This window comes from Dermacentor variabilis, chromosome 3, assembly GCF_050947875.1.
Source record: "Dermacentor variabilis isolate Ectoservices chromosome 3, ASM5094787v1, whole genome shotgun sequence".
NCBI classification, from domain to species: Eukaryota; Metazoa; Arthropoda; class Arachnida; order Ixodida; family Ixodidae; genus Dermacentor; species Dermacentor variabilis.
The window spans coordinates 167,219,297-167,352,304 of record NC_134570.1 but is presented as its reverse complement, the minus strand read 5'-3'; the positions used below and the strand labels follow the sequence as shown (position 1 = coordinate 167,352,304).

General features: G+C 46.0%; 1 protein-coding gene and 2 pseudogenes across 1 annotated transcript; 1 reads left to right on the top strand and 2 right to left on the bottom strand.

The window, feature by feature from the left end:
• Positions 1-5,304: 5,304 nt before the first annotated feature.
• Positions 5,305-5,881, top strand: LOC142574890 (uncharacterized; annotated as a pseudogene).
• Positions 5,882-25,398: 19,517 nt separating this feature from the next.
• On the bottom strand, positions 25,399-57,045 carry LOC142574307 (chymotrypsin-like elastase family member 2A). The gene is made up of 6 exons (XM_075683427.1): positions 56,946-57,045; positions 43,149-43,338; positions 39,515-39,635; positions 33,689-33,827; positions 31,349-31,491; positions 25,399-25,691 (listed from the first exon to the last, which is right to left on the bottom strand). The coding sequence occupies exons 1-6, from the start codon at positions 57,004-57,006 to the stop codon at positions 25,488-25,490; spliced, it is 858 nt and encodes a 285-aa protein (XP_075539542.1). The 5' UTR covers positions 57,007-57,045; the 3' UTR covers positions 25,399-25,487.
• Positions 57,046-63,275: 6,230 nt separating this feature from the next.
• LOC142576503 (chymotrypsinogen A-like) lies at positions 63,276-110,070 on the bottom strand (annotated as a pseudogene).
• Between the last annotated feature and the right edge of the window lie 22,938 nt (positions 110,071-133,008).

Here is a 133,008-nt window from a genome sequence, read left to right as displayed (position 1 = left end):
GCAACAGTATGTTCCCTTTTATGACAAGTTCATATATGATGCATTAAGGTACTTATCCCAAATGATCTCTATATTTATTGCTGAAACGTTATCTAGCTGGACTATCTGTACATTATTTGGCTGGTAGTTAAACATGGCCGTGCAGAGGGATATGTTCCGAAGACCTGACTGGAGTATTTACAGTATCATGCCAAAGAATGTAATTTATTTTGCTTAATACACATTTAAATGTATCTCATACTCTTAAATGAATGGGTCATTGACCATAACTTCAACAGAAGGCAGATGGATTGATTGTATCGATATCGTCACTTAGTTTCTTACAGGTAATGAGGTCTCTTCGGCATGCTAACAAGTTTCCAAGTTTGGTATACCACATGAGCCCGCGAAATACCATGCGAGCACTTTGTGTCCTGGCACGACAGATATGCACCTCCTAGGAAAGAGAACTGATACTATGATTCGAATGAAGTCTATCACAGTAAATTATTGAAGGTGCTTTCAAAGATGAAAATTTTTTCTAGGGTTTCGAGGTTAAGGACATTTAGTTAACGCAAAAAAAGAAAGAAATGTGTGAGAAATGTCATGTCAGTATGCTTGACTTTCATTTTTTTTCATAAATGGGACCAATTGCCCTCAACTTTTTATGAGGTGAAAAGCTTAAAAATATATTTAACAGAGAGATTCTCTAGAAACTTTCTATGACATAACAAGACAGCATACCTATGTGGTCATTTTAAAGATTCCCGATCTTTTTCCAAGCCTTCCCTGGCTGTTTTCATGAAAATTTTCAGGCAATCTATGACGCCCGTAGCTTAAGTGCAATAAAAAAATATCGTGATTTAATGCTTGCCAAGTACTGCCAGCCCATAATATTTAGATAAAACGAATAACATGTCAGTCACTTGACATGCAGTGTTAGATTCAGCTGACTTCAATCCCTTGTTTAATAAAGCTGACAAGTGCTTGGGCAAGTTCGTAATTGATGGCCAAACAAGTACAGCACGGAAGACAAGGACACAGGGACACACACGTAACGCAAATGCAACAATGTGAGGGAAAACTATTCAATGAGGTATTTTTACGGTTCAATAGTAGTTTTCTATATGATTTGCTCTCATCACTTTTGCCTCTAGTTAACTTAGTTTACCTAAAGACTACGTGGCAATATGAATCAGTAGCATTATAACGTTTCGTTATATTACAGTGTGATAAGCAGTTAGACAACCGTAATGGTCGCCGGTGCGAGCAACGGCACGTTTCGTTTCAAGACAGGTTCATGTGACACACAGTGTACTTATAAAAATAAAAGAAATGCGAGAATCCCAGACGATTTCTATAATAATATTTCTTGAAACGAAGATACCCGGCTGGACTGTCCACATTTTGCAGATGTTAAAGCAATATGCCCGTGCCGAACGAACATGCTCAGCATAGTGACTGCAGTTATGAACAAACACGCTAAGAATTGCAATTTATTTCCGCTTAGAACTGTCTGCAATGTCTCTTTTCTCATACTTCGAGACTAACACATTTGCCACACTTGCAGTAGAATGCACATGAATGGGGGCGTATTGATAACGTTACTTACCAACTAAAACATGTTACGATCTTTAAGGTGTGTTGATAAGGGTAGAACAAGTGCAATGTCCACTAAATTATTTGAATAATATGTGCGTTATCTACTAAGAAAACACCACCAAATGGATAATCTGGCGATTTTTCTCTTTTGTACAGCGCATATATTATACAGTCTGTCCAAGACGATGGCAATAAACGCAACAGTAATGAAAACCGGAACACTTATTACGCACGACAAGGGCTTCATACCATGCACGACTTGCACAATGCCAATCTGCGCCAGCAGCTGCCTAGTGATTAACAGCACGTAAACTCAATAACGCCGAAGCATCGAAAGGCGTTTAACGCTTTTCATATAGCCCGAAAGATAACTTTTGCTGCTAAATTGTTCATAATAGAGACAAAAAGAAAAAACCTTCCAACTACCGTCAAACGCAATGCCTTCAGTTTGAAACGTGTAAAGGTGCTTCCCGGAGCGACTAATTTAGTTTTCTCTAACTTTTCCGGATAAGTTGCGAAGCTGCGAGATACTGAGCTTATTGTAGGTTTCATACTCCAAAACCGTTTGTGGTTGCATATATTTAGATAGGGTGAATCTATATATTTCTGCTAGTTATTTCTTCAAGTCTCCTGTTTTGCTTGCGGCAACTAACCAAAATTTAGATTACTTGCCAGGAAGCTTAAAAATACTGCTACTTTTCAACTATACGAAAACGGCAGCGCACATACTGCTGATGCATGCCCCGCAAACACGGTCTTTCGTCCGAGTACGCTAGCAGTTAACTAGGTAGCACTGAGCTTAGTGTCACACACTATTCCCTCCCCTTCTTGTGGCTTCTGGATTGGATTGGCGCGGCTCGCTACGTGCTTGCGCGCGCTATTCCGAGCGCAGATTGGTGTGGGCCTGGTTTCTGCACTAGTCTGTTATGCGATCGCTTTTTCGAGCGCAGATTGGTGTGAGCCTGGTTTCTACTAGGCTTTTGTACGATCGCTTGTCGCTGCTTTCCTTTGCTCTGGATTGATTCGGCGCGGCTTGGTGTATGCGCACAGACTTGGTGTGCGCCTGCTTTTTGCACTGGGCTTTCAAAAGACGAAGTGAGCATCGCTTACCGCGGAAGTGCTGCACCGCGGGCGTACCGTGTATGGAAGCGCGCAGCAATGCCGGGAAACATTCATACAAAAGCAAAGGGTCAGAAAACCGCTTTATTTTCCATTACTTTGTCACACTGGGTAGCGCCGTGGGATCGCTTCTAATAAACGTAGAAACGAGTCTTTGCAGCGTGTGTGGCCGTTAATCGACTCCAACCACACCCATGTGAGGTGCGACTCCAGCTGCGGTGCAGTTACCCTGTAGCCGGCGGAGACGAGGTGGCGCTTCACTTTATGCCAATAACTTTCGATTTTTTGCGTGTGAGCGCCCGTGATCGGGTCCACAAAATTCACGCTGTGGTTTACTGTCTCCCATTGCAAATTGAGGCTCGCTCCGTTAGCCCCCGCTAAGTTCGGGATGCAGTTGTATGCGGCCCATTCATCACTGTCGATGGTGGTCGCCGGCTCAACGTTGGCTGCAATAATGGGGCCTAGCGTCGCCGCGTCTCGTCGGTCGACCTTGAATAGTCGGAGCTCCCCGGTGGTCACGCAGATCATGCCGAATACCCATGGTCCACGATCTGCAATGCCGCCGTAATTTTGGCGGCTCGGCGGAACGTTGTCGCCCGTCATCAGGCGGCCTCGATTGCATTTTCGCTTGCCGCGAAGGAGGCATTCATCAATTTGCACAATCCTCCCGGGGCCACCGAGTGGGGGTCGCGCCAGCAGCTCTCCCCGCACGACCTCACGAGCGTAGTTCCTCCAGTCGGCGATGACATGGTCCGACAAATTAAGCAAGTCGCCGGTCATCTCCTTCAAGAGCCACGTGCCTATGTTTTTGCTCACGCAGTACGTGAGCCAAATCACTTGCCGCCTGGAGACGTGGACGTTCGGGCGGCCGAGGCGGTCCGTGTTGGCAATGTAACTTCCCTCACCTCTCTGCCCGTGCAGTGCAGCGGTACCGTGTAACTGCGACAGCTGCTTTCGGCACCTGTTGCACCGGAAGGCAGCCTGGCGTCCATTCTGAGTCTTCTTATAGAATGTGACGACTTCGCCTTCGCAGGTTGGTTGGTCCGGGTTGGACCCCAGGTCATTGCAGGTGCCCCAGTACTCCGACGACGCCACTCGACCTGGTCTGGCGTTGGGGCGCGGTGGGCGGACAGCGCTTGAAGCTGGAGCGCAGCCGCATCGCTGATAAATTGGCAGATGGTGACAATATTGGGGTCAATTCCCGTGGCGGCCATGACAACGAGTGCAGCGAGAGACGCGGCTCGTCTTTTGTAGCCCCGGGATCCGTTACAGCAGCACCTTCTGTTAACGACGGCTCACCCAGGAACGTTGAGGTAGCGAGGACCTGGCGGTCTGGAGCTTCACGAACATGCAGGGGCCCAGGCACAGATGCGAGACGACATATTTTCAAGCTCCCTCGATCACGCAGAGCGACACGCAGTCTAGCTTGCTCAAACGCTGAAGCTCGTTGGCGGGGGCGTGTTTTATGTAGCCTAGAACGCCCTCGCTCAAGAGAAGGAGAGAGGGAAAACGTTTTCCGGGCTTGCGGCCTCCGCTCGGGACGCAGGAACAAGCTCAACGGATTTTTTAACCGCGCTTGAGCCAGCACAGGCAAAGGCACTGACATGCACACACGCGCACACACAGACACGCGCGCACCGGCGTGTACCCTGCCGAGGATGAGGAGAAGGAACGAAAGCACACACGAAGCCTAACGTTCGCGCTGGCTGAGAGGAAGGAGCATTGGCGAGCCTATGTAGATATCGGGACGTCTACATAGCTCGCCAGTGCTCTTTTCAAGGGCATAACAGGTTGGATATTGTTTACCCTCACCCTGCTGACAAATCTAGGCCCCTATTTTATGTAGCGGATCCTGTACATTTATTAAAATGCGTGAGGAACAATTGGCTTAATCAGAAAAATCCTGGAACATGCATTTTCTATCCGGAGTTTTCAAGTGCATCATCATTAGTTCGCAATAATGGAGCTTCTTTTAAGGCACTCCGTGACATACATGAATTTGAAAGAAAAAGTCTATCAAAGTTTGGCTATGGGCTTACATACAAAGCTCTCCACCCATCCAACATAGAAAGACAGAACGTAAAACTAGCACTGAAAGTTTTCAATCCATTCGTTATTGAAGCCCTGAAGTCACTTGGAGCAGAACTTGGCCTGTCCTATGCTGAAGGAACGGCAGACTTTATCAGTGTGATACTAAAGTGGTGGCACATTGTCAACGTAAAAACGCCTAAGAAAGGCCGTCGGCTAAGATGTCCCAATCAAGAACCAGTGACGAGCTTGTATGGTGTGCAAGTGCAGTTCCTGAGTTCTTTTGTCAGCTAGTTAGATGTATGGAAAGAGGTGAAAATGGACACCGGTGCTCTGACAACTGATACGCATGCTGCACTCAGGCTCACAACTTATTCCCTAACTGAGGTCTGCCGCTATTGCATTGACGAGCTTCACTTGGAGTATGTCTTGCTTGGCAAATTCCAAACTGACAGCCTCGAAGAAAGGTTTCGAAGATACCGTCGCCTTTGTAGGACAAACTATCATGTCTCCATACAGCAAATATATGAGGCGGAAGCAAAGCTAAGGCTGCAAGACTCGCTTATCTTCCCTGAAATGAGAGACATGTGGAAATCTAGCAGCAAAACATTAGATGCCAGCCGCCTCATAGAAGACTACAAAAATAACAGAAGAAGACATTAAAAGCAAGGAGCCGAGCTTGCCAGCTATTACATACATAGCAAGATTTTGTGCACATGCAGCTCTAAAAAAGATTCCTTGCACAGCTTGTGCAGAAACCCTTACTGCACAGGAAAGAGAAATGGAGCTGGATCGCAACATAATAATTGAGAACCTCTCCCGGGGTGGTTTTAAGTTCCCGAGGCCTGTAGTCATAGATGCCGTGCTGCGAATGCAACTAGTTCTTGAGAAATTGACTACACAAGAAAATGTTGTGCAGTTTCATGCTTCCAGACATCAAAGGGAATTGCTGATTAGTTTGACACAAGAAGTAATAGACGATGAAGGATTCGATATCTGTTCTAGAGGTCATCATCCTGATGATGTCTATCAAAATATACTGTGGGCAGCAGCGAATACATTGCTTAAAAATTATGTCCAAATGAAGACAGACCTCTTAAACACTGAATTGTCAAAAAAGAAACAGCAAAGAAAGCTCAAAACGCTTTCGTAATGCAGACCAGCTGAAGACAGGTTGTTTGGTTCAAGGATTTCTTTGTAGTGTTTGTAGTCAGTGTATTTTAGTGTGTCTATAGAATGTTTGTGAGGACTCCCTTTTCGTTCTTCAGTGTGCATTTGAAGTAAATCTGTCAGGCTATTGTTCAGCTTTTCCTTAATTTCTTCCTTAATGCTACTGTCGCCCACTCTCTTGCTTGCATGACAGCACGACACCGTTAAATAATGGTTTTAACCGCGTACCTTTAAATGTAACTTCATGTTGGTATGAGAAATAAATTGACACTAAATACTGGTCGTGCATTGAAATTCTTGGACGCTCCCATTTCACTTCGGTTCAAAGGCGAACGGGCGGTAGCAAGCAGGCGCACTCCGGCGGGGTCGGGCAAGGTACGTGACGTCACGGACGGAGCGCACAGGCTTTGAAGAAATTCTATGTGGCTTTGTCCAGGCTACATAAAACACGCCCCCGCCAACGAGCTTCAGCGTTTGAGCAAGCTACACTGCGTGTCGCTCTGCGTGATCGAGGAAGCTTGAAAATATGTCGTCTCGAATCTGTGCCTGGGCCCCTGCATGTTCGCGAAGCTCTAGACCGCCAAGTCCACGCTACCTCAACGTTCCTGGGTGAGCCGTCCTTAAAGGGATACTAAAGGTTACCAGAAACTCAAGTTAAAGTGGTAGAGCAATGTTCTAGAACGTCTAAGGCGTCAATATAATCGCGAACAGAGCTTTAGTAACCGAGAAATTGAGGTAAATGCATGACACGATTTGAGACCCCCCAGCGACATTCCGGTACTAGCCCGATGACGAAAGGACTCCTCATAATTTGTGTTACTAATACTCAACTACTCGTATTAAAAATATAATTTCATTCGATTGTAAGGCGGAAAAAAATGCTACTTGTCTACGTCTATTCGATTCTAAGAAAAAATAACATTTTGACGTTACCCTTCAGTAATATGGGTGTTCGAAAGGTTTCGTTTTCGCTCGACTCTGCGCGCTCGACTCTGCGCCGCGCACGCTTTGGAGTTTCAGTAGTTTCGTTATCGCGTCGTGCTGTGAGGGTTCTGCTGGCTCGCGAAACTTTCATTTGGAACAAGCAGCGAGAATGCCACGTCCATGTGATGTCGTGGGAAGCCCTCGTTGCTTTCCCGCTCCGGAGAGCCGGTGTCGAGGCCGCCGTCGTAGTACGCAACGACGCCGGCAGTGCGAGCCCTCAGCAGCAGGTCGCGCTCGTCGGTGCTCAAATCGCTGAAGTTGAGCCCACCATCGCGAGCCAATCTGTCGGTGTCAGGGTCTATTGCGACGAGCGTCGAAGTTAGCGTCATAGAATGAAGTACCAGCTTATGGGCGTCTTGCGCTGGGGTTTGAGGTATAGTGGCGGCGCCTGGTGGCGGTGCGGGAAACGACATCTGGGTCGTGCCAGCTTGGGTCGTATTGAGCCCTGGCTGTGGCGAAGCACGTTTCTAGGCCGAGTTTTGCGTCGATTCGCACATTTTTATGCCCTGTTGCGAGTGCGAAAAGGCTCGTCGCTTCTCATAGACCACGCCGACCACGCTGCGAGTGCGCCGTGGGACGTAATGCGGGACGTAATTCGTTTCTCCTTCCGCTAGCCACCATACTCCCGCTTTCGCTCTGCTGTCGGCTCTGTCTTGGCTCTGTTTCTGACCGCGCGTTCGCGTTTTGCGCAGAAAAGCCGTAGCGCTGTCTGCGGACGCCGTTCTACTCACTGATGGCGCAACGTCACTATGAGACCATGATGTCAGTACTCCTCGATCGGAGGGCGGGCGATTTGAACTGCGCTAGAGGTACGCGGACGCTTCAGAACGCATTTTCTCTTAAAATAAGTCTCTCCTTGGCACGAAACAAGCGTTTCGAGGTTTCTGTGATGGTATTTCAACAGTCCACGTTGACTTAATAGTAACCTTTAGTGTCCCTTTAACAGAGGGTTCTGTTGTAACGGATCCCGGGGCTACAAAAGACGAGCCGCGTCTCTCGCTGCACTCGTTGTCATGGCCGCTACGAGAATTGACCCCAATATTGTAACCATCTGCCAAATTATCAGCGATGCAGCGATCGCTTCAGCTCGCTCCAGCTTCAAGCGCTGTCCGCCCACCGCGCCCCAACGCCAGACCAGGTCGAGTGGCGTCGTCGGAGTACTGGGGCACCTGCAAGGACCTGGGGTCCAACCCGGACCAACCAACCTGCGAAGGCGAAGTCGTCACATTGTATAGGAAGACTCAGAATGGACGCCAGGCTGCCTTCCGGTGCAACAGGTGCCGAAAGCAGCTGTCGCAGTTACACGGTACCGCTGCACTGCACGGGCAGAGAGGTGAGGGAGTTACTTCGCCAACACGGACTGCCTCGGCCGCCCGAACGTCCACGTCTCCTGGCGGCAAGTGATTTGGCTCACGTACTGCGTGAGCAAAAACATAGGCACGTGGCTCTTGAAGGAGATGACCGGCGACTTGCTTAATTTGTCGGACCATGTCATCGCCGACTGGAGGAACTACGCTCGTGAGGTCGTGCGGGGAGAGCTGCTGGCGCGACCCCCACTCGGTGGCCCCGGGAGGATTGTGCAAATTGATGAATGCCTCCTTCGCGGCAAGCGAAAATGCAATCGAGGCCGCCTGATGACGGGCGACAACGTTCCGCCGAGCCGCCAAAATTACGGCGGCATTGCAGATCGTGGACCATGGGTATTCGGCATGATCTGCGTGACCACCGGGGAGCTCCGACTATTCAAGGTCGACCGACGAGACGCGGCGACGCTAGGCCCCATTATTGCAGCCAACGTTGAGCCGGCGACCACCATCGACAGTGATGAATGGGCCGCATACAACTGCATCCCGAACTTAGCGGGGGCTAACGGAGCGAGCCTCAATTTGCAATGGGAAACAGTAAACCACAGCGTGAATTTTGTGGACCCGATCACGGACGCTCACACGCAAAAAATCGAAAGTTATTGGCATAAAGTGAAGCGCCACCTCGTCTCCGCCGGCTACAGGGTAACTGCACCGCAGCTGGAGTCGCACCTCACATGGCTGTGGTTGGAGTCGATTAACGGCCACACACGCTGCAAAGACTCGTTTCTACGTTTATTAGAAGCGATCCCACGGCGCTACCCAGTGTGACAAAGTAATGGAAAATAAAGCGGTTTTCTGCCCCTTTGCTTTTGTATGAATGTTTCCCGGCATTGCTGCGCGCTTCCATACACGGTACGCCCGCGGCGCAGCACTTCCGCGGTAAGCGATGCTCACTTCGTCTTTTGAAAGCCCAGTGCAAAAAGCAGGCGCACACCAAGTCTGTGCGCCTGCACCAAGCCGCGCTGAATCAATCCAGTGGAAAGGAAAGCAGCGATAAGCGATCGTACAAAAGCCTAGTAGAAACCAGGCTCACACCAATCTCATAGAATAAAGAACCAACTTAGAGAAGGGAAACTGTACCTTCAGCAGTGGTTCGAAAATAAGCAGCGGCAGCGCATGGAACTTACTTAGGTGGCCGCCAGATGACGTTGCTCAATCCGGAAGCGGAAGTTCACATTTTTTTTCTTTTAGAGCAAAATCCAATATGGCCGTTTTTTTCCGGTCGTGTACGCTGGTACGCGCCGTCCTTGCACTGCAGGCTATGCGGCAGGCCTCAATACCTTCGCTGCCGCGTAGCTGGTGCGTTCTAATTTCCTAGAGCCTCTACTGACGCCCATACAAAGAAGCCACAAGTGAGTGAACAGAACGCGCGACTTTATTGGCAGAAGACAAGTAGTGTAAATTCTCGTGCAATAGCAGAAATAAAATTTGCATGTCGAGATACGCTGGAATCATTGACGCGAGCTCGCAAACGGCTCACCGTCGTCGTCGCACGTGGTGGTCAGGTTAACGAGCAACAACCAGCAGCGGAAACATATTGGACAGAGTGTGCCACCTGTTTGCAGCGACAGTCGCCGTGAAAAATGCCCTAATTGCATAGCGATGTAATCGGGTGACGCAGGCATCTGCTACCACAGCCTACACAGCGACATGGGCTACCCCGGATTTTAGCCGTTCACTCCTTTCCAACCTGCACGGTTCTGTTCTTTCGGGGGCCGCTAACGTATGGCTCACACTTTGTCTCACATTGTCTCAGTATGGACAAGTCGCTTTCGTGGGCATCGCCTTCATCAGCCACTTTTGCGGGCCTTTCCAACCATCTGGCTATCAACTTCATACGCATCGGTCTAAGTAAGCACGTATGCTGGTCTCCGTTCATGCCTAATCGCGGCCGAGAAAGGCCAGAGGCACAATTTGCCCATTGCTGCAGCAGGAAAGGGCGAATGGGGAGCACGAATCACGGTGCAGGAAAATTGGGGGTCTATGACGCTGTGCAGGCTGCAGGAGCGAATGCTTACTTCGAGAGACTACTTCCCGGTGCAACCGATCGGCCGCAATATTCTAAAAACACAACACTGCGACCGTACCCAAGTGACATAACAGCAAAATTAAACAGCAATCAATCACCACATAAGGTTCAGACAACACATTATACATTTGCTAAGAACCATATGGCAACAGTGAGCATTCACATACACGGGTCCCTTACGGCACATTCAGCCGCCTACCTACAGGCGTAATGCTTGCCTTCGTCGCACGTGGTGGTCTAGTAACGAGCGACAACCAGCAGCAGAAACAGATTGGACAGAGTGTCCTACCTGTTTGCAGCGACAGTCGCTGTTAAAGATGAGCAACTTGCAGTGCGAAACAATCGGGTAACGCAGGCATCTGCTGCCGCAGCCTACACAGCGACATGGACTACCCATCATTTTAGCATTGATTCCTTCCCAACCTGCACGTTTCTTTTCTTTTGGAGGCCGCTAATGGGTGGCTCACACTTGGTGTCCCACATTGTCTCAATATCGACAAGTCGCTTTCGTGGGCACCACCTTCATCAGCCACTTTTGCGGGCCTTTCCACCCAACTTCATACACGTCCGACCATGTAAGCACGTATGCTGGTCTCCGTTCATGCCTAATCACGGCCGACAAAGGCCAGAGGCACAATTTGCCCATTGCTGCAGCAGGAAAGGGCGAACAGGGAGCACGAATCACGGTATGTGTAAATTGGGAGTCTGTGTCGCTGTGCAGACTGCAGGAGCAAATGCTTACTTCGAGAGACTGCTTCCCAGTGGAACCGACCAGGCCGCAATATTTGAAAAAACATAACACTTCGACCGTAACCAAGTGACATAACAGCAAAATCAAACAGCAGTCAGTCACCGCATGAGGTTCAGACAATACATTATACATTGGCAACGAACCATCTTACAGGCATAATGCTTGCCTTTGTCGCATGTGGTGGTCTGGTAACAAGCGACAACCAGCGGTACAAACAGATTGGACAGAGCCTCGCATCTGTTTGAACCAACAGTTGCCGTTGAAGATGGGAAACTTCCATTGCGAAGCAATCAGGTGCCGCAGGCATCTGCTGCCGCAACCAACACAGCGACATGGACTACCCGACATTTTAGCGTTAACTCCTTTCCAACCTGCACATTTATTTTCTTTCGGGGGCCACTATGTGTGGCTCACACTTTGTGTCCCACTTTGTCGCAATGTGGACAAGTCGCTTTTGTGGGTATCACCTTCAACAGCCATTCTTGCGGGCCTTTCCACCCATACGGCTATCAACTTCATACACTTCGAACCATGCAAGCACATATGCTGGTCTACGTTTTGAGCAAATCATGGCCGAGGTAGGCCACAAGCACAATTTGCCCATGGCTGCAGCAGGCCAGAACGAACGGGGCGCACCAGTTACGGTGTGTGTATACTGGGAGTCTATGTCGCTTTGCGGACTGCAGGAGCAAATGCTTACCTCGAGGGACTGCTTACCAATGGAACTGACCAGGCCCCCACATCCGAGGAACGTAACACAATTACCACAACCGAGTGGGGCAGCGAAACCAGATTCTGCAATCAATCACTTCAGTGTAGCTTGCACAAAGACCCAGGCTATCAAGGAAGAGGAGCAATCATCAACGAGACTAGGAATATGGAAAATGAGAAAGCTTGCATTCAAGAGAGAAGCCACTCTGCTCTGCAAGCATTGAAGGCTAAAAACATCAAGAAAAGTAAAATGGTGCACTGCACACATGCATAGGTTAATGCAAGACACATGCCAATACTGCATCAGCTATTTCAGGAGAGGAATTGCGCATGACAACATACACTAGAAGATACTGCTACAGATATGCTAGGCTACAAGACAGTGACTGGTATTGAGTATCAGCGAAGAATCGGTTGACCTTTATGTTTGGATGAGGATGAAGATGAATGATCTCTAACAAAAATGGGCAATGAGAAAGCTTGCATTTATAGAAGAAAAATCTTCACACACTTGGCACAAACGGAATTGACATGGCTAGGAAGCTGACTAAGGGCAAACTGACGGAACTCGATTTTTGGCCAGCGTCGTCCGTGCTTGGTCAGATGTTGCAGGTGCATCTGAAGACGAAGAATTTCTAGAAAGTCCTTTTTGAGTTACCTGGATGACTCAGCCAAATGTCCGTGCTGGTGGAATGGTGGCTGAAGCTCTTTTCAGTCTTGACACAGTCCTCTGCAGACTTGATATCTCATCCATATTCTTCTGCATGCGCTTCTTTGTTCTTGGTGTAAAAGCCTTGCAAATTCGGCTCCAGCCCCTTCCTGTTGGCGCAGATAGGAGCTCCTGTGATGACCAAGATGTGCTTGGCGTAGACTCTGTTGGGGCAAAACGGTGACACATGAGATACAGCACAGATTAGCCAAACTTATGTGTGTTTTCTTTTATGTTCGAACCAATTATACTGAACCATAAACATGAACAAACATTGATATCTGCTGCAAACAGCAAGCCAATATACCATATATCAAACATATTTATTTCTGAACCATGTGTTGTTTACCCTGTAGTAGTAGCCAACGTCCACACAATGACCTTGTTGTAGCAGGCAGCAGCTTCTGTTTAGTGCGTGGAGTGTGTTGCTTTAAACTGGTGCTGTCCTCATTACTGCATGTCTGGAACAGAAATGTTTACTGAATCAGAAGTTGAAAAAGCTAAGTTTTGCAATATGAAATGCATGAAAGTGTGACATATATGTTATGATTTGCGACTACAGAGCACATACAAATGTGCACTGTCTGTTCTAGGGTGCTTAAGCAGCATGTTAAATAAATATTGCTATTGTTCATAAAATTAATGTCTGCCTAACTACAATGCATGTCAACAGCTTAAGTATTATTAAGATCACAAATGAGAACATTTGTGCGTTCATTTATACACTAGAAGAGATCACACTGCTGGTTCCACAAGCAAATGCATGAAAGTCATGAATCTATTAGAACTGATGCATTATTTTTCTGCACGAACGGGATGCACCACTTTACTACTGCAAAAATAAATGCCCTACGGTAAACCAAGCTGAACAGCAAGAACATTTGGAACCAACAAGTACGAAATATGGGTGAATTATCATGCTTGCAACTGTTTAATGCATTAACTTCTGTACTATCACTTCATTTTACCAAATGATTGTTCGGTTTTGTGGACGAAAGACGTTGCCGGCGGACTCGAAAAAAAAGTTTAATGTGTATATTGATAAGGCTACTCAGTCACCTACGACCACGGCTACAATAAGATGAAAAATGAGACGCGCGTTCCGATGTCGATGTTTCTTTCCTGGTTGTGTGTGTAAATGACAGCCTCGCAAGTAACGGTTTATTTAGGAAACAGCAACTGGAGATCCTGACTGCCCATATGTAATGCAGGATCTATTTCGTTAACTTGTGCCCGCCTAGAAGGTAATGAGACGGATATTATATAACGATTCAAGCAGCGGTGTTAAACTTACTCACCGTTATTGCCGTTGTCAGCCGCTGCAAAATCCAGCTCCCGTTTCCAGGCAGACTTGTTCCGAATGGCTCACGACCGAAACACAACTTCCGGGCTTACATGTCCGCTTGCAAACACGTAACTTCACCCCAAGTTAAATAACGCGAGACATCGAAGCGCAAGAAACTAGTTTTAGAAACAAAGAAGCAGCCAGTCTGAGTGTACGAACGAATGAATCCGTGCCGCCGTGCACTCTAAAATACCGGTAAAAATTTTAAATCCAGGCCAGAGGTCAAGTGAAAGATCGATGATGCTGAACGCTATTTGCGTTTATAATGACAAAGAAACAATAAACTTACTAAGAAAGAGTACAATATCTAATTAGCAATGATAATGTTGCCCTGTTTTTTATGTAACGAAAATGCTTCGGTAATTGTAAGAGAAAGTTTGTAAGATAAAATTGCGCTTACTTCGACGCCTCTACCGGGAAATGTTGGAACTAACGTTAGCATCCCGAAGTGATTCTACTACGCTGGTTTTGTTAGCAGCGGCTCGCCGTCGCTTTTTTCGCCCTCTGTGGCCATTTGTTGAACTTGAGAGTGTGCTACCCCAATCTGCGCTCGAAAAAGCGATCGCGTAACAGCCTAGTGCAGAAACCAGGCGCACACCAATCTGCGCTCGGGAAAGCGCGCGCAAGCACGTAGCGAGCCGCGCCAATCCAATCCAGAAGCCACAAGAAGGGGGGGTGGGGGAGTAATGTGCGACACTAAGCTCAGTGCTACCGTTATCTATACGTCTCTGTTTGAAAATTCATGTTAACACAATTTTGAGATATATACGTAAAGCGTGTCACGAGAATTTCACTACACACGCGGCGCAGCATTCATCGCGGCCGGATCGAGCGCCACGAGATGAGATCTACCACGCTGGCTGCTCAACACACACAATCCGTTTAGTGGCAGCTCAGTATCAAGTTAAACCAAGGTGTACTTCCTATTCTGCGCACATCAACTCTGACGATAAAACCACCAAGCGAGAGCGATACGCTTGTAGTAAAACATTCCGTAAAGTAGAAGTGAGAACAAGAGCGCGTTATGAAATCATGAAAATTAGAAAGCGATACTATGCCCGAGTCGCCTGCGCTACATGCAGCCGGTTCGCGCTACGAAATGCGCTTACCTAAACATGATCTATTGACGTAAAACATCTTTGCTAAAGCTTACCGTTCAGTGTAGTTGACGTATGATGCCACGAACAAAACACGCATACACAGACACCAGCGTTCAGGCAGACACCGCACACCGGCTCTAAGCGTTTACGTGCCTGGCGCACTCGGTGGGAATTGAAATTGACGCGGACAGATGGCGCTCATTGCGGAGGAGCTCCGCGAGCCAGAGCGCGCGCGCTCCGAGAAGTCTGTGCGCCTTTTACTTTTTCATTTTTTTTTGTCCCTTTCCCGCCCTCTCTGCGCGCCATGCGCGCCGGAACGGGTTCCTTTTCTTTTCCATTTCTCATCCTTTTTCCACGAACGAAGGAAATTCCCTGGCAGGTTGTATTACAAGCGCTGTGGGCCATCGTATGGGACTGGAACGCCGACATGGATGAATGGGCTGTTGGTAAAAGCCGTTACAGGGCCCTTCAGGCGCTTGCATTATCGCCAGCGACGATGAGTAATACAGCACATTTGGAGCATATCTTCCAGCTTACCGCCAAATGTGATTCCCGCACGTATGATAGCGCAAATTTTCCTTTCCGATGATGGGTCAAAGCAATCAGTACGGCAATGAGGTACTCATATGCGTGGCCACGCAGGCATACCGCCTGCGATATACTAGGTGGGCTCAGAGAATTTAGCACATATAATAATTGAATGAGAAACATTGATGAGTTTATAGTGCAGGATATCAGTCAACGAAAAACCGCGCGATGTTAGTGATGCAGCCGAGATATGAAGACAATGTGAAAAGTATTTGAGAATCGGACGACACAAAACGCGCACACCACATGCGCGCCATAGGTTCATCGAACACTCACGAAGCCCACGTTGTCGGCTACAAACATTACGAGTCTCTGTGCTCTTAGCTTGATGCCTGTTTGGAATCCGCTTGTAGCTAAATTTGGCGTTCATACCATCTATTATCACAATTGGATCGGCGTTTTGCTTTCTTTATTCTACTGCAGCAAAATGCATGCTATGACAACTGTGAGGTCTGTCTAGGGATTGCCGAGAGTGACTACGTAGATCATATCATGTGGTCAACAAATGCGCAGGTATACACTATGTGTATACTAAAGTCTACAAGTAGGCTCTACAGCAATCTCAGCAGTATACAACTCCAGTGGCTTATATCAAACGCAGCTCCGTATTGTCCACCGGTACCTGCGCTTGGTTACAGCGTACAGTGGTTGGGCCCAGGTTAACGATTTTTGCCTACTCTCAATTTATAGATGGCATGTAAACCTGAAGCAATAAGAATTTCACAGTATCGGTTGTTTTATACTTCATCTAACGCCTTACCACAATCGGTATACGGGCTGTTCGCACATGTTAAAATGACCTTTGGTGACGTCCCACCCTATGGCCTTCACCGGCGGTCATATAGGATACTGTGAAAAACCATTCGGATGGCAAAGAAGTATACGGGGTGTTTGACTTAATTTGAAGCATACTTTGATATATACAAATGCTACGTAGCTGGGGAGAACCAAGGTAATGTTGTTTGCCATCGCTTGGAGATACTCAGATTATTTTTTTGCATCCGCCTGATTATATAATTAGCGTTAATCTCTTAAATACATTCATTAGATTAATATTCTCAATAATAAAGTTGTAGAGCAACATTACAAACTCCCGATACAGCTTTCTGTTGCTCAACACGTGCTCCAAAGAAGTGTTTTTCCGAGCGTGAAGAAGCCCGCGATTACACGCAATGTGACTTGAGCGGCCGGTCGCGCTGCAATATATACATATATATATATATATATATATATATATATATATATATATATATATATATATATATATATATATATATATATATATATATATATATATATATATATATATATATGCGTGTGTGTGTGTGTGTGTGTGTACGTGAACGTGGGAATGTTTGCATGTGGGTGTTTGTGAAGAACTACGTAGAGTGGGAATAGACTAGAAGAAATATAAACCATATCGACGGTCGTCTATAGACAGTCTAAATACGAAGAATGAAGAACAATAAAGAGAAACTGTATCGATTTTTGTCAATAGGTAGTCTATAGAGAAGTAGATCAAAAAGGAAAAAACACCTTCTCGACTTTTTCTATGGACCGTCTATAGACTGCAAATAGGCAAAAGAAATAGAAATCTTATCGACCTTCGTCTGTAGAAATTCTATAGATAAACAATAGACAATGATAGAGACTGTATCGACTTTCGTCCATAGGTGTCTGTTGTGGGGAAGTGGGGAAAAAAGAAACAAGCACCATATCAACTTTTTATAGACCGTCAACAGACTGCGAATAGACAAAAAGAAATAGAAATCTTCTCGACTTTCGCCTATATGAAGTCTATAGACAAATAATAGACCAAAATAAATAGAGACTGTGTCGCCTTTCGTCTATAGGTGTCTGTTGTGGGGAAGTAGGCAAAAAGAAACAAACACCTTATCGACTTTTTTCTATAGACCGTATATAGACTGCAAATAGGCTAAAAGAAATATAGATCTTATCGACTTTCGTCTATAGAAAGTCTACAGACAAACAATAGACAAAAATAAATAGAGGCTGTGTCGACTTTCGTCTATAGGTGTCTGTTGTGGGGAAGTAGACAAAAAAGAAACAAACAACATATCGACTTTTTTCTATAGAGCGGCTATGAACTGTGAATAGACAAAAAGAGAGAGAGAAGAAACCTTAATAATGAATGGTCCGGCAGTTTCGTTGTGGTGGCCTCAGGTGGCGGCTCGAAGCCCTTGGACTCGGGCGGCATCTTTGGCTTGTCGGACTGCCCAGAGCTGGTCTGCCAACTCTGAACTTTTGACAGCCGCCTCCCAGCGACGGCGACGCCGATGGAGAAGGTCCCCGGCGGCCCCCGCAACCGGGGCGGCGTCGGGAAGAAGAGAGCTCGAGGCTTCCCGTACTGTGGTAACGGCCGCGATTACGGACGCGTCGCGAACGGATGTGGTCCCATTACCGTAGTTGCCGGCACATTTCCAGAGCATGTGTCGCAGCGTTGCTCGTTTTCCGCAAGCTTTACGGACATCTGTTGCATATAAACCCGGGTAGCAGTGATGTAGGCCTGCGGGGCTAGGGTAGGTGTGTGTTTGGAGCAAGCGTAAAGTTACGGCCTCATTCCTGTTTAACTTGTTGTGTGGTGGCGGGAATGTGCGTCTTGGGAGTCTGTAGTGTTGGGTGAGGTCTCTGAACGTGGTCAGGCGATCGCCCCACGCCCATTGTGATTCTTGTTGCCGCATTTCTGTTGTAGTGTCCCGATCAGGCAGATCCGATGCCCCGCTTTCGGGGGCGGGGGCGGCGGCCACATAATGTACGGTGGCTCGGCGTGTGAGACCTCGAGCCGTGGCGTGGGCCGCCTCGTTGCCCGCGAGCGGGACATCGGTGTGTGCCGGGGTCCAGAAGAGGAAGACTGTAGAATTTTGGGGTTGCGAAGGTGATGAAGAGTCGCCGTCGTCACAAATTTGGATTATGCGGACTGCTTCCCGCGAGACGCGACCGCGCGCGAAGCCGCGGATTGCCGCGTGCGAGTCGCTGACCACGATTGCAGCGCTAGGCACCGTGGCCAGTGCTAGGGCTATTGCAGCTTCTTCGGCCGCCTCCGTGTGTCCCGTGGTCACCGTGGCGCTCGCGAGGCACTTACCCGTGCGGTCTACAACCGCGATCGCGTGTGCGCTTCTCTCTCCTTCATATCGCGCAGCGTCTACGTACACCGCCTCGCTGCTGTTGCCAAACTTCTTATGAAGGTTTCTTGCTCGTTTGTTGCGTCTCGCGGCGTGGTGCGTCGGGTGGATGTTTTTGGGAAGCGGCGGGATGATCAGGCGGTCGCGGACCGAGGCCTGAACCGCCATCTTTTCTCCATGCTGAGTGTGGTACGTGATTCCGAGTGACTCGAGGATGCAACGTCCTGTGTTTGAATTAGATAATCGTTCGTATTGCGCAATGTCGTGCGCCTCGATTAACTCGTCAAGTTAGTTGTGAAGCCCGAGCTCCAGAAACCTGCCGGCCGCCGACAACCGCCGACGGCCCTCTTAAAAGCCTTTCGTATCATGCATTCGACCGTTTTTTTTTTTTCGCACCCTATCCACTTAAGGTAGGGGGCATCATACGCTATGCGGCTTATCGCGTACGCCTACACGAGACGGATCGCGCAGTCTTCACGCATACCAGTGGGTCTATTCGTGATGCGACGCAAGAGTCGGATCGTGTCATCTACCGAACGACGAAGTCTTCGCACCGTCTCTCCGTTATGGCCATTTGCCTGCAGGTGTAACCCCATGATTCTAATTTTGTCTACGCGCGGTACGGAAGTACAATCTGCCAATGGAATACGTATTTTGGAGTATTCCCGTTCTTCGTCGCGCAGGGTTTTACGACCTCTCCTAGTGGGTTTGTAGAGTAACAGTTCGGACTTGGTAGCGGAGCACTCGAGGCCCGTCCCATGCAAGTAATTCTGGACCGCATCTACTTCTGCCTTTAGCGTTCGCTCGACGTGACCGTCACATCCTCCCCCGGGAACCCAGAGGGTGATGTCATCCGCGTATAGACTGTGATGCAATCCTTCTACTTCTGTCAATTTCTCGGGTAGACTGAGTGGAACTGAATTGAAGAGTAATGGTGATATGACGGATCCTTGCGGCGTGCCGGACGGACCCGTCTCAAATTCCGGCGATTCCTCGTCGCCGACGACGACGCATGCGCGCCTGACCTCGAGGAAATCTCTAACGTAATAATAGATTCTTTGGCCTAGTCCTAATGTTCTAATTGTTTTTAAGATTGCTTCGTGTTAAATGTTGTCAAAGGCCTTTTTAATATCCAGGCCGAGGATTGCCTTAGTGGAGCTGGTAGTGTCGTCTACGATCTGGTGTTTAAGCTGAAGCAATACGTCCTGTGAGGAGAGGTTGCGGCGGAATCCTAGCATGGTGTGCGGGAACGCGTCACGGTCTTCGAGAAAGTCGGTCACGCGGGTGAGAACTCCGTGTTCCATGACTTTGCCGATGCAAGACGTAAGCGAAATCGGTGTTACATTATCGAGCGTAACTTCCTTGCCGGGTTTTGGAATCATGATAACGCGGGCCCGTTTCCACGCTTCGGGAAGGGAGCCCCCTCGCCAGCACTCGTTGACGTAGGTCGCGAGGCGTGAGATCGACTCGTCGTCTAGGTTACAGAGAGTCTTGTTGGTAACCCGGTCCGGGCCTGGCGCCGATCGGGTGTTTACTTCGAACAGGACTATCCGAATTTCTGCTACGCTAAATTCCGCGTCCAATTTCTCGTTTGCGACGCCGTCGTATTCGGCATGTTGGATGCTTTCGGCCCTCTTAAAGTAACGATGGCGTATTGCGTCGAAGAAGTTATCACCTTTCTAATCTCTTACTAGTCTACGAGTCTTGTGGCCTTGAGCGGCCCTAGTCTCCTCCGGATCTAATAGGTGTCGAAAGAGGCGCCAAGCGCTCGCCCCGGCCATCTGCCTCTCGAGGCCGTTGCACGTGTCTTCCCACTGTGCCCTGGATACCTGGAGTGCGTATTCTTCGATCTCTCTGTCTAATTGTGCTATGCGTTTGCGCAAAGCCTTAATATGTCTTTGACATTTCCATCTCTTTAGACGTGCTCGCTTTGCTTCCCACATGTGTAGCAGCCTGCTGTCGATTATTTCGAGGTTCGCCTCGGGCGGACCTTCGCTCGTTGCCGCGCGCCTACATCCCTTCTGAGCGTCTCGGTCCACTGGTCTATGTCCGTAATCGGCTCGTCGCCTCGCCTCGCTTCTCGTTTTTTGCGGAACGTGTCCGACTTCACAAGATTGAGTTTACGGCCTTCGCTTACAGGGTTAGTCCCACGACCGCTCCGGCCCGTGCCTATCGTCATCTCGATCAGCATGTGGCCACTTCCTAAATCTTCTTCCGTATTTTGCCAGTGCGCTGTGGTTCCATTCGAAACGAACGCGAGGTCTGGTAGCGTGTCGACACTCACGCTGTTCCCTCTGCATGTAGGATCGGCGGGATTCGCGATCACTTCAAGCCTTTGGTCTTGCGAGTCTCCCCAAAGGTGTTTGTTTGCCTTTGGGTGTTTCTCGGGCGTAGCCCCACGCTCCGTGGGGGGCATTAAAGTCACCCGCAACAAGAAGAGGCTCGCCGGCGGAAGCCGCGCGCGCGCCCCGGAGCAGGTCCCCGAAGCGGTGCTGCAGCGTGCGTTTACTGTCCACGTTAAGGACGAAGAGTCCGCGGCCATTCTTAGGAATTAATTCTACGAATACGTGAGGTATATTTACGCAGGGAAGTTCGCGCTGCGCTACAGTGACGTTACGCCGAACGAGCACGGCGGCGACCGGCAACGGGCGGGGCATGGGTGACGGCCGGCGCGCCACCACCGCCCCCGGCCCCGCGCCATCTGCCAAGCGGGGTGTAGACCGTTTCCTTCTTTGTCTGTTGTCCATCGCGGCCGCGTCTATGGCTTTGTAGCCAGCTAGTTTGACCGGATGGTTTGTCTCCTGTAAAAGGATCACGTCCGGTTTCGTCTCGCGGCTGCGTATGAATTGCCGGAGATTAGCGCGCTTCCTCCTGTAGCCCCGGCAGTTCCACTGCCAGATTGTGTATTGTTTTTGTTTCCCAGTGTTAGTGTGGTTCGTTGCGTGTGTAGCCATGGTGATGCCTGTGCTTAATTAAACCCGTCGCCATCGAGGCGACTTGGTTGCTGCTGCGGTTGCGTCTCTACGTCTGTGAGCGTGTTTTGCTGCGGCTGATTGTGTTGTTGCTGTCTATAGAGTACGGCTTGCTCATCGTTCTTATTCGTCTACTCGGAGCTGGCGGCAGTTTCGCTTCTATGTCGTCTATGCGCGCCAAGTGCGCGGCGAATATTTGTGTTATTTGCTCAGAGAGCTTAGCTACCGCGTTTATTAAACATTTCGTTCATATGTGCTGTCTTTTTCGCAAAACGTTCCTCGAGGCTCTTCTCGATGCCGTCTACTCGTTTCTCTAATTTCTCGTAACGGCCGCACCGCTGTTTAGTTTCGGGTCTTGCGGGATCTAGTGCGATCCTTTTCGCGGTAACTGGACGATTATCCCGTTCATCTGCCGTCTCCACCGAGCTGCCCTCGTCATCCGTGTCCAACCCGGCCGGCTCAGGCCGAGATGGAGTCGGTGATCGCGGCACTGAGGACGGCGGCATAGTCGTCGTGACGCGTCTGTGGTTGCTGCGTTTGTAGAGCCTCGCCTTTCAATTTGAAATTTTCCTCTCTAAGGCGTGCATTTTCACATTTAAGCTCGGCAATAATCGATTCTAATGGTTCTAGGCGTTGTCGTAGTACTCGTTCTATCGCTCGCTCGAGCTCGTTCCCACCGCCGCCGCCGACGGCGGGTCCGCCAAGGCGGCCCACCGGAGCGCCTCCGCCGCCGGGAGAAGCGGCGAAAGCCGCCCAGCTCGCCTGTTGCCCAGTGCTCCTGCGACCTTGGGCCCTATAACTTAACACTATTCTAATATGTTTCTATTCCAATCTCTTGACGTCAAATTTGCGTAACCACCAACGCAAGCACCGGGCGGTCACCCGCTGGATTGTTTGAACAGACCAAGCAAACGCTCTCCTCGTTCATAGGAGGTCACTTTTGTTTGCTTGAAAAACGAATTACATTGCCTACACTGAGCGGCTTCTCGTATCTAATTGGCTGACAAGAAGCGAGGAGAACGCTGAAGTGGAGAGGGATTCGATAGGGCCGAGCCACTGCACTGAAAGTCGATAACCGGATAAAGAGGGTGGTGCCGGCGTCTACGATTGGTCGGCTTTCCCTTTCTAAGCTTGCGGTGGCTGGTCGAAAATCGCGGCGGCATTCAACGGAAGCTCAAGAATGACGCTAAAACGGACCCTAACCAAAGAAGAATTGGCAGAACGAGGTCGTAAACGTGCCGAAAGTGCTCGAAAACGTTACACGGCCACGCAAGAAGCTTTATTATACGCAAATACACCCATGCTCTCCGGCAGGTGTGAGTAGCCAGCGTCTTAGCGATCGGCGGCAGCCATCTTTTATTCCTTTCGGAACGGGGCAGCCTGCGGCTATTCCGAAGAAAATTCAGTTTTGTTCGGCATAATAATGCATCTTTATCGCTTACACGTCACTTTGACGCGGTGAGTCCTTGCGGTTTTGTGACATCGCGCGACAGGCAGGTGAAGTGGGTGCAGCCCGAAAACTTTTTCCGATAGCCGAGGGCTAATGGCGAAAAGGGGTCGAATCAGAAATAACTGTTTTTCTTTTTCTCTGTCAAATCATGCATAATCAGTGTGTACACATCATATCAGATAGGGAGGTATCGCGGTTTTTGTGACGCCGCGTGACAGAGAGGTTAAGGGGGGGTGGTCGAAAAAAGTTTGACCAATCGTGGAGGGCTGATAGCAGAATTGGAATAGAAAAGTTTGGAATAGTTTTACGTTATAGTGCCCCTTGTTGCTGCTGCCACGGCTGCTGCTGCTGCTGACTTTGTTGATTGATGTGGCCGACAGCTGCGATGCCCGGACCGGCACCACCACGCGCCATCGACGTGCTTCTCGGCCGCTGTTGCCGGTTGCGAAAGCGGGATCGGGATCGGGATTTTCCCGCGCCACCCTTCCCGCCGCGGCTAGTCGAGCGTCCTCTTCGGTTGTCGGTGACTGAATGGCGGTCTATCTCTGGGTAATTGAGGTAGCAGCATCCGTTGCCATTACAGTCGGTGCTGCTGTTCTAACAGCTGCCCTACTCTGCGGCCGCTTCTTCCTCTTCTTGTCTTTTTCGCTCTAGTTGGCGGCACTTGAGTATGTACGGGGTCTTGTATCTCGCCATGCACCTGCGGTCTCCTGTGAAGTGTCCCTTGCCGCACAGTCGACAACGCGGCTCGCATCACTGGTCAGCCGACGGATTGCTGCGTCCGCATCCACGGCAAATCTTGTCGTTGGGATTGGGGCACACGTCGGCGCGGTATCCCATCCTGCCGCACTCGTAGCATACGTCAATCTGCTTCCTGTAGAGGGAGCATCTGACGAGCATAGGTTCGTAATATACGTATCTCGGTACGTGGAATCCGTCGAACAAAACCATTATGTTGTCTGTGTTGCCCATGCGCTTGGCGTGCAGCACACCGGGGTTGCGCGGCGTCACTAGATTAGCGATGACGTCTGCCGGGCTCTCGGTCTTTGTAATGTTCCTGATCAGGCCCTTCGAAGTGTTCTTCGGGGCGGCTCGATAGGCGTTCGCCTCGAACTCTCGGTCTCCGATGCAAAGCTTGCTAATGGCTCCGTAACGTTTAGCTCTGTCTTCAGACGGCGTGCTGAGCGCCACAACGTTCTGTTTAACGCTGAGGCAGATGCTATCTTCCCCGGCCGCTTCTCTGCCTACACCCGCCGCGTTACGTAGGCAGCAGTAAATGCTATCCGTCCCGTAATCGCGCCAGTTGAAACCGCCTCGGGGGCGTACGACGATCTTGTAATCGTCCGGCGGTAACTCTGGCATTCGGCTTGCCATGGCAATCTGATGCACTTGTCGGGCGTACTTCCTTTTGTACTGCGCTGTGGTTATTCCCGTATTCGACGTGGCTACCGTCCGTCGCTGCATGTGCTGGTTATGCGCAGACTCGGTCACACTGTCGGCCTGTTTCTTCCTCTTGACATCGCACCACCCCGCTCCTTCGCCGAAATCTTCCGACCTGATCTCTGTTCCTTCTACCTGGACAACTTCCATTTAACGCCGGTAAAGGCCTGGCACGTCGCCGTTGGCGACTGGGAGCCCTAATGAGCTCCGGCGACAAGTTAGGCTTGGCACGCCCCGCCGCCGTGGCGGCCGGGCAATGGTGGCGTACGTGGAGATGCTAGGCTTAGCTTGCCCCGCCTGATTGGCGGGACAAAACGCGCTGCCTATCGGCCAGAAAATAGTCACACCTGGCAGAACTTGATGTTGAGGGAGTCCTGAAGCTTCCGCCTATCGCTGGCAAGAAGAATTTCCACGAGAAGTTCGGTAATCCGCCAAAAACATAGGAAAGTAGCGGAGCCGATACGAAGCACGTCCGCACTCTGTGGTCTTCTTCTTCGCCAGACAAAACAAATAGGAAATTTATGGACTTTCGTCTATGGACAGCCTATAGACATTGTATTAACAAAAGTCCTAATCTATAGAAAGGCAAGGTCGTCTATAAAAAGTCTGTGGACTTTCTATAGACAGTATAAGGTCAATTTTGTAAGCGTTACAAACTTTCATCTGATTTTGTTTTACCCCTCGTATAATCCTCCCGAAACAAAAACAGAGACATATAAAAGAATACTGCCCAGCGCGGGTATACCAGATTGTATGAAGCATTGAAAATGACACTTGTGAAATTTTCGTTTTCTTTTTAGGGGGGGGGGGGGTTGGGGGGGGTTGGGGGGAGCTGGTACCTTTGTCGGAGCAAAACCAAACAAACGCACTTCCATCATGTAACAAAAATTATAATTTAAGTAGACGAGCAAATGAAATTTGGCACATAGGAGATGACCAGTTCTTCGTTTGTCCACACAGCAAGTGACACGAAGTGTAGGCGCACTTAGAGCGCGCTGTTTCACGTGAGCGTGCACACTTGCACTTTCCGATTGAAGGTTCTGGCACGCAGATACGGGTAAATGAAGCTGTCCACGTAGTTGGAGACCCGCGTGAAGACCATGGGCAGCGTTACGTCGCCGCATTTCACCGGGCCACCGGAAAGCACTCCCTGAACGTACCAGTGGCCATCGATGTTCTGCATCGCTGGAGCACCGCTGTCTCCCTGCACAATAAAAGACATGACATTCTTTTTATTGATTTGTTAGGGACACTCACGTCTCATTCAACAATCTGTAGTCCCACTGTCTTATTGCGTGAGCTCAGTAATCTACAGTGACTGCTGAAAGAAACTAAAGGCGCAGGACAGAAACCGCTGCACGTGCACCGGCGTGCCTGAAGCGGCGTTGGCACCAGCGCGACATGAGGCGTTTCGCGTCCGTGTAAACGGTCGCTGTGGGCTAGTAAGGCGAATCGCATTAATGTACCAGGAGAGGGTAGTTGGAGACCGAGTAAGCCGCCTGACGCGGTGCAAGCGGTAGCTAGCGTCCGCTCTCCTCCACTCATGGGCAAAACGCGCTCGCCGAAGCAGGCTCTAGCTTGTATCAGAGTTAAGTGGGATGAGTCCCATCTATGAGTTACCTTGATGCACTAAGACATGCGTTAAATTTCTGTCGCATTCGTGAAAACGCTGCTCCTTCGCAGAGAAAAATCCGGAGTCATTCCACTTTGTGAAGGTGGATGACCAACGAAGCTGCGCAGAACAGGACAGAGGTGACACAAATTTTAACAAAGGTACGAACCCATTTATTTCATTGATGGGTGTCATCGTAACGAAAGGTACGCGCACACACTTACTTCTATACATCCGCATTCGTTCGTGTTATACATTCGTTATATACAATGATGTTTTGTTTCTAGATATACTGACGCAAAGAATGCTATCGAAATCAACACACCGGCTTTCACTGGGCCAGTGCCGCCAGCACCTTGGCAGACGGAGGGAAAATATGGGAACGCTGGCACGATGAGCGGTGACGGAGCTAGCTGTGAAAGACGTCGAAGGCGAATGCGCGAGCAGTGGCACGAGCCATTGCTTATGATAGCTTTTGGTCAGACAGATTTGTTGACGGACACCAAAAATGCATGTAACGCTAGACGAAAACACCTTCACTGTAGGATGGTCGACCTGCTGTTATGTCCACACTGCTTCACAACCTTCACAGAGGGACAGCATTCTAGTCCCTGTACATGGTGGCCATGTTCATTGGTGGATATTTTATGATACTCCTTCTTGTATAATTTGGTAGTGGCACTTGCCGCAAGGCATGTTATTTTTTAACCTTTTTTGGTGCATCTTATGCTCATACGTCAAGCTGAAACGTTCACAAAAGTCAGAATTCACGTTCGCAATTCCCTACAGAGCATGTTCAACCTTTTGTTGGTTGCCCATTTTTCAAGCCATCTTTCTATACTCGTTGCTGTGAATTCATTTACGTTTTATTTATACTGTCCTTGAAGCCGAAGACTTCCCGCAGTTCTATCTACAATGTCTTGCAGCGAAAACTTTCAAGATATTTTTGACATTGACTAGGGCAGATAGCACAATTCTAGTCCATCAGCTGGTCGACTTCGACGAGGGGAATAATAATTTCACAAAAAGTAGGAATTCACAATCGACTAAATACGAGAAATCACTAATTAGTTTTTTGCCTAATAACCTTACTGCGCATATTGCAATTCACAAGTTGCAGCGGGTGAGATTTCAAGGCATATCCACTTGAAAAGAATTCTTTGCACGACACCAATACGACATATGCGCCGTGAAACCTGCGGTAAAAATACACTGTCGTTTCACTTATTTTCTTACCAAAACGTCGTTTTATGCATGGAATTACAAAAGTAACTGGAACACCAATGGATTTATCCGCAATGTTCAGAAAATAATATGTCGAAGCTGGTGTAATCTTGAGAATTCGTTCCAAATAGATCCACCTTGCGAAATTTTTGGATAGAATTTGTACATTGCAATATATGCCATCACTTAATTTGTTAAAAACATAATTATTGAATTATTGTGAATTAGCCGGTTATGCATTTCAATTTTGTGAGCACGTTATGTTCGCCTCTAGGAGTAGATTAGCTCATGGGCTAGAATTGGGCTATATGCCACAGGCAATCTAAAAAAAAATTGCATTGTGGAAGTGTTCGCTGAAACACACGGTATATGCGCATTTATTTTGATAAATACTCAGTTCTGTCTGCACCGTTCCCACTCGTTATGTACCAAGCGTCTTTATGTGAAATGTTTTCCTTTTTAAACAAATCAGTCTTTTTAACATTCTCATATGGCTTCGAAACGTGTGGCGCCCCTCTGAATTCTCATATATATTCCTTATTTTGGTTTATGCTCTGACGTTCGATAGAGTTTTACAGCTGGCTGCCTCTCAATAGCTGCTTTAACACTACTTTTGAAAAATGGTGCACACCATGTAGTTGTGGGGTGCTGCACCAGAAGACAAGCACCGCTTAAAGTAGCACCGGTAATATTGCGCTTGCCCAAACTCTAAAGCCACAAGAGGGAAGGGCTTCCCTGAAGTGACCACGAGTAAGCGACGATAAGTTGGATCGGATGCTCGGCGTATTCTCAGTTTCATAATTCAGTCAGGTTCATCGCAACCTTCGCACGGTGTAGTTTCTCTTAACTGAGGGGCTACATGACTGTCATTTCCCTAAAACAGTGTTGCTTCCCTACCCTAATTTGAGCGAGGAGCTCAAAATCCAACGGAAGATTTTCCCAGAAACTGTCCGTGCTCAAAAACATGGGTCCCGAGAGATGACGATAATAAGAGGCGTTCGCTTCGGCCGCAATGTCACATAAATGAACGAACGTGATTGGCCTGGCACGTCCATAGAAATTCTCCTTCTCTTGTACAACGATGCATTTGAAAGTGAATTATTAGACTAGAAATTACTATGGATAACTTGAGGCAATCACAAAGACTATGGGCAGAGCTATTATTGCTTACAAGTATAGACCCGCCTGCGCAAAGTCTATGCCACATGGCAACTGTCTGCTTAGGCGATGGCCGCATATGTGGTAACAGATGTAGTTCTGCTGTAAAAGATGTATCACTTTGCTCATTCCATTCCGACTGCATTTATTGCCGTGCTCTTTTGGGGGGACATCGATAACTCAATGAGGTGCATTTGCTTTGTTAAAGGTGATGGAATCCTGGCGGCTCATAAAGTAAGCTCTATGGCAGCTAGCTCCTCGGCACACTTTCTCGCGAATTCTTGCAAACGGAGTATTCAGACCGAGTGCATGGCAGGAGTCAGGACAAGTTAATCGCACTAAATCTCCGGAACTAACTTCCTTCCAGCTGTTTTGCTTGCGGGCAAAATCAATTAGAACTGTCTGATATATCATACACAAATGCCCCGTAAAAAAAAGAATAGGGAAAAGAAAACACAAGTTACCGAAAACTACAGCTCTCTTTTTGTATGCTTTCCTCGATAATTTTTTTTATCCTTTGTAATGCAATTCTCAAGTATTTCTGGTGGTTTTCGTGATCCTGACAGTCAAGGAAGTGCACTCTCGTGCACGGGGTGAATGACAGTTCCCAGGCCTTAAGTAGCAGCAGACATTCTTTCCAGTGATAGCTGTTAGGTGCTTTTCTCCTACAACAAAATGGCAATGCCAACGGTGCTAACTTTTGAAAATTGCTGTTCAAAAGGAATGCCGGACATTGCAGTCTCCGGGATTGAACGTGGGAAATGTCGAAACAGCTCAATGAACTAGCGCAACGCTATGTCCCCAGCGTACTAAGCAGTGTAATATTTGCGCCAGCTAGTCTCTATTTATTTATACGTTCAATACTCAAGTTTACTGTAGAAGATTTAAACATTTTCCCTTTAAAGGCTCTTGATTATTTCTAGCGTCAGTCACACAGGACAGGACACAGATTTGTGGGCAACGGATGCTGCACATGCATATGCGCATCCTTGTGTAGTGCGGAATAACAGAGTAAACCACACTAGAGTCCTGTAGATGGCATGGCCATACAGAGAAGTGCAAACTAGAAAACTGTCAAGCAGCTGTCGGTGAGTTTCAAGCATTCAGCTACCAATAAGCGGAAACTTATCTTCTTCACATCATGACACTATCGCGCAGGCACTTCATGGCCGCCAAGCTATAAACCTTAATAACCGATGATCCTTCTTCGCGAGGCTCGGACCGCTGCAGAAGTGCAGTAGAAAGTCAAAGGTGCCAATGCAGAGAGAAAACATGGTTCGCGCCATGCAGAAGAGCACAAAATGGTCGCCGACAGCAGGGCGCCATCATCGCAGGAAAAACAGTAGAATTAATGCACGTGAGCACCAGGCACAATGAACTCGTCGTCAAGACCACGCCGAGAATGTGTGTTTCCTCAATTATTGCGGCGACTGTGGAGTGACTTCTTCGCAACACTTCAGTTATGTTGTCTTAATGTGAATAGCGTCATTCGGAAACTTCACACATACTTGTGTATCTTTCTCCGTGTCTAACATTTCTCACGCCAACTTGGGGTACTAATATACCACTAGATATGTACACGAATATAGGCAGCATGGGAGACTGCGCATGTGCAACTCGTCATGTGACACACACTGTGTCACTATTCTTGGCCATTTCTCCAGAATGGGTATCTTCCACTGGATAGACACACAAGAAAAGGAAAACAACGGGCATAATGAAAGAAAGTCAGCAACAAAACAATGTAGGTACACTACAGAAAAGCCAAAAAGTCGCCATCAAACGCAGCCGAGTGTGGGGAAATAAGTGATGGGAACAGAGTAGGGCATGAGCATGCTCTAAGCTAGGCGATTTGAGCTGTAGAGGAGTCAAGAAGATGTCTACAGAAAGCAAGATGTTTACACAGAAATGAAGAATTTGGCAACACGCTGTCATCACATTACTTTAATGCTAGTCGCATTAACGGCGGCATTCATCGTGAGATGGATTCTACCAGAATTTTTTTCTTCCGTATTTCATGGAATATTACTGAATTTGTACTGTTGCCTATTTGTTTCGAATATATTGGACGTGTCGTCTACTGGATGCTGGGCTTACAAATTTAAAGTAAGGTTAGGAAGGCGAACGCGCCATAATGCAACCTTTCCGTTACCAATAAACAATATCAGCTAAGAGCTCTTGCAACAGGGCATGAAGTTTATGTCCCTGTGTACTATGACACCATGCTTGGAAGATAGTAATTATTAAGTGTCTGTAAAACGGCCATATAAGGTTGTAAAGTCCCTTCCTCCTCAGCGACGATTTCAATTCCGAAGTATTTGTCATTTATTGCGAAAGCATCTATTGTCATCTCACACAGAAATCCAGTTCATGGTCATTCTTTTTTGTACTTTCATCCGTGTTAGCATATTGCGCGACTTCCTTCAGGCGGGATTAACTGGCCTGCTACACAGCCATATTAGGGTACAAATATTGTTAATCTGTCTCATCATGCGTCGCAGGCACAGAAAACAAAGTCCTGCATTGCTACTATTTCTGAAATGGACTGCACTCAACGACCGCTTAGTGATGATGGGCGTCCGAATGTAGGCACAGCTACTGCTCTATTTAATTAGTTCTTCTTTCTTTCTGTCGACGCATAAATATCAAGAATTTTTTAGATATATTCAGCCTCCTTTGTGACTTCAGTTTCCCTCCCCCTCTCTCTCTCATATGCGATGTGGAAGTAAATCAACGCAATATGTTAAGGAATTTATCCAGTAGCAAATGATAACTGTTTAGCATCAAATACTAAAAAGATGCGAACGCCTGCCTGAGATATCAACGGCGAAAGCAGTACTAGGGATGATATGGTGAAATGGGCATACCTCACAAAGTGAGCCATATATGTGCGATGCGCAGAGTACGTTTTCGGGGAGGCTGATGTCAAAGTATTTGGAACAGTGGTGCTCGTTCATTAGGATAATCTTCAGCTCTTGCAGCATTCTTCTCGTTCGATGTTTTTCCTTCACTGGAACAGCAATTTAAGAAGACATCCATTAAAAATATTTCAGTAGAACAAAAAAAAAACAGGTTCCCTATCACTATATCTGCAGATTAGATCAGATTCTGGGGTATTACGTGCTGAAACTACGATCTTGTTATGGGGCACCCAGGTAGGGGGATCACCATCGTCAGCCTATTTTTATGTTCACCGCAGTACGAAAGGCTCTCCTTGCGATCTCCAATCAGCCCTGCCTTGCGTTAGATGGTTCCAACTTGCTTCTGCAAGTTGGAACAAACTAACCCAACTTAGTTTTCTGCCGTCCTCAACCGCGCTTCCCTTCCTTTGGCAGCTGTTCTGTAATTCTAATAGTCCACTGGTTACTTAACCAACACATAACATGGCATGCCCTGCTCCATTTTTTACAGCAAAGCTGCTAGCCTGAAGTCGGTCGGTTAGCCTGATGCCCCTGCGTCCGTCAGCAAAAATGTGGCTCAATCCCGGCGCCAGTGCAGGGCCAGGAACAGTGGCTCGTACCCACGTAAGGCAGAGGCTTCAAGCACAAATCAAATCGAAGCGAACAGCGCATACATTATTTCGAATCACGCATGCAACACACAGAGCAGCATACGTTTTAAGAATCAACAACCACAAAACAAGAACCCGAGCAACACAATTGACGATAAGGCGCTCTTGATAACAATGTTAAGCACATAGCGCTCCCCACATACGTTTTCTGGTAAATATTACGGTCCCGCAAGCTGCCGCGCCGACGGCAGTGCTGACCGTCCCTAGTCTTTGGTATATAAATGAACCAGCCTAGCAACATGATTTCAATTTTGTTGCAGCATCGCTATAAGCGGCCGCGTTCTGGGAAATTACCGTTACTCCCAATACTAAGATTACTCTAAATTACAATTACTACTATTAGTCTAAAGAAAGAAAGCATTGCATAGCCCGTCAGCTGTTGTAGTGGTGATTCTCCAAAGTTTAGCTGGATATTAACTTTTGCAGAGCCGCGATGGCGAGCCCGTTTTGATTCTCCTAATGTCAACTACAATATCGGCTATCCCTGTTTACTCTCTGATCCACGTCGCTCCCTTCCTGTCACTTATCGTTACGTCTAACATTCTTCATTTCATCGTTCTTCGTGCGCTCCTTTACTTTTCGAGTTTTTTTTTCATCAGATTCCAAGTTTCTGCCCCGTATGGTAGCGCAGGTACAATGCACTGATTATACAGACATTTAATGATAATGGAACGCTTCCGGTCAGGATCTGACAATTATGCACTCCAACCCATTCTTATTCTTCTGTAAATTTTCTTCTCATGATCAGTGTCCCCTGAGAGTAATTGACCTAGATAAAAGTACTCCTTCACAGACTCTAGCGGCTGACTTGCGGTCCTGAATTCCTGTTCCTTTAACAAGCTATTGAACATTATATTATTGTTTTGTATATCACTCTTCAACTCCTGTTTAACACTTTCTCGGTTAAGCTCCGCATTCATTTGTTGCAATTCATTCTCAGTGTTGCTCGTCCCCGTAGAGGGTATTCTAGACAAATTGTTACCACCTCGGGCTCCTTAACGTGCGCACAATGCACGGTGCGCAAGTGTTCTTGCGATCCGCCCCTATCGGATTGCAGTCACCGTGGCGAAGATAGACCACGTGATATTTTCCTTAGCAGCACAACGCCACAGCCACTTAGCTACATCGGAGGAACAAAAATATATCTTTAAATTTCAAGCAGTGTCATTCTATGAACGGCACATTTCTTGACTTGTGAAACGAGTCATATCGCTTCTTACATTAAACCGGACAAAAGTAGATATTTGTTTTACTCGGCACTCTTTTGAATGCCGTAAGATGGTTGTTTAAGTCCTGCCTCTCTTTCTATTCTTGACGGTTATTATTTTTTTATTTTCTGCGGGAGTAGTTGCAGAGTTATTCCTCCCCGTTTGCGATAAATGCTACAGCAATTTAGCATTTTATTACTTAGTGAAAAAGTGAGCACATTTCTTGCTGCATACACATAATAAAACGCATTTCATCGATCTTGAGGTGCACAGAAGCTTTTTCAACTGCGTTCTTACGGCGTTACCACTGCCTGTGTTCCCCTGAGGAAAAATTAACGTTCTTCGCAGATTAATATACCCACGTAATATCGCGCCGAGTCAAGTCGCGATCCTCTTGCTGAAGATAAGTAGGTCAAGGCGCCACTCACCCTTTCTGACCGTCCAGCCTGTGGCATACGCTTCCGTCTCAGTTGGAGAGTGTTCCTTCCTTTCAGGGAGGCACGCCGGTCTGATGGTACTTGTGAAGTTGACGGGCTTAGCGAGCTTTATGATCGCGATGTCATTGTCCTGTGATTGGAGCGACATAGCAAAAGTGTTAACATATACAATCTGGAAGGTACTGAACACAGCAAAAGCTGTGGTGCGGATGTGAAAGACTACCGCGTGAGCACTAAGGTAATTTGTCAACTTAGCTACACTAAAGGCGGTAAAAGAACGAAAAGAAGAATAAAAATGTTAAAGCGACAGCGGCTGCTCATTGCCTTTCTTGTTCTTTGGAGGAAACCGTTCCCTTCCTTTCCATAACTAAATATGGTGCGCGCAAACGAGAGTGTCATACTTTGGAAAGTTTCGGTGGCAGTATTCTGCGCTGCACATGTGAACAAGAAATTTCCTCCCACGGCACAGTGAGTTCTTAGCCGCATGTGCGCAAGCAGCAATGGCCTAATTGCTTGCAATAATTGGGCGAGCCGTCGCTGCGGGCCCTATCACCGCATGCAACAGAGGCACCAGGAACGTTCAGATATCGCACACGCAGAGAAGCGCTAAATCTGACGAACGAGCAAGAAATTAGAACGGCCGGCAAGAGTGATCTGCTACTGTACGGCAACCTACTGCCCTGCAGATTTTCTTGGCAGACGATCACAATTTTGCACGTCTACTTATGTTATCAGAAGCGTGTCATACCATGCCTGCCTTCCCTTATGTCAAGCTACCGTTTTCACTTACGGTTTCCTTAGTGCAACGAACAAATGTTTGAGAAAAAGCCAGCAATTCAGTCCTCTTTTCAAGCGAGCAAGTTAATTATGGGCCGTCCAGCAGGCCTGGGGTGCGCTCGAAAAGCACAAGCCTCGTGGCCCACTACAAACGGGCCCAACGGGGCTAGTGCAGAGTAGAGTATAACCCCGGGTCGACGCTTGGCCAGCGTCACGACTCGTTAAATCGTCGTTTGCCGGCACTTTATTAAAGTTATTCCTATCCTATCCCTAATGTTTATGACGGAGCGATTTGGCCTTGGCAAAAAGTGTAATGGACAGAATTGATCATGCATGCCTCCTTAAGCTCGCTAAATTGGCGATACTGAAATGACCGAGGAACGCTGGCGCCAAACTATACTCGTAGGTACCATAGTTACTTAGGAGGCAGGGGTACAACCACCGACAACAATATTTTAGTCATCTAAGGAACTCCCTTCAAAGGAAATATTCACATTATAGATGTTGTTAGAGCATTTACAAAGATACATCACTTTGTAAAAAACCGCTTGTTAGTGCATCGGCCATAGGAATCATGCCAGGGTCTATCGGGCAAGAACCTGCGTGGTGGAGCTACGTTTACAGTCACTAAATAACTAAATAATATTTAAGTTACAGATTAATCGATCGTGAGATAGCGATCTTCGCACCGACGACAACACTGTCGCAGGCGCGTTGGAAAAACAGCATGGGGGTGATGATCGAACTAGGCATGCCTGCCTAAGGCTATTTCGAAATGTTCATTTGGACCGAGCACCGGCACTTCGAAGCCTTTCTCGCCATTAACAAGCAGATGCTTATCAACAAATGTTAAACAGCGCATGCCTCCCATAACACAAGTCGGTTCAAATGCCTTAGAGGCGGCCATCTGAATAACTGCGTGCCAGAATAATAACACCGAGGGCTGGAGACAAAAATGTCGCGCGGCCAACAAACTCAAATGTAGCATTAATCTCACGCGACATAATAAGCTAAATTGGCAGCCCAAGGACGCAAATGGAGTATACGCAAAAAAAAAAATGATCCGAAAATAGAAGAAAAAGAAGCGACCAGACATCTCGCCGTTTCTCTGTACTTTTCCTGCCGTTAATTGCAAAGAGGGATTAAGGCATAAACATGGCGTTAACAGAGTCCCAGGTACTTTCTCGGGTGCTTTCAATCGCCTGGGTGAAGTTATTTTGCAAGATACATGACATATAGCCTTGCGTGCGAGCAAAGGAGACTTCATTGGCGTGTAAAGCTGCTTCCCCGCAGCTCGTCAAAATTTTATTCAAGTGGTGCAGTCTAGGCCAGTGCAAGCAGTATAGTTTGTCGCAAACACATGTGGCAGGCACAGAATATCACAGCCCTACGAGAAATCCGGTGAACTGCAGATAGCACAGGAGCGCCACTGCACTGAAAACTGAAGTGTGCCTGCCGAAAGAGAATTTCACCGGCTATCCGAAGGGCCACGCCTCAGCGATGACGGCCCTTATTCGTTGTTCTCTTTTTTTTTTGTTATCACTCTTCCCCCCCCCCCCGTTCTAGCTTGTGCTCTTATTATATTTTATAAGAAAAATTAATGCTACCTCACTGCTGGCACACTAATTCTATGATATTTCCCTTGTTACAAAGCAATCACTGTCTTTATGCGAGTGCAACATTTAGAACGAAGCTCTGTTTGCCTACAATCCTGGGTTTCACATGGCTACGGTCGTTGGTTTTCCTTTATTTTTTCCCAATAGCGCAGTAGTTGCGTGGCGTCGAGTTTGACTTGGTTGTTTTATGGGAGTGTTTCTGCGTTTGTGCCGGCGTCACGTCCTTTCCCAGTATAACTATAGCTATAGGGGCAAAATTTGACGCGTATGATAAGGAACAAGGAATCACAGGCGAGAAGGAACACGGCAAAAAAAAAGCCGCAGTTTCACCCGAAAGGCGATTAGTTCTACTAAGTAATGATAGCAGTTTCATCGGCCGTATAAACTTGTAAACATATGCATCCTAACTAGATTAACAAGCGTGGTGTCATGCGCGCGCACAAACAAATATGAACACATCTCAGTGGATGGCCGCGGAAGCTCGCTGTCGAAACGCTGGAGGGAGGAAGCGCAGCAGCAGCAGCGAGTGCATTAATCATCGTGCTGTGTCTCGCATAAGCGCGACCTAAGCCGCAAAAACACAGTGCACGGCGGACTGCGACGCCCTCGCAGACGGCTTTCAAAATACAGCGGTCCGAGCGAGCGCGCGCGGCTGCCCGGGCGGCCCGGAAGAGAACGCCATCCTTCTCTTTTTCCTCCCCCATAAGGCTAGTGTGTGACGGAAGACAGCGCGCTTCCTCCCAACTTTCCTCCGTTAGATGCGCGAGATGGATCCGCGATCGCCGGCTCACCCTCGCACGCTTTCACTCGCCTACGGGACACGGCACGTGGCGACGATTTTACCGGCCCTGGTCTTTATACGGAATCTAACGGCGACGGCGACGGCAGAATTGCGCCTTGAGTGTAGACATTATTGCTCTCGCAATTATAATCCTACGCGCACTGCGTAGAATAAGAAACAGGCGAGCTTACAAGATAACACTGCCACATAATGCAGTGTTCCCAGCGATTGCTACTGGGGCGGCGTCATATCGGTGTCAGCCAGCGATATAACTAGTGGTGGGCAGCGCAACCAGGACGAAAGACACGATACGAGCGCCTTTTCGTCCGGGTTGCGCTGCCCACCCATAGGGACATGGTCAGTCACCAACTCGTCCAGCTTGCCGTGTTAATTCAGCGATATACCGCTAAAAATAAACCATCACTTTCGGGACTCTTTTTGTCTTGGACACAGGGCCTTTTATGGGCCTCCTACTGCTCTACAAAGCCTCGGATTTTAAGTGAACGGCCTCTGTGGCCCCCATACAGCAAACAATGTCAAGTGCATGCGAAATGTCTCTCACCAATTGCACACCTTTCGTGACAATTGAAACGCAGAAAGGGCACAGAAGCAAAGTGAGAAAAAGGAAAGTGACATCGAAGAACTCACTAATAACAATAATTAAGAGTGATGCCTTGATTCATCTCGATTACACACAAGCCGTGGGTTAATGATTACTGCTATACACGAGTTCATTGAAGTTTCAGGAAGGTTACGCTGCTAGGGAACTGACCCTGAGACACTTTGCATAATTTTCATTTTTATCCTATATTTATGTATAGGCCCTCTAGAAATTTTTATTAGCATTTAGTTGCCTCATGCCTCGTTTTGAATGTTTGCCTCCACCTCCTTCTTGGTGTTTTGTTAGGTGGACTTTTCAATTAACCCAATGTGGCCAATCCAACACCTCCCCCCCCCCCCTGTGGGTACCAGTCACGTTTTCAGGCAAAAATAACAAGAGTGGTTACGTGCCAATATATCCCAAGGATCTACATCTACAGCTGTAGCTAGGGGGCTTCTCTCTAAACGTATGGGGAAGGAGAAATAATTTTGCTGGGCAACCACTGCACCAAATTTGATTTGGTCTGTTGGGTTTAAAAGACAACGCTAAAATGTATTGACTTTTTGATAGGAAATTCTTTATTGAGGCCGTCAACTCTTTATAACTATTGTTAAAACTCGAAAGTTTTTCAGAAAACGGAACTAAATAACTCGCAGTTGTGCAAGTCACCCATGACTAAGGACACCACCATTTTGCCAATTGCATTACATCTAAAGCGACAGAATCAATATAGTCTAGATGACTCTCAAATAAATGAGTATTAAGCGAGCAGAACTTTTGCGCACCCCATGTAAACCATGTAATAGATTACTGTAAGACATGCTGTTTTTGCTGCAGAACTATTGGCTATTGGCTAATTGGCTAACTTTGTTTTTCTACTTTCGATGCTACCAGTCTCTAAAGACTAGGTTAAAAATTTTCATGCATATAATCCTTATTGCGTTCCCATCAGCAACTAGAATTCAACTTTCCCTCTCGAATGTAACAATCTCTTTTTTTTTTAAATCGGCCCTGTGATTAACTCAGAAAAGCATTGCTGCGTTTTGCATTGAATAGGCGGTGTCAGTGTTGGGTCCGAGTTAAATCTATCACTTAATAGCTCTAGCTGAGTAAACTATGCACTGAAAGAAATGTCTTTAAAATGAAACTGCCTGTGACTAGGGTTCCGTGCATTTTTGTTGTCTGCCACCAAAACACAGTGCAGCCTCTCTTGGTCCTGCTTCAATAACGTACATGGCTAGAGTAGTAGGAGGACGGCACTTAAAGTGTGCGGGCGCCCGAATCGGTGCTTTTGTCGGTGTGCAGGGTCTAAAAGCACGAGTGTGCTCGTGATTGCTGCGCGGGTCCCGCTTGATCGGCTCGCTCGACGGGTGCCAACAAGCTGAGCGGAGCGGGATATTCTAATGCTATTCGATCTTATTCGAGATATTATTTTCCATTCTATATTCTATTTTAATGTAAAGACGGACCACATTTGCCTACGCAGTACAACTCACATTATTGCGAGCCACGACCGGTCAAGATGTGGATTCTTTGAAAACGCAGGGACGCCGCGACACGTAAATTATTAGAGGTTCTTCACATTAAAGAACAAAGTTTATGATGTATTAGCGATACATCAGTTTTGCTCTTGCGTGCAGAAATAGGGCTTCTTGATAGCCGGCTTTCATTAGGATGTAGCGCGATTGAAGCTGTTCGGTATGTTTCGCATTTGCTTGCGTACATATATTGGATATTGACGCAAAATAGCATGAACAGTCGAAAGTTGGCGCTCCGCTTCCGTCCTTCCTTGTTCCCGTTAAGCGAGTATACTCTCTTTATGGTTTACTGAGCATTATAAACCGACTAGGCCTGCAACGTGTACTTCTGAATTGTCACTGGTCCGTTGTGGCACTTGTTTTCCTAGTTTTCTCGACATCAGTCTTCATTTTAATTTAAACTAGACAGGATTTTAAAACAACATTGTTATCTTATCTATGTCAATTAGTAGAAGGCCTTTTAACAACTTAGCACTCGCGCACGTGCGTGTGCGGCAGACTTACATATCCGGTGTAGTTTTGGTGAACGCACAGCTCTTTTACAGGAACGGCGATTTCTCCCTTGTCTAACAGGTTTCTCCGCCAAGATCCGAGGTGAACGCGTACAGCGTCGATAGTTGCTTCACTGCAAAGAAAGCAGAGAAAACCCCGAGATAAGGCAAGCTTCTGGATCTTTATTTTAATACGCATGATGGTCTTGGAGAGTACAGTTGTAATTAAATTGGCAACTCCAGAACCCGCTACTTGAGCTGGCAACGCTAAATAAACAAAGATGGCTAAGACATCCAGCTTCACGGCGGCTCTTTCGCATATTGCTGTAGTCAAGTTTTTCTTTTGTGGCATAGAATCGAGGTGTTTTCTGGAAGCCAAAAGATCCCTTGCTACCGATCTCGTTGTTCTGAAGCGGTCTGAATGATTTGAGCGGCGAAATCGGGGAAATAGTTGCGCTGTGCGTGCAATCGTCCGGCCTGCCCAGTGAGCGGCAGGTTTAGAAAAAAAGGAAGTGTTTGTGCGTTGCGTGACTTCGAAAGGTACAAGTACTCGTTCGCGGTGTTGCTACACGGCTACAGGTACGATACTTGACTCTTATCGACCTCCACAGACAACTCCACACTGTGACTCGGTTGCAATGAGACACATATACCATCTGTCGTGCTTTCAGAAGCTATATATGTATATTATGCACGGATATAACGACTCTAAACGTTGTAAAATAATCACAACAGTGTGTCTTCGTATAAAAACAAATGAGAGTTCCGTGTGTGAGGTGGGGTGCACGTACTGTTTATAGGTAGCTGATATGTCTGATATGGTCTTCTGCGTCCGACGACTGGCACTTGTTCGTGTTCGCAGTACGCAGTGTTTCAGGCAGGCCTCGGGCTTGGGAACACAGCAGGTACCTGCCGGCCATAGGAATTCTCAAATCCCGGTAAAACGGGTGAAGTGAATAACAATCACTTTGACTAAGTTGAGTATCTTCCAACTGTTTTCCAACTCTTAGTTTTCTTTTCGGTAAAGTCACAATTAGTAGTGTAAATGCATCACTTGGAAACGATTTGAACAAGCCCTATTGGAATTGAGCTGTGCGCGCAGTGCCGGAAAGCGAACTAGCGACGCAGTGCGAAGGTCGAACGCTCCAAAGATGCAACGAGTGCTGGGGCGCTATAACGTAAAGCTATTCCAAACATTTCTCTTCCAATTCTCCCATCAGCCCTCAGCAATTGGTCAAAAACTTTTCTGAACCACCCCCACTCACCTGTCTGTCACGTGACGTCATGAAAATCGCGACAGCTCCCCATCTGATATGACGGGTACACACTGATTATGCATGATTTGATAGTGCAAAAGAAAAATAGTTGTTTCTGATTCGATGCCTTTGTGCCATTAGTCCTTTGATATTGGTCAAAAGTTTTCGGGCTGCACCCACTTTACCTGTCTGTCACGCGACGTCACAAAACCGCAAAAACTCACGCGTCAAAGTGACGTGTAGGCGTTAAAGATACATTAATATGCCGAACAAAAGGGACTTTTCCTCTGAATAGTCGCAAGCTGCTCCGTTCAGAAAGGAATAAAAGATGGCTGCCACCCATCGCTCATGCACTGGCTACTCGCACTTTCCGGGGATCATGGGCTTATTTGCGTATAATAACACTTCTTGCGTGGCCGTGTAACGTTTTCGAGCACTTTCGGTACGTTTACGACCTCGTTCTGCCAATTCTTCTTTGCTGAGGGTCAGTTTTAGCGTAATTATTAGGCTTCCGTTGCATGCCGCCGCGATTTTCGACCAACCACCTCAAGCTAAGTAAAGGAAAGCGGACCAATCGTAGACGCTGGCACCACCCTCTTCATTCGATTATCAATTTTCAGTGCAGTGACTAGGCCCCATTGAATCCATCTCCACTTGAGCGTGCTCCTCGCCTCGTGGTCGCCAAATACATGAGACAAGCTGCTCAGAGTAGGCAATGTTATTCGTTTTTCAAGCAAACTAATGTGACCTCCTATGAACGAGGAGAGCGTTTGATTGGTCTGTTCAGACAACCCTGCGGGTCAACCCGATGCTTGCGTTGGCGGTTACGCAAATTTGAGGTCAGGAGATTGGAATAAAAACACATTGGAATAGTTTTGCGTTATAGGGCCCCTGTTCACGGTTTCTTCAAAATTTCTTGCGAGCACATAAAGTGGCAACTGACTGCGTTGAATGAAAAAGTAGCACGTTCTGCTTTTACTTCGCTCAACTAAAGCGTTCTATGAAACGTATATGTGTCATAATCAACTTCACACATTCCGAGGCAGTTAACATTCCTGTTACCATGCCTGCACAGAAAAGTACATGAGCGAGAATATTCCTGCCGGTTAAACAATTACTAACACCAATGCTCGGCAAGAAAACTATAAGGGAACAAAAAGTAAATGAAGCAGATGCCTACATCACTATAGTTTATGAAAGCGCCTGGCTGAACAAAGTACACTGCGCGATATGATACACCAGCAAGCTATTTAAAATTACGGGAACCAAAGCAATCGTCTACTCGTCGAGAGCGAAGAGGTCGACCTGGGTGAAATGTTTCGATAACCGGTATACTATCAGTCACCTTTACCCAACCGTACTTTCTTAACCAAGTCGCTCTCCGATGCGGGTCGTCTACTTTTTTTCCACAAACGATGAAATCACATATTGCCAGCTTTCCACCGGGATGACACGCGTAACAGTACGCAACAAAAGCCCGTCGGCAGCCGTCATTTTTCATTTTCGGGCTTTTGCGCGCCGACATTACGACAATTTGAGAACTACGAGGCATTGAGCGCATGCCGTGGTAACGTCGCTTTCAATGCAATGCACACGATCTTTTCAAAATGTAATTAAACAAAATTTAACATTGTCGCCCGATGGCTGCCGTGATCGTACTCAGCAAACCCGACACGCTCATTGGTTAGTGATCGCTCGCCGAACTGTTTACAGATGCGTTATATGCGCGTAACGTAGAGTGCGCACGAAAACACTCAACAGAGACTCTCACTCCAAATATGAATCTGGATCGACTGTTTCTCGGCGGGGCCGCTAGGTGGTGAGCATTCAGTTGGAGTCGCCAATAGCATCGAAAACTTCATTAAGAAGAGCTCCTTCCCCGAGAGTATCTGATCCTTGATTTGCTTTGGATAAATTAATTGACAGGAGTGACTTTAACTACCGTTTCATACTTTATTACCGATATGAGCTTGTTAAGAAAAGGTGACGAAAATTTCTGGGTGTGTTTCCTGCGCACTCTACGTTACGCGCATATAACGCACCTGTAAACAGTTCGGCGAGCGATCACTAACCAATGAGCGTGTCGGGTTTTCCGACTACTATCACGGCAGCCATCGGGCGACAATGTTAAATTTCGTTTAATTACATTTTGAAAAGATAGTGTACATTGCATTGAAAGCGACGTTATTTGGCAAATGACTTCTTGCCGATGCAGAATTCTCTCCGCGGAAATGCTCAAGATGGCGGCGACAACAGTTGTGGCTTCGAACCTATATTTTGGAACAAATATCCCACGGAGTTTAAACTTTTCCTCAATGGCATCTCGGCGTGCAGATGTAAGGCACAAGCGAAACTAGGTAGCAATGTGAAGTAAAGAAAACGGCAACTTACTCCACGCAGTGCGCCGCCGTGAGGATGTGTTGGTTCGTGATGAGCGCGCCTCCGCAGAACCGTTCGGGCCGGAACCTAGAACTGGTGTGAATGGCGACATTCCAAGGCCACCGTACCGGAGTGACTTCTTTGGAAGTGGAGACGCCGGCATAGTGCCTTGTTGTCACAGAGGCAGTTCCACACATTGGATCTGTCGGGTATTAAATAATCGAACAGCCAATACTTTATTATTAGCAACGTAGCTACATCTGCTCAATGCCAACTTTTTGCAAACGGCGCATCACAGAGATCCCTCATCTCGCTTTTACGTCACTGTGCCGTAGCGTATTCACGAGCGTTAATTTTCCAAACCCCGTGGCAGCGTCTGCCACCTCGCCCGTAACACGGTAGCGTTTCGGTCGATGGTGGTGTGCCTTCAGTATTCTCTACGGGCACTCGTCACAGCGCGCTCAATTTTGGTCATGCTAAAATGCACTACGGAACATTGGTGCCAAGTCGAAGTCATGGATAAAAAAAGTGCTACATGTAGCGGAGGGAAGCACAGTCCCCCCTTCCCCCCCCCTTTTTTTTTCTTTGTCAATTGCATCTAACAGCGACAGGGAACCCTAATTTCAGTCGGTAGAAACACAGCATACATTTCGATCGGATTTAGAGCGCGGAACCCCGCTGCTTAATATTGACGATTTAATCCCGATCGATGCTTCGGCGGAAGTACGTGGGCGGAAGTGAGCGCCAGGTTGCTTCTGCTTAAGGTCGCCTGGTGCCCTGTCCACAGACACCTGCTCCTTTACGTAAAAAAAGAAAGGCAGCCTTTTAAAACAACAACATTGCTATCCGTAAAAATATATATAGGCAAACCAAAGTGTTTCAGCAATGCGAACAGGGGGCTTCAGAGTGCGAGACAGCAGTTAAATTCACTGGCGAAAAAAAAAGCAGTGACCTAAAAATCGGTCGGAAGGTCAAAATTCCCTCGTTTGGTTGCTATGTAACTATGAACGACAATAAAACGGAATGAATGCACCCATAGAAAAGCGGTGCAAACTGGCCGAGATGAGTGGAAATGAATTTAGGCGCTGTCGTTTTCTTTGGAAATTTTATTACAAGAATGATCACTACAACCACATGGGAGCTGTTGAAGGCAGCACGACACGTGATTGAAAATGATTGAGGAACTAGGTGCCCCTTTCTTTCTTACGCTTCTAGAGAGAGAGAAGAAGGCGAAGGAAAGACTGGGAGGTTAACTAGAGATTTTCTCTGGTTCGCTACCTTGTATCGGGGAAAGGAAGGCGATTCATGACAGAAAAATAACACAAAAAGGGGAAAAAAGCTCAAAAACACACACATACAATACAAAACTGATCCTGTGGGTGCTTTCACGCAGTCTACGAAGGCGTTAGTGTTACACAGCTTCAACGTCCCACTAACGCATTCTACGTCACGCAGTGTTGTCACAATTTCTCGCAAAATCCGAGCTTTTTTAAGAGCACAGCCGTGCCTTCATTGCTGCTCGCACTGATTTTCGTGCAGGCTACTTTCTAAGAATGTTGTTTTCAGTTAGGGGGCGCTTTTCCAGTTCGTCTAGCGTGGCTAAGAGCGCTGCTCTTTGCGGGTTGAAACGGGTGCACTCACAAAGAAGGTGCTGCTTCGCTACACACACAGAAGCCACAAAGTGGGCTGCTGGCCATTTCGATAAGAAAGGAGTACGCATTTGAAAATGCTGCTCTAAGTCTTAGACGGACTAGATGGGGGCAGTCACGGAGCTGTAAATTAGGGCCTAGGATATAAAAGCGTGCAATTGTGAATTCAGATGAATTCCATTCAACCAATGTTAGGTTTCGCGCAAGAGTGGAAAGTTTTTTTTCTCTGCGTCGGCTCTCGAAGAGCAACGACAAGGCAGTCTACGCCGTCACGGGCAGATCGGGCAGCTGCGCCCGCTTGATCGTTGCCATGTATGCCACAGTGACTAGACAACTAATGTTATATTATATCGTGTCCTTCATCAACTACTCGATGGTGGACTTGTCTAATCGCTGCGACGAGCTGCTCATGTGATTCATGGCGCAGTGCTGGGAGTGAACTCTGAAGGGCTGCTTTAGTATGATAGAAGATGGACCATGGATTGGGTGGTTCCTCTTTAATAAATTGAAGAGCCGTACGGAGGATTACCTGTTCAACAGTTGCCGTTGATGATACATGGGATGTATTTAGCTGTCCTTTGATGGATCTCGCTGCAATAACCACCACGGCAGCCGAACCGTAGGAGTGACTGAGCCATAGATGTAAACACGCGCACGGACACTGTGCACCTCGTCTAAAAGTACTATTGTGGCCTGTTTAAGGGCAATCAACGACATGCAAGTTTTCTTCGTCATCCATGGGATGGTGACGCCTATTTCCGCTTTGTGCAGGTGCCATAAACGGGAGGACGGTCTTGCTGCCGGCACGTAGTTCGATGGCAACGAGGTACGATTAATAGAAATTATACGATTGAAAGTTCTGCGTCGCCTTTCGGGGCTTAAGGAAGCAGCATGGGGAGCCGGTGGTCTAGCAACGTGCCGAATATGAGCCCTGAGAACTATGACAATCGTTGCCGCTATAGAGGCACACTTCCGAAGACCGACACACGTCCTTAGAACTTTAGCTTGGAAGTCCCCGGAGTACACGTAGGTTTGTTTTGAAACTGTTGCCTAGCACATGGAGACTGTATCTTGCGAAACCGAGTAACAAGGCATTGTAAAGCTGCAGTATTGACCACACCGATGTGCGCCATAGCTTTCCAGCGAGAAATTTCAGGAGGTGCGTTATTGTCGGTAACATTCTCTTTAGGTATGAAACTTGCGGGCTCTATGATAGGTTGCGATCAATAATTACCCCTTAGAGGCGATGTTTCCTCGCGTTTGCAATTGCTTGCCCATTGGCACTTAAAATCTAAGTCCTCATTGCCTTCAGCGAGAACATAACAAGGCTAATTTCTCTGAAGACAGCTCTAAATTCTGTTTTCGTCAGTACAATAATGTTTAAGTAGCTTTTGAAGCCTAGCTCGTCCCTGCTGTCGTGTTATAGCAGATGTACAGATGGAGATGCAATCAGCTTAGATTGGTACTTGAACTGCGTTGGCCAAGCATCGGACAAGGCCAACGAGCACTAGGTTGAATAGTGTCCGGTCTTGCAGTATTCCACGAGATGTTTGGTGGTGAGTCGTGGCACCATCCTCGGTCATCACGAAGAAATGTTTCTCGCTCAAATAACTGTATAGCCTCTGAAACGTACTGTTACCGATTGCGGCTTCAATCAGAGCTTCTATAATGGCGCAATAAGCTATATTAACGTAGGCGCCTTTTATGTCAAGGAACAATGCTGCAGTGAGTCGTTTCCGGTATTTTTGATGCTAAATAAAGACGGCCAAATCGATGTCAATACGTGCTATATAAGAGTATCTATCCGAGCAGGAAAAAATCCTGCTAATACACGCAAAGTGCCTCGAGTGGCTACTCGCGTGGAAACCTTGTGTGTATTTGCGCGGTTCTTTCAGGCTTCCACAAACACTTTTACGCTTTTATGTAGCACCTACTTAGCAACACAAAGCTTTACAGAGAGTTTTTCATGTTGCTCTACGATTTTCTCATTGTCACTTTTCATGTAAGTATGATAATTAGGAAGATCATTATTTAATTCAGAATAATCATATAATTTGGCGGACTGCAATAAAATAAGCTATCTCCAAGCGACGAAAAACGAGATTACCTTGGTTCTGTGCAGCTACGTAGCATTAGCATATTTCTAAAGTTAGGCCCAAGTTAAATGAAATACCCTATGTACCTGTACTTCAACTTAAACCTTTAACATCAAGAAGTATTAAATGACTCCGTTTGTTCATTTGTAAGGCGGCCTATTGTATTATACATTGTCCAAAGCTTCTTGATCATGTGCAATTTTCTGTGCCACAAAAGCATGCCAGGCAACATTCCACATTTTTTGCCAGGCCTTGCTGCCCAATGCCTCGGCTTGAGAAAAATATGCATGTAATAATATAGCAGTATCACGCTTGTATGGCCAGGTTGTAGAGTTCATTTCCTATGTATTTTATATATGTAAACGATCATGTTCTATGATTACCTCACTTTTTCTCCACGTCAGCGTTTTCTGTCTACCTAGTCGTTCTTGAATCTTACATTGTTTGGTCTCACATTTGTCTTCTTTGTATAATTTTTCTGGCGCATAACTTTTTAAGTGCACTAGCATGAAGATTCCATAGCTGTTCCTGGTCACTATAATAAACATTTATTTGATGTATAATAATAATAATAATAATAATAATAATAATAATAATAATAATAATAATAATAATAATAATAATAATAATAATAATAATAATAATAATAATAATATAATTATTATATTTTCGCACCACACTATAACGTCGTCCAAAGTGACCGGCACTTCATTGGCCTTAAACAAAGATGTGGTGGCATACTGATTGCTGATGACAGTTCACTGAGATTTGTTAGGCGCAAAGACATAGAAAGTGTGCAGGAGTCGATTTGGTTTGAAGTCAGCCTAGCGCGTTGTGGAATATTGATATTCGGACCTTTCCATGTACCGTGGAGTGTTTCTCCTGTCTTGTTTGAGGCCTTCACTTCTATTGGAAGTGCCTTATATTCGCATAGCAAGCCCAGAGTTATCCTTGGCTATTTTAATACACCTGGAATAGTTTTGTACACGCTTAGATATTAATATTACAATGATTACGTAGAGAACAAATGCAACCGTTTGTTGAACTTTGCGTAATTCTGTTCATTTCAGCTACATAACTCGATCGCCAATTCCTGTGGCAACATCTTAGCCATTTGCCTCTCGAAAGGTCCGAGTTATACATGTCTCCCCTTCTGACATTTGCCCTTGTGAGTTCTGACAAGTTTCCCCCGTCAGGCACTAGAGCTAACTGCCTATATGTCCCCCCTAAGGCACAGATTCCCCAGTGGCATTAATGAATTCTGTCGATTTGCCTTAAAGCGCGGTGATTATCTTTATTTATATGATTTCTTGTACACCACCGACTGGCAACTGGTCACAGGCAAAGCCAATGTTGATGTCTAAGTAAGTCAATTAATGAAGCTTGTTTTCAACAATATGCACAAATTAAATCCACAGTAAAGTCCTAAACGCTCTAAATACCGCCCCCCGCTTTTGATCTGCGCTTATAAATGTCATAAAGTGTAAAGATCGCACGCAGCGTAAATCCACAAGTCCTGTGCCTAATGAGTGGAGAGAAGAATTCAATTTTTTTTCACCTCTCTGCAAACGCGTCTATAAGCTGAATAAACACTCATATATTGCATTCTTGCAAAAGCGCACCTCCGACTAGCCCGTGGAATTTTGGAAGTTCATCTGTTAGCGTTCAAATAAAAGTGGAGATCGAGTGTTTTCGCCTGCTTGACTGTAGAGGTGTACAAGTCCAAGCTGTCCCGGAAGCTGCCAATTTCTCATCTTTGTATAAAGTTTCAGGTTTCAACGCTGGTGTCAGTCAGCAGCACGAGATGGTTCCTGCATCTAGTGATATGTTGTTTGATGAATTGCTATTCAGAGAATGCCTTAAGAGCTTGAAGCTTTCCCTATCCTGCTGCCCTAAATGGCATCGCCTCCACAATTCCAAAAACTTACGGAAGTAAATTTGTCCCAGTACTGACATCTATATCTGACAAGTCTTTGACTACTTCCACCTTCCCTCACACGTGGAAAACTGCTCGTGTATTTCCTGTTTTATTCTAGCTGTAAAACCGATGTTTCCAATTATCATCTGATTTCTATTCTCTATGCCTCGTCTACGATTTTTGAGCTTGCTCTTTACAGCATATTGTCTTCTACTGTGAAGAACTCACTCATTACGAATCAGCATAAATTTTTCACCGGCCGCTTCACTGTCCCAAATCTCGCAAGTTTCATGACACAGATCTCCGCACCGGTACATCACAGGGCGTTGACCTGAGCAAATATTTTGATGTAGTCTACCACTCACTGCTTCTGATCAAGCTTACGCACTGCGGTGTTGACTCGTCAGTTGTCAAGCTCTTCCGCAGCTACCTACTTGATAGATCACGTTATGTTAGCGTCAATGGCTCAACGTGTTCTTTTTACATGCCAACTAGCGTCGTCCCTCAATGGTCAGTATTAGGACCACTACTTTTAAAAATTTTAATCACTGACGTTCATTACGCTATTCTGAACTCTTCTTTCCTTCTATATACTGATGACATAAAAATTTTAAAGAAAATTCGCACTGTTCTTGAATGTCGCACCCGGCAGTTGGACCTACTTTTCTTTTCTAAAAGGTGCAATTATAATTATTTCTTCTCGAATGCACGTAAGGCCAAAGTCATAAATTTCACACGCACAGCAGCAAGCATTTCTTTTTCTTATCCTTTAGATCCTGTACGGGGCTGTAAGGGATGTCAGATCAGTTATCTTGGTGTATTATTTTATGCAACCCTACACTTTTCTGCTCACACTAAACGCGTTTCTATGCGGGGTATGCGCTCTCGTTGCTTTGTTTACAAAATATTGAGGGAACTCAAGTCTACTACACAGTTCAGCAAATTGTACACAACTATCTCTCTTCCTCAACTTTAATATCCGTCGGCCGTCTGGAATGGCTGTTCCAGATCCAACAGTGACATTTTAGATAGAGTGCCAAAGATGTTTCTAAGCATATATCATCACCCTTTTGCAAACAGTCACATTGAACCTTGTTATAACGCTGTTGAATTATTGTCATTGCCCTTACTTCGTTCCAGACATAATCGCGCTGAATTTCTGTTTTCATCATAGTATAAACCCCGAATTCTTCTGTTGTATAATTCCGCGCAAGATCACCAGAGAACCTAGACCATTCCATGCTCCTGCCTGTCATCACCACACTCAACCGTCCATAGAATACACAGACTTCGTAGCGCTTATTTTTCTCATTTTTGTATATTTCTTAACTCGATACCATTAATATTTGCCGAGCTTTGCGTTGTCGTATCATAGTTTCACATATTGTTCAACTGCCCTTTTCGACCTTCTTCCTTGGTAAACTTACCACGCGCTTCGTTCTATGTACCGCTGTTTACTCACGTTTCTTGAATGTGACAGCTGGATTTTTTTTTCCGCAGGCACTTTTTATCACGTTGCGAAAAAAAAAGGTATTGCTTAATAGGCTTGAAGTAAATAAATGTCTGTATCAGAGGCTTCCTTCGATTTCTTGCATCTACTCCATCGAGAGTTTTTCTTCATATTTATAATTTCTGTAGTTGAGCATCATTCTTGAATATTGTGGCAGTTCTTATCGAAATAAATATTTTTTACTGATTTCACAAAGTGACCAACAATGTAGTATATGTTTTTCTTGCAGGTCCCTATAGTGGGCCAGTCAAAGTTTCAACCTTCTCCCGAAATTAACTGAGACACTGCGTATATATTCGCTTGATATTTTTTGTTGGCTTTCTTTATTTGGAACAGCGCAAAAGAGTATTTTCACCACGTAGAAGCAAGCGTGCTCACACCTTGTGGTAGTTCAGTGGTTATGGCTCTGGACGGCTGAGCTCGATGTCTAGGGCTCGATTCCGGCTGCGGCAACCGCATTTTGATGGGGGCGAAATGCAAAAACGCTCATGTAGGTAGATTTATGTGCGCACCTTAAGGAATCCCGGATGTTCGGAATGAATCCGAACTTAACCCACGATAGTGTCCCGCATAATCTGATTGTGCTTTCGGCACGCAAAACAGAAAATTTTCGTGAAATGAGGCAAGCTTGTCCCCAAAACGTTTCTTCTTGCCCTAGTTCCGTGTACTACGCACACCACGAAAGGAATTTGCACCCCAGAAAAGCGAAGCGCCGTTAGTCGGTTGAGGAATAAAACGAAAAAAAAGAAATAAATAATGAAGGAGGGATAGAGTGAAACAGAACGTAAGGGAGGAGGAGTAGAAAAGCGCAGCCGCTGAAGGCGCGACGGGCTCCTGGCTCTTATCGCTTAATCAGTGTCGGGGAAGCCCGTTCGATCGAGTGGAGGAGCGTTGCAGGCGCGACATGGGCCTGCATTGCAAAACGAGCCAAGTTCACTGGGGAGCCTTAAGTGGCCTATTAACTTCTCCGTGTCAAGCGGTATTTCCTAGAACGGCTATTAGGTCAGCAGCTGCTCGGTGTCTGCCACGCGCTTGGGTATTAGCAAAACCGACGCGTTGTAAGCAATGCCTACTGGCATAATGTTGCACAGCGTTCGCTCACATCTATCGAGTGCCTGTTAATTTTTCCTCAACGACGCAAAGGCGCGTCTTAATTGATGACTTGGTTCACTCGTATCGATCGAGTGCTAACAGGCACTTGATCGAGTGCCAATTGTCTCAAGTGAAGAGTGTACGGCTGATACGCACATAAAAAGCGTGGACCACACTGCAAGTGCTGACCAATAGACGCTCGTAATTGCGTCGACCATGGGAAAACTTATGATTTGGGTGGATTCGATAGGACATGTCCTACAGGTCACGGACACGGAGATTATTCATCGTGTCTGCCCCGGTGATGTTGGCGTCAGGGTTTGGTGTGGGACAGCAACCAACCGCGTTCCGAAGTCTTCGAATGGGATTCATGATATCTTCTGTTGCTTTGCTCTTACTTTATTCGTGCGTAATATATACTCAAGGGTGTCTTTAATCACACAGCTTCCTGTTGCCATTGTATGCCGAGTTCCTGTGCTATAGTTTCCGTGAGAATGTATATTTCCTGCAAACCAGTTCTGCGGAATCTCGCAAGGAAGTATGATGAAAGGGAATAATTACCCCCCGTTGTTGAACAACAGGACAAAGTTAGTTTGCCTCAAATGCTAAGCGTTATTTCTGAGAAACTTGTATGAGATTGTTCTGCAGCTTCGTGCTTTATTTGGGGGAATGTAAATATTTTCCCTGCCATGTATATTTCCGCCGGTAAACAATAAAAATAACAGCGGTGAACAACAGGGGGCCGAAGACAGGGAAATGGTCTTTATAGCTGCAGAGAGACGCATATCTTGTGCTAATTCTCTCGGCGTTCGACGAATGCTGGTGTTGCTCTCAAAAACTGAGCGCCATATGCGTAATCTTCCGCCGCAATTATATACAGAAACTGCATAGCAATGAGAAAGGAAAGAACAAATAAAGGCAGAATCAGTGCTCATAAATAATTTGAAGCATAAAAATTTAGATAAGGATGAGTTGTTCGTGCTTAGGCGATCAATACTATGGCAATTTCGCTCATAATCTTCGTCTTCCTCATATATATTTATTCAGACATGCCCATGGACGTTTTGCTACACTTGTGGCATTATAAAGCCCATGATTCCAGAGATGTGTGCTTGCATGTTTATTGTTAATTGGAGGTTTCTATATTATGGTGCATGGCATAATTGTGGTGGTATCAATGTGTTTATTGGTTTCTAAGCATTTTTTTCTTTATCACAATGATTACATTGAGTTATTGTTTGATAGCATGTGTACTTGCGATCCAACAGACATGTTCGAATCTGTCTGTAGTGAGTCTTTCGTCAAGTGGTTACTTAAGTGCTTTAAAACTAATTGCGATGCGTGCGATTGCCGTTGTTTTTACCTATGAAACGTAGAAACAAATTCACTGTTTGTGTTTATACACCGTACTGCTCGCAACTTTATTGCGACGGAATGTTTAAGGTGTTGGCGCTAGAACTTCACAAGTTTTGCCGAAATGCATATCGCAGTTTATTAGAGGGCACGCAGTGAAACGGCCTCGAAGTGTTGTCACGCGGACGAAGGTGATGCTTCTCTACAGAAATATCGGGAGGATAGATGTGTGATAAAAGAAGCATTACGCGAAACTGGGCTATTAGGAACTGGGCCATTAAGAGCTCAGCTCTTAATGGCCCAGTTCCTGCGGTGGGAGTCGGCGGCGGCGGCGGCCGCGTAACCGAGCGAACGAACACAGTAGCGAAAGATGAAAGATGAAAGATGAAAAATGCGAGCCGTGAATCTGGAGACCAATGATAGCGACGCCTTCATCGATATTCACGCGGGAAACTGGCTTCTGACCGCTCGAAACTGACTACTCGATGCGTACTTGTATCTGGCCTCAGCCATTTCGCTCGTTTCGTACTATCATCTGCTCGCGCCAGCTCCCGCTCAAGCTTGTTTGGTTTACTAGTTTTCATCTCGTTCGCACTTGTTTCGATGGTCATGGTTTGCGATTGTTTTGTAATCTGATTGTATGCGCGGCACGAGTTGTGTAGTACTTCCTGGAAGCCAAGCGCCACCATCGATTACACTGGAACCTTCGAAGACTCAAGTATAAAAGCCGACGCGCTTGTCACGCAGGTCACATTTTCGACAATTGCCGACTCTGCTGTAGGTTTCACGCAAATTCATGGCCTTAGTATATCGCGAGTTGAAAAGACGTATAGAGCTGCGCTGAAATTTTTCATAAGGTAGTATCGTAATAGTCGGTGAATTTTTTTTTTGTCCTTTCATTCCTATTGCATGGCCCAATGGATGCTCGCACGGGGCAACGTGGTATCGCGCGCTCGTGCTACACGACGGGAGGCGTGTGCCTATTCGTCGAGACAGTAGCGGCAGCCACGGTCAGCAAAGATTGCCAGGGTTCAAAAGGAAACCTTTGCTTCAAAAATGACCCTGCAACAAGTTTTGATTGAACACATCCTTTGGGTTGGTTTTCAAACAACATAGCATATCTCCGTAAGCCAATGCTAGAAGAGATTTAACTTGTGGAAAATAGTTCGGAGGATGTTTGTGTTATAAGGTGTTCGTGCTTGTTTGCCAATTGTTCGCGAACGCAGTTTCCAAGTGCAACCCGAGCAGGCATAAGTGTAGCAAGCGTTACTGCAAGTGATGTTGATGAAATCGAAAGAGCAGATTCCTGCGTGTGCCATGCGTTCACGCCATGCTTATGTAATCGATAATGTAGGACGATAGAAAAGTTCTACAAAATAATTTCTGGGGCATTGGCCAGCCACGATATGGCTATGAGGCCCGCCGTAGCTTGGCAATCCCGGTTAACTTTGACCACCTGGGGCACTTTAACGTTCACCCAATGCACGTTACAACAGCTTAGCTCCGCTCGCTGACGACCGCACTTCGATCGAAGTCAAATGCGAAAATTCTCGTGTGCTGAGATTTATGTGCACGTTAACGAACTTCAGATGATCAAAATCAATCTCAGTCCTCCATTACGGCATGCCTCATGATGAGATCATGGCTCAGACGCATAAAACCCCAGAGTTTCAAGCTATGCTTGGGGACATTATTCGATCACACAAAAAGATAAGCATGCATATCACCTTGCGCCTTACCCCCGCGGAGAGTAGCAAATAACTTCACACTGAGCAATGAAATATTCTTTCTGATAAGGCAGATAAAGCTTTCCTTTCACTCCAGAACTCAGCAAAAGCACACATAATGCACCCGTGTCGAGTACATCCGGAACCACTGTGGTTGAATAGAAACGGTACCCGAACGTGCACCGCGATGACACTTCTGCACGTCTTTAGTTTCTCAACAATTCGCCAGGTGGAGATGCGTTGTTTCTGGAGCTTATAGAAGCGGTTCACAGGCTTTCGCCGCTCCGCGAAAGGACCGAAAACGTTTTAGGGTTCGAGATTACCTATAATTATAGTAGTACGTAGACGATTTCTGCCGGCCTTGCACGCGAAATGAGGTTTGTCAGGCCGCATGTCGCTCAGGAATGTTGCAAATGGCAGAAGGGGATCGACACCACAGACACCCCAGTAACGCGTAGAACGTTCGAATACGGTCAAGCCCGATCAGAATAGAATCCTCGATTGCGATTGACTACCTTCTGCAGCTATCGTAAAGGAGCCAATCGCGATCGAGATATTTGATGCCGACCTTGCTTGATTGCTATGAAAACGCCCGGTGTGACTGCGGAATGCGACAATTCGCCGATAGTTTTTGAACGACGCACCTTTATTTTTTCAGAAGCGTCAAATTTTGTGCACTTGAGTGTAGAGTAGAAGAAAAAGAAATGTTTAGTATGCACGTCATTGTGGCTAGCATTAAGGTTATTGGCAAACTTAAGCTAGGTTATGCAAGGGCTTCTTGTAAACGGCTTGGTTTTGCACTGCCAGGACTTTTTGATTGTTGAGGCAGGGCTAAATGCATTGAATGCTACCTTTCCACACAAAGTAAACGGAACCTATAGGCTATTTTGATTGTAATCGCTATAGTATCAACGAAACGCCGGTGACGGCAAGCGACGTGAGTACAGGCACCATTATCAAGACGGCGGCGCCTATACAGACCCAGAGAGGGGCCTTAAGAATGGCGACTGGCCGCTCTCGGCGAGTATGATATAACACTCCTGGACCAATGTTTTCAGCCAACTTCTCTAACTCTGCTACTTGAGACGAAATGAAACGACGTGTAACGTGCGCGAAGCCCCGCCATGCGTGATGGTCAATGTAGCCGTGGAACAATGTCCCTCAATGGTGGTTTTACCTGCAAACTACCACGGCAACAAAAGAGACCTACTAAAGAAAAACAAGACTACCGACTATTTTCTCATTGATCTGTGTCTTTTGCCGTTGTATTTTTTTCTCTTATTCTTCGCATGCTGCAAGACCCCTGAACTGTGATTTGATTGCTAAGAGCTTCTATACTATTATCGCAGCCATAAAATATCCCACGTGGCTAAAACGTGGACTTTCCAGGCAATCATTAGTGAATCATAGTGAGTTGGTCAGACCAAACTGCTTGGCTAAGTGTAAATTTGAAGTTACAAAGTGTGTTTCAAGTTTGAATCTAGTGTGATAATTTAACGACGATGTTGAAATGGACAGAATGCGGAGGTTATTGCAGGAACGCCGTGCAGGGGCCTGCTCTTGTGAATGCACAAACTGCCCGCTTCACACGCAAGAAATTATGGCTTGAAGAGGAATAAAGGTTTTCAAGCGGGATGCACATATTCACAAATACATTTTGAGAGAAGTAGTGTGACAACCTAATTCTAGCTCTTGTAAAACACTTTAAATGGACACAAGGCACGCCATAGTATAAACTAAGCCAGCCCATTGGTACCCTCTGTTTCCTAACACGACGACTTGAATTCTTTACGCGCACGATCCAGTTGATGTCTTCAGCATGGCAGCCCATTTCACATCAAACGCGAAAATGTTGTTAGATAAGTTGTGTAAATTAGGAAAAGATAATGTTGCGCCAAAGTCGTAGGAATAAATAAATAAATAAATAAAATAAAAGCCTTGGTTTCATGGCATCGGTTGCTAAGCTCGTTGTAAGCTTGGAAGGGACTGAACACCTAGAACATCCCATTATTCGCTTACTTCGTTTCATTAAAAACAACTCGAAACGTTTAATTAAGCATGTCAGCGCATATACACTGAATCTATTGTTCTCGGCGACCACGAAACTGTTACACTCAACGGGGTAGGCGAATGGAACTATGCATTGCCATCTTCATCGTGAAACGCTTCGCGGAAATATATCCGCAGACACAAAGAGACGAATCATATTGAGAGCGCTGAGCGTAAATAAAAAAAGGAAATGCGAACTTAAATTACCCCTTGAGCCAATCTACGTGCACTTCCTCGGAGAAGCTAAAACCACACTACTGGCTCATCACCGGCGAAGAGAGAGAGAAGCTTCGGACCATTCCTCGAACAACGTATACCTTTAGAAATAGCTGCCCACTCATAACGGCCGACGTTGACCGTTAAGAGCTCTGCGGTTCAATCTCACAACAACAGCGGAGTACCCCTCTTTGCTTACCGTTACTGGTGTAGGCCACTGTGGTGACGACGGCCATGATAAAGTTCAAGCCGGCTTCCATCACGCCCGACTAGATATGGGCGCATGTTCCTCGGCAGAACGGGCCACTTATGTTATTTCTCATGCCCGCCAGCGAAACTCCTCTCGCCACCCGTGCGCCACGCCGGCGACGACCTTGAGAAACGGGCCTCTGCGATGGCTCAAGTATTGCAGCACGTGGTTGCTAGCAGCCTGCCTCTCATTTTTTTTTCTATATCAACTGCTTCGCCCCTCCCAGCAATCAGAACTGGCCGCTCAGTGGCTGGTAATGAGGAGTCAGTGAGCTCTATCCGATAGTCTTCAATTCATATTTTTTAACGGTTCTATATATTAGCTTCCGGGGCGAAATGGTCGGGGTACCGAATAACCGATTCCTGTGGCTCAGCGACGCCATCACCATTGCCACCTGCATTCAACGGCAATGTAAAATTAGCGATGCCGGGCGCAATGATCGTATTTCCTCGTTTCTTTCTTAGCTGGTCGGAGCGCAATCGGCACTGGTGTTTACCTTGGTCAAAGGCAAATTGCTGTAGTCGAGCGACATCGCCTTCGAGTTTCGTTTGTTTGTTCTGTCTGGGTCATGCGAGGAATGTTTATGCTCGCGTCTGTCGACGTTCTCTAGCCATGAATCACCAGCTGCTGACGGCTGGGCTCCCGGCGTACCACGAACCTTGGTTCCACTGCCTGTATGCTATGGTATTGTGCGCACCCTTACTCTTCTTTCGAATACGGCGTTTTGCGGGTTTCGCGGCAACGACGTGAGCAACCCAGCTCCTTCCGTTAAACACTAGTATACGTGCAGGCCTACAAAGACGTCATAGTTGCAACTATGCGCTTGCGCCCACTGGCCGCCGGTCGCCTTCAAATTCCTTACTACTTCCTCATGTAAGGAAACCGTAAGCTGCAGCAATCGTTCACCGAGCGTCAGGAGTGGAGTGCGTTGCATTTTTTTCACGCCCAGCTGGAGCTTCAGTGATCGAGCAAGAAATAATGCGATTGCGTCAGTGTTAATAGCCGTCATTCGTCGGTTTAAGCAACCGTGCACACGCAAAGAACTACGAATTGAACAATTTAGCCATTCTCATAAAACGTATTGGTGTCAGCAGTTATGTAATAGTGGCCTGAATCCGATCATTACTGAGCAATACTTCACTCGATCGAACCGTTAGTTGCTGAGCAATGGGGTGATAGATATAGAATAATGAAAAGAAGCCATATGAAAATTCGTTTCGTGAGCTTCCTTCGGTCGCAGGCTAACTCCATTACACACTACGGACCTTTCAAATACGCGTAGCGTGTTTAAACAAAAATAATCACTTTACGTGCGCAACAAGGCAGCGCCCTCTGCAGTGCGCTTGCTCTGAATTTATTTCGCTCCCGCGGCTTAGGTACGCTGCTCGAAGGTTCGTCATTTGGCAAGTTTCATGCGCGTAGTGCTTCCAGTACGCGAAAGTGTAGCATTGTCAAACATGGCCCAGCCAACAGCGGCAGTTTGAGCATGAATTGTAGTCGCGGCTAAGCTTCGCTGGTCATCAATAATAGCTTTCATTTTTTTCTCGACGTACCTGAATCACCAGTCCTGGGCGCCAAGTCTATTTCGGCATATTTCATTTCGCTGGTTTTGGCGTCCTTACATCACACGAAATGTGTCGCCCTATAAAAACGACGCGTTCTTTACAAATGTATTGCCTTAGCGTTGAAGGCCAGACACTGCGATGCACTCTTAGTTCTTTATGGTTTAATTCTCCTATGCAAAACTATGCCTTCGAGAAATGCTTTTACAGCAGTATACCTGAATTTCTACCCTTGCGCGTACGCCTACGAATTGGAATCGTTGTTCCTTGGTTCTCCGTCGGATTATATATTGCTTGTGCTTTTTTATAAAAAAGTTTAGGTAGCAGTCAGCATTAGTACTGTTGTGTGCTTACTTTTTGTCAACCTCCAGTCGCGCGGCGCCAATACACTTTCTCTGCCTTCAAGCTACTTCCACTATAAGCTACCGTGAAATGCTTACAGTTAGCATACATAAGGCCCAGTACGCTACTCTAAATTATAACCAGTGTCCGTATTGGCAGAAAGAATTACCCAAGCAAAAGCTGTCGTCAAGTGGAACTACCAGTCAATCGTGCAGTCAGATATACATTGGGAAGCTGTGAGCAGTGCTTTAGAGCTCGAAACGTTGCTGGAGACTGGATACGCAGCCCATGTGCGCGGTGTTGCATAGGGTTTTCTCGGGCGCATTTATTTCAGTGACCGCCCAGATGAGCTGCTAAAGAAATAACGCGCTGCCGAGCAGCAAGTACTTAAGAAAACTCCGCATACGAAATCAAGAAACTGGCGTTCGCGAGAATTGCTTGTCATTAGCTTACCTCACTCGCTCTTCTGTCCGCTTTCACGATTCGTTGCAACTTCTCCTTAAAAATTTCTCTATGCCGCATGAAATTCTTAGTGAGTATTAGCGCTGCTCATCATTCTTCGCTTTCCGCAATTCTTTCTAGAAAGGCATTGCCCTCTGTATCCCTGTATTGTTCCTTCGCTTTCATCGGCAATTTGTGAAGTTCCGGAATATCGCTGAAGAGCGCGGTTCGTCGTCTGGTCGTCACTGTGAAAGCTGCAATCGTACGAAGAAACAGATAACGAAGCCACAGTAGTAACAGCGGAAGTCTCTTGTTAGGTTGAATGGAGTTGCACAAATTATTTACATCGGTACATGTATCAATTATCTACAGAGATGGCAAGCCATCTTTTTGTCTACTTTCATTCCCCTTCACTTATTGCTTCTATGTTTGCATTAAACGTAACAAGTAACTTCTCCCGTCATTTCTCCAGCTTCGTTGTCTGTTACCTCAATGGTTGTGACTAACAAAAAATACAGCTCCTATGGCATTCTTATTCTTCTTGTTCGTTGCATGGCGAGGGCATCGAGTTTGCAGTATTGATGTTATAAAGTAGCGTACGAGGCTTTGTCCGCCAGCTACTTGCTGCTAAGATCATGTAATACCTGACGCTTGCGTTAAATAGACGTTACAGGTCGGGCGCCTTAGCTGTTAGCGACGTTGGCTAACATTCGAAGAGCTAATGTAACACAAAGTAAAATACGCATTCAGGTCGGCCGTAGCATGTCCGACGCCCCAGTGAAGCCGTGCATGCGTAATGGGGGGGGGGGGAGGGGGGGGGAGGTTGGGCTTTCACCTGTTGCATGTTGTATTTTTGTTCTCCTTCGTTTCCGCTTACCTAGGTAATTATACGTTTCAATTGAACATAAAGTTTGAGCACGCCTATATTTACTTCGTCTTTGTCTGTTTCTTCGAATTGTTGTGACTAAGAACAAATTTAGGAGTCCGGTACGTCTTATTCTTCTCGCCGACTGGCAAAGTTTGGCCGTAGAGGAGTGGCCCGAAGAGAAGTGGAGTGGCGTAATTGGCTCACTTAGAACGCTAGAGATAACGTTTTATTCGAATTTTGTTATATGCGTATTTATTTCCGTCATAAAAAAAATCTGCACTGCACTTATTTCAAACTGACTGTGTCACATTCGCATGTTTTTTTTTTTTTTTTTTTTTTTTGCAGCAATAGCATGCGGTATAGGATGAAGCTACTGTGGAGTGTCCTCGCCGATATCTTTTGTTTGTTTGTTTGTTTCTTTTCTGCAGTATTGGCAATCTGTGCGTTCGCCGGCGAACGTATTCCGGCTAATGGCCAAAAGATAAGTTACCCGTTATGGAATAATTATTGGACGGATTGATTACAAGTTGTAAACATGGGCGAAAAGTGCAATTTGGCGCTTGCTTCTCCAGATTGTTGCGTAAATATATGACGATGCCGCTTCTAGACGAAACATATTTTTTGGAAGTCGTGCGCAACGTGCCCTGCTGGAAAAGTTGGGAAACCAACAACGCGTCTTTTTATGTTTTCAATAAAGCGTAAACATGGCATATCCTCCTTCTGCAACAGATGATATTGGTTTCACACTCTGAAGGATATGTAGATCTGACGTGCGCAACTTGCAAGCGAAGCTGGGGGCTAAAGGTTCTAACGAAGTGGTCACGTGTTCTTAGATTATGGCGCACATATGCCTACATCATTTTTTCCCCAGAGGTAATGTACGGAAGAATTAGGCTCGCTTAACGTAGGGAGAAACCTTTGTATAGGAGTTCCATGTGGCCTGCTCGAACTATGGGCTCGTGGAATATAGTGCTGTACCATGAAGTGTACAGAATTCATTGAAACGATAAAGGACTCGTACAATAGGGCTCTTTGAAAAATAAAATATAACCTCCACCATTTTAGACTCAAATAGATATGTTACTTTTTAAGACGCAGGAAGGGTTGCCATTACGGCACTTAAGAAAATACAAGTAATACATGCAATATGTTTTATTTTTTACAGGGCTTCATATACGTAGATTTGAACCTGGCCCGCTTTGTTTTAAATGCATCAGCGAAAAATTAGTGCACCAACAAAATGAACTTCGTGCAAGGTCAAGTTTTTATACCGTCCATACACCGGTTACTGGTACAGATCAGTTAACTACTCGATATTCTGCTGCATTAGATAATATCTAACAAGGTTAAAAATGTCCTTGACGCGCCTTGCATTATTTCTTTCTCGTGAATTTTCTCGTATTAGTGGGATGAATGGTTGCACAATAAATAAAAGGTCACTTCCAAGAGCCGGATGACTAAGCCATGAAATTCAACTTAAGGAGTATAGCTGTTGTTAAACGTGCTGCAAAAAAAGAAGAAAAAGTGACCTTATCTCACAGTGCGCTCACGTAGCAGGAAGAGGCGTGGGCAAGCCTACCACAGAACACCTAGGGGGAATCCCGAACGGCTTGACAATTTTCTGACACGCCTCCGAGTCCTGACATTTATGGCAGCCCGTCCCAGGCAGAGTGAACTTGAGTCCGTTTGAGTATGTCCTGTTACCTGTTATCTTGGTGGATAAAAAAAGTTCTTGGAGTGTTTTTGTGCGTGCGTGAGTGGGTGCGTGTGTTTGTGTTATTGAGTTATCTTTTTTGTGAGGCTACACAACATTGCCTAAACAGATTCATCTTTATCCGCAATTTGGAGAAAGGTAAGCCATGAGAGAATTGAATTACGCATTGAGAAGATAAATTAGCACCTGTAAAACCTGGAACAAACTGAATTCTCTAAAGGGTCGCAAATATAAACAAACAAGTAGACGAGGCGTCGCAGGCATCGTACATGACCCACTTTCTTTTCCTTGGGAACCTTTTATAATTTTACATATATGTAAGCGAATGTATAGCAGTCTTCTTCATTTCAAAGGTAGTTAAGATTATTCTACAAAAACCAAAGTGACCTGGCACAGTAGATTCTCATTATGATCACGCATCTTTGCCACCTTAGGACACTCTTTACAGAAATGTTACCATCGTAACTCTAGATGACAAGGTGTGCTGTCTTTTATCGGGAATTGTAATCCAAATGTTTTTCCCTTACCTGAAGTTGGTTTATTGGTGAGAAGCCTCTGTATTTTGGTAATGGGTTGAAACAGGGATAAAACTGAAGGATATAATCACATTCCAATCTAGTCTATAATACTGATTGGATTGTTACGAACGCGAAATAGACAGTACATAATTTTATTTTAATAAGAAATGCTGGTAAATGCTGGTCGCAGTATCTACATCTACATGAGCGAAATAACCATCTCATTATGTTTCCGATTATAAAAAGTGCTTTTTTTTGCATAAATGCACAGTAGAAGCTGGAACATCACGTGACTGCTGACATGTTGACGCGGTGGTCGAAACTGACAGATTGCTTTTTCATCTGTCTGAAGATGCAAGTGCCTCTGGTAAATCAGGATGAATTTTCTCAAATGCCTCCGGCCAAATCTCATTCAACCTCGTTCGTACAGTTTCGCATGTAACTAACGTCATATCTCGAGTAACAATGTTACCCGTTACCTTCCTAATTTTCAGAAAGAGTGAAGACAATCTGCAAGGGGTCACAAGAGGATATATACACAACACCGAATCGAGGTCATTTACTTCATCTGAGGGCCTAACTCATATTTCCTTCATAAGCAAGACAGTTACACGATGTACGACAAGCATTGCCTTCCCTCTAATTGCTTTCCTACAGCTGAAACATTACTCGTTGAAGTGAAGTGATTGCCCTCAAATTAAGCATTCGTATTAGACGTAAAATCACCGCATGACATTCTGGAACAGGTCGGCTGCAGCAAATCGTGCCGTCTATTCGCTCTCCTAAAATCTATGAGAATCGTTTTCGGGTAATCCCACGCGAAATGACGGTAAAGTTGTTTCACATTTATTGAGTGTAGCCAAGATAGAATGCCGCCGCTCTATGAAGAGCGGCGTCACGTTAGAGTGCAGATTCGACGAATCTCTTTCCGCGGAGTCTTCGGATCCATGTACGGCAGGATGAAGTTGTCTATGTAGTGAGACACCTTCGAAAATATCAGTGGGTACTCCACCGCATCGCCACACGTCCAGGGTCCGCCACTCACGAGGCCAAACAGTGTCCAAGTGCCGTTGCTTCGGTGCACTACTGGGCCACCACTGTCACCCTGTGCAGGAATGAAAACATTACCGAGTGTAATTATTTCTTTCCTTTTTTTGTCACAGCACCGCGCGAATGAATCGTGTCGCTAACCACAACTTGTCATTCAGCCCCACGGATTCCCGTTGTTGCTGAAACAACTGTACCTTCTCTCTCTGATGTGACTGCACAACAGCTTGAGTTTCTTAACAATTATTTTACCCGCCGCGGTGGCCTAGCGGCTATGTAGTGCTGCGCGGCTGAGCACGAGGTCGAGAAATAATATCCCGGCCGCGTACGGCGGCACTTCGATGGGGCGAAATGCCGAAAAAGTCCGTGTCCCGTGCTGTGGGGGACGTTAAAGATGTACAGGTCAGGCAGCCAAAATTCATCCCGAGTCCCCCACTATTGCGTGCCTCATATTCAAATAGTGGTTTTCGCGCGTAATACACCAAACATTAAATTTAACCTTTTATGTAACTAGACAGTGTTTGTTCTGTTTCTTTTCGTATGGTTCTATGTAGTTTTCTACGTTTTTGTGTTCTTTCATATTTTTTAACCAAGGCTCCTGTTGAAAGTTCTGACTTGCGAAACCAAGTCTGCATTGATCTGTAATCCACTCACTCACTCACTCATCACTCACTCACTCACTCACTCACTCACTCACTCACTCACTCACTCACTCACTCACTCACTCACTCACTCACTCACTCACTCACTCACTCACTCACTCACTCACTCACTCACTCACTCAGTGAGTGTTGTAACAGTCATAAGCTAAAACTGAAATGCGTGCTTTTCTTTTCTTATTAAAGATACTGCGACCCATAGCTCTGGCCCAAACAGGGGGTACTACATACAACAGAAGTGCACGTTTGTCTGACAAGTTGCCTACAGAACACATTAACAGAGCATCTTATTCTAAAGCAGTCATACGGCTTCTGTGTCGGTAATCCCTGCGGGAAAAATTTTGATGAGCACAAAAAAGAAATGCTGTTTTCCCTTTTTGTTGGCGACTTCCCAACAACAACCATATGCGAGAAATCGTCAGCGCATCTCTACGGGACTGCACGGTAGTCGAGGCTGAAGAAGCGGCCGTCGCTCTAGCGGCAGCGGAGGGCTATCGGACTAGGCGATCTTTAACAATCCTAACCGACTCCCAAACAGCATGCCGAAACTACATGTTCGGTAGAATAGGTCACAGAGCGCTCCGCATACTCCGCCCTGAAGATCCCCACACACAAAACCCAGAAAAAGAACAACCAATTAGACACACGATAATGTGGACGCCGGGTCACACGGACGTGGAAGGCAACCGTGAGGTCGACAGGGTAGCTCGAGGATACACTGCATACCCAGCACCCTCCGCCAATGACCTCGAGGAAACCGAACCAGTCCCCAGAGAATACTCGGCTATCCTAAACCACTATAAGGGCAGCAGGAAGCGGTACCCCTCGCTGCATAGCTCTCTCACTAGAGAGGACTCCGTAGCTTGGAGGCTGCTACAGACGGGTGCATATCCGAACTTAAACACCCTCAGCAAAATACAACCCACACAGTACACTGACAAATGCCCATGGTGCCAGGAAACACCCACGCTCTACCATATAACGTGGGCCTGCCAGAAAACAAGTGCGGCGCCAATAATACCAAACCCGAGTGCGGAGCAATGGGAAGGAATGCTCTCCAGCGACCGTCAGGACGTCCAACTAGGGCTGATCCGACGGGCCCAGCTGGCAGCGGCATCCAGCGGAGCCCTGGACTAGGGGCAGACGGTCATTGCCAAGAAGATGGAAGACACCATGTGACTCCGGGAAATTCATAAAGCTTTCTAGAGCTCAATAAACGTTTTTCCTCCTCCTCCTCCTCCTCTACGTTTACCCGTTCGTCTACTCTGTCCGTTTAAATTTAAGCATGCTACTCCTATTGCATGCCTGGCTCACTGGATTTTGTTATTTGCACCGCAATGTCCTTAAGACTTGGCGAGGCCACAAGAGGTTGTTCCCGCCTTTGACATTTTCTTCTGCCATTCTGCAGAAGTGCTACCACAGTGGCAACTGAAATGTGTGTTGTGTATGTTTCTGAACCCGTAGATGGTGCATTTAAGTCGTTACTAAGCGCCCCTTAATTTCCTGTGGTCACGCGTTCGAACGTCGCGGTCGTACTTTCGAGATCGACCGCTCGCATAATGTGCTGCACCACGTACTGCCACAGGCACAAAGCTTTTTTTTTGTATGAAGCTTCATCTATGTGCCAACTTTGAAAACGCTTCTCTGATCCTGCATCTTTGATACAATGGTTTCGATGCACTATTCAAAGACGGCACTGGCAAATAATATTCAAGCCTCTATACTTCCTCCCAGTTAGGAAATGTTACCGACAAGGAGTTCAAGTACATTTAAACATTATTACACAGGGACAGTTTTGACGGCGATATATAAACCCAGACAGAGCAGTCCGAATATTACCTACATAATAATAAAGGCATCAATGTCGCTCAGGAGATGCGTACATCGTGGGGATAAAGAACATCATTTTTAAATGACATCGGTTGTATGCCCTCTAGTAGGAGTAAATCTGGGTACCGATTGGGCTAAGTGTACTGCTCTGGACCCGCGAACGTATTTGAAGAGGGCCACCTGTGGCGAATACGCTATTGCGATGTGAAAACAAAAATTTTGTTGGACAAATTTTAGCTCCGCATATATAAACACCTCTGCAGCCCGATTTTTTTATTCTGGTTGCACTGGCAACACATTAAGCCACCTTCACCGTTACGTATCAGGAAGGAGAACGCCTTAGCTGTATTATCTCAGGGTCCAAATATGGAATATAATTTGTTTGAATATAATTTGTCCGCATAACGCAGCAATACGGGGCGTGAAATTTTCTGGACACTAGGCTTCTGGCATACATTATTGTATGGATGCGAAATCGTTTATACGGTTTAATGCGTGCTTCAAGGAACTTGGTTGAGAGAGGGAGAGAGAGAGAATAAACATTTTTATTAGGTAAATGCAGCTTTGGAGAGGCGTCCTCATTCCAGAATGCCTTGAGCTCGGGCCGCGTCCTGGGCCCTCGCAATCAGCCGTTGCTGATCCTCGAGGTCGGAGCTGGCCAAGGCTCTCTCCCAAAGCTCGTTAGTGGGGTAAGGGTTCGGAGGATTTAATGGTGCCGCTCTGCAACCCCCTACTATGTGCCTGAGGGACCCGGGCTCTGCGCAGAAGCGGGCGACATTGCGGAGAGAATTTTGTAGGGTGTATGAGGTGATTTCTCGTTGGGTGGGGGAATGTATTAACCTGTAGAGCTCGGAGGAATCGCTCCTGCTCTCTAGGTAGTGACTTGTGTAGGGGTGCATATGTTCTGCGGGTTAGCTTGTAGTGTTGTGTGATGTCTTGGTAAGAGACTAGAGGGTGCATGCGCTCGGGTTCAGATTCCTCGGCGTCGGCTCGGTGGGTCAGATGTCGAGCCACGTGGTTGGCGACCTCGTTGCCAGGAATGCCTTGATGAGCTGGCGCCCAGATGATCATGCCTGATCTCGTTTGCGGCTTTTGATTGATGATACGGAGCGTAGTGGTATGAATTCTGCCGCTAGCAAACTTGCGGCACGCCTGTTGGGAGTCGGTCACTATGACTTCAACCTCTGTTTGGGAGAGCGCGAGGGCTATGGCCGCTTCCTCGGCTTCGAGGGGATTGTTTCGTGTGAGCGAAATGCTGCTCCGATGTTCTGTTTTCACGACTACGGTGGCTGTTGTGGCCGTGCGTCTGGACTAAGAAGCCGCGTCCGTGTAGGCTGTAGAGGGTAAAGTTCCGTAGCGCTTGTGTATGGCCAGGGCGCGGGCCTCCCTTCGCTCTGCGTGGTGCACTGGGTGCATATTGCGAGGTAGACGACGTACGGTGATGTTGCTCCGGATGGCATGGGGTAAGCTCACAGTCTGAGGCGGCGGATGGCTCAGAGGGGCAGAGAGCCCCAGGCGTAAGAGAATGGACGTCCCTGCTTCCGTAATCACCAGCCTTGTTCGCTGACTGGATAAATGTGCCTCGATCAGCTCCTCGGCCGTGTTGTGCACACCTAGTCGTAGTAGGCGTTCTGTGGACGTACTGATTGGCAGGCCCATCGCCTGCTTACATGCCTTTCTGATCATTGTGTTGATTTTCTTGAGTTCCGTCTCGTTGAGTAGTGCGTATGGAATAGCGTAAGTTATTCGAGACACGACGAAGGCTTGGACAAGCCAAAGCGTGTCCGCCTCCCCCATGCCTCTTGTCTTGGTTGTTATTCGCCGGATCATGTGCGTAACTTGGGCTGTTGTATTTTTAAGCTTTTGAAATAATATTGTATTGGTGCGATCCGACTGGAAAACCATTCCCAATATCTTTACGCTCTGAGACGGAACAATGGTGTGTCCCTCCAGTTGTAAGTTGATAGTTGGCGAGTCAGATGTGTGCTCCTGTCGCGGTGAGACCAGGAGTAGCTCCGACTTTTGGGGGGCGCAGCTGAGCCTGCATGACTTAGCATAGTCGCTCACCACGTCTGCAGCTTCCTGCAAGTGGTTCTCCATTCCCCCGATGGACCCTGTAGATGACCAGATGGTAATGTCGTCGGCATATAGGCCATGCCGGATCCCTGGTATGTTATCGAGGAGCGGCGGTAGGCCTATTAGGGCGATATTGAAAAGGAGAGGGGATAACACTGCGCCCTGTAGGAAGGGGTTTGTGGTTTTGTCCCCGACCTTTAGGATGGCTTTTCTATCTGAGAGGAAATCTCTGATATAGGAGTACGCCCTGGGCCCCACAGCCCAGAGCGTTTAGCCTCTGTAAGATTGCTGTGTGCTTGACGTTATCGAACGCCCCTTTAAGATCTAAGGCGAGGATAGCCGTGGGGGAGTTGCGTGTCGCTGGTACAATCACCTCCTCTTTCAGCAGAAGTAGGATGTCTTGAGTTGAGAGATGTGGACGGAATCCTATCATCGTTGTTGGAAGTTTCCCCGAGTCCTCTAGAAATGGTTGTAACCGATTGAGAACGATGTGCTCTAGGAGCTTTCCTACACACCAAGTGAGAGAGATCGTTCGTAGGTTCTCAATGGCTGGTGGCTTGCCTGGCTTCGGTATCAGACGAACCTCGGCTATTTTCCAGTCCTCTGGAAGGTTTCCTTTCCTCCACACTTCGTTAAGATGAGCAGTAAGCTCTAATAGCTAGGGGCTGTCAAGATTTACGAGTGCCTTGTTGGTAATTTGGTCCATTCCCTGGGCTGTGTGGCGTCTCAAGACCATTATCGCCGCTGTTACCTCATGTAGATGAATGTCCTCATCTAGGAGCTCGTTAGGGGTGCCGGTGTAGGGTGGCAGAGGCTCCGATGGCTGTGTGGGGAAGTACTGGGCTTTGAGAGTAAAAAGGAGGTCCGCCTCGTTTCCAGGAAAATTGGTGAACCACTCGGGCCATATTGTGGGAACCTGGTTGAAAATTTGCACGCATTTCCTGGCTCGTTGCTTTCAAAATATGCGTTTTGAATAAACCTATAGCCTTAGCATTGGAAACTACACAAAACCGTTTGCAAGAACTTCGCCAGTTCTACTTCACTCTTTCAGTTCGCATTACAACTGCTTCGTACATTGCGCTCATTTATGAATAAAAACGATCCTCCATTGATGCGCTCAGTGCCGAACGTTTAGAAGATTGTGAGGAATGAGAAGACAAGTGCAGGTTCTAAAGGAAACTAGGCTGGTTTATTTCGTATTTCGCACGCATTGGTACGCATAACGTTCCTTAGCGCATCCGTGGCGTGACGCCCTGATCGCTTAGCGCAATCTTCTCAAAGCCTATGTGGAAGAAACGTTTTCGCGCAGTGAATATGGCTAATCCACCCGGCGTACTATCTTTATGTCTATCCCAGTTAGTCGACAGCCATGCGGTGAAGTCCACGAAGGTGTTTCTATTACCGACTGTGCTGTTCCAAAACTTGAAAGCCCCTAATCTATTTCATTCAAGGATGGCTGCTGGTGATAAGATCTCAGTGAATAATTAATCCTTTAAAAACGCAACAAATTCACGGAGGCTACCTATGTTGACAAATGCATTTCCAGCTGTTTCTTTTAACCTCCTGTTTTAATAAAGCTTGTTGCTGGACGAGCTGGTCGGTAATACTTGGGAAGAATAAAACACGAAACACAGACAAGGACCATAGGTTGCGTTAGTCCATGTCCGTTCACCTCTGGTCCATGTGTGCGTTTCGCATTTTATTCTTTCTAAGCCTCCTGCTTTAAGTTTACTAGTTGGTAGATCTCAGTAATGCCTTCTTATATGTTTGGCATTAGCAAGTACGGGCCCATGCAAGCAATGTTTGTGATTAACCCATGTACTTTTGTCATTATGCTAACAAAACTTACGAAGCAAGATGATCCATAGACGTGGCTTCCGCAGAGGATTTCAGGCCTCAGGAAGGAGCAAACTGAGTGATTACGGGGAAGCTCTTCACTCAACGCTTGCTTGAGCTCTCTGGATTTTTCGATGACTTTGGATTCTGGGTTGAAAAGCAAAGACAGGTGAACGTAAAATGACACGGCTGCTTGATGATCCAAAGCACGCCTAATTCAATAGCACTATGTGCACCTTGTGTATTCACCTTCAATAAACCCTGACCTTCCTCTCTTTGACAGATCAACTTACATCGGTTTAGTTCAAAGCTAGTCGGCGTGAAGGGCAAGAAAACCTAATCACTAACCTGCCACATGACAGTTGTTTAAACACTGGCAAGTAATAAACGGCTGTAGCGCTTTTTTTCTCGTTTGTTATTTATTTATTTATAGATATTGTTATATGTTATAGCTTGTTATATGTTATTTATTTATAGATATTGCAGACCACACATAATGTGGTCCAAGCAAGACGGGCATTTTTTTAAGCAAATCACATTGAGTATAACGGTCAACATACATTGTGTTTTACTTCCAGAGACAAATAAATAGCAAAAATGAACACAATGCGTAAATATACTCAATGCTACACGATGGCGAGACGAGCACGCTCTGGTATAGAATTCCACTGAGACACTGTGTGCGGGAAAAAGGGAAATTTATAACCATCTGTTATTGCGAAATATGGCGTCAAAGATCTTCGTTGGTGATGTCGTGTATTTCTTGTTGATGGAGGGGGAGGGGGATAAATAAAATGAAGGGTCAATAGCGAATTTCTGCTTAAGAAGAGAATTCAGGAAGTCCAATCGAAATTGCCTTCTTCTGTACTGAAGTGGTGGTATGTTGTTGGCTATCATTAGTTCCGAAGAAGAGTCCACACGACAAAATTTAGAAAAGACGAATCGAACGGGCTTTCTTTGAATTCTTTCGAGTTTATTAATGTTACGTTTTGTGTAAGGGACCCATACTGTGCTTGCATATTCTAGCTTTGGTCTCATGTATCATTGATAGCATAGAAGGTTTACATTTGATGGTGAATTACGAAGCTTTTGTCTTAAAAAACATAACTTCCTGAAAGCAGAACAAATGTTTTCAACGTGTGAATTCCAGGGGAGGTTAGCTGCAGCGGACGTTACACCTAAATATTTGTAGCTATCGACATGATTAACTGTAGATGAACCTAGGGAGTTAGTATATTGAAAAGGGGACTTATTTTAGTTATAGAAATCGAAACTGTTTTTTGTGCATTTAAGACCATGCTCCACTTCTTGCACCATTGGTGTATGTAATCTAGATTTTTGTTTAGTTCTTGTTGATAATGTATTGTGCAAACTTCACAGAATACCATACAGTCATCTGCGAACAACCGAATCTGAACAGTTGGATGAATTACATCTACGATATCATTTATATAACACAAAAATAGCAAGGGCCCTAGTACACTGCCTTGTGGCACACCCGACGTGACTGGCGGAAGGCGCGAATTTCGATCCTCGACTGTGACAAACTGCACCCGATTTCTCAAATATTCAGCCATCCAAGCTACCAACACCTTTAGAAGACCAATTTTGTTTAGGTTGTAGATCAGTTTGTCATGAGGAACTTTGTCAAAGGCCTTACAGAAATCTAAAGAAATTGTGTGTATCTGAATATTATTATCAAGGCCTTTGTCAAACTCATGCGTAACAGTGACGAGTTGCGTCACGGTCGAATACTTCTTTCTAAAACCGTGTTGAAAATTTTTTAATATGGAGTGTTTGTCAACCAATTCTGTAATCTGATTGGCTTTAATATGTTCTATAAGTTTACAACAAGAGGAACTTAAAGATATTGGTCTGCAATTAGGTTGTAATAATCTGGCGCCTTTCTTGAAGATAAGGGTTACTCGGCCCGTTTTCCAGTCACGCAGCAAGGCTGCTGTTGACAAGGAACTATTAAAAATAATAAAAAGGAGCTTGGCAACGCATTCGGTATATTGTCGACGAAACAGGTTAGGTAGAAAATAGAAAACGCCCAATTGAAAAACTAACTGCTCAGTCAAATAAGTTACATAACTATTCTGTGTCCAAAATGACCAAAGGAAAAAAATAATTTTAATTCCGGGACTGACTTGTCAGTGTTTCCAAGGAAAAAAAGCAACAAATACTACTGAGAACTGTGGCATGCTTCCATTGAAGCTGCAAGCAAATTCCGCCAACAAAGCCATGATATGTTGTACATCAATTTGCCTACAAAATGTGTCTCTTGCTTCAAAAGATTTTGAGGCTCTACATAGTAAGAATTTTCAGCAAACTTTCGCTTTAGAAATCATAGAGTTTGAAGTGATTCTGAGTCTGCGTGGAGACTTGTTGCTTTCTGTGTAAACAGAACAAAAAAAAATGCTTCGTAATTTAAGCCCATAATGTGAAAGCAAAAAAAAAGAACTTAAAATAAAGCCACACTAACGTTTGCAGCCACAAGCACCAAGTTGAAGCAAATTCATATAGCCACCATCAGTTTCATGCAACCTCAACAATCGCAGTGCCGGAGTTCTTTTTAGACCATTTAGCCGGAAGTGTTATGGTAATAGTGACACAGCGGCCCTCTGGCTTCAACGCTAGGTTTAATTATTTTAGCGTTGCCTAATTAGCAGAACTATAAATGAACCTTTTTCGCGCCGAGTGAAGAGACGTAGCGCTTTGGAAGAATTATCTGCCTTTATGAATGAAAGTTTGCGTTGTTTTCTTCGTATCTCCGTGGAGTAAGAACTTGGGCTGGTTCGCGTAGCACATTATCTAGCTGGTCATGAGAAGCCAACAAACAAAGACACCAAGGAAAACATAAGCAAAATTACTTGTGCTTACTAATTGAATTACAGGAATGATAAATAAATGTCAATAAAGTGGATCGAAAGACAACTTGCCGCAGGTGGGGAACAATCCCACATCTTCGCATTACGCGTGCGATGCTCTGTATGATACTCTGTGTGCGGTGCGTAATGCGAAGACATGGGATCGTTCCCCACATGCGGGAAGTTGTTTTTTCATCCACTTTCATGTCCATTATTTATCATTCCTGTAATTCAATTAGTAAGTACAAGTAATTTTACCTATGTTTTTCTTGGTGTCTTTGTTTGTTGGCTTTATACGGTATGATTAATAAAAATCGGGCCCCTCGGTTAACCCCCTTTCTTCTCGTTATTATCTCGCTGGTGCAGCACATTATCCATTTTAAGTACTGTGCTTTTAATACATATTTACCAATCACGCACATGGAGGGTTTTTGTTGATTTGTTATTTTTTTCGTTTTCCTTCAGCTTCTACAGTATACCAATGTGGTGGAATACTGCAGTAGAAATAGTATACTGATTGTATACGACAAGTCGACATCGAACCGATATTTGAAAAAGGGATCTCTCAGATTGACTTTGGTCTTATGGTTTAAACGTTGGGTCAATCACCACCACTTCCATGGTCTGTGGCTACTAAGGAAAGGCAGAAGGGATTCCTTGCCCACCGTATAAATTGCGCGAGAAAACGCGATACATCTGCTATTCGGAATGCGCTAAGAAACAAATTGTACGCTTACTGATGGTAGTGGCACTTAAGAGGAGCAGCCTTGGCTGTGCAACTGTACTGAGCACTCAGGGGTCATGTACCACATGGATGAATAGCCGAAATTGCTAAGTTGGACGAAATATGAGACAGCTGCCAGCTTAAAAGAATATTAGAACTGGGAGCTAGGAAAGCGACCTCGTTTACCATCTACAAAGTACGTCCTTGTCAATTCCTGTCGTCTTTACCCATTTGTGTAGGGATAGATGTACGGCTAGAATATCTGTAGAAAGGCTGTATGGCCCAATCGATACTTCACGGACGTCACGTCAGTATCGCTCAGAATTGATTAGCAAGAAGCTCCTTCCCAAGCGGGGTTACGTGCTTCGTGGGTATCAAACGTCCGAGAAAAGCGATAATGGGCTATTGAGCTTCCTTTACAGGAACTGGACGCGAGTAGCTATAATCAGAATTTTCGTTGGCCCGACCGCACCTGCATGCGTCTTGACTAGCGGGTTGGGCGAGCCAACCCACCCCTTACAAGCAAGTTGATCTATCTCGCCTGAGAGCTCGCTCGAACCCAACCCACTAGCGTTTACTCGAACCCAACGAGGAGTTTTCGACCCGCTTCTATCTGCTTCATGAAAACATAGCTCTGAATAGAAAGGGCAAAGAAAGAGATGGACAATCTATGTAGATGGTGCATTTGTATATGTCCTTGCCGCGGGTACCTACGACTGAATTCTTGACCTTTTATTTCCCGTACCAAGACCAAGCCGCGATCATGCACACGTAAGTGTTTAGAGTACACGAACCACAACGGTAGAATTCTGCCTTACTTCTTGTTGAACCCCATCCGGTGACGTAGAACTTGGCTCCCTCAGGAAGTTCCTCTTTGTGGCTCGGAAGGCATACTGGGGATATCGTCCGCGTGAAGATCACGTTGTCCCGCAGTTTGATGATGGCGATATCATGTGAGTTAACCTAATACATTAGAAACAAAAGGGCACTCAAGGTATTATAAATATGATCATATATTTTGGAAGTAGGGCATATGAGTGTATATGAACACGCGAAGTGGGCAGGACTTACGTTGTCACCCTAAAATTTGCGATGCTGCATAGTGCTATACAGGGTGTTTCGGTGAACCCTTTCAAATGTTTTTCAAAAATTGCCGGTGCCAAATAGCACGATTCTTCTCCATGAGCTGGTCTATTCGAAAAGGCGGACATTACATGCACAAGAAATCATAATGCATGATCGACTAAATTTTAAAAATCACTACTTATGTTCCTAACTAATTAATTTATGGCACACGTTAAAATTTACACATTCTAGCCGGTGAAACTGCAAGGAATATCCACTTTAAAATAATTGTCGGGATGACATCACTTACGAAATCTGCGTTTTGAAACTTCCTATATCAATAGCAATTTTGCGGCGTAAAACTGCTAATATTAATATCTGGAGAACTGAGAACTGGTTCCAAGTGGATCTACCTTGCCAACTCCCCGGCGAGAATTTGCAAATTTCAATATGTGCTATAAGTTATTAAGTGAAATGCTTAATTATTGAATTTGTTACTTAAAAGGAAGACGTCTGGACACCGACCAAAATGGTTTTAGATAGTTATTTACGTTTATTATATTAGTTTAATTGTGAACAAGGCTCCCGTCGGGGAGCCGAAACGTAAATAACTATTTTAAACCATTTTGGTCGGTGTCCAGACCTCTTCCTTTTAAGTATGCATTATCCCGACCAGACGGGTTTCCTTCATACTCTCGACTTTATCCATTAGTGAATTGGTGTGAATTAGTCGATTATCTATTTCAATATTTTGTGTGAGTAATGTCCGCCTCTTCGAGTACGCCAGCTCATGGACTAGAAATGTGAAATCTGCCGCAGGCAAAAAAAATTGAAAGTGTTCGCTAAAACACCTGGTATATAAGCACCACGTGATCAAGTAAGTGGCTTTTAAGAGCTTGATGAGCCGTGAAACAAATTGAGGGCATAGGATTGTCTTCGTTGTCCCAGGACAGGGGAAGTATTGGGAGGCTTCCTAATAATATTTGATTGCTCAACATTCGACGCAAAATTCGCCCGGTTTTAGATGCATAACGTATTTTAACAGACCTAGGCACTGTATTAGGAAGCTGCAAGCAACAAAGTTGTTCCTGGTCCTATAAGACGTGGATGTAACTGACGAGGTTGCATGGTAGGAAAGCACGCACTCGGCCATTTGTCCTGCCGTGGAATGTGAGGTCCCTCAGGGCTTGTCTCAGCAAACGCCTAAATATAAGAGATCCTCCGGACATACGAGCACTCCAAGAGGCTTAGGTTTGTCAAGGCGAGCCCCGACTGCTTGGACATATCGGAACCCACACCGCGACACCATGTGCATCGGCACCATGCGGCTCCCCTAAGTGTGTAGATGGGAATTATGAGAGAGAACTCCGAAAAGCTTCAGTATGTGACCACGCACGTTTGTATTTCGCGTGACAGTCACTGCGGACATATGTGATTCAGCTTTCCAGTGTTTTGCCGTAACTGTGTGTCGCGGTGAAACAGTGACACCTATTGCAAGCGTATATTTTCGGCCCACCCGATCGTAGAATGTTAGTATTTGGACTGTTTAATGTAATATGCGGTGAGTTTATTGCGCATCGTTCATCGTTGTGTGCGCATCCGCAGGATGGTCGATGCGAGGAGATATATTAAGTCATAACGATACATGACTTTGTGATGTTGAAGAATTGTTCGCCCAATTTTCTTGGCGAGGTAAGGAACCGCCGACCGTTGACGTTGCCTTGGTTACACAAAACTTGCAATTGGCATGACCTGGCGAATCTAACATTCGGGGTTCCTACCAGCTCCCTATATGGCTTAGTTTGCTACAAAGTCTCGTGCGTTCCTCTATAGCAAGGGCCACCAAACGTTTAAGCCAGAGGTACGGATTGAAGACCAGTGACGGTGTTGAAGGCCGGATAATACGGGAATAAATAAATTTTAGTGAAAATAAATTTGTCAATTTAAGTGGCAGTCCTAGGCTTAAGCTAAGAACGCTTGTCAAACTCTTCTACTGGCTAGATTTATTCTAATAAGGACTTATTTAAATTAGTTCCATTGATTTTCTAGCATATTATCCAGAAAAAATAATAAAATTCAGACACACACGAACAGCGTAGCGCTCGTACAGTTTGTGTGTGCGTGAATTTTATTGTCTCGTCTTCTGCGCTCTATTAATTGCTGTTCAAATCATGTACCAACAATCCCAAAAAGCTACGCTGCTGAATCCAGAAATGAACCAAAACAACTATTTTATGCTTACAATTTTGATTTTACTGCCAAGTCTTCGGGGGCAAGTAGATTGCTTTTAAATAACATTAAGAATTCCTGTTCGCAAGCAAGCTTCTTCACATTTCCCGATAGCACAGAGATCTATGCGACGTTGAGGTCGCAAGCACCATTCTTCACAAAGTGCCCTCTATTCTGGTGATGTGTCGCAACTGAAACTCCAGTATTTCTGTGAATCTGTGTTGACTTCTGTGCATATTGTTTACGCTTCAGTAGTGAATAAGTGTAGACAGGTCAATGTAGCAGGGTCAAGAATAAAATGTCTCAATACGCGGGGCAGAAAGAGAGTTTTAGTGTAGCGTAAGTGGCACCTTGCTGCACGCAAAGAAGTAGCGGGGTAAAACTGCGCATGCTCCAGATGCTGCCTCAGCTTTTGGGATTTGAATGCCAACGCTATTAAACAGAATTTAGCGTGCAACGCTGACGCTCGCAAAGATGGTTTAGCGTTGGAAGCACGGCGGTGCCTTCCAGGCGAGATGGCTTCGCTTCTGATCAATGATGTCGTTGTCCTGCGCGGTTTGGTCCGTTCGTTCCTGACAGACGCCTGTATTTGTTTTAGAGTGGTGTCATATGATGCTTCAACAGCAATTATTGACAACTGGCCGCTGTTTCGGAAATCGGCCGTCAATTTTTCGCCGCTATGGGGTTAACAAGAACGGCTGTAGTATGTGCATGGCGCCCGAGATTTGGCATCACGAGCGAAAAGTCACGCGGGTAGAGAAATCTAAAATGCCACAAAATTTGGATGTACAGATGTGCAGATGGCACCGCAAACTGAGTCATCACAACTCACCGGAAAACCAACTGCCACCATGGCCGTTGCTGGGCTCACAATATGAATACATCAATCCATTGGATTGACAGCTTGCTTACATTAGGTTTACTTGTACTTTGAGAAATTTTACATTTAAGGGACCTCACAGCTCTTTGCGGTTGAGTGGGCTTTCCCTTTGGTTTTGTTATTTTAAAGGGCTACTTTCTGCAGTGCTCTAAAACGCACGATATCACTGGCGTTGTGTGGGTCTAACACTAACGGAAGAATATTTCGCTACACTAAAGATCTCCTTAAAGAGGCGCTCGTGTTTTTCGTCTTGCTTTCTGTCCCGTCTATTGCGCTGGTTTTTTTTCTTTGGAAATCTTTGCGTTTTAGGAGTTGCCAGAAACGACGACTCGTTGAAGTTATAGGGTTATTTTAGTAAAATCAGATTTTAAGATATTGCGCAGATACGAGCTTGACAAGCTGCTCTGTTTTGTTCTTTTTGCACTTTGTGATCGCAGCCATGTAGCCTTTATTTTTATATTTTGCAGGATGATATTTATGAGCAATATTCCTTGTCGTACTAATAACTTACTCCTTAAAAAGACAAGTGACTTCGAAATTATATTCAGGTGTGTTCAACGCATTTCAGACCGCGCTAACTGTTTTTGGAGCTAACTTTTTTTAAAGATGAAACTACTTATCAGGCCAAGATACTCCACCACGACTAAGCCACAAATAAATTACTCGATAGCTTTTAGACAAAATTGTTAGGCCCTGATAATGCAATGCTGTCATTACAGGTTTACAAGCAGGGTTACAAATACAATCTCAGGCAAGTAGCTTCAAAATATTTATGTGAAAACTCACTATTTACAATATGGCAACAATATACAGCTGCGACGCTAAACACATCGAGCACAATTAAAGCCCTCCTAGGGATCGTACGAGCCTCACAATATTTACAGAGGGCAGGAAATGAATCGAAATAACCCATAGGACAATGACAACGTGCGGCCGCAAGGAAACAAGGCACGAAGAACAATATACGGGAATTTGGAATACAAATCTAATATTACTACGCAAGGTTTATATTCTCGACGAAGACCGACGGTGACTGCGACGTGCAGTATACAGGACAGAGCACTATCTGAATCTTACCAATTGGAATGGATGCCAATCGGTACAAACCCTTATAAAGGCAGAATCAGCTGGTCAACAATCATATCAAAAGGGATAATTACGCCATAAATTATTCACCACAAACTCAGCAGCGAAACAATATTTACCTACTTACAATTGAAATATTCAAATGAAACTACATCAGCTAATTTACTTCTTGGCAGTACAGACATATGTACAAACGTGACACGGGGCTTAAAGGAAAATTCACTGTATTTCCATGCAGGGGAATTGCGTCTCATCCGCCGTGGTGGCGTTGTAACTTTGGCGCTGCGCCGCCAAGCCCGAGGGCGCTAGGATCCAGTTCCCGCCGCGGCAGGCGTATTTCAATATGCAAAAATAACCGTGCACCATGCATTGCGTGCGCTTTAAAGAACAAGTGATCAACATCAATCAGGAGCACTTCACTACGGCCTGCCTTACAACCATGTCGTGGTCTTTGGAAGTAAAATAGCAAAATATATTCTAAAGAGTTGCGTTTCGTAGAGAAGACGTAGGACGGAGGCTAAAGCGAGTAATGGACCTGATGCCCTGACTTGATTATTTGAGTCAGCTGTGGTGGCACGCCAGATTAGTCAATACTCAGCATTGAAATCAGGTGTTCGTCTGGTAAATAATCCCTGTATCTCAACTTGATTTGATTACAAAGGTACATGTGTTCAAGATTGACACGTAGACGTGGATAATTGCGTTAGGTTCGAGAAATACTTAGCGCCAAGTAATTTATAACAGTCCATTAGGCTTTTTGTGTTGATGTCCTTTGACCACGGTTCAATTACTTCTAATTCAAAGAAACCTGACAGTGCATTCATATAGCAGTTAAATGAATTTTCGAAAATTTGTAGCTGACGAAGTGGGCAGAACGAATTTTTCTTTAATTACGAATCTTCTTACGAGAAATTCGTGCGGATTTCCTTTGAAGCTTCGTGCTACATACGGACGGATGTCAATTTTTCTTTTCATGATCATTCCACCGCCTCGGGGAATTCCGCAAACTGATTTCCCATGTTGATTCTCCTTGTGCTTCAAATTCTCGATTAATTAGCCCTCGCCGTGCGACCAACTAGCCTCATGGTAAGTTGAGATAGAAGCGTGACCGCCACGGAACGGCGTTACTTCTGGGTTCGAATCCCGGCTAGGACGAATTTTTCTTCAACTAGGAAGCATTGTATTTTGAGAAAAGCGTGTGGTTTTCTTTTGTAGCTTCAGGCTGCATACGGGTGGATGTCAATTTTTCCTTTACTAACTTTCCTGCACCTTCCGGAATTCTGCAGAACTGGCTTGCCATTTGTAGTTTCTCCTTTGCTGGTATGATGATCAGAGCAGCACTCGCAAATTTGTGTGGGTAGATTGCTGATAATTCTTGTCGCAAATAGCGAAGGAATTGCTGTATTAGTCTCGAAAGTTATCCTTGAAGAGCAGCGGAAATGCTCCTATTATCGACTTCATGCCTGCTTCTCCAAAGCTGCAGTTTTGTCCAGAAGCCTTTCATGTCCATGTACTGGTTATGAATGACGTGTGCCTCTCCTTGAAACTATGGCACTTAGCTTATTCATATGGTACATTATGTCGACGCTGAAGATCGTTTTCCAGAGCCAGTCATTGGCTCGGGACGGTTGTTGGGGGCAAGGAGCCCTCTATTTATCCGCTAAGGTTAAAGAAACAAGACAAAACATTTCCGCAACTAAGCCATCGAACTGCCGTATCGTACGCCACGTCCACTAACTCGGATTCCGGATCCTTCACAAATTCCCGGAACTGGCGACTATAGGGCTCATGCGACCTAATAAGATTAGCAGCTGGGACAATAGGTTTTCTTCCAAAGGACATCCCCACGTATGTCTCACAACGTGGCTGCTCGTGAATCATGAAGTGAAATTACATTATGTACATTGCGAATGCGAGAACACCAACATATCTTATTGTTTTCCCCCATGGGAGTGTGTTTTTCAAACTCAGGACTTATTTTGCTCCAATCAACTGTGGCATATTTCAGTTTGTCCCAATGTAAGCTGTAGGCGGACGCGGCCTTTTCTAGTTATTTAAAGCGATCCTCCCTTGTTACCGCACCGCGCCTGTTGGGGACTGAGGGAACGAGCTTTATACTATGTGTGGAACTTTTGACATAATGAAGTTTCGTGGTAATAAATCTAGAGAAAGCGCATTTCGTCGTTTATTTATTTTAGTTCATTTCAACGCTCCCAGTTTAGCCACCACCGATTGTATCACAAGCCGCATGCTCTAATGTACTGCGTCACGCACCTATGCCCACGAACACATATTACGAAGTTAGTGAAACGGTTCATTATTGCACCCTGGTATGTTGCCACCAATGAGTCAAATATTTGTTGACCTGTTTACAGCGAATCCTTACAGCAGCGGCTGGCTCCGACACAACTTCCTTCGGAAGCGGCACTCTGGCGCCGACTGGCGAGATACGCGCAGTGGGCAAAGTCTGTGTGATGTCTCTTCAGGCGCCATATCTTTATGGTACACACACCGCGCCCTAGCTACACGCTCGATTATGAGCATGATTTCGTGCTCCTCTAGTTACTTTAAACAAGTAGTTCTCTCCTTCCTCTAAACATTATGGTTCGCATATCACTCTTTGCAGACTGATTACGATGGCAGTCCCAGGATCACGCAACTTTCAGCTAGCCATTGGTCTCACCGACGAACATTTTTGGCAAACATGCCCACGGCCATCTTTTAATCACATCACAGTCGCATGGCAATGCGCTCAACTTTATTTGAAAAAGGCTACCTTGGTGTACCTTTTTCCACCCCGAAAGCGGAACTCATCACGATAATATAGGTAGCTAAGTGATAAATCCATGCTACAACATGACAGTGTATCGTATGAGTTATTTGAGAACGTCGAAGGACTGGCTGTAGAGAACCTTTTCGGAGTTCTAAATGAAACGTGAGAATGTGGAGACTTACAGAAGCAGGGGAAACACGATATCGTCATTACGATTCTCGAAGAGCAAAATATTTTACAGCTCTACGTACAATATCGCTTGAGCCAAATATAAGTGTGAGCACGTCATGCTAACATGTATGAGCTGGCGGCACGAGGCGAACGCGCACTAAGATGTCACATTGGCTTAAGACAATTCGTACGCATAACAAACCACTTACATCGACAGGTGCAATAAATAACTAATGTTTCATGGTGGTATAAGTGGATTCACGTCGATTTTGGCATGAAGTTTTAAGCCATTCGGTGATAGAAAGTATCACCATCGAGCACATGTGTGGTTCAGTGTGCAGAAGCTACTTCGCAAGTGCTGCCTCGGCTTCGTAGCTTTTCGCGAGTTAATTTCACTCAGAAACGCCAGCTGCTGGCATGCCGCGGCCATTAGCGGCTCTCAATCCAATCGTGTGTATAATTACATAAATATCTGAGATCTGCATCGCAAATATGAACCGCATGATAACGGAAGCTGCTCTGGCGGAATTGTCAAAAAACAGTTGTAATTTTTGGCCTAATCTCTGGCATAAACCAAACGATCTGTGACATACACATACTCTCACTAAACAGAATGCAGAATGACCTGGAGGACGAGGACCGTCCATGTTGAGGAAAAATTATGCCCTTTTCCAGCCAAAAACAAAAAAGAAAGGAACACCGGAAACAAGTGACAGAAACTTGCCGCGCTCGGCCTGAAAAGTGGATGGGCGCACACTTCGTCGACCTTGTACACAACCTCCGTATTGTCTCTGGCAACACGAGCATATGCACCCAAGTGCACCCTCACAGTTGTGGACAGCTTGGACCTGAAAGAGCAGCATCATGTGTGTAAGCTTCTCTCAAAAACATTGTACACCCAAGTACTGCAAAAACTGAACTGTATGGCACGGTATTAAATTGAAGAATGGGGGATAAAAAATAACAGTTGTTCTAGCCAAAAACTGTTTTTTCGGGGTGAGGCTTACGTCTCGAGGCCCGGCCATAGTTGACGCGCGGTCACATAAGCGGCCACCATAGGCTATCTAACTTTCGTGAGGGGGGGCCGGTCCTGCATGCTATCGTTTATTAGGAAGGTTGTTTTCCCGGAATGAGACCTTCTGCTGGGGCGCATGTTTGGAGATAATTCATTACTGAGAGCTGTAAGGGGGGGGCAGTCTAGCCTGCGGTACTTATAACGAATAGTGGCTTGCCGCTGTTCGTGTGTTGAACGCAAACAGTTTTCATCGGGTTGGATTTGCACCCGCCCCTTAGACCAACTTATCAAATCTAGCGTGGGTGACCTAAAGGGGCCTGAAAATATCTTGGCATCCACGAAAAAGAGGGCCTATAGGCGTAGTACAAGATTTCACCTCGTTTCTGAGTAACATTTGACGTTTATAAGCGATAAATGATGATGTGAGCTATCACTTCCTGTTATCTGAGGTGAAAGACAAACATTTACCGATAAGTCGTTGCGGTTTTTTACATAGGTTCTCAATGCACGTGTGTTAGGCGTAAAGCCGAAGGCTTTTGGATGGCATATCGTAATCTGGATTGCCTTCGCTCTTGATGACAACTGGTTTTGTCGGTCTCTTTATTCCCTCATTGGCTATTAATTTCATTCAGATATAGATTTAGACGTGCAACAAGTGGAGACATGTATTAAAACTATTCTTTAACATTGGTGGCTACACAGTGTAGCCATTATTGAAATTTTCTAGATGCATTTATGGGTGATGAAATATGCAGTTGTGGCCAGCTACACGAAGCCAGTTTTATGGCACAAATGTGCCACGAAAATCACGCTTTCTACGCCGCTCGATGAGTGTTGTAGCAGATGACAAAATGAACAGTCAGGCATTGCAAACACGTGCAGCCATTTTGGCGGCAACTATCGGTGCTGCCTTCATATTGTAATGAATGCATAGATATCCAGGGAAAACACGGGGAAGACTAAAGATGGAACGTCAAGACCATGAGCAAAACGAGAACAAGGTGAAGGCCGAAGGCAACGTTGGTTCCTGCTTTCACCTTGTTCTCGTTTTGCTCATTGTCTCTACATATATAAGCCGAGGACAGCCAACGTTCGCTGCGCGGACGGATGTGAAGTGCTGGCATGACCGTTTGAAAGGAGTAAAATATACAGGTGCGCCAACTCGCCTACCTTGCTGCGCCTTAGTCGCGTCCAACTAATGTTCCATAGATAACAGGGGCCCAGTAAAGGACTGTGCCCTCCTTTCTTCTTCGATGGTTTCCATAATACTATCCCCACTTTCTGCCTTCCCCAGTTGTAAGCGCGAAAAATTCGCGCCGTGCGGTGGTCGAGAAACGATATTGTCGAGAGCCCCTTTCGGCTCTCAAAATATCAAGATGGTGCGCTTTTGCTGTTGCCGCCGTTGAGCGGTATATCATTGCGTGCGTTTGTGTCTTGCGACACTAGTTTCCAAGAGTGAAACATTTTTTATCGGCGAAGTTACCCATCGCTGTTTGACCAGTGCAGCTCTGCACGCTAGTAACAAGATTCCATGCCGGTACAGACGTTGGGATGCATCATCAGGTGAGTCGGCATTCCTACCATGTGGGAAATAGGAAGGTTATCATATCTTTCATGAAGACAAAATTAACTTTGTCGCGGCTTGTGCATTTATGGACAGGCTATTTCATCATCCTTGCTGTGTAATTAAAAAAAGGGAAGTTTTCTTTGTTATTGGAGCATTCGCAATGAATTTAGCTTCAGATTGGCTAGATTTATTCCTGAAATGGCTGAAACAGCACGTTGTCGTTCAGTGTTCAGGTGAGAAAAGGTACGTAGCCAGTGGGTGCTACGTTAGTCGAAGTGTGAAGTCGGGTGCTTTTCGTCAGGTAATGCAGAAGGCGACAAGCAGCCTACTGTAATTGGCTACAATTCAATCCACCAAGCACAGCAAGAAGTCTCTTTGCCTCTTTCTTGCACTATACTAGCCTGCTTGAAGTGTAGGTAAAGAACGTACCTAAATTGATTATATTATTTCTCAAGAAGCACACTTGCAATTCTTTCCGACCGTAGCATGGGTGCTGCAGGCGGGCGACGCTAACTCAAATCGATAACCAATATACGTAAAATCGCGTCTTCCACGAAGTAACTATGAAGCGCAATGTGATCGCTGGCTAAAACACCCTATGCAGGGCGTTCCCGTTCAAATTCTTTGATATAATTCGTATGCTGCCTCAAATATACCATCGAAGCTGCTGACGATATTGAACTATTCTTACTGCGATTGGTATTCTTTGGGAACGAACATAGTCTAGTTTTCGGTATGTAACTAACCTCTTTCACAACAGCCAGTAACCCAAGTGCTTTACTAGCTTAAGTCGCCTACAGTATGAGTTGCTTGAGTCACTACTTTTCTGCTAAGCAGCCAATATGGACAGTATGCACCCGAATAGACAACTAGGAGTGGCTGTTGTCTGGCATAGTAGTAAACTTGGGTCACGGGGCCACTAGGCAGGCGGCCGGACAGACAACTTTGGCAGTGCGTATGTGATCTTGGAACAAAAAGAAATGTGCATGGGCAGGGCATGTAATAAGGAAGGAAGATAACGGATGGTCATTAAGTGTTACGGAATGGATTCCAAGAGAAGGGAAGCGTAGCAGGAGCGGCAGAAAGTTAGGTAGGAGGATGAGATTAAGAAGTTTGCAGCGACAGCATGGCCGCAATTAGTAGCACATGAGCAGGGTAGTTGGAAAAGTATGGGAGAGGCCTTGGCCCTGCAGTGGGCGTAGCCAGGCTGACGATGATGACGATGATGACGATGATGACGATGATACGTGCCCGTTCTTGGCCGATGCCACAAGATATAATCTGTAGTGTACAGCACCAAGTGTACACCGCAAGATACAGGAAAAAAGTGGAGAAAGGAGAAGAAAGAGGACGCCGCCTCGGCGCCCTTTCACCTCCGGTCTCTTTTAATCACACACCCATCGTAAGAAACATTGCTAATAGCATTAACATCGTCAATCATCTCCGAAGAATGGATTGAATTGCCAGTTATTTATCGCATTCAACTTGCTCCCGTCAACGCCTTTCAATTTGTTGCTGATTTCATGCTTCTTTAGGTACGTGCAGCGTTTATCGCGATAAGGCACTTTTGCGCAATCGCCATATACGCCGCCGGGCTGCTTCGGTTGCGGCGGCGCATCCGCGGTGCGCGCAACGAGTGTTAGATGGAGTGCACGTGATCCTGTGCGGGTGCGAAGGCGCGCCTGCGACGGCGGGCAGAGAACCACAGTGTCGTGATGCGGTCACATCTTCTCCCGCGCCCACTTTCGGAGGTCACGTGACTTGCTGGGCTTCGCAGGCCCGGCACTGTGAGACAGGAATGGGAGTGACGGCACGGATCGTTAACTTTGGTGCAAGCACCCACGCTCCTTAGTTCCAGCGATTCTCATCACAATCGCGTTGTGACTGCGAGCTCTCGTACTGACTAAGCGAGCTCTGTTCATGTGTGTCCTTGGTCACGCATCAACGCATGAGTTCAGTTAGCAAATAAATGTACCGCAGTTTTTACTGCCCACAATACCAAGAGGATTCATGTATTGCTCCCGTGCCTTGATATCACTGTCTATGATTTGCCTGTAACCGCCCACCCCCACACCTGTTTCGGGCGAAACTGCAATTGTATTTAACTTTAGCATTTTCTAATTTCAATCACCTTCTACTTCACGATCAATATGAAGAAGTCCTACAATATTCCGCATCTCTCAGATCCGAGACATTCGTTCTTAGTTGTTTGTTTATGGTTTTTTCGTTCTTCCTGCTTCGGACTCCTATGCTGTTTCCAGTTTTAGGTCTGGGTCGAACGGAATAATTTAATGTTACATTTATAAAACGGCATTCACTCTGTAAAATTACATCACGCTCTTGCGCTGCCACATAGCAAACATAACTGTTGTTCGCATTACTTGGCGCTTACAGTTAGTAAAACAATAAAAGGCTAATGCATACGTCTCCGTTTACGTGGCGCACATATCGAAGTACTCGTATTTTCATTAGGACTCATTTTAGACTATCACAGCAGCATTCCAAAACAGGCAAGGGACACTTATCCGCACAAATCCGAGACAACACTCGAATCAGACGCCAATGTAACCAGCTTTCAAACATCAATGTGGCTGACGTGCCCCAGAGCCCATAGAGTTTGCTACAATTACTAGAGAGAATTCTGGTCCTGCGCTCTTTCAAACACAATAGGAATGATGGGTAGGACATGGATTTGTCAGATCTTGGTGCTTGGGGCTTCAGATGTTCTTCTCGCTTGGTTTTTTGCGCTTTATCTGGGCCTCAATTGGGCGAAATTTAAAATCGGTGCACGCTTTTCTTTTACTACAGAAGATAATAAGACTTTAAGCGCGCATAATCGTTGCTAATTGCAGTGGTGGCGCTTGTCCATGCGTCCGTAGCGTAGTGGTTTGAAAATCGGGATTCTGTGCTCTAGAAATCCCGTGTTGGAATGGTGCCATCAGACAATATTAAGAACGCCTATTTCGTTATTTATAACGCAGCACTTTCTTAAAATTTATTACTTTGACTTTGCAAAGTCACGAATTCATTCAAAGCCAACAAGACGAAGTTTAGCCTAATCTATCTACTACCCTTCATTTCCATGCTAGCTGAACCACCTTGCTTGCAGCTCTTCAGACACTAGCTTTTCAGACACTAGTAATCGTCCACGCCGGAGCCTCATGAATATGGTCAGACGATGGCTCTTTCTGGTATGGAACAGCAGTTTTGTAACGGCAAAAACAAGCATCCACTTCAGAAATTGAACATATCGTCTTCATATGTGTAGTGTCATTTTTACTCTGTCTGTATTTCGGGTCTGGCGCTTCTATTGCAAAGCGCTGTAAACATTTTCATCGACCGAGGAGGAAAGGGCTTGCCGTGGGCCTTTCTTCCTCTCCGGATTTTACGATCCGACGCGAGGCTGCTTGAACTTGTTACCGGCTGCTTGAACTGTTTCAGTGCGTAACTGTTGGTTCTCGGCACAAATAACGCAATGTCAGTTCATACAAGGTCGTCAGGGAATCATTGTGTAGCCTTTTGGTTCAGTAGTAACTGCAGCATGCGGATATTCCGCTTTGCTGCGCGAACATGCGACGTCCACGGAACACAGGGGGAAATCGGGAGATGGAGTTCACAGCATAAATCCCAGGTTGGCCTATAACGTCTAATAAGAACGCGCCTACCAAGTCACTATCTAAATTTTTAAATCACCACCTGTCAAACATCCCCACTACCTACCCATCTTTCGTTCAACAGACGGCCCACTTCCTTCGAATTGTCGACGGCCTTAACGCCAACGCAGTCCTTTCCGTCCGCACTATTCTAGTCCCTTTACATATTTCTGCCCTTTACACTAACATACCCATGAGTGATGGAATTGAAGCCGTATCGAAATCCCTCACAGTCAATCCCCAAAGCGCACGCTCCTGAAGTTTACCTGTCAATCTTTAGGTTAGTTCTCACGCTCAACTATGTCGAATTCGATTCTATTCAGTACGTGCAAACCGTCGGCATTAGCATGGAAACACCATTCGCTCCCACGTATTCCAAAATTTTCATGAGACAGCTTGAAGGAAAGTTGATAAAGTCCTACCCTTTAAAGCCCCACACCTATATGCGTTACATTTACGACATATTTATAACATTGGAAAACAGCACAAGCGCGTTCTGTACGAGCATATACACAATGTATGCTCGTATAATCGCGCTGTCCGCAGCCGGCCGCTCGACCACTCGACAAGTGTGATTCGCACTACGGTGTGTTGTTATCACTAACCGAAACTGCTTCATTCTTGGGAGGAAACGGCATCCAACAAATGAGGTACTCGCGCAATGCTTGTAAAGGTCACAATTTGAAGGCTTCTCAAACAGTAGAACTGTACCCGTACGATCGCCGCGTATGTTTATCTACTCATTGCTGCTAAACAAGAGATGACAATTATAGTGAGAATGTTGAAGTAAGACGACAATCGGGACAGTTATTTTCACAGTAGACAACTGATCTCCGAGGTTTATTTTAGGCTCAAACACGCGCGCGCACTTCGCGCTGTGTGCTCCGTCCACCTCCACGCGAACAGAAACTTCAGCTACGGCGAGTTAAATTTTTTCACTACGTCTCACAGAAATGTTTTCCGCGCGAAAGGCGCCATGTCATGCTAAACAGACCGGGCGAGCGCGAGCGCAACCACCAGATAAAAACTGCTGCCGATCGTATACCTGATCTGTAACACGGATCTCCCGCCCAAGCCAGCATGGCGACTGTTCATAGATGGCACCATTGCCTTCGCAATATGGAGGCGCCCATTAAAAACAGGTTGGTGTAGGAAGGCCTCAGCATGGTCCAGGAACTTAATTTTTTAAATGCTTCTGTTCACCTTAAAAATAATCTATTTACCGCGTACAAATTCAGCAAAGTAACACTGCAATCTAAAACTAAACACAATAATGTCTAGAGCACTCAAACACCGTGAGGGAATGCATATTGGATAGTTAAGTATTGAAATTTAAATATAAAGTTCAGGTTTTGGTTTTAGGAGAACTACGAAGTGTTGATACTACGAAGGGTTGATAAGGAATTCAAAAAATTGCAACTCTGCATGGTGTATAAAGTAAGATTTCACGTAAAGTTAGTCAGGTGACCGTACGATACTTTGAGGGTTGGGTCTCCTGGATACGAATGCCACATCACCCGCAACAAGGTCAGAAACTCCGTCCTAGGCGCAGATACCGTGCAACTGGAACACACGTGTAGCGGTAGCGCACGCTCATTGGTGCAATAATTGGACACCAGAATCTGTTCGCCATTTTCCACAGCTGCCTCTGCACTGATGAGAACTGTAAAACACGCCTCGACCAGAGAAAGCGAGCGCTACTTTTACTTTATGCGCCAGAACAGCCAGGGGATGCGCAGCGCTATACTACGGATAGCGGATAGGAAGGAGAAGAGAAGCAAGAACGTTCGAATGCGCTATAGGAGCCACTATATGATGCCTCACACCACTACATTGTACAACGAACTCGAATTACTCGTCCGAACAAAGTGGATTGCAAGCGTAATTTTCGTATAACGAAATCACTCGTGTTCCCAGTGCACAGCCTTGCCGCGGTATAGCCTAGTGGTTATGGCGTTGCACTGCTCAACTCGAGGTCACAGGTTCAATGCCAGCCTTGTCGGCCGCATTTCCTATTGGCCGAGCATCAAGAACGCTGGTGCACGACAAAGAACCCTGTATGGTCAAAATTCTTCGGGAGTCTCCCGCTACGGCATGCTTCGTAATCTGATGACACTTTCGGCAAGTAAAAACACTGAATTTATTATTATAGGGTATATTGGTGTCCGGCCCTTGAATCTAGGCGAATATTGATCACCCTATGCGGTTGCGTTCTAGTGCGCGGGTTTTTAGGTACAAGATGCTCAGGGAGGCCATACTAACTGCCAGTGTTCCAGAGCGCTGTATTGGTTGGATTACGGAAAACAAATAAAGCTAACTCATTGCTGCAGTACCTGTATCACACAACGCTGCATTTGATGCCTCTTTTGTCCATCACATTTTTTTACAACTTATGCCTTACCGAATATCAAAATGGTAAAATAAACGACGATACATATACTACTGAGCAGCAAAGCTATGATAACTTAAAATGTAATTTTAAGCCTGTAGGCTTCACAGAGAAGTTATATAGCTACACCGGCCGCTTTCTGTGCAGACGATCTTAGAGCGATGGGTGATACTGTTTTCACACCAGAAGGCAAGAAAGGCGCTACTGAAGTTCCTCCGGCGAAGCTACCTCTTTGAACGACTGTCGCACTGCTACGTTCCCTTATGTTTTTGTGTGTTCATATCTCCCTCGCTTTCTATGTGTGTCCATTTTTTCTCTATATTTCAACCTCCCCCTCACCTCCCCCTCCCCCCGTGTAGGGTAGCAAACTCGATATCTATCTTCCGGTTAACCTCCCTGACTTTCGCATCTCATTTATCTCTCTGTCTTTAGATAGCGACATCGACCCCATGATGGTCGGTATAAACAACGCCTACGCGGTTTTGTAAGTTCGAGAGATTTATCAAGCGGGCGTTTAGAGGGCCTTTTCCTTTGAAGCCTTGAATTTTTTTCCAGAAGAAAATTGAACTAAAGTTTCCATTGATTGATTGAATGATTGAGTCTTTGACTGATTGACTGAAATGAATTAAAGTGACATTATTTTTTTTACTTTTACCTAACCTTGCGCTGTATTTTACTTCATGCTAACGAATTTAATGAAGCCAGCAAGAAAGAAAATTTGGAGGTCGCTTAAGCTTCGCCTTTTAGAGTGGAACACGATAGCATTCAAAAATCCTCGACTGCTTCTCATGCTTCCCGGCAACAGCAGTTTATGTAACCGTAACGTTTACGGGGAAACGCTGGCGACGAACGCTATGCACGAATGCGAGTTTTACGTTAAAAATGGCGGCCTCTTGCGTAGGCCGCGGATGCGCAGACGCGAGCGCCATCTGGATGGTGTTGTTGCAAGCAACCGAGTGCGGAACGCCGCTCTATGAATAGCAGAAACGCTGGAGAAGCGGGTTTGTGTTTGAGTTCCCGTGCAAGAGAATTATGTTTTCTCGTATATTCAAATTACTATCCGACGCTATCATGTGGGTACACTGTTAGTAAAGTCCTCTATAGCGTCCTCTGCATAAGCGGTGGTTCTCGGTTCATCCCAGACCACCGCACATAAGCGTCCTTTCAAGCGAGATCATGCGTGACAAAACGCGGCCGACCTGCTACTCACGGATGCATGCGGCCAATGAGCAAACGCAACGTTTATATGCAGCCCCGCAAATTTGGCGCCCAAAAAGTTCGAGGAAGCGTCGAGAAAGCGTTACGAAGCGAACGGTTTCAGGAGTGACGAGGGCGAAGTCCCTTGATAATGGAGAAGCTGTGAGGGAGAAAGAAAAGCGAAAGGCAAAAGGAGAGAACGAATAGACTAAGAAAGAAGTGGACGCCTCTGTGCGTAGCTTTGATGACGGAGGAGGAGGAAAGACTGCGCCCGAGCAAGAACATGGCGTGAGCCGGCGATCGAGTCGATCTTTTCAGTGGCAATTATCGTCATGTATCTGAACCAGCGACGTTGTGCGACGGTGTTCGCGTTGTGAAGATATAACGCCGCGTCGACGAACGCTCTGGGCGATCTCAGTGACGTTCAATTCCGCCGATGTTACTGGAAATTGTAAGAAGCCAGTACATCTTCGAGAACTCATGCGAGTGCGACCGCAGGGCGACATCCAGCAGCGGTCAGCCTCCACGTGCGCTGGATCGTCGAGCCCAGGAGTGTGTGCTGTACAGCTGCGAACCAGTGTTGATAACGGTAGGTTGATTTTTGCTTACCATACTAAAATGCCTAATTTCTGTCATTGCATTATTATGAGCCAGGACATAACGAATCTGGGTGATTAAAAGTCTGAGCGTGTAGTACTAATGCGCATATGCGCATTGAAGTTTTGGCGTGTGAACTAGTTCCGTATCGGTTTCCTCAAATTACAATATTACTGGCGATATTTTTTGCGTGCGTAGCTAGGGGTCCTTTTCTTGAAATTTCATGAGAGGATTTTCACTAGGGCTTGCGTGTTATCGAGCCGCAATAGTAGTCGCGTGTAGCCTTCTAACTGTGAAATCTCCCGTTTTTCTTTTTTTGCCCCCTTCGTGAACTTTACGACATCAATTCATTGCATTTCGTAGGTTAAGTCTGCGGAACGACGGCTTTATCTTTATTTGGAACAGTTTTCTAGCGTGGTACGCAGTTTCCTCGGTGTAATCTTTGCGTGGGTTACTGGCTTTGCTGTTGAATGCGGTGAATTCAGTGGAATTAAAAGCACAACTTAGCTCGAAGCTTGTTTGACGCGAAAATAATCATTTAACTAGATGACGCAGCAGCAGAGAAAGAAATTCGCTTCGCGCTAGAAGCACAATTTGCTTAAATATCTCTTGGACAGGAGCAGTGCACTCGTTATTTGTAGAAGGGGCGAAGTTCTATGCCACTGGCAAAATTTCAGCGGTGCAATATGTCATGTCGGACTAGCAGTTTCAAGTTTTATTGCAGATTGAGAAATCTGTGAATTTCTGCACTTTCGTAATTAAATAATGTCAGAAAGCAACGCCGCATTGCTAAAAGCTATGAAAAAACAGAAAAAAAGACATATCAACAAGATGTGCATTTTGCTTATGTCTAGTGATTCGTATGTAGTGTTGATTTTCGGCTATGATGTACTCACTAGCCCCAACATAGGCCTTAATAGGACTTTGAGCTTTTGTTTCTCAAATGATCAAATTTCTCCAGTTTCTTTTTATTCTCAGCTAACTGACTATTTCTATACAGGATTGAAGCGGGAGAGGTCGACACTAATAAAAATGCCGCCAGAGAAAGCAGAACCCCCAGCTCTCCAGTGCCACTACACAGTGGACCACAGCACCGGTAAGCGAGAAACCGGCCCAGAATGGCTGTTCATTGCACTGCAAAAAGATCATATCCTTTTGATGAAGCCCATGATGAAAAACCTGATATTTTGCCAGCAGAAAAGTGTGGTGAGTCGCAGAAAGAGACAAGTGCTTGCAATATTGCACACCGGTGCAATATGTCATGTCGGACTAGCAGTTTCAAGTTTTATTGCAGATTGAGAAATCTGTGAATTTCTGCACTTTCGTAATTAAATAATGTCAGAAAGCAACGCCGCATTGCTAAAAGCTATGAAAAAACAGAAAAAAAGACATATCAACAAGATGTGCATTTTGCTTATGTCTAGTGATTCGTATGTAGTGTTGATTTTCGGCTATGATGTACTCACTAGCCCCAACATAGGCCTTAATAGGACTTTGAGCTTTTGTTTCTCAAATGATCAAATTTCTCCAGTTTCTTTTTATTCTCAGCTAACTGACTATTTCTATACAGGATTGAAGCGGGAGAGGTCGACACTAATAAAAATGCCGCCAGAGAAAGCAGAACCCCCAGCTCTCCAGTGCCACTACACAGTGGACCACAGCACCGGTAAGCGAGAAACCGGCCCAGAATGGCTGTTCATTGCACTGCAAAAAGATCATATCCTTTTGATGAAGCCCATGATGAAAAACCTGATATTTTGCCAGCAGAAAAGTGTGGTGAGTCGCAGAAAGAGACAAGTGCTTGCAATATTGCACACATGCGGATGACATTGAAGCACTTGCATGCGCTGTACCATCACTACACACATTCGCAAGCACTATGACTCATTTCTGCTCATTTCACAAGAATCGGAAGTCACTGAGTCAGTTTAGGCGAGTGTAAATGAACGCAAGCGCAGCTGAAGGCGAGTAAGTGTAAGGGACATGATTGATTACCGCTGAGTGCCAGATGAGAATGTGGGCTAATTATTAATTACCTGCAAGTGTATAGAAATATTGGTGTGAAGTAAGCCATAAGCCGAAGCACATTGAGTTGATATTGAAGAGGACAAGTATATGTGAAATGGGTTCGTGCAGAACGTGGAGAATGCAACGGAGCGTATGTTGCTTGCTTGAGTTGCTTATTCGTAGCGGTTCGTTACAGCGCAATACAAGACAAGGACACAAAAAGGTATAAAAACGACGACACAGCGCTGACTCTCAATTGATATTTTATTGAAGATATGTTTAACATATATATAGGTGCCAGTTTAGAACCATGACATGCCCGAGGCGCAGAGATGCATGAAGGCAACTGTGACAATCTGACGCATAATCAAAATTTACATAGGTAACGCAATTGCTTGTCATGAAGAGTGATAGACGGTTCGCTGATACACGCTTTGACCCTAATCTTTATATTGTGAGCCTCGGCGATTTCGCTTGTCAATTGGCGTGCGTGTTTAAAAATGATACTAGTGTCTTTTTTTATTTTCAAATCGGGGTGACAACCGCACGACTTGCAATGCTCCGGGACATGAAGTGGCGCAACGCCTTGAAGATATATATATCGTCTGAACCAAAAGTAGTTTTTTACATGAATATGCCTCGTCTTGCGCACGGACAATTGATTGCTTGCATTCCAAATAGCACAAAGCACTCATTGCGGTGGTGCTGATCACACAAATGTGGCACAAGACAATGGGCAAATCGCAATTATTCCAGGTTCATTCTGCGTCGGAGCCATTGACTTGAAAGGCTAGGAATGAAGCCCTTATCACCTTCGATTCGCAGGCAAAAATCGCGCCTCGTTATACATTTTGAAACAGCTGAATCGTTATTTTGACGATGGTTGCCGCGGTAACCTGGTGGCTCCAGCGCTTCGGCTGCGCCTATCGCATTCCGATGGAAATGCAAAAACGCTTGTGTCAACCTTTGGATGCGCGTTAATTAACCCCACGTGGTCACAATTAATCCGGAGTTTCCCATTACTGTGTCCCTCGTAATCCGTAGCAGTCTCGGGATTCTAAGGCCCACAATATGAATTATTTAACCATATCTTGATTTCCTCCTTTCCTTCTTTTAACATGCACCTGGCAGGTAAATAGGTAAACACAAGCTAGCATGTGCAAAGCGGTGAAGCTTCCGATATTTGCAATAAACTTACGGTAGCGTCACGAACGGAGATGGTGACGCGTCTTGCTGCTACGAAACAAACACTCGATCGATAACTACAACGGAGCGGCATAAAAGGCACGGTACGGGAGCATTTTTATCGCACTCGCAAAAGCTACATCTGTCAGACTTACGGACGGGGAATCCTTGTTGGGGCCGGCGGAAGTGAACAGAAATATTCATCAGTTCAGCAAACTTGCAGACGTGCCGGCACAATCCCGCCCGCTTATTCGATGTCTCGGAATAGTGTAGCCGCATTGCCGGTATGACGTCGAGGCAGCCCAACTTTGAATCATGATTGAGTTACCTATACTTGCCGGTGTGCATGCTGGGAGCGGGTCATACTTGAGTGAACCTTCTGAACGAGATTCAAAGTTTCTCACGCAAAGCCAAGTTACCGGTTAAACGGCGACTACGGCGAACAATCCGCAGCATAGCGAATAATCACAAAACAATTACGGACAACATTCGCTTGACGAAGCAGTTTGTTTTCGCGCGGCTTCCATGCTCGGCTATCTTACCACTTTTAGCCTTTCCGCGGCGCATTACAGCTGTTGATAGCGTATAGTGCTACTTATTATATCTTTACTATCACCAGCCACAGATGCATCGGTAGCTGTTACACGAAATATGGATACCACACACGATCGCTGACGGTCACCAATCGACATGAAATGGGAGCATCAGAAGCACAAATATATGTACAAATAGCTGTTCGAATCCTGTGTGTCAGCATAGTGACGTGGTTACAGTGTTCGCTTGTCACGCGGTGTACCCGAGTTCTATTCCAACTGTATCCATATTTGGGCAATGTGTCTTTCGATGTTTGTGTGATGAGCGTTACCGATATCCTACAATGTGGTTCTAAGCTGTGTGTATTAAACCTTGTGCACAACGCGTCTGCTCGGCGCCTGTCCACAGCAAATAATTTTTTCATGAGAAATACCCGTTGGCCAGCATAATCTTCAGCCGGATAATATTCCAGCCGCCTAGTAAGCCGGACAGATTTGATCTGAAATACCGCATAAATATTTGGCGCTATGCGTGACATTTTTTCAAGCGGCCCCCCTCTCTGCGATGAATGGGGCCCTTTAAATGCAGGTCGCACATGCAAGAGCCGCATAAAATAGGCCGCATACGCAAGAGCCGCGTAATATAGGCCACTTGGGACGCGCCATTTATAAGCGTCGAAATTTTGATCTACTTTCCGCGTTACATGCGTCGTTTTAAGCCGGTATTGACAGAGAGCGTAGGGTGTGTGTAAGTCGTGCTTTACAATTTTTCTGAGGCATTTTACTTTGAGAAATTCAACTAGTTCAGTAATGCTTGTGCGCTACACGCACGGCCTGCGCGGTTGGGTATTCGTGGTTCGGAATGATTATTTTGCTCTCAAAACGGTCGGCGCCAGACGCAGACGCCAGACATTGTGCGACACCGGGCCCTTAATGCTATCGCATTAATACCGAGTGGCTGCTTTGACAAGCTGCTTTTTACTTTGTGTTTATTATAAGAGCGTTTCAGCTGCCTCCTGAACAATCACCGACGGAAAAAGAAAACAAGGAAATTTAGTTTTCTTTTACGTGCCTACGTGCAAAAAAATTGCTCCATTGTTCCTTAAGCAAAAGTGTAATAAAGAAAAGACACCCTCCGTGAGCTCGACTATTTGCACCAGCTGCCACTTCTCAAAGGCAAGATAGCGGGAAATACCGACGGAAAGTCCTTTGGCGTCATGACAGCCTTATCAGCGCCTACCTATATTGCCATCAGCGTTTAACAGCGATATCGCAAGCCCCGTGTTTGAGGCTTCATAATGGACTTGTACCAGTCACCTTCAATAACATCAGTCGCATTACACGGAAACGATGATAACACGGAAAATTAAAACCTCTGATATGGCGCAAAAAATTATCGCTGTCACGCGGTCTCGTTTCAGAAATACTCGCAAGAGGGTAGCCAGCAATGCGGTTTCCTGAAGCATGCTGTCAGCTGGGTTATCTGGGGCGCATGCTCTGCTAAAATTTCACAAAAGTAGCAAAGGATGCTATTGTGCAGCGGGATCACGAGGAAAACAGCGTCTAGCTTGACTCAAATGGATAAACTCCCCATTTCATGGATCCCGTTAAAAGAAGTTACGAAAATTATTGATTATTTCTCTTCCTTCAGTGCAATTGGGACTGCTGTGTAAATAATGCGGTCCACCCGCTTTTTACGATGATATTACATAAATGTACCTTCGTGCACATTGCAGCTCTATCAGCTCCCTATACCGACACGTTGTAAATTTGCTTTGCTATAATACTGTGTGCAACTATTTGAGTTCTTGCGCAAATATCCATAATATGTTTTCGCAGGCAGGGCACTGGCGAAAACGGCGCTGAGGACTATGCGAATAAACGGACGCAAACTATCTCTGGTAGGCTGCCATATCGGTATACGAATACGACTAATTCCGTATATTATCTGTGACTGTAATGTCGTTTGGCCATAAGACCAGATCGCGACTGAAGAGGAACCGGAACACTCACGATACTTGGATCGATCACCGACCATTTCTTAGGTGCAACCGGTTGCACAACTACAGCGCCCTTACGAGGGAGCTTTAGCTCGGGCCCAACTCCGAGTCGGTCTATTGAAATACATGCAAAACGCAGAAACGCTTTCCTGAGATAACCCTTGGACCGATTGCAATGAAATTTTTACGTTTAAGAGAGAAAATCAAGTTCTAGTGATTGTTGGAACGGAATTTCGATTTTGGGCCTTAAGTTTGTGAAAGTAATTTACAAAAATTTGAATTTGTGAGGAAGATAGAAGCCCTAAGTTAAAAAAATTATGTGCTCTGAATCAAGCACAGATATCTAGTTTTGTAAGCGGTCTCCATTAGATGAATCAGCGCGGACAAATACAATGTGTGAATCTACATCTTACGTGAATGTGTTACGTTGTGTACAAGGATACTCGAAAAGCTGTATGGTCATATTACTAACATGTTTGAGATTCTCACGTAACATATCACTTTTGCCCGCTTAAGATTTACTATTAGATGCAATTCACAGAATTATGATATAATTTCTCATTGCTGAGTTACAGGGTTGTAAACACGATAGTTTCATTTTCTGAGAAATTGCGATTTTTGCCAGTTTTTCATAAAAACTGACGCCCTAAATAAAAAATTCGGAACTAAAAGTCACTAGATATAAAGTTTTTCTTTCAACTGCAACAAAGCTCGTCAAATTTGGTGCACTGGGTGCCGAGAAAAACGCATTCTCTTTTTTCATGTATTTAGATAGGAGCACGCGAGCTAAAGCTTCCTCCTTACAACTTTTGTGCGCGGAGCTTCTGCGTGCGTGCGTGCGTGCGTGCGTGCGTGCGTGCGTGTGTGCGTGCGTGTGTGCTTGCGTGCGGACGCTGTGGAGAGTAATTCGCTCTATTTTGCGCTTTATTCTTTGACCAAGTGAGTGTTTATGCCATGTTAAGCTTTACCACTATTGTAGTTTGCCGCGTTTTGTCATTTGTTTTCGTACCTACACTGATCTGTTTTCCTATCATCATCTATAATGCCGCAGTGATTGAGGGTATCTGGCTTTTACGATAAGCTTTTACGATATATGTACATTAAATCAAACTCTTTGTCTTTTACTCGAAAGTAGAAAGCGAAGGATATGCACCAAAGAGGGCAGCGAACTTACCAGACGCAATGCGCCGCAGTGAGGATGTATCTGTTGTTGATAAGGGCGCCACCGCAGAAGTGCTGGTATCGGTGGGTGTAAATGCCCGCCTGCCATGGCCAGCTGCCGGGCATCGCTACGGTGCCACCATAAATGCGATCATCGGGGTCAAGCTGCGGTGGTATCGAAGGTACTCCACATTGAGCTGAGAAACAAAGATGATGGTATCGTGTTACTTGAGTTGTAACGCTGCATCAGAACTGCGACAAAAATTGGGAGGACGGTTAAGTTTCTCCTTTCAAGAGTGGAACGCGATAGCATTCAAAGATCCTTGACTGCTTCTCGCGCTTCCCGGCAACTGCAGCCTACTTAACATTATTGCTTACCGGGAAACGCTGCCTGCGAACGCTATTGCTCGAAGCTGAGCTTTCTGTTGGAAAGGCGGTGTCTTGCGTAGGCCGATCCTGGAGGGAGTACACAGCCGCGCCTTGAAAATTAGATTATGTGCTGGTTTCTCTTATTGTTTCGCACATTTAGTATTTCCGTCCATTCATGAAGCTTGTTTGTCGGCTGTCATTCTCAAAATTCTGAGCAATGACTACATCGCGAATATATATATATATATATATATATATATATATATACATCATCCTAGATACGCCCACTGCAGGGCAGACGCCTCTCCTATACTTCTCCAACTACCCCGGTCATGTTCTAATTGTGGCCAGATTGTCCCTGCAATCTTCTTAATCTCATCCGCCCACCTAACTTCCTTCCCTTCACAACCATCAGTTACCTTCCCTCTTCATTACATGCCCTGCCCGTGGCCATCTTTGTTTTAGTTCAGCTAAGACGTCATCGACTCGCGTTAGTCCTTCACCCAATCTGCTCTCTTCTTATCCCCCGTTAACGTTATACCCATCATTCTTCTTTCCATTGCTCGTTGTGTCGTGCTCAATTTAAGTAGAACCCTTTTCGTAAGCCTCCATGCATCTGCCCCGTAAGTGTGTACTGGTAAGACACAGCTGTTATACACTTTTCTCTTCAGCGATAATGCCAAGCTGCTGTTCATGATCTGAGAATGCCTGCCAAACGCGCGTCATCCCATTCTTATTTTTCCGATTATTTCAATCTCATGATCTGGATTCGCGGTCACTATCTGCCCTAAGTAAGATGCATTCCCTTACCACTTCCAATGCCTCGCTAGCTATCGTAAACTGCTGTTGTCTTCCGAGACTGTTAAACATTACTTTAGATTTCTGCCGATTAATTTTTAGACCAACCCTTCTGCTTTAATTTTCCAGGTCCGCGAGCACGCATTGCAATTGCGCCTCTGAGTTACTAAGCAAGGGAATATCATCAACGAATCGCAAGTTACTAAGATATTCTCCATTAAATCTTAAATCCAAGTTTTCCCAATCCAGGTTTCTGAATACCTCCTATAAACACGCTGTGAACAGCATTGGAGAGATCGTATCTCCCTACCTGACGCCCTTCTTAATTGGGATTTTGTTGCTTTCTTGTGGAGGACTATGGAGGGTGTGGAGTCGCTATAGATATCTTCCAGTATGTTTACATACGGGTCGTCTACACCGTTATTCCGTAATGCCTGCATGATTGCTCAGGTTTCGACTAAATCAAACGCTGTCTCGTAATCAATGAAAGCTATATATAAGGGTTCGTTATATTATGCACATTTGTCCATCACCTGATTGATAGTGTGAATATTTTCTATTGTTGAGTAGCCTTTGCAGAATCATGCCTGGTCCTTTGCTTGACAGAAGTGTAAGATGTTCCTGATTCTATTTGCGATTACCTTAGTAAATAGTTTGTAGGCAACTGACAGTAAGCTGATCGGTCTATAGTTTTTGAAGTTTTTGGCGTCCCCTTTCTGATGGATTAAGATTGTTTGCGTTGTTCCAAGATTCCTGTACGCTTGAGGTCATGAGGCATTGCGTATACAGGGTGGCCAGTTTTTCTAGAACAATGTGCCCACCATCCTTCAACAAATCTTCTGTTACCTGATCCTCCTCAACTGCCTTTCCCCTTTACATAGCTCCCAAGGCTTTCTTTACTCCTTGCGGCGTCACTTGTGGGATGTCAAAGTCCTCTAGACTATACCCTCTTCCATTATAGTCGTGGGTGTCACTGGTACTGTATATGTCTCTATAGAACTCTTGAGCCACTTGAACTAGCTGATCAATATTAGTAACAATATTGGCGGCTTTGTCTCTTAACGCATACATCTGATTCTTGCCTATTCCTAACTTCTTCATCACAGTTTTAGGCTTCCTCCGTTCGTGAGATCATGTTCAATGCTAGCCATGTTATACTTCCTTATGTCAGCTGTCTTACGCTTGTTGATTAACTTCGAAAGTTCTGCCAGTTCTGTCCTAACTCTAGGGTTAGAGACTTTCATACATTGGCGTTTCTTAATCAGATCTTTTGTTGCCTGCGATAGCTTACCGGTATCCTGTCTAAGGAAGTTACCTCGGACTTGTATTGTACACTCCTTAATGATGCCCATAAGATAGTCCTTCATTGCTTCATACACTAAGCCGAATACCTGTTATGTAGCTTAATCCAGAATTCCTCTATTTTCCCTCGTACCGCTAACTCATTGATCAGCTTCTTATGTACCAGTTTCTTTCGTTCCCTCGTCAAGTGTAGACTAATTCGAGGTCTTGCTTGCCTTCGTATGGATACTGTAGCGCACCATGCCGAGCACGTGAAATTTTTGTGTGATGCCAGAGTTAGTGCAGAGTATGAAGTCTATTTCACTTCTAGTCTCGCCATTCGGGCTCCTCCATGTCCACTTTCGTTTATCCCTTTTGCGGAAGAAGGTATTCATTACCCGCAAATCATTCCGTTCTGCTAACTGTACTAATAACTCTTCCCTGCTATTCCTAGAACATATGCCATATTCCCCTACTGACTTGTATGCAGCCTGCTTCTTTCCTACCCTGGCATTGAAGTCACCCATCGGTATAGTGGATTTTGTTTTGACTTTACACATCGCCGATTCCACGTCATCATAGCAGCTTTCGACTTGGTGGCCATCATGACTGGATGTAAGGGCCCTGTAGAACCTTCAGTTTGCATATGTATATATATATATATATATATATATATATATATATATATTGTAAGCATTTATGCGGACTTCATCTTCATCTGTACAAAGTCATCATCAATCATCGGCTCGTGTTCGTTTTTGCGTCGGCGCCATTTTTCCTTCTTGGAATAAAGCGTCGTCTCAACCGTGGTATTTCAAGTGGTGGAGGCGCTTTAAGATCCCTTCGACCTCAATCCACTTCAAGATCTCTCCTGGAGCTACGTTCGGGACGCCGCTTACGCCAAGAGGCCGCCATGTCGCAAGACCAGACCGCAGCATCCACCATCTCGGTTCAAGTGCCAGCCACCCCCAATCCCAGCCCTGCCAACAACCGGTATCGCGACCCTGAAATCTTCTCTGGCTTGCCTGGTGAGGACGTTGAAGACTGGCTCGACAACTACGATCGTGTCAGTGAATACAACAACTGGAACGAGACGTCGAGGTTAAACAACGTGCCATTTTACGTCTCTCAAGTAGCCAAGACATGGTTCCTGAATCATGAGAGAGACTTCCGTGATTGGTCATCTTTCAGGGAGCAGCTACGGCGTATTTTCGGCACACCCACGGTTCGTTCGGAAGTTGCGAAAAAGAGGCTGTCTGAGCGCGTCCAGCATTATGGCGAATCGTATACCTCGTACATTGAGGACATCCTCGCGCTTTGCCGCCGTGTCGACAGTGCCATGCCAGAACCTGATCGCGTGCGACACCTTCTTAAGGGTATCGGATCTACTGCCTTCAACGCACTCGCCGCTCAAAACCCTTCGACGGTGTCGGACGTCGTCTCCGTCTGTCAGCGCCTCGACGCCCTGCAGTCAATCCGCTTGCAACCGGACTTTTCCGACAACCCCCTGGCAAACAGTATTGAGCTCCGCTCTATCATTCGAGCCATAATTCGTGAGGAATTGCAAGCGCATGGCTCACCCCCTTGCAGCAGCGCTCACGTCCAACCTGCTTCTACCGACCTGCGCGGTATTATTAAGGAAGAATTGGCCTCCCTGCAGAACGCCCAGCATACCAACGCTTCTCCTTGCCCACAACCGGCTTCTTACGCCCAGATTGCTGCAATGCCAGCCGCGCCGTCTCCAATAACACCACCTGCGCCTGTTCACGATCACCTGGCACCTTTAGTCACCCGAGCTCCGAACCCACCTTACTACTCTGCCTGGCGTTCGTCGAGACCTATCTGCTACTACTGCGGCTTTCGAGGACATATCTCCCGGTTTTGCCGACGCCGCCAGCAAGACGAACGTCGGGGTTACGCGGCCTTTGAACGCGATGAGCCACCTCCTCGCGTTTACCGCACTTATGACGATAATCCTCCCGTTCGCCGATCTCCATCTCCGGCCGACTTCTCCAACACCGCACTCAACACACGTGCCTCGAGACGCCGCTCCCCATCGCCGCTCCGACGTTCTGTTTCGCCACTTCGACCTGTCTCCCAACTCCATGTCCAGCGACCGGAAAACTAACCAGTGCAGTTTTTGGAGGGAAAACTGCATCGCCGCGAAGTGCTCCAAGTCCTCCTGAACGTCCTTCGAACATGTTATTGGTGTCTGTGGAGGGTGTGCCTTTGTTAGCTCTGATTGACACGGGAGCTACTATATCTGTTATGCGCGCGGACCTGTGCTCTCGTCTGCGGAAAGTGAAGACTCCTTATATTGGATCATCCTTGATTGGGGCTAATGGAGCAATCATTCGACCATCAGCCCAATGTACAGCACGCGTCTTCATTGATGGTATCTGTCATCACATTAAGTTCGCGATTTTATTCCCGTGCGCTCATGAACTAATTTTAGGTTGGGACTTTCTCTCGTCAGCGTCCGCTTTAATCTCTTGCCGTCAACGTGTAGTTCATATGAGCGAGACAGTTCATTGCAGCGGGAGTACCGATGAGCCACGACTGCGTTTTCTCACTGCTGCCGATTCTGTACTGCCTCCCGGCCACGAGCAAGTCATAAGTCTCTCTTCTACGGACATCACCAATGGCGACGTGTTCATCACTCCTTACGGTCGCTGTCTTGCCCGTGGGATTGTCTTCGCTTCCTGCCTGGTGCGGTTCAAAGAAAGCTCTGCGTTAATCATCGCTTTAAATGCGACCACTGAGACAATCCTCCTACCTCAAGGCTCCGCAGTGACCTGTTATGTGGATACCCAACCAGTCTCCCTGCTTCCTCTTGCCGCCTCGCAAGCTCTTCCTCAACAGGACAAATCTGCTTCATCTGCCCTTACTTCAGTGATAAGCCCTGACCTTACTGCTGCTCAACATGAAGCGTTGCTAAAATTGCTCACGAAGCACCAGGCCTCCTTCGATATGGATACTTCGTCACTCGGACAGACTTCCGTTGCCTTCCATCGTATCGACACCGATGGCCAGACTATTGTACGCCGTCGTCCCTACCGAGTCTCTTTGGCCGAACGCAAAATCATCGAGGAGAACGTCGCCGATATGCTGAAAAGAAACGTCATACGTCCCTCCGCCAGTGCTTGGTCATCACCCGTCGTTTTGGTGCAGAAGAAGGATGGATCGGTACGATTTTGTGTTGACTACCGTGCGCTAAACAAGATCACCCGTAAGGATGTATATCCGATGCCCCGTATCGATGACGCCCTTGATTCGTTGCAAGGCGCGCAATATTTCTCCAGCCTTGATCTTCGCTCCGGATATTGGCAAATCCCAATGCACGAAGCGGACAAAGAAAAGACCGCCTTTTCTACTCCGGATGGTCTTTATGAGTTTAATGTAATGCCTTTCGGTCTATGCAATGCTCCCGCCACATTTGAAAGAATGATCGACACGGTTCTTCGCGGCCTCAAGTGGAAAACTTGTCTATGTTACCTCGACGACATCGTCGTGTTTTCCTCGACTTTCACTGACCATCTCCAACGCTTAGATGAAGTGCTCACATGCCTTTCTAATGCCGGACTTCAACTAAACACGAGGAAGTGCCGTTTCGCTAGCACAACGATTAAAGTCCTGGGTCATCTCGTTAGCAAAGACGGCATCCAGCCCGATCCGGATAAAATTTCCGCGGTGCTCAACTTTCCACGTCCACTTCGTGCAAAAGAACTGCGCAGCTTCATTGGGCTCGCCTCATACTTTCGACGTTTTATCCGGAACTTTGCCAGCATTGCCTCGCCCCTCCACAAGCTCCTTGTTAGTTCCAGTTCCTTCGATTGGAACAATCAGTGTGAAGCCGCGTTCCAAGAACTCAAGCGCGCACTAACATCCCCACCTGTTCTTTGTCATTTTGATGACAAGGCGCCCACATTAGTGCATACTGATGCCAGCGGTCACGGAATTGGTGCCGTACTGCTGCAGCGCGACCACGAATTTTGCGAAAAGGTTGTTGCATATGCAAGCCGCACTCTCACTTCCGCGGAAAAGAAGTACTCGATAACCGAACAAGAGTGTTTGGCTGTTGTCTGGTCCATTCAGAAATTTCGTCCATACCTCCACGGTCGACATTTCACGGTTGTGACCGACCACCATGCCCTATGTTGGTTGTCGACGATCAAAAACTTGTCCGGGCGCCTTGGCCGCTGGATACTCCGATTACAAGCATATGATTTCAATGTCATATATTAGTCCGGACGGAAGCACCAAGATGCCGATGCTCTTTCACGATGCCCATTACCACCATCATCGGAGCACATCACATCACCTTGTCAAATTGGCCGCACGGAGGACGCTTCGTCTATTACACCGATTTCTTCCTTGACTTCATCAAACCGCCTTTCAGTGCTTTCCACTCACCAGCGCGCCGATGCCTATTGCCATAGTATCATCAATCGCCTTAGCGGTGTTTCATCTCCACCCAATGCCAGGCTACGGAAGCAACTCAAACTGTTCAAGTTTGAAGACGACCTGCTCTACCGGTACATTTTTCACCCGGAAGGTCATCGATGGGTTCCCGTTCTACCGCGCTGTCTTCGAACTGCAGTTCTGCAGGCCTCACACGATGACCCTACGTCAGGCCACTTGGGTTACAACAAAACACACGAGCGCATACGCAGCCGATTCTATTGGCCAGGCCTTTCCACGAGCATAGCTAGATATGTTGCCTCGTGCACGCTTTGCCAACACCGTAAGCGACCTACTACTGCTCCGGTCGGGACCCTACAACCACTTCCCTGTCCAGCACAACCCTTCTCTGTCGTCGGCATTGACCTTTTCGGGCCACTCCCACCTACTCCAGACGGCAACCGATGGATCGTCACTGCTGTTGACCATTTGACCCGGTACGCTGAAACAGCCTCAATACGCTCAGGAGCTGCCGCAGAAGTAGCGGCCTTCTTCTTGCAGGCTGTCTACTTACGTCATGGGGCGCCTCACGTTCTTTTGAGCGACCGAGGCAAGACATTTCTTTCAAGCACTCTTAATCAAGTTCTGCAAGCGTCCAACACCGTGCACAAGACAACGTCTAGCTACCACCCTCAAACCAACGGCCTAACAGAGCGATTTCATCGCACGTTGTGTGACATGCTATCCATGTATATTCAACCTGATCATCGTAACTGGGATGCGATTCTCCCATTTGTAACATTTGCATATAACACGTCTGTTCAACGGACCACCGGATACTCTCCGTTTTTCTTAGTATACGGCCGCCACCCAACCTCATCACTCGACGTTTCTTTCTTCTCTGGCCCCGTGAACGCTTCACCATTCATTTGCGACCAGTTTGTGTCTCGTCTTGCCCAATGTCGTCGTCGCGCCCGTATGAACACTGAAGCCAGCCAAGACGATCGCAAACATCGGTACGATGCCTCTCATCGCGTCGTTTCCTACCGCCCTGGTGACGATGTGCTCCTATGGACCCCTGCGCGAACACCCGGTTTATGTGAGAAGCTTGAGTCTCGATATCTTGGCCCCTACAAAGTCATCGAGCAGACCTCGCCGGTGAACTATCGAGTTACACCTGTTGAGACCCCAACCGACCGACGCTGCCGCGGAACAGAGATCGTGCACGTTTCTCGCCTGAAACCCTTTCATCTCCGTTCCACTGTCTAATGTGCGGCCAGGCTGGCCGCTTCCGTCCACGGGGGAAATTAGTGTAAGCATTTATGCGGACTTCATCTTCATCTGTACAAAGTCATCATCAATCATCGGCTCGTGTTCGTTTTTGCGTCGGCGCCATTTTTCCTTCTTGGAATAAAGCGTCGTCTCAACCGTGGTATTTCAATATATATATATGTGAATTCCCAATCACAGGGACGCCGAACGCCGTCCCCGGACTTTGTGTGACACCTAACAGTGTAGCCTTCAAACGGCGCTCGACGTACTAGGCCGCCCGGGGTAGGACTAGCAATGGTCATTTAGGGATCCGCCAAAAAACACTAAAATATATAATCATATAACTAGAAGCCTCATAATGCCGCCTTGTGTTTTTCGGAAACAAATCAATAAATAAGACAAGAGAAAGATCTACTTGCGTCTTTCCAGCCCCTCTTCTATACGCTCTCTCAATTACTCCACACGTACCTTTGCGCAAGTTACTACTTCCTGCGGGTTAATCACAAGAAGCTCACCCGGAGACCACTAATAGGTGCCACTATTAGTTGTTCTTTCTGCTTAGAGGACATGGTCCGGGTTATTTTGTTTATTGCGATAGCAACTCTACGGAGACTCCAGACGCATTTCCGATATCGACGTCGCCGATAAGTTTCGTATAAAAGCCAAGGACTATAATATCGCGGCTGTGCGCTGTATGCTCTGCCTGCGATTGAACGCATGCGAGGGTTAGCCCAGGGCGGTGGCTCGATCTCGCGCGTGCAAGGGAGGAAAACGGCGAGGAAGTGCGCCGTATTTCACCGCGCGCAAGGCAACGGGGAGGGAGGAGGAGGGAGTCCTACCCTGGCAGCGGCTGTGTATGGCGGGGATGAGCGCGGCCGCGCGCGCCCTATCTTGAAAGCGATGTGCGATGGGGGCAGAATCTATTGGCGCAGAAGGCTGCTGAAAGATTCGTGTGCGTGGTGCTGTCGCCGCTTACTTCGCGTTGAAGCAAGAGCTAGCACGAAGGTCAATTCAGTCATTGCTGCTGCATTACCGAGCTTCCTCACGCTAGCGTTTTGACAGCGAGTGTCCGCGGTCATAGAGTGACATGTGTGTGTTCATGTTGCGGCTGTTACGCCTGTTACGCCACTTCAGTTGACTGCGCTTCATTTCCTCGGCAACCATCACGTTACACTATTATTGGTCGTTGCGGTTATCTACTTTACATAGCGTGTCCAACTATATTTTACCGCCTTCATATCAGCTGTATAAACGTACATGTACCAGATGTATTTTGTTAATATTGTACCGAATCTTTAAATATAACATGTGGCAGATAGCATAATTCGCCTTCATCAAAAACATACCGATGCCCCGGGCGGTGATATTACGAGTATCCCACACATGAAGCCATGTATTTCATGGTATAGGTTACAAAATTACGAGCGGTTAAGAAATGGCACTAGTCAAGCGCGAATACTTAAAACGAATGAAAATTCTACCTTTTATACTTAAAATACGTACCAGAAAATGTCAATAACATTCAACTAAAGGGCACTCATACACCCTCCAGCTTTGATCGGCGTCTCTACGCATGCACACTAAGATGCGGAGATGGGGCTCGTAAAATGAAAGCGACGAAATTATTTATAGCGTCCTTGTGGAATCTGCTCCTACTGAAGACACTCTTGAGACTTTCGGGGCTACGACAGACCTCGCAATTTCTTCTCCTAACTTTGGCGCACACTGAACATTTTGCTGCTCACCACGAACAAAAAAAAACTTTCTGGGTACTGTTAGGAAAGAATTCGTAAACAATTTCAGAAATACAATGTCTGCTTCATAAGACAGCCGAGCTACCGTTTGTGAACCGCGCCATTGGACATATGCTTTCCCCAGTCGAACTTTCCTAAGGGCGTTCACCTGAACGCCCGCTGAGTCCTATCGCACTCTCCCTATAGATCCACTACATCTACTTTCTTGACATTGTCGCTCTTTCAGCGATATGAGCTTAGGTGCCGTCCAAAAATAGAGTGGCCGGCAAACGTTTTAAATTAACTTGGTTCACTGATTCACTCACTGATCTGTGTAGCAATCCACTGTGAACTGGTAAATCAGTGGACGTTACCTTGCCGTTGTAATTCTCTCTCTCACTGATCATCACGTTGATGATCATGAATAAATGGGGTGGCGTTCGCCTCTTCAGCGCCGTACATGCAAACCAATTGCTTTATTTAGTCAAACTACTAATGGTCGCTGAAGGCTTATTTTCATAGACAATACGCTTCATCCATCCATCTTAAGACATCACACATTAGCCTCCCAATTCAGTTTAACAAGATCGTGCTCTGTACTTCTTTTTCAACCAGGCATAATTATCAGATATGTGCAGTTGCGTGAAGCGCCACATTGCTTAGCGGTTCATGCCAGGAAGGTTTTTAAGATTCGCGCTGCTGCAATGTTCTCGCATTCATTGCTGCGTCGTCTCATTCGCTTTGCAACCTCGGCAAGCTAACCTGAGTTCTTGACGGGCGAGTTCTTTCATAGAGATGTGTGCTTTTCTGAGGGATAAATGTTTGTGCCTATTCAAGGAATGACGAACGTAGTGCAGTGACTATGACAGCCAGAGAGCTTCACATAAGTGCACACTTGCCTCTGTAATAACCAGAACTTGTCAGAGTTGCGCGTGGCTTAGATCACAGGAGAAGAAGCGAAAACTGGCCAAAGCTAAAAGCTCACCATTGACTTGCACGATAGCCACGCAGCACAAAGTGAAAAGGAGCACCAGTTGACCTCTCATGTCGGCGGGAAACGCTGTCGTCTCGGCGCTTCCACGAAGTGGGCAGCTAACTTGCCTGCGTCCTCCAGTCAACCAGAATTATGTGCCTTCCGCAGACCACGGCCAATTTCCGTTCTGCTGCGGCCGTGTTACTGCGTCCTCTTCAACGTGTCATCAATAATTATACATTGAGATCTCTGGCAAAGAGCGCATGGCGACAGCTCGGCAGAATGAGCTGTTATCTGCATTTCACCATTGTCTACCCGAGCCAGCATTGTTCTCTGAAGAGCACGGACCACTCTTCCTTCAGGTACTTTCCGTTATCTTCTCACGGCGGTATCAACACATTATCGCAAAACGTATATAACGCAGTCAAGAGGTTTTGAAAAAAAAATACTTGAATGAAATTGGGCGCCTATCACGTAAAAATATTGCAATACATTTTTATTCCAATCTTCTCAATTCAAATTTGCGTAATCGCCGATGCAGGCATCGGGCAGTGACCCGCAGCGCTGTCTGAACAGCCCAATCAAACGCTCTCGTCGTTTATAAACGAATTAAATTGACTACCTTTGGCAGTGTTTCTTATCTGTGTGGCAGAGAACAGGCGAACAGCACGCTCAAGTGGAGAGGGGTTCGATGGGGCCGAGCCAGCTGAATGAAAACAGATAACCGGATGAGGAGGGTGGTGCCGGCGCTTCCGATTGTTCCGCTCCTGCTTACTTAGCTTGCCGTGAAGGTAGGAAATTGCGCCGGCGTGGAACGGGACGTTAAGGATGCGCTAAAACGGATCCTCAGCAACGAACATTTCGCAGAGCAATATCGTATACCTGACGAAAGGGCTCGGTAACGTTATACTGCCTCGTAAAAAGTTTATTATGCGCAAATAAATACATGTTCCTTTGCAGGTGCGACACAGCGGTCACCGCCTCAGCACCATAAGAGCTCTCGTACAAGTTGAGGGAAAATATGGGTACAAACATACAGCTACCGACAGAAAAAGAGCACACGCGTGCAGCCAAACTTAGAAAATACACTCTCGTACATATATTGCAGCGGATCACTACGAACCAATTTCATCGGAGAAAAATAACCTGTTTAAGCTTGACCCAGCACATGAACGGAATTTTGGCACTGGCCAAGGACCTCATTTCTTGATACGAAGGTCAAGTCGAACGTCTAACGTAGATTTCAAGAACATACAATGAGAGGAGCAAAGACGTCAGCCTCAAAGGACATAACATAGGTAACCCGCAACGTTACATTACGTATACGGGTGGGCATGCAAGGTACGTGGACCATTGACTAGTGCCGTCTATGCGACTCGGATACGCACGTGCCCTTAACCTTTCTACGAGGGACTGATGATCAGCTAGGTAGTAGTTTAGTTATGTATGTTGTGTGTTGTGATGTGATTCGTGTATCTTATATGTATGTGGGTGCGTCCTTCTCGTATCATTTCACACGTTAAACATTTACATATACTGTGGAATGGTACGGGCGGGCGTTAATTGCAAGCAAGCTTTTCTTTTTGCTCACGGGCTCCTTTCTTATGGGTTTCAATGTTAGGACAACTGTCTGCAAAAAATATGCCACTAATATACGAGTCTGACCGAATTCAAAGAACCAGAAAGCGATATCCTCGCTCTCAGAGCGCAGCGCCAAGTCCAGGATATCAGGTCCTGGGATTGTCTAACAAGATCATGCACACGATACTTATACTCGGAAGTTATTGTGATAGGAACGAACAGACAGCCACAAGGGAAGCAGGACCTGCCAGGTTTTAACGAAATGCGTACAAAATTTCCTTGAAATATGGAACTCTGGATAATCAATTTATTTGATCTTGATTGGGTTACCGCATAGTCATATATTTAAAGATACTCGGCGTAAAAGTTAGGTTAAGGAAATTAGGACTAGGAATTAGGATTAGGAAATTAGGATAAGTAACATTAAAATAAAAAGATAGTTATGCGGACAATTTCAATGCAAGACTTGAAGCACTCCCTTTCAGCAGCCCATGACCGATTCCTGAAATGCAAAAAGTTCGCATGCTAATTGTTAAGTAATCAATGTTTTCCCAGTTTATAAAATACGAACAACAGAGTAAACACGTCAGTGGTTGGACTGAACGCCAGCGCGTATGGCAATAAGTGCAGGTTCCAAAGCTTCGTCCATGGCTTTACAAATCGGAGTGATGGGCTAATCAATTCAGGAAATGCTTCGCCTGATGTGCGGGCTGCATGATATTCAGTTCGGATCATCTCACCACCACCACACCCAACGTCACGGGCTTACACAATCACCTGGTTATCTGCACCGATCACCTGCGTGGTTCTCTGACCAGTTTGTCGTGGAGACGTTTAAGGCGACAGTGGCTGCGGTTCAGCTTCATTTAGCAGCAGTGATCACGCCAGTATGGGCGGGAGCCTAATCATCGTCCTTGGCTTTACAGGGGACGTATTCTGTAAGAGTCCACCTAGTGGACATACCCATTTCCTCTGCTGTTGAAGTTCTGATGGGCTAGGCTGAACTCAGCGTACGCCCAGCGACAGCCAATCAGCACTTCTGCTCCAGACGGAATTAACATCTCTACTAGGTGGACTCATAGAATACCTGCCCAGGTCGGTGACTCATTACCTTCGCTGTAGTTGGCTTTGTCTTTACATCTGTTGTTAATGACGCACTGTTCATTGTTTGTGTCTTTCCTTAAGGATGTCTACGGTGGCGGAGATTTCTAAACAACTTGCGGAGCTGGAAGCCTGGTCGGAGAACACGATTGCTGAAATTGCAAACCAGCTTTTCGAAAGGTGCCGATCGGAGCTGAATGAACACTGAGGTCGATAGCTTCGTTTCAGGCCTGAACGGGCTTAACACTTTTGTAGAAGAGGTCAGGGGTAAAAAGTCACTCTGATCAATGCGAAGAAGGTGCTCACAAAGCCAAACGATGTTCTAACAGAGCACGTACAGAACGGATGGCAGTACTCGCGTATGGGCAATGTTGAACTGAGGGCTATCCCGCGCGCACAAGGCGAAGTTTGTAACAATGCTGTGGTTGAGAGCGTGGGCATCCTAGCTTGGATAACGTAACATAGCACACCGTGGCTTCCAGTGATCAAGATCACCAGTACAAATGACAAGTACAGCCTATCTAACAGCATATGTTTCGATAATGAACAGGCTCAAAATAAGCATCCGAACCATCAATATTGCATACCCACCTGGGGACCCGCCGTGGTTGCTCAGTGGCTATGGTGTTGGGCTGCTGAGCACGAGGTCGCGGGATCGAATCCTGGCCACGGCGGCCGCATTTCGATGGGGGCGAAATGCGAAAACACCCGTGTGCTTAGATTTAGGTGCACGTTAAGGAACCCCAGGTGGTCAAAATTTCCGGAGTCCTCCACTGCGGCGTGCCTCATAATCAGAAAGTGGTTTCGGCACGTAAAACCCCAAATATTATTATTACCCACCTGGGAAGTACGCTACCGGCCGAGGATGCTCGCCAAGTGAGAAGCGATGTACTACGTGGTAAGCGGCGGGAGCAAGGCGTTCGAGCGCGAGTGCTGCTTTCGCTTGTTGAGAGTGTGCAGCATGAAGACAAAGAGAAGCGTCGTTGGTGCGATTCTTACACTTTTATACGAGCGCGCGAACACTCAGCTAAGCGCCGAAAACGAGCAGAAGAAGCCGAAGTACCAAAGCAGCAACGCGACAATGCGAGACGGCAGCTTAGAGAGGAGGCAGGAGCTCGCAGAACAACGGCTTGCCCCACATGTACTTCACACGGAGGCTCGTTATGTAGAGCAAGAAGTCTGACCCCCTCCGCTCATATAATTTCATGCATTACCAAGTGTGCAGACGGCTTTTGCCTTCGCGTGTTATAGGAGCGTATCATTCTGGCGAACTTTTCTCCCATTTCGTATCACGTGACGACAGCGGTCTTCTTTAAATGAATATTACCGATCAGTATCCAATTATCTGCTGTTTCCATTATGGTGTGGCAAATGAGGTTCGCTCTTTTAAAAAAATGGCACTTATTAAAGAGGAGTTCGCTGACTCGCTCACTTGGAGTGCTCCTCCATAACAAATAAAACAGATGATAACGGCGCATTTGACACTTTACAACATAGGCTATAACACACTTCATAAATTAGCAAAACAAGGTGAAATTAAGTATTACGAGTTCGAAATACGTCATACGGGTATGATATTTAAACAGCAATGGAAAATATTCATTTGACTTCTAAACAGAATCAATAATAAGACGTTGATTAGTGGACTAGGCTATTGCGGCGCTCTACTCACTAAACCATGAGATATCGCAAATGAATTCAATAAGTTATTCTGTAATAATACGGTTGTCATTAAGCCACACTTGAAAGAACTTTGCAGCGTTGCTCACAGCCGTTTTACTTTTTTCCTACAGGGCCAAAGAAAGTTTCTTACATTATCTATCTCTTGAGTTAGCCAGTGTAGGCGCTGATGAAATAAAACCCACTAGCATCAAGCTAATAACACTCCGAGAGTCGTGTTTAGATGAATGAGACAGTAGCGCATCTCGTTTCCAAGCGCATTTGGGAAAAGCGACGCGGCGCCATTTACGTGTAGCGCATTAACTCTCGCGAGAATGTGGTGCCACTTGCGTGAGTCCACTCGCGTCCGTAAATCTACACTTGTGTGGCGCGTTAATGCGATGCGCTTTCCAAGCGCGTTACCGCTGTTAACATGAATGCAATGCGCTAAAGATAACGATGCACCACTGGGGCATTCATCTAAACGGGGCTGCTATAATGTAAAGCTATTCCAAGCTTTTCTATTATATTTCCGAAATCAGCCGACCACGACTGGCACAACGTTTTTCGGGCCTTTCCCACTTCGCCTATCTGTCGCGCGACAGCATGTAAACGGCGAAAAACCCCCTTCTCATATTATGTGTACAAACTGATTATGTATGATAAGGCGGAACAAAAGAAAGAAAGAAAACATTATTTCCAATGCTACAGTTTCTTCGCCGGTAGCCCACCGCTATTCTTTAACCTTTTTTCAGGCTGCACCCACTTCACCTGTCTGTTACATGGCGTCACAAGAGCGGGAACTCACCAAGTCAAAGTGACGTGCACGCTTTAAGCATGCATTAGTATGCGGAATGGAACTGACTTTTTTTTCAGAATAGCCGGAGAGTAACCATCCTGTTTCGAAAGTAATAGAAGATTGCTTTGCGCCGATTGATCTGGCAGTGGGTATACTCTAAGCTGCCGGGGAGAACAGTTTTATTTATGTATAATATAAATATTTGTGGGCCAGCACAACGCTGTCGGGCTGTTTCTGCTACGTGCACGATATCGCCCTGCCGTCATCTTTGCTGAGTATTCGTTTTAGCAGCATATTTAATTTGAGTTGCACGCCGCCATAATTTTTGACCAGGTACCGCAAACAAAGCGAGGGAAAGGAGACCAATAGCAGACGCTGACACCAAGCTCCTCATACAGTTATCTACTTTCACTGCGTTAACTCGGCCCCATCAAAGCCCTCTCAACTTCTGTGTCCTTCTCGCATTTTGTCCACCAGTTACGTAAGAAAAAAATTGATCGCTCTATCGTAATTGAGAGTACATGTAAGCATGAAATGGCTACTAGCAAAGCAGATCGGTTGGGGATGATACCAGCCACAATCTCGGTACTAGTCACCACATCACAACGTACCACGTGTACTCTGCACTGGTCTATATGCACGAAATAGTTCTCTGTCCCAGACGAAACCTCATTGCAAGTATCATCTGGGTGAAACGGCCATTCGTGGCACGCCGGACGCTACCGACTAAGACGCTGCCGGTGAGCGCCACGCACCTCACGGGCAGCTGGCGTTGAAAAGAGCAAAGACAACTCTGTCTCAACGTCAAAAGATGACAGTCAAGTATATAGTGCCATGTATTTGCCTGTTGAACGTCGTTATTGGAAATGACAAATAGAACTTCAGCCTAATAGAAGTTACAGCTTGAGTGATATCGTGAACATACATTTTGAAAACGCGTGTCATATTGTTGTACCTTGTTTGGAAAGTAATTAGCGTATGTAATGCGGTCTTGACTGGTTGCCCCGATGATCCGGTTTAGTTCTCGCAACTTGCCGTGATGTCCTCATTTGAGTGCTCGAGTAACGGTTCTGGCTTTTGACTCAAGGTCACTTGAAGGTCGCCGACAACAGGAACGTGAAGCATTTCATGCTTAAAACCAGTCAAGGTAGGCAAAGCTATTTGCTATTAAAGCGAACAAAAAGGACCTCCTATAAACGAGGAGAGCATTTGATGAGATTGTCCAGACAACAATCCGGGTCACCGCGCGATACTTGCGTCGGCGGTTAGGTAAGTTTGACGTCAGGTGATCAGAATAACTTGAGGTTATAGGGCCCCTGATATTTGTTTATATTTCGCACATCAATATTTCATATTCGACAGGAACCTTCCCACAACAGCTATAAAAGGCAAAGGTAATCCTAAAAAACTTAAATAGAGGGACGGAATGTGCGGTTCTAACTATCGACTTACACTAGCTTTTTATCAGAAAGAGAATAAAACCAAAGGCGTTCGATATTGGTTAATCATGACCATATAAAGCCAAGAGTCAGTGAAGCCACGGAAATCATAGAGGTGATTAGCTTTGATTGAAAGTGCAATGTAGAACTTAATGAAGGAAAGGAAAACGGAAGTGAGCTTGCTGCTAGAAGCGAACAAACACTGTCACCAAGGGCAACATAGGGGAAATTACTTGTGCTTAATGAACGAAATAAAGAAACGATAAATTAATGGAAATGAAAGTGGATGAAGAAACAATTTGCCGCATGTGGGGAACTATCCCACAACCTTCGCATTTCGCGTGTGATGCTCTACCAATTGAGCTACCGCGGCGTCGTTTCCCCGTCCACTTTATTGGGTATTCATGTTTCCTAGTAGAAGCCTGGGAGTGTTAGCCACTCCCAGTGTTCTACTGCGGAGTGGCTAACACTCCCAGGGTTCTATCGTTCCCCACCTGCGGCAAGTTGTTTTTTCATCCACTTTCATTTCCATTTATTTATCGTTTATTTATTTCATTTATTAAGCACAAGTGATTTCCCTTATGCTGTGCTTAGTGTCCCTGTTTGTTGGCCCTTCTTGTGATATGACAAATAAAAATCGGGCCCCTCGGGGAACCCCCTTTTGTTCCCTCGAAATTTGTCATTTTGCCCTAGACTGTAAACGCAAATGAGCCCATATGGGCGTTTTAACAGTTGATGTGCCATTTTTCCCCCTGGCTTAAAATGAGTACTCCCACGAGAAGAAGTAAAATAAGCTAGAACCATTATTGTACCCCTGACCCCATTTGAATGGGCATTGCGGTTGTAAAATGGGGGTTTTCAAGGAATAACGGTGGCGTACGGGAAATTGGGAGTGTTGAAATACACCCATATCTGAGACGAGCCAAATAGAGAAAAGAATAACTCAGCCGTGACAAACAAGGCAGTCAGCCGCAGCGACAATTCCAGTAGGATTATTTCTGCAGTCAGATTCGAAATATCCCGCGCAATGTGTGTCGGCGCTGTTTTTCTTTCGGAGTAGCCGCACCTTGGCGCTGCACAGGAAGCCGAAAATCGGAACAACGCCCGGAGGAGCAGAAGCCTTCGGAGCGCGCGCGCGCGCGTTGAAAGCCGCGAACGAGCAGCCATTGCCAGCGACGGCCACATTCTTCTACCGTGGTTTATGTTTCTCACTGCATTGAACCCCCAAGACTCCATGGTAAGTGACTTTGAACGATTATTACACGTTCTATGAGTGTGCCTGTGTTCTGAGCGAGCAGACGCGCTGATATGACTTATTGAAGGTCTCGGTACAACATCGCGCGACAGTTGGCCGTCCAGAACCATTTTGCACGATCACTGTGTTTCTTCTAGCTTTGTCGTAATCAAGGCGACTTGAGCGCTCAGAGTCAAGCGAGTGTACTTAAAAATTAGGATTTTGCATGACGAGGGACTTTGCCGCGTCTTTAATTGGGTGGATGTGAGCATTCGACATGTTCCCCGAAGCGCAAGCCACTACAACAACAGTTACGTGCAGTGCGAGGTGAGCTAAGCTTCGCCGCCTAACCGCGGTCTGAAAATGTGGCGGCTCGTTAAGGGTTTACTGCGGTGCGCGTGTGTGAGTGTTTGTATAGCGATCATTTGAGCGAGAACCGGCGGCGCTTCTTTGTGCGCGGTTGTCTGGTAGCTGGCGCGTACGTGGCGCCAATCCCCTAGCTCGTGCGATTGTGTGCAGTAGCTCGCCCACTTAGCGCGCATTGTGCCGATTTGCCAGTACGCTCCTTGCTATCGTCTATGTATCTTCGCGCCCACGTCGCTGATTGTGCAGGCAGTGCGCGACTGCGGCACGTAGCATGTCGAGCCTGCGCCAGTCGACTTTGATCTGCGAGCGTGAAATGGCGGCGTGTTTGTGGTATTAAAAGCGTGTGGTGAGCTTCCAACGACACTACGGGTCAACGCCGCATGAGCTGCCGGTCAGAATATAAGAAACTCTTTATAGTTAGCGTACTCCTTGGCGGTAACAGGTGTCCTGCTTGGGTTCAGATTACAGGATACGCCGTCACCTGAACCTCGGCGGCCAGAGCAGGGGAGTACCAGTGGCGCCGGCACCTCGGCGGGCATAAAACTGTGCCCGTGCCGTGACGAGATATATCAATTTACGCGATAGCATTGCCGGCGATACGTCATACGGGTGCGTCGCTCCACGGCTGTGTTCTTTGCTGAGGCCGCCACTACGCCTGCCGTGCACATACTAAGCTATATCTATATAGTCGATGATTGTGCAATGTTCTTATTCAACAGCTGGTGCTGTGCCCTGGATACCTGGACTTGTTTAATGTTTAATTACTTTGCTGCTGTGCCATTGCGTCTTGGGTACAGATATTTAGTTTTGAATTCTAGGTACCAAATTCACACAAAAAAGTTGCGCTTTTCAACTCAGGATCATATCACACATCACAGCGTGATCCTATATCGCACGAGTATTAATAACAAAATTTCTGCCGCTGGTGAAAAAAAAGGCAGACCGATCAACCTGTATCTGTGAGAAAAATGTGCTTGAAGTCCGTTAGAAAGAGGTACTACGTTGGTATTCAATGTCAGCAACACTCATAAGTTATGCATCGTTTTGTGTGAAATAGTTTGTCTTAGAAGCCATTCATTGTAAGCGATCAGTAAACATCTCATAGCTTAAGTAGTGCATAAGTGCATGAGTTGGGCAAAGGTTTTAGTTTGTAAAGAGCAAAGCCATTAAGATATAAAATATGGGCAAGCTTAATTTAACAATAAGCTGACCAATATACAAAACCTAATGTAGCAGCAGATGTTCTCCAAGATAAACTTGTGACCAGCTTTTTCGTGTTCTATGTGATCATTGTAGTGTCAAATTATTCTATTTTATTTCAGGACTGCGGCTGCGGCCGTTTCATTGCCAGCTTTAAGGATGCAGCAGCTGCATAGCCGGAGATCGGACGCCTCCCATCAGTTTCCCTTTTCAGCAATAGAGGCCTTGGTATGCTCTTACCTAGAGTTTGCTTTTTTTTTACCCTGTATGTTTTGAGCGCAATGGCTAGTTTAGCGGCATCACGTAGAGTGATTGGTGTGACACCAGTTCCATAGGAGGTATTCAGGTTATTCCACGTAACTATAGCAAACTTTAAAAAAAAATATGAATATGCCACCTAGCTGCACAGAACCTAGGTAATGTTTCCTGTCTCTTGGAAATGCTTGGATTTCCTGCATTTTGCCTAATTACCTAATTAGTCTTAATTAATCAACTTCTCAAATATAATTGGATAAAAAGTCTCAATTATAAATTTGTAGAGCAACGTGAAAGTTTCCCAGTACAGCTATCTGTGGCTCAATATGTGATACATAATGGGTTTTTAGAGCATGAAAGAAGCCTGAAAATCTCGCAAAGTGCCTTGAATGTGTTTGTGTGTGACAGCGCCTGTATTATGTTCTTCCTTCAGTCCTCGTCTTTTACGCTGTACAAACATGTCGAACTCGAGTGGCCAGTCCCGTGGCAGTCTGGCATGTATTTGAGTGCTTGCCCTTTATAGGCATGTGTGTTCCAGTAAGAAAAAAAAATACTGAAAGAGCCCAATGTAATGTATTTCAGGACAAGTGTACGATATAAATTACTATGTGACAATAAAATGAACTGAAACAAGACTTCGCAGTAGAGTTATGCAGGCGTGTGCATCAGCATAATGACGAAAACCTCGTGCAAGTTTAAAAAATATTGATTAGGTTGGTTTCTGTCATTCTTCTCTATCACATTATTATTGCCAAAATGTGCTCTCTAGTATTGCATGATTAAAACGCAGTTCAAGTACATCATTTGCTGGCACCTTCACATTCATAGCAACATAGAGAGGAATGGTTAAAAATTTGCTTTGCTTCTCTGACCTTCATTTTAGGTCCTTCTCATGTTTTCTGAGCTTCTTAAAGTATCACAGACCCCTTCCAGCGTTTACAGGCAGCTTGAGCACATTGTGCCAGATTGTGGAGAAGCTGCAGAGGTCGCAGTGTCTATAGTGGTGTCCGGTAAATGCAAGTTTCTTGCATGATGCATTATGCTCAGTACCAATTATATTAAGTTATCATTCTAGCAAAAATCTCTGTTTTCTAGGTATATATCAATGTGTCTCCAAAGAACTGCACTTGTTAAAAGAGTTGCTCATTCTCTGTCTACTCTTCGGTGTTCTAAAATCCATGTATGTTGGACAGCATAGTGTTTGGCCTTCAGCTGAAGGTAGTAGTGTAGGTAGTATAGAAGGTAGTAGCAGTAGTAGCTTTATGCATGTGCTTAAAGTTGCAGTAAGCCAAATGTGAAAAGATAAGGGCTAATACGATACAGCCATGTAGCAAAATTTACACTTAAGCAAACTGTTTATGCAATCCCTAGAAAAGTAAGCAAAAATATAAGAATGTGCTTATATGATAAACAGTACCTTTGTTTCAGGCGCATGGCCTTCTACCGCCATATTCCATAACAGTTCATTATTTAACACTTTAAAACTATTTGCCCTGTTTATGTCTAACTGCTCTAAATTCGAAAATTTTCATTGATTGCTCTATGAAGGTTTTGGCCGTGGCTTAGGTCACTGCCAGAAATACATTTATAGTTGTGGCCTATGTTAACCTATGTGTGTTAACAAAAAACCATTTTGGAACCAGGTGACTGTTATCCAGTAGGCTAAGTGTGCGCATTAGAACAGCCTCTTATATTTTCATTGCAACCATGTATAAAGTATGTATGTACACATATAGAAACCATAGACTGTGTAATCTTAATTGAAGGTGTTATTGTGTGGAGTAGGGTTTTTTGTAAGCATTGTCTCGAATTTGCACTACATTAAGGTGTAGTGAAGCCAAGCGAAAAATATTGTTAATACAAAATGGCTAAAGTACATCCTTAAGAGTCTTAAGCGCATTTAGATTACTTTACAGCATTTAGTAAAACAACAATGGGAACTGAAGTGCTTAATTTTTGTTCATTATTATCATATGGCACCAACATGCAAAGAAGACAAAAGAGGAAGAGAAGGGAAGTGCACTAAAGGGCAACTCGTTCCTGATGGGAGCTGCGTTCACATCTGCAAGATGCATGCAATCTTTGAGTAATAGCAGCAGCTATCCAGCTGTTCACTTTGTTGCACATTTGTATTATTTATGTACTAAGTCTGGCTCTGGAAGTGTTAGGCAGTGCCACTCGGGGCATCGGTGCTGCATGCAAGACATCCTTCTAACCACAGGTGTTATATATTATGTAAACCTAAGTTCTTTTGAATTCATGTAACCAACAAAAGTTCCAGCTGAAAGGATGTGCCATGTTCGCCACCATTGCCATGAGTAGCACTGGCTGAAAGTCACAGGGCGAGACGTTAACCTTGCTCAGCTATTATGCAAAACTATTTTACATACAAATGTGGTAATTAGTATACATGCCGAAAGCCTCACAGAATAAAATTTTTTATCCGCATCTTACAACGATTGTTATTTTGCTTTACCTCAGGATGCCTTTCTACCTGTGTTGCATCCTGTGGCTGACCACTCCAACGATCTTTGCAGAATCGTTAGACAGGTGTGTTCGTTTGTGATTCTCAGTACTGATATTCTGTAGTTTACGTTCGATGTAAATGCACAGATCGAATGAAAAACAGGTTAAAAGATGAGCTGACAGACTGTCTCCAAACGTTTGTTAGGAAGGAAAATCTTTTTTACAAGTTGTCATTATAGCAACACAAGAGAGTGCGCATCACACCACCAGTACCTAGCAAGCAACAACATTATACTGTAGAAGAAACCAAAACATCAGGCGATAACCTGTACTAAACTAGGGACTGTATTTAGCCGTTTTGGAGGCTTAAACTTGTTCTTGTGTTACTCTGTCTAATTGCTTGAACTGAACTGACGTGTCCTGCAAGACAGTTTGCTTTCGCATTTGATACAATCTGCAGCAAAATATGAACAAAGGGCTGCAATACTCTATGGGCCTACTATTGAAGTAGGAACCAGTCTTCCCAGTGTGCTGCAGCCTTAGAAAAATGACATGTGGTACACTGCACCACATGCACGCACAACAAATTTTAATCCATTGGCATCTGCACACTGTGCTTGTGCAGGACTGGGCAACTGGCTGTTTGTTCGTGACTGAAAGACCTACGCACATCAAGACTGCATTATGAAGCCACCAACTTTTTCAGTCTATGTAACAGTACATAAATATATGGATTTCCACGAACATTTTGTCTGCCACACTATTCTTTGTCATTTCTTTGCACTCTTGCTTTGATGGCTGAAGAGACAGTGGTAGCCTAGTAGCTGGCCTCGCAAAGTTGTTATTTTGATTTTTAAGAACGAACTTGCTTTGGACAAAGCTGAATAACACATCAAAAGGCACGGGATTATTGACAAGGTTAGAAAGACTTGGAAAGAAGTTTGAGGCTTCTTTTTTAACTATGATCGGTCTGCTGAGACCAAATCATGTCACCGTTTAATGAAGCAATGTTCAGGTTGGAAAACTGCAAGGCTATGTGGGTACTCAAGCAGCATCATTGCTTCGTATAGCTGAAGTTGCTGTGACATCAAGGCAGAAGCAAATGACATGGCAAAGGAAAGGTTGGGGGACAAAGTACTCTTGGTGGCAATTATGTAGGTTCAAGGGCTATTGCACTGAGTAAGAATATGTGTTCCTGATACAGCGTGAACAGTGTTGATGCTGAAAAAGAAACTGGCACCATCTGCCTAGTCCTACACAAGCACGTGCACAAAAAGGGATGCCTGTTGGCCTTGAGGGACACCACAAGAGGGATCAACTGCTATCGCTATGACATAGAATGTGACATCAGATGACTACAGTTCGCACCTTTGCTGCAGCTCGCTGGCTGGGCAGTTAAAGCCTTCATTGTAAGGTTGAAAAGTTTCAATCACAAGGCGGCGATTTTGTTGCGAACTCTTACAGCATGGTACACTACTCAGTCCTGCAGTGCTGGACGTATTCGACCAAGCCTTGTGCGAGTTCTCATGAGTACCCATGTTCAAGCTGCCGCTAGATACTTAGTTGATAAAGTCACTGAAAATGAAATTTGGTCATCGAAAGTCATGAAAACGATGCACACAAGGCTTGTAGCATGCTCACTTGGTATGACCTCAGTCAAAACACCCTGTGTAGAGATGCTGGCAAAAGTGCAGCAGAAATGTGGATTGAGGAGACAAAAATATAAGCTGTTCAAATTCCACATATGCTGTAAAACAGTACTGTTATTGCAGCAAAATTGCCTGTAGCTCTTTTGTGAAAGATCATGCCAACTGAATAACCAATATAAAAGCATCAAGTTGCTCCAATAAAAGCCTTCTTACGCTACACACCAGACTGGGATGTAAGGTCTAGGTTGTTTTGTAGCCAAGATGCCCACAACCAATGCTTAAAACATGTAAACACTTGGAAGTAAGCGTGATTAAACTGCTGCCGTGATTAAACTGCTGATTAAACTGATCAACACTTCATAGCTGGTATCACAGAATGTTTTCTATGCCACCGAAATATTCCAGCACATGGGGGCCACAATTCTCCTAGAGGCCAATACAGACACAGGGTGCCAGCCAGCATGGAGTAAAGATTTTTCCATGTGCGTTCAAGTAGTCTACCACATTTGGTTTTCTTGGGTGCACAGTCATATAGGGGTAACAATATTATGCCTTAATATTCATTGCAGGGAGCACTGCAGCCAGCTAAAGCGAGTTTTTTGTTCACACCTTGCTACAGATGCAGCAAGATGTAGACTTGACCCATTTTTCTTGCACATTTGTTGGGTTCAAGAAAGAACACAGAGTAACTTAAGAACTTTATTCCTTCTAGATTTAAGGCATCGGGCCAGGCGTTAACCATTGTTTTAAAAATTTTACCAAACTGGGAAAGGTTCTTTCTTGAAAGTCTTCTCATATCAGCTTGATACAGTCCCTGGCTTAGTATGGGTGCATGTGCTGTGGCTTTTTTAGTCTGTATAAAAGGTGGTTTTCCTTTTGAGTGTTCCAGTCGCAAGGAAATCACAAATATATTTTGATTTCAGGAACCCATGTGAAATTACACAATTCCTTTACATGTTGTAACCAAGCTTATTTTTTAAACACATGCCTTTCTTTCAGCATGAAAAAAACATCTTAGATGAAACAAGGCAAAAATGGCTGCTTATGCATTTGTACGATATTCCAAATGAGAGGGGTGAAAAGTCATAAAATGTTCTACTTTCATAATTTTTCTACCATGTGTACAAAATTTCTTAATAGGAATGAAGCAAATTCACTTTTTGCACTAGCCTATTACAGAAGCAAAAAATGACAAACTGAGCTTTTAAGGGGGCTCTCAGAAGGGCCCAGTCCGTGCGTATTCTTTTCTAGCGCCATGGCTGTGAGCGCAGCTGATCGCATCTGCAGCCTGCACAGCCTGTTCTAGAGGTTCTCTGCTGCGTGTGGAAAGAGTAGACGTGCTGATATGGCATGGTATTATGTGCACAGTCTTCCCACGTGTTTAGTACACGGGGTTGCATAATCTGTAGTTTCAGAGATGCATTGAAGTTTGAGACAGACAAAGCATTCGCCTCTACTGCCAGAACTTTTCATGATAGTGTTGTTCCACTGTGTGTGGCAGTATCAAAGAGGACAGAGTGGATGCGAAAGCAAGGCTGGGTTTGTTTCATGCTACCTATGTGAAGGTATAGTTAACACACTGTGACACCATATCTTTGGTCGCTGACTCTCAAATTCAATTTTTTTTACCATTCAGATTTGTGTTTTCTGACTGCGGCCCTTTCCCTGGGAAAACAATCCATTTGCAAATGTACTTATTTGACTAAACGGTCGAAGCTGAGTACAACAAACCAAATTGCTGATTTTAGTGGACTCGTTACGTTGGGGTTCCTTTGTACATGACTCCAGAAAAAGCCGACCATCGTCTGCTCACACTCCGCCGCGCCCGCCCATGTAGGAATAAACTTAATTTTGGTTGGCCATGATGGTTATCGGTGTAGTAGCTGTCGTGTGTCCACCCATACACATTTTGTTGGCTACCCGAAAACCTCAAAGAACATCTGTATTTTGCTTATGTGCATTCACTAATCAAATAAGTACGTGTTTGCTAGAATCCCCATAATATTGATTAGCTGGTCTGCTTGAAAATGTTCAAAATATGGCAGTTAGATTTGTAATAGCAAGTCATACTAAAAGGCTTTGTATTACTGAGAGTAAGGGTAAGACTGCAATGGCACGATTTAAAACACTAGGAAATCTCTTCAGTTAAATTATTTCACAGCATATTCCAAACATGTAGAGATAGAGAAATCCATATCAGGCTATCATCATACCTCACAAGAAAGAGATTACACTAAAAAGGTTTATTAATTTCCTTTTACTTATAGGTGATGCCTCACATTGTTTTTTCCCTTGGACCAAAGGGACTGTAAGGTTTTTCCACCTGCATATTGTTTGTATAGTTTTCAAAGATAATTCCCTCCCTGCTTTGTGTGCTTGATTTGAATGTAAGTTACATTACACAGAATGTACACCCCCCCCTGCAATGCCAGTACAGGCGAAGCAGGTACTAAGTGAACAACCACAAAAGGATTTTGGAGTGAGCAAAAATGGCATGTGCAGTAAAGATATGCATAGATGTCCCGTCGGTGTTACTGTCAAACAAGAAATTGTGGTATCGAGGGACTGAGCAAAATAACTACATGTGTGCTTGCCAAACTATAGCTGTCATTTGCACCTTGATTGTGACTTAGCTACCAAAAGAAGTTTTCTCTTTTTTTGTCTTGTTCTTTTTATGTTAAACTGTACTTTTTTCTTTGTGTACTTTCGTTTGGGTTTTTGTAGCTATATCATGTGCACATGTGACGAATAATACCGTGTGAAAGTTAGTGGTTGTTGGTATTTCTCACTGCCTGTCGTTTGTTCAATGTGTGTACTAAAGTCAATAGAGCACCAACCAGTATAAACGAGTGTGTTGAATTTGGTTTTCTTGTTTTAGTACGAATGATCTGACAGGTTATGTGCCCAAATAAACAATTAGATTATGAAAACAAAGTTCATCAGAGCATGTCATTCATTTTACGTATAATTACCCTATTTCAACTGCAGAACCCACATGTTCAGGCATGTAGATTTAAGTAGAACAAGTCTTTTTGCGATTCTTAGTTCTGAACAGGTGAGAGCAGTGCTAAGGACAGAAAGTGAGTCCACATAGATAAACGGCATGGTGCACTGTGCACTGACTGATAATTGATGCGTTTTTGCAACAGACAAGCAAATAAATATCCAGTAATGCCTTGTCCAAGGCACGAAAGCACATAAAGAGGTAGGGGTGGTCACACACAAATGTGCTGTGGTTTTAGGTTTGTTAGCGAGCATGCAACTTTCCTGTAATTTCAGAGAACAGGTGCTGCGCTGACACATTCATATTCTTTTGTTGTTATTTTGTGGGATTTGATTAGTTACTGGGTTAATGGTTGCTGCTTTCGCTAACATGTTGCACTTGTGAAATTTGGGCTATCATCTGCACTGTTTAAAGTGCATGTACTCTAATGGTCACATTATAGTGGTGCTTAATCATGAAGTCTCGCATTCAAATATAAACTTGTCTGGTCTACATATGCTTTTCTTCATGCCAAAGGAATAAGATATACTATGTTTGTGTCAGAAGAAAAGAAACTGAGACTGGTGTCTATTATTGCACATACATCTATGCTTAGTTGCGTTAACATTTTTGCATAATTTCAACAACTTATTTGGTGCATTTCTGTAACATTCACGCACTGGCTTATCCACTTAGGTGTAAGGAATAAAGGCAAAAAAGTAAAGCATTTCAGTGCATTTAACTTAATGCTCTTGATTCTTGTTACCTTCTTGGCAGCTTTTCTTTTTGGAAAAGCATATATAGAAAACCATGCTTTGACCAAATAGGCTGCTGTTTGCGAGGCTTTGCAAGCACCACTATAACGTGACAAAACCAGTGTGTGGCCATTTGGTTATACAAATTCTGGTGTAATGACACGACAAAAAGTAAACGAAGAAAGATATGTACGCACATGACACACGCACCGGATCTCAGTTCAAGCTTTAAAATAATGAAACAGGCAATATTTAATAACAGGTGGAGACATGGTGTGATGATATCTGTTAAAAGAAATTCTTTATGCAGGGCAACTAATAGATCACTGATACATTTGTCATTTTTTTTAAATGTTGCAAGCCACAATTTCCTTGCATGTTGTCAGGTCGCAATATCTGGCTACAACGCAAGTCTTGTGGAACACATGCCTACCGTCACATTCTTTGCAGTATTTAACATTGTGTGAGGTAGGGTTGTTTCACACAGATGACTCATACTCCCTGAATCTCCCAGATTTCGCATTAATAGAGCATCCCATCTGTCCAATGTAGGCACGGCCTTATGATGGCAGCAGACTACACAACGCTTGCAGCCTAGCTCACTAGATGCATATTCTGCTTCAAGCCACAACCAACCTTTTCCTTTCTTTGACTTCTGCCTTTTATTACAGCAAAAAACTCTCCTAACAAGGGCCTGAGAAAACAATGATTTGCGCAACTAAATTAGGCAAGAATATAGAATATAATGAATGAGATGAAGTAAAAAAGTGGTTGCAGTTGTTTTGTATGCATTTGTGATTTTCATGGGTAATTGTGTAGCTGGTCTCTACGGGCAAAAATTTTTTTCTGCATGAAACATGTGAAGAGATATTTGCTGTGATGAGAAAAAAGACAAGCCAGGAAAACAAATTAATTTGTTGCATGCAGCACAATTTGCAGGCGTCGCACTGTGCAGCGCAGGTTATGTACTGTTACGTTTCGCCTACGACGCGCGGTATAGCCGGCGCGGATGCAACGGACGCCGGGGCTTCATTTAAAGCGGCGGACATTTTGGCCCGTTCAGCGCTGCCGCAACGCCTCCCCGCCAAGCGGGTCCAGGCATGTTTCAATGCCACGTGTCTTCGTGTGTGCGTGTGTGTGTGTGTGCATGTTGGTGCGCACGCTTGTCAAAGCGCGGCAGCCGGGGAGAGGAGATCCCCAACTGTGAAGCAAGGAGGTCTGAGCGGCGCCGGCCCGGCGGATGCGTCACTTCTTGTCTCAACGTGTCTCTCAGCGTGTCCGTGCCCCGCCGTCACGGGCGCCTCTCGCAAGCTGTTCCTTCTTGCCCTCAAATCCGAGAGTATAAAAGCAGCTGCCCCCGGACGCCAAGAGAGAGGCTCCGATTTCTTCCGCCGAGTAACGTGCTCTCCCGTCTCTCCACTTCGGTCGACCTGACCTGCCGCTCTTTTGCGATGCTAGAATAAACAAGTTGTTCATTTAGTAGTCGACTCATGCTTTGCCAGAACCTTCGGATGCTTCCAGTTGTGCCCCAGGCCGCCAGGCCAAAGCTACCCTTGGGGCTTGCAACCCAGATGCAACAACTGGCTGCCGGCAGTGGGATCGCAACAGCGGAGGCCAGCAGCGAAGGTATGCGGTTGACTGTATGCTGAGGGGCAGAACGACCATCCGGGAGCAGTGCAACGAGCCCTGTGGGATGACTGGTTGCCTGCAGCGGAACGACTGCGCTGAATTCTTGGCTGCGAGGTTTGGTCACTGCGGGACTGTCTTCTTCTGATATTTGCCAGGCTTTTGTTAGTGTCAGAAACAGAGCTGGTAATTGTGGTTGTTGTTGCTGCCGGGTTAGTTTACGGCAAGACAATAGTAGGCTGTAGAGAAAGCAGCATTCAGAGCAGCCATGGATTGGAAGTCGTTGCGCAAACCGAAATTGCTGGAGCTTGCAAGAGAGTTGGGTCTGGATGTCTCAGACAAACTCAGAAAACCAGAACTGCTAAGGGCTATTCTTGAGTTAGAAGCTGAGGATGACGAACTGTCGGAATGCCTTGAGACCATTGAGGAGAGGGCAAAAAGACAGGAGCGCGAACGTAACGAACACAAAGAGCAACAAGAAAAAGAAAAAGAGCGCGACCGTCAACACACTTTGGAAATGAAGCGTCTCGAGGTAGAGATGGAACGCACTCGTAATGGAAGTCAGGCACACGGTGCAGGAGAACGAGTATCGTTCAACATGACTGACCTGATGCGGCCGTTTAAGCTTGGAGAGGACATTGGTTTGTTCCTTGTTAACTTTGAGCGAACGTGCGAGAAGCAGGGGTTCTCTCGGGAAACGTGGCGACAGCGCTTGCTCACTTTGTTACCCGGCGAGGCGGCCGACGTAGTCGCTCGCTTGAAGGGAGAGGAGGCAGAGGATTTCGACAAAGTGAAATCGAGTCTGCTAAAAAAGTACAGGCTGTCAGCGGAGGCGTTCCGTCGGAAGTTTCGGGAAAATGAGAAAGGCAGAAGTGAGTCATATACAGAGTTTGCCTACAGGCTTATGTCAAACATGCAGGAGTGGCTCAAAGAAGAGAAAGCGTTTGGTGACCACGAGAAAGTTCTGCAGTGTTTCGGGCTGGAACAGTTTTATAGTCGGTTACCTGAGAACGTGCGGTACGGGGTCTTGGATAGGCCAGACGTTAGTACAGTGGCTAAAGCCGCCGAGCTAGCCGAGGAGTTTGTGACGCGTCGGGCTCGCGGAGCTAAGGTCGGTCAAAAGGGTGAATTCGGCTCCAAGTTTGAGAGGCCGAAGTTCACGCCCATGAGAGCAAGGGGGGACACACGTAGTGCGGATGCGAGTGAAAGCAGTCCGACCGAACGTAAGGAGACGGCGGCAGCCGAAGCCGAACGCAGAAAGCTGTTCGAGACGAGGCAAGCGCGCGTTTGTTATACGTGCCAGAAGCCGGGTCACTTTTCGGCGCAGTGTCCAGAAACAAAAACAAAAGTCGTGTTTTTGTCATTATGCAGCACTGACGAGAACATGAAGCTTCTCAAGCCTTACATGCGAGACCTCTTCGTGAACGGGAAAGAGTGCCGAGTACTTCGTGATTCCGCAGCTACAATGGATGTAGTTCACCCCTCTTACGTAGAACCCGATATGGTCACGGGCGAGTGCGCATGGATCAAGCAAGCCGTGGAAGCTCATAGCGTGTGTCTGCCCATAGCAAAAGTGCTTATTGAAGGACCTTTCGGAGCACTTGAGACGGATGCCGCAGTGTCTTCTATGCTGCCCCCCACGCCCCCCCCCCCCCAGTACCCGTGCCTATTTTCGAACAGGTCCGATCACCTCCTGCGCGAGAAGGGGCTTTTGTTTGGTGAGGCTAACGTTCAGGCCTTAACCAGATCGAGAGTTTGGGAGCTAGCTGCAAAGGCGGTAGTTGCGGGGCCGACGTCGAACAATGACAAAGGGTCGGAGGCGCAGCAAGCTGATATTCAGAGCACGTCCGAAATGAATAAAATTGAGCCTGTAGCATTGAAGGCACCAGATACTGGAGAGAAAATGCCCGACACGGGAAAGTTAGAAGAGCTATCTGCAGATTTGCTCATCGCGCCTACGTCAGACGGACTTAATAGGTTGCTAAAAGTCAGCCGGTCGGCTTTGATAGCCGAGCAAAAAAAGGATGGCAGCCTAGAAAACATGCGCTGCAATGTCAAGGAAGGTATCGCTAAGAAAAATGCTCGTTCTGTGGAAAGAGGTGGGGTCTTGTACCGGAAGTATCTAGACCGCAGGGGAGTGGAGTTCGATCAGCTGATCGTGCCTCAGTGCTACCGTCAGGATCTGTTGCGCTTGTCGCATGGAGGTTCGTGGTCCGGACACCTAGGAGTTAAGAAAACTAAGGACCGTCTCTTGCAAGAGTACTATTGGCCAGGATGTTTTCGTGACGCAGAACACTTTGTGAGGACATGTGACACTTGTCAGCGGGTGGGCAAACCAGGGGACAAATCGAGGGTGCTGTTGAAGTTGGTACCTATCATTACGGAGCCTTGTAGACGGCTCATTATTGATACAGTGGGACCTCTGCTGGTAACAACCACGGGGTGCAGACACATTTTGACTGTGATCTGCCCAGCGACAAAGTTCCCTGAAGCAGTGCCGCTTAAAGAACTCAGCTCAGTTGAGATAGTCACTGCACTACTGTCCATATTTGCACGAGTTGGTTTTCCTGCAGAAATCCAGTAAGATGAGGACACAGTGTTTACTGGCGCTTTGACGACTGCCTTTCTCGAAAGGTGTGGGGTAAAGCTGTTACACTGCTCAGTGTACCACCCACAGTCGAATTCCGTTCAGAAGATCCACTCCGTCATGAAGCGCGTGTTGAGAGCATTGTGGTTTGAACGACAAACTGACTAGGAGCTGTGTCTGCCTGGGGTGATGTTTGCATTAAGGACCGCGCCGCATGCGGCTACGGGGTTTTCGCCAGCTGAGCTGGTGTACTGTCGCTCGCTGCGGTCTCCGCTTCGCATGCTTCGAGACGGATCACTGCCCTCTCCGATGGCTGGAGACCATCTCTTCCACAAATGGCCGCCTCCTGCGCTGGAGCCTCGCTTTGCAACAATATTCCTTTGAGGTGCGTTACAAAAAGGTAAGTCTCAACGGTAATGCCGATGGCTTAAGTCGAGGCCCCTAACGTAGGAATCAGCCTCAAAGTTGTTTGTTACCGATGTTTTTCTACCTGAGGCAGGATTTTTAACATATTGCTTTTGTTTAGTGTTTCAAAGTGATGACGTGCTTTCTAGTGCAATTTTCCAATTTGTGGACGCGTTCTGAGTGCTGCTTGACTGTAAGGAACTAGGCAGTAGTATAAAAGGGGAAAGAGCCTGGCATGGCTTAGTGAGGATTGTGTCGTGCTTGCTGAGTGAGCGGTTGAGTTTCGGCGTAGTTCTAACGCATGCTGGGAACGAGAACAAAAATGGCAACTCTCCCGAAGTCACTTTGCAGTGTCCTGTGTGAACCTGAACGTGAGAACGAGGCCTTCTCTGTGCGCTGCGCTCAAGAAACGCCGAAGAACGACCGAGTTCGGTTATGAGCATCAGCGAGCGACATCCCTCCGGACAGCGGATGCAGTCCCCTGACCATCGGGATCTCCTTCTCCCGGCGGGGCGATATGTTACGTTTCGCCTGCGACGCGCGGTATAGCCGGCGCGGATGCAATGGACGCCGGAGCTTCATTTAAAGCAGCGGGCATTTTGGCCCGTTCAGCGCTGCCGCAACGCCTCCCCGCCAACCGCGTCCAGGCATGTTTGAATGCCACGTGTCTTCGTGTGTGCGTGTGTGTGTGCATGTTGGTGCCCACGCTTGTCAAAGCGCGGCAGCCGGGGAGAAGAGCTCCCCAACTGTGAAGCGAGGAGGTCTGAGCGGCGCCGGCCCGGCGGATGCGTCACTTCTTGTCTCACCGTGTCTCTCAGCGTGTCCGTGCCCCGCCGTCACGGGCGCCTCTCGCAAGCTGTTCCTTCTTGCCCTGAACTCCGAGAGTATAAAAGCAACTGCCCCCGGACGCCATGAGAGAGGCTCCGATTTCTTCCGTCGAGTAACGTGCTCTCCCGTCTCTCCACTTCGGTCGACCTGACCGCCCGCTGTTTTGCGATGCTAGAATAAACAAGTTGTTCTGTTTGCAGTCGGCTCATGCTTTGCCAGGACCTTCGGATGCTTTCAGTTGTGCCCCAGGCCGCCAG

What these genes read in the sequence shown, in the direction of transcription:
- LOC142574307 (XM_075683427.1), bottom strand. Translation starts at nt 57,006, where the DNA reads ATGGAAGCCGGCTTGAACTTTATCATGGCCGTCGTCACCACAGTGGCC. An exon ending in AGTGGCCTACACCAGTAACG is followed by an intron (nt 43,339 to 56,945) that starts GTAAGCAAAGAG and finishes AATACCCGACAG; the next exon opens with ATCCAATGTGTGGAACTGCC. An exon ending in ACCAAAACTACACCGGATAT is followed by an intron (nt 33,828 to 39,514) that starts GTAAGTCTGCCG and finishes CTCCAATCACAG; the next exon opens with GACAATGACATCGCGATCAT.